This window comes from Arvicola amphibius, chromosome 5, assembly GCF_903992535.2.
Source record: "Arvicola amphibius chromosome 5, mArvAmp1.2, whole genome shotgun sequence".
NCBI classification, from domain to species: Eukaryota; Metazoa; Chordata; class Mammalia; order Rodentia; family Cricetidae; genus Arvicola; species Arvicola amphibius.
In genome coordinates this window covers 8,255,791-8,399,969 of record NC_052051.1, presented here as the reverse complement: position 1 = coordinate 8,399,969, position 144,179 = coordinate 8,255,791, and the positions used below count along the sequence as shown (strand labels likewise).

The 144,179-nt window shown below is 46.4% G+C and overlaps 1 protein-coding gene across 1 annotated transcript; it reads right to left on the bottom strand.

Moving 5' to 3' along the window:
• Window positions 1–59,818: 59,818 nt before the first annotated feature.
• On the bottom strand, window positions 59,819–142,360 carry Bcas1 (brain enriched myelin associated protein 1). Its single transcript, XM_038331043.1, has 12 exons — window positions 142,242–142,360; window positions 133,728–133,804; window positions 132,140–132,218; window positions 116,950–117,524; window positions 101,518–101,673; window positions 100,847–100,891; window positions 91,295–91,507; window positions 84,295–84,336; window positions 79,818–79,985; window positions 69,935–70,000; window positions 65,440–65,718; window positions 59,819–60,749 (listed from the first exon to the last, which is right to left on the bottom strand). The coding sequence occupies exons 2-12, from the start codon at window positions 133,797–133,799 to the stop codon at window positions 60,675–60,677; spliced, it is 1,770 nt and encodes a 589-aa protein (XP_038186971.1). The 5' UTR covers window positions 133,800–133,804; window positions 142,242–142,360; the 3' UTR covers window positions 59,819–60,674.
• Between the last annotated feature and the right edge of the window lie 1,819 nt (window positions 142,361–144,179).

The window sequence follows — 144,179 nt, the reverse complement described above, 5'->3', positions numbered from 1 at the left end:
AACAAAAAAACTTGACATTTTTCAAAGTGACCATAGCAATCCTAAAAATGTACATGGACTCACTAGTAATGAATCATGAAGCCAGACCACTTGTGATAGAGTAAGATCAAAATCTTGTTTTTATTAGTCCCTTAAATTTTTAAAAGCTTTATTATTATGTGTAAGGGTGTTTTACCTGCATGTCTGTGTGATGTGCCCGGGACATCTCCGGAGGGCATTGATTTCCCCCAAACTGGAGTTCTGGATGGTTGTGAGTCACCATGTAGGAGCTGGAACTGAACACTAGTCTTCTGGGTTCTTAACTATTGAGCAATTGTTCCAACCCCATTTCTTCTTCAAGTAAATTTCAAATTTCCTATTAAATTTTATTCTCATAAAGCCCCTGAATTGTTTAAAGTCCAAAAACAATTGAAAAACAAACAAACAAAACAAAAGCCTTACTTGGTGGCTCTAGCCTGCAATCTAATATTTGGGAGTATGAGGCAGGAGAATTACTATCACTTCAAGGCCAGCCAGGACTTGCACTAAAGAATGAGGTCTTTGTCTCAACCCTTCACAACTTCTCCCCTGAGATTTAAGGTCACACATGTATCTAATTCAAGTACTTTGGAGGCTGAAGCAGGAATGCCAACAGTTCAAGACCAGCTTGGGCTACAGAACTAGACCTTGTTTGAGACAATGTTTTTGTTTGTTTGCTTTGAGACACTGTCTTGCACTCTAACCCCATCTAGCCTGGAATACTCTAGACTGGCCTCAAACTTGCAAGAATCCTCCTGTCTCACCTTCTTATCTGTTAGGATTACAGGTATGAGATATTGTGCCTCCCCGCTTTTTGCTTCAACCTTTTTTTTTTTTTTAAATAATGGCATTGCTTGGTTAGATAAAACCTACAGATATTAAAAGCCTGGCATCACTTAGCTATGGCTGTGTTAATCACTTAGCTATGGCCATGTTAATGACAAGAAGCCATCTCACATGTCAACTGTTTCCCAACATCTTTTAACCCTCACATGAGCACCTGCAAGTGGTTCATCTCATCCAGGGGAGGCTTCAAGTAGCTCCTCTAATGTGTACTCAGGTTTGCAGGGTGGTGGTGGCGCACACCTTTAATCGCAACACTGGGGAGGTAGAGGCAGGCAGATCTCTGTGAATTCGAGGCCTTCTGGTAGCTTCTGGTCATTGTAGGCCAGCCTGGTCTACAAGAGCTAGTTCCAGGACGGGCTCCAAAGCTACAGAGAAACCCTGTCCAAAAACAAACAAAAAAAAACAAACAAAATGAACTCAGGTTTATAGATCCTTCTTGGGCAAATGCATCTCCTGGCCCAGCTGGAAGAGCAAGCCCATTGTCCACCCAACAGCAGGACTGTGCTCACCTCCCATTTTTGAATAGCCCATTGGCTAACAAGAGCCTCATAGCCTAATCCAATAGATACAGAAAGGATATATACATCCCCAGGGCAGGACGGAGAGGGGCGGAATTATTCCCTGAACTCTCATTCAAAATATCCCAGGACTTGTATCCAACCAAAAACCTAGCCCAAACTGAAAGCTAAACACAGTTTGTAACTGCTTGTTTCCTGTGGTGTGAGATACACGGAAATTAAGAATAGCTGTTTTGGATTACTCCGTTGACCATTGGGCAGACTTTTGTCTCTCCTGGTACGCCAGTGGGAGCTTAGACCGCTTTCGGGGTAAGTGGGACCTCTGTCCCAGCTTCCCTACTCAGGAAAATACAAGCGAATTTGGAGGGGCTCAAGAGGTGCCACAGTGGGCAAGAACCCATGTTATATATGTGTGGGAACCTGGGTTCTGATCCCAGCAAGTATGCAATAAGCCAGGCATGACTGCACCCCTGTAACCCCAACACTCCAGCACTCACTGGCCGGCAGCCCAGCTGTAGATTCAGGGAGAAAGCCTGTCTGGAGGGACCAAGGTGGGGAGCGACAGAGCAGGACACCTGTCACCCTCCACTAGCGCTGCATATGCACACACATTTGCAGAACTGCCCACCCCCAGAAAAAATCTTCAAACTAAGAAAGCAACAAACACGAAGGAAGCCAGAAGAAATGGCTCAGAAAGTAAAGACATGTGTCACCAAGCCTGCCAAGTTCAATCCCAGGCCCTACACAGTGGAAGGAGAGAGCTGAGTCCAGAGGGCTGTCCTCTGACCTCCCCATGTGACCTGTGACTTTCATCTGTAAGCACATTTGCACAAATAAACAAGCGCGCGCGTTTCTGCTTCACGGCTGCAAACCCACAGCTGTGGGTGTGTATGACTGATTTCTAGTGCCCACAGTGTTTCTCTGGAGCCCTCCACGCCAGCTGCCATCCACAGTTTTCTGTTTGCCCCTCTCTCACCAGCCATGCAAATGAAATCACTTTCTCTGTAGCTGAAGGGAAACACAGGCCTGGAAAACAACCCCAGAGAAGAATGATGTGGACGAGGAAATCAACAGTTTAATGAACGCGAGATAAAGCTGGCCTGGAGCTGCCATCAGAGCCCAGCTTCTTTCATCCACTGTTTACTCAACAACCATGCAGTCAATTACAACTTGTTTGAAGGATTTTATATCCCTATTAGTCTATAAATATCTGCAGTGGATATGCATTTGCAGATAAAGAGGGAGGAGGCCATTTTGACGACCCAGACCTGTTTTCACACAGAGACCACTTTGCAAATACTGTAAAGTCCGGAGTCTGTCCAGGCCAGAATGAGAGAACTCGGCGATGTGAGCAGGCTTGCTCAGCAGCGCAAGTGCCTTAATGAGCAGACGCAACCCTGATCCTCATGCGTGCTGGGTGTATCCCGGCCCTTGTATATCTTTGAGATGGTCTTATTCTTACCAATTTGCTCAGACAAACCTAGATCTTGTTCTTTAGCCCTGCAAGACTTGAAGTAGTAATCCTCCTGCCTCAACTGCCCGAGTAAGTTGGTTTGTTTTGAGTGTGTAGTACAGGCTGGCTGCCTGTTTTGAGTGTGTAGCACAGGCTGGCTGCCTGTTTTGAGTATGTAGCACAGGCTGGCTGCCTCTTTTGAGTGTGTAGTACAGGCTGGCTGCCTGTTTTGAGTGTGTAGTACAGGCTGGCTGCAGACTTTCAATCCTGCTCGGGGTCTCAACAGCTTGCTCACTGCTGTGTGGCTTTGGCTGGGCTCCACTTCCTCTCATTGAGCATCTAATATGAGCCACATATGGGGTCAAGCAAGAGCTATTTTTATATTCTATTTTTTCTTATCCCTTTTGGTTTTTGTCTCATTATACAGTACAGGTCAGTTTCAAACCTGAGATTCTCCTGCCTCCGCCTCCCAAATGTTAACTTTATAGGCAGGAGCCACCATGGTCCACGTGGTTTCCAATCCAGCGACTCAGGAAAAAGTCTGCCCCTATAAATGGTTTTGATATGTTTAATGATTTGGTAGGCCTGTGCCAAAAATGGTCACCCTGTGTGCAGATGACATCAACTGAAGACAAACAGGTGGGCACATCATGGCTGTGGCTGGTCCATCTTTTTTTTGTTTGCCAGAATTAACATATGAGGACTTTCAATGTGGGCAGGCTCTTCCAGGCCAGTAGATACCTGTTACCTCTGTTTTTGTTCAGTTAGTAAACTTTTTTTTTTTTCACTAGGTGGCAGGAATAGTTGTGTTAAGTGTGTTCCTTGCCTTATCAAGTGCCCCTCATTCTAAAATGTTCATTCCCAGGGCCTTGGAGAAACCCAGAGATGAAATCTTCTAAGCTAATGATAACGCTTCCAGTAGTTTCCACTCTGGGCAGGGCCTAATTATATGTGATTTTTACAGTAGTATCTGCAGATGAAACAGATAAGATGTCTCCATTCTGTCTGGAGTATGTCTTACACGGACAGCCTTAATTGAATCACTGTTAGCTTTCCTTGGCTGTGAATTGGGACTCTAGAAGCGCCCATCCAGGCACGGCTATTGTCCCTGCAAAGATTGCTAATGCCCTCTTGTTTGTATTTTAGCCTGGAGACTGCAGGAGGGAAAGACAATTTGGCAACTGTGTAATGATAAAAGGAGTCATTTGGTTTAAACACTCTCACCAACCAGCTTCTCATTGTTCTCAACTTCCAGACCCTCGCTGCTTTTGGGGTGGGTGGGTACAAACGGGGGTGGGGGGAACCTTTTGAGTTTTACAGATAGAAAAGAGAAAAAAAAGCAACAAGTTTCTGCCTTTGAGTTAGGAACGATCTTTAAAAGGCATCCAAAGAAAGTTGGCTCTGTCTGAATTGGGAGAGGAAAGGGAGCCAGGGAAAGTTTGATTTGACTCTCTCAACACTGTACAGCGAGCATTCGAGCAGAAGGGTTCCGAGGCAGAGCCCTCCGTGATCCACTTCCTGAAAGCAGAGGCAGTGGCAGACGGCGCGGGTGTCGAATTCACCGTGTGTAAGCGACCAGCAAAAATTCTGAGAGATCCGGGCCCAGAGGAAGTTTCTCAATTCGGTTACAATCTGACAAGAGAGCCAAGTACTCCCCCGCCCTTTCCCGGTGGCCATAGAGAGGTCCGATGGGGGTGGACAGAGCAGTGTGTCCAGCCTGTTGCCATGGAGGCGGCTTAATCCAAAGACAGTGCATTCAAAGGCTGCAGCAGAAAGGATGGGATAGCATTGAAATGATGACCGTTTACTTAGAAGAATGAATGCCCAAGTTGCAGCTAGCAGAGATAAGCTGCCGCTGACTTCTCTCCAGCCTGCAGGAGCAGACAAACCGGTTGGGCAACTTTGTTTCTTTCACTTGCTTTCTTTCTTTTTTCTTTTTTGGTCAGGCCAATACTGAATAGTAAGTAAGCAGCAACTTGGGACTTTAGGAAAAGGATTCCCTCCACCCACCCTAGGTTCTCCTGGGCAGAATGCCTGTAGCTTTTCACGGTTTAAAAAACAAACGTACGTGTGTGTGTGTGTGTGTGTGTGTGTGTGTGTGTGTGTGTGTGTGTGTGTGTGTGTGTAAGAGAGAGAGGGGAAAGGGAAGAAGGGAGGGGAAGAGAGAGAGAGAGAGAGAGAGAGAGAGAGAGCGGGAGCGCTGATTAGTGCTCCTGGTGTTTAGAGCGGGAGAAAGGGGAGGCCTAGGGATTTAAGTAGTAATTTAAAAAATCTGACTTCTCCCCTAGCTAGTTCGCCAGCTTGGCTGTTTTCAGCCTGGCTTTGTTATTATTTCTGACAAAGCTATCCACTTGGTGTCTGCCATGGCGTTTTGTTGAGGAGAGGATTGAGGTTGGTTGGTAGAAGGGCCAAGGAAGAGAACACTACAGTGCAGCAGAGAATTAATTCGCTTCCACAGGCTTCGTGGAGCCGCTCAGCTGGCCCCAGAACACCAGAGGGGATTGGGCAAGGTTGAGATAGAATGTGAGATAGATAGGCCGGAGTCAGAATGGAGAGATAAAGGGAACTGGGGGGTGGAGCTTGATTCTCTTTCTTCCTGGGGTACCTCTGTTTGATACTGATACTCTTGTGTTTGTATCCCAACTGCCCTGGCAGTTCAGAGTCTAGGGAAAGAGGAGAAATAGTAGAATAAACCCAGAGGCCATTTGTAGGGGAGTGCTATAGCATGCAGGAATCCCAAATGTCCCAGGTGAGCATCTGAATGAAGCTCTGCTACTTGGAGATCAGGGTGCCATCAATTCTCTTGCCTGTCACCTGCTTCCTGCCAGGCTCTGTGCCCTTGACGGTTTGCAGAAGAAATTGGGATTTGAATGCTACGAACCCTCAGTGTTCAGTTAACTCTCCTTTGAATCTGCCCCAACGGTGGCTGAAAAACGACCCCGAAAATCATGGTTCATGTTGGGTGGAAGTGACGCTGGGGCCAGGCAACCCTCTGCAGGGATAAGAAGCCGAGCAGCAATGTTCGTAGAAGACTCAGGAATTGCGGGGTATCCGGCCCTTCACTCTTCAGTTCTGTTTTACAGAAGGATGAACATTTAAAAACACAAAGGCCTATTTTATAAAGAGGATACTTGGCTAGTCTTCATAAAATCTCTCCTGTACTTTTACAGAATGCTTACAGGGTTCCTAAGTGTGCGTTTCCATCACTGTACGTTTTAAATGGCCCATCTTGTATTTGAGAAGCACCGGGACTGCTTCAATGGGGCAGGCCTCGCCTTTGTTTCCCACTGATCTGGAAAGAAAAGGTTCAGGGGAGAAGTTTACTTTGTTCCTGAATGCTATATGCAGATGAGCCTCTTGCTAATAAATTAAGTCAAGGATTTGAGTCTTTTCCAAGCCTTATATTCTTGGGGTTGTGCATCAAGGTTGAGCCGGCCTCCAGCTTCCCTGGATCTCATTGTGCAGTGGTACGAGGCGGGGCTGCTGAAGTCACACCCCCAGAATTAAAGAGCCGTAGAGAGTAACAATAGATGAGAGCCGGCATCAGCCGACGTACATGTCATCATGATGCTGCTAGGTAGGAGGGACCCACAGACACTTCAGACACATAAGAAATGTCCTTAAGCCAGGTGGTGCTTGCGGCGCACACCTTTAATCCCAGCACTCAGGGAGGCAGAGGCAGGTGGATCTCTGTGAGTTGGAGGCCAGCCTGGTCTACAGAAAGAGTACCAGGACAGCCAGAGATACACAGAGAAACCTTATCTCAAAAAAAAAAAAAAAAACAACAACAACAACAAAAAAAAAACAAACAAAAAAAGAAATCCTTAATAATCCTTTTCCTTCTCCATTTCTGCCAATTCTACACCCAGGATTCTCACAGTTGGTAGCGTAAATATCAATGGGTTGACAGTTCTTTTTGGTGGTGGGGAGCAGAGCCCATCTCTGCATTAAAGGGTGTTGATCAGTATACTTCCTACTCGCACTAGGCATCAGTTGTGTAGTAACAATAATCAGAATAATTTTTAAAATGACTCTCAGCACAGCCAAACATCCCTGAGAATGTCAGCTGACGGGTCGCTGCCTGAGGCTGAACACCTGTGTTCTAGAACATTCTGCCCTCAGGTCCCTTAAAAAGAAAGAAGACATTCTTCTGGTGTTCAGTCAGGCGTGGGGGAAAGGGGGTAATGGCCTGCTCTATAACAGGTATTTTAAGCAGAATCTGTAGGGTGTGAACTGAAAACGTGAAAGCCAAGGGAGAGGCAGAATGAGGTTGCAGGGGCAGTTTAGCCAGCAGCCCCTCAGGTTCTAGGTCAGAGGTTCAGAGCTGTCTGAAGAGCCAGTTACAGGATGATTTTTTTCCCTTCCTGGTCCTATGGTCTTCCTTAGCACAGTGCGCCCCCTACTGGTGACTGTTTTAGAGGCAAAATTAGAGGGAAAATTAGTCGCAATGTCTTCCTTGATATCCTCGAACTCTGTTTACTTACTAATTTCCAACCGAAGAAAGTGATTGCATACTGCAATAGCATTAATATATATTTCACAAGGCACTTTTAGGACCATAAATACAATTTCTGTAATGATTGAATATACCTCTCTAAGAACTTACTTTTAAATTTTATTTCTTGGTGCTGAGGCTTGTGTAAACAAAACTCATTTTCTACCACTAACTATACCCCAGGTGCCCCTCCTGCTTATTGATATGTAAAAAAATTTTCTGTGTGTGGGAGACTGGGGATAGCTTAGACAATAAACATAAGCACAAGGATTAGAGTTTGATCCCCAGAAGTCACATACAAAGCAGGGCTTGGTGGTGTGTGTTTTTAACCGCAGTGCTGGAGAGGAGACAGGCACCCCTACACACTTATGAACTATGTCCCACAATCAGAAAGATAATCAGTCAGTAGTGATTTGATTGATTGATTGATTGATTGATGTGTTGATTGATTTCAGTACTGGGCATGGATGCCAATGCCTTTTGCACACCAGGAAAACCTGTGTGTATTGAACTTTTAAATTGTGAAGTGTTTGGAACCATGGAAGGAGTGGACTGGCAAGTCTAAAAGGTTGTACAGGGCTCAGGGATCTTGCTGTTCTGCTGATGGGGAATGTTCTTAGCTCCTATGCCTGCCTGGCTTCTTCCTTCCTTCCTGGAGACTGACGCTGAGTCAGTTCCTCTGCAGGGTTCTCTGTGAATGTCTAAAATAGAGACTGTGCAGCAAAAACAAAGCCAACAGAGAGGGCTCAGCCATCTCTCCGGATCATTCCCCATGGCACTTGTTAGAGATTTCCAGAGAAGAAATATTATACATTTGCTTTATTATTTATTGTAAATAAAAGTTTTAAATCCTATTATTTTGCTTGAGAGCTTTATTTTAACTGCCAGCTCCCAGAACGCTGCCTGGTATACTGCTGGCTGTTAATAAATGCCCACTGAAGGGAAGCATTGCTCTCTTCTCAAAGTGTGCGGGAGGGAAGCCTGGCAACAATTAGCAAGGCGTCATGAATTCTTTTACTCTAGTAAATGGTCTTCTGTCTTCTCGAGTTTAAGCTTATATTTAATATTTAATTAGCTCAGCCTGACAAATATTTCCAATGGACAATCATTTGTTTACATTAAGTGACAGTTTTTTGTGTACAGCAAGAAAAGTCCTAATGAAAATAGCAGTGGTCTCTCGGTTCAAAGTCAGGAAAAGCCCGGGTGACATTTAAGACAATTAGAAAGCACATGCTTCTCTTAGTGACCTCCGATTTCACGAGGTCCCACGAAGTTGACTGTGGCGGCCTTTCCTGTGCCTGTCCCTTGTTCATATCACACATGCTTGTTCTTATCAACCAAGCTTTCACAGATGGTTGCAGAATAAAATCCAGTGCCTATATGCATGAATCTACCAGCGATAAATACATACTCTCTTCGATTGCGTCACGCACACACACTTCTGAGATGCCTTGTGCAACTGACATGACCAGCAATCACGTGTCTATCTGCATAGTCATGTATGGAATATCTGGCTCTCTCCAGCCTGACTCACCCACCCTGCCAGTCCACAGTTCCGTCTTGCCGACACAGCAAACCTTGCCACCTCTCCATGGAGGAAATAAACAAACGGCACTCATTTTTCTAGCTTCTAGCACCGGGCTTTTCTTCATGCACACCAACGGTAACATAATTCTTATGCCGCCAGAGAAGTTCATGGTTTACAGTTGTCTGCTTTTAACTGAGTGTGTTTTGGGGGCTTGCCTGTGAAGTATCCCCTCAGCTAATCTCCTAAAGTGGTCATTTTAATTCCTGCTCTTCAAGTGAGGAAGCAGGGACTCAAAAGATGTTAAAGCCGAAGGCTACACTATGATTTTAACGTCTAGAGGAAACTCTGTGGCCGTCTTTACCCAGTACTGAGGTTCCTTTAATCATATGCGAGGCAGCGTGCCGTGGAAGTGTGAGCCTAGCTCTGAACAGCAGACACTGCCCTGCCTGTTGCTCTGCCACCGCCTGCACTGTTCACATCTCTCAAATCAGCCCAGATGATGAAGTAACAAACTGAAGGCACCAAATAAACACTCACAAAACCCCAGGCCAAGCCCACCACCACCACCAACAACAACAAAAATGCCAACACACAGGAGACAAAAAAAAAAAAAAACCCCACAAAAAACCTGGCTGCCTGGGAAACTGACCCATCGGCTTCTAAGAACCTACTTAGAATCAAAACACAGGAAGCAAGTTGTCAATAGCAAGCGTTGAACACAGCTGCGATTTGGTGGGGGTGGTGGCTGTGAAACAGAAAGTGGTTATTTATAGGTCACTTTCAAAGTGGACAGAGGGCTGGGGTGAGTGTTCACCCCGTGGCCCCACTTACAAAAAGAAATAGCTAGGGAAAAAATTCTTTTAAATTAAAAGTCACTGAATTGCACAGCTAAAGTGGTGTGTAAATGATATTGAGAGAGAGAATATTAAATGCTATTCTATATTTTGCTGGAAGGCAGCCAGTACACACACACACACACACACACACACATACTTACACAGAGAGAGAGAGAGAGAGAGACAGAGACAGAGAGAGACACAGAGACACAGAGACACAGAGAGTAAAGCAAACCAGATACCTCCGCCAGGATGTGGGAGACTCAGGTTATCAGCCCAGTGTTACTATAGAAACCCTGTGTCTAGTAGAGCTAAAAGGGAAAAGACCACAGACGGGGACTTAGGCTGAGAGCTGAGAAGGAAGCCTTTTGTCCTTCAGGCCTGGTGACACCTTCCTTACCTGTACCTTGTTCTGTTCATTTGGCCTGGCAGCCGGGTTCCAGCTACGTGGCGCTTGAGGATTCGCAGAGCTCATGTGGCAAGGGGAATATTACGAGAGAAAGACTCCTGGAAACGGGTGTGGAGGGAATGGGGGTGAGGACTGCTTGTTTTGGGACAGAATGAAGCTGATCGTGCCTCATCCAATAGCAAGACTGAACGCAAGGAAAGTTATGAATGGAACTGAGGAAGTGCCCTGAGAGACGTTGGCAGGGATGAACAAGGAGAGACCTTGCTCCTGAGAGGAGCAGAGTGCAGCGGGGATTTTCTTCACATCAGTGAGGGGTAACTCCATTTGGAAGAACTGGGAAGGCTTCTTACTGGGCATGGCTTCAGGCCATAGAACTGGAAGCACGTGGGTTCTGAGCCTTTACACGGCTCTCCAGGATCCTCAGCAGATTTGATAGGTTTCAAAGATGTTTCTATTAGCATATATTAATTTATACATAATAATGGGCTTCATTATGACATTCTACACATGCATATAAACTGTTTGGACTCTATTCACCCCATTAGCCTCTCTTGTTCCTTCCATGTTCACTGGTTCTTTCCCTTTCCCCAATTAGACCTTCTAATTTCATGTCTCCCTTTGAATTCCTTAGGGGTGATGGTTTGAATGCAAATGGCATCCACAGGCTCATGTGTTTGAATATCTGGCTCCCAGATGGTGGAACTGTTTGGGAAGGATCAGGAGTTGTGGCCTTATTGGAGAAGGTGCGTCACTGGAGGTAGGCTCTGAGGCTTAAAAAGTCTCCCATCTTCCACAGTGAATTCTCTGTTTCCTGTTTATGGATCAGATTGTGAGCTCTCAGCGGTTCCTCTACCTTGCCTGTATGCCACCATCATGGACTCTAACCCTCCGGCACTGTGAGCCCCAAATAAACCATTTCTTCCATAAGTCTTCTTGGCCATGGTGTTTTGTCACGGCAATAGAAACTAATACACTAGGGCTGCTTACAGGAGCGTGGGCCATACCACTGAAGAAACTGTCTCTGCTTCCCCAACAGCTAATAACGCTGACAGTGTCTCAGGGATGGGCGGGGCTTCACGAGTCCCTCTCCTTGCCAAGCATCACCTGCCTATAATTTCTCAAAAAGAGGCGGGGCTTCATGACACCCCCCCCCCCCCCCACACACACTATATCTGTTTTCTGGCTGTCACTATTACTTAACTTCATTTTTTTTTTTTTTTTTTTTTTTTTTAGCTGCTGGTGGAATGCTGAGGATGAGTCTGAGTCGTCGTCGAGGAGACGGGACATGCTTCCAGTTCAGGATCCTGGGCCAATCTTGTGGACCGCAGAGTTTCTGCAGCCTGTGGTCCAACTTTACGTCAACGCTGTTGTTTCCCTTTCTTTGGAATCCTTGACTCTGGTGAGTCAATAAAATCCAAAGCTCGTCATGGGCTAAGTGGACCGTTTCCTGGAAAACAGCTGGTTAAACATCTTCCAAGTAAACATCTTCTCTGGAGAAGGTCTTCCTCAGAACCACCCAGCTCAGCAGCATCGTTTCTGCAACCCATCGTCCTGTCCATTGCTCAGAAGATTCTGGAAGAATCAGGAGTGAAATGAGAGCCAAGCTTTACCCTGCAAGTTCTGGGAGGTCTTTTAGGACCCTCTGTTGATCTAGGAGGACAGAGGTGGGGTCTCAATATATTCCACACTGGTCAGTAACTTAAACAACGGCAGAGATGGGTTTGAGCCAGGCTGCCTGATTCAAGAGCACAACATGGGCTTTAGGCACAGAGCCATCAGGTCTCCTTGACCCCAAAGTCAAAGGTCTCCCTTTAATTTCAGTCTCTGTAGCTGTTATCCAAGGATACTGAGTCCAGCATTCCAATACAGGAAGTATGTAATTTCCAAACTTGTGTTTTCTTCTGTAAAGTGATCTGTGTTATCATCTATCCATCCATCCATCCATCCATCCATCCATCCATCTATCTATCCATCCATCTATCTATCATCTATCTATCCATCCATCCATCTATCATCTATCTACCATCTATCTATCTATCTGTCTATCTATCTATCCATCTATCTATCTGTCTGTCCGTCCGTCCGTCCGTCCATCCATCCATCCATCCATCCATCCATCCATCCATCCATCTATCTATCTATCTATCTATCTATCTATCTATCTATCTATCATCTATATCTATCTATCTATCTATTTATCCATTGATTGTCTATATATCTCTTGCTGAAAGAGTATAATGGATTGATATTGATTCACAGATTGAGAAAGAAAGACAAAGAAAGAAAAAGACAAATAGAGAAATAGGAAGAGACAGGGAGGGAAATGAATGAACTAAAGAACTCACACATTCACGGGGAGTGAGAAGACTCAAGAATCTTCAGCTGAAGAGACATGAGACAGGCAGACAGGTCCCGCAAGATCTGACTCACATGTGGGAACTCGAAAAGTTGAGAACAGTGGTCGCCAGCTGCTGGGAAGGGAGCCATTGGGACTTGAGAACCACTGCTTTTGGGTGCAAAGCTGCAATTAGGCAGGAATAAGTCTAAGGGCTCTGGAATGCCCGAGGGTGACTCACAGGGATTTGTAGTTTATTTCAAAATAGCTAGAAGAAAGGATTTTGGACCTCCTGACCAGAAGGAATGGACAAGCTTTCAGGTGGCCACATGCTAACTAACTGCCCCATCTGATAATAACATGTTGTGTACATGTGTCTGTATCACATCCTACTCTGTCTAATTATTACATGTCAATTAAATTTAAGAATGACATGGGCTGCAGAGGTGTCTCAGTGGTTAAGAGCATTTATTGCTCTTGCAGAGGACCTGGATTTGGTTCCCAGCACTAATCGGGTAGTTCAAAAGTAACTATAACTCCAGTTCAAAGCAATCTGACCTCCTTTTGGTCTTCATGGAGTCCCACATTCATTTGGTGCACATAAATTCACTTGGACACACACACACACACACACACACACACACATACAAATAAGTAATAGTAAGTGAAGCCTAAGAAAACAATAATGGCTCAGTTGGTAGAGTGTTTGCCCACCGTGCACAGACCCTGGGTTCCATCGTGAGCCTAGCATAAACTGCTTATGGTAATGACATGTCTAATATAGATCCAGGGATGGACCTGATTGGGGGTGATGAGGGAAAGAAGAAAATACAGACAGATGGACGCACACAAAAGTGGGGGCTGAGTGGACTAGGCTCTCTACTGGAGGAACCCCAGTCCAGCATATTGGTTACATAGCGATGAAGTTGGGGAGGTAGTTTGTTCAGCCAAAAGAGGAGGCAGTAGGATTGCTACAATCAGATAAACAAGGAGGCAGGTTTTATGGCATACAGCTGGATCAAGAGGTCAGGTTCATCTAAACTCCAAGGAGCAGTCGCTACAGGGGAGCAGACTCTGGGCCATAGACGTCCTGGGGGGAGAAAGCTATGGTGGACATTTCCTGTCCTTGCTATTCTGTCAACATTGACACTCAGACCTGAGGAAGGATTTGTCATCTCTCTGAGCCTAAGGCTCTGGGGTCCGTGTCACAGTGGTGGCCATGGCAAGGGGGTGCCTGTGACACAACAGCACACATTCACTCGACTGCACTCACTCAAGGCTTCCTCGGCTACTCAAGAGGGAGAGTCAGACAGTACAGAGTTCAAGGCCACCCTAGGCAGAATAGTGAATTCAAGGCCAGCCTGAGTCACATGAAACTGTGTTTAAGTAAGAAAGTGACACAAATCAAAATAAGATGAAAGGAAAAGGAAGAGAATCCCACTGCAGTGGATGAGCCACAGTTATTTTTAGTCACTTGGTGGAGACTCACCATCCCACACACCTGGAGTCACGTGGTGTATTTCGGCTGTAGGCTTATCTCTCAACAAGGGAAGTGGGTAGCTCAGCTGAAGCCCCACTGAAACAGCTCCTAACAGTTTGTGCAGGGTACTTCCTAGAAAAACCCAGTAGGTACACCTGCCAACAATAGAGCATGCAAAGGGCATGCTCCCTCTGAGCATGCAAGGGGCAGGTGACAGTGTGTCCATTTACCAACCAGACAGATTGCCCCTCCTCTCCCAGCATGGACAGAATGAAGCCAGGTGTAGACAGAAGTTTCTGTCCTGCCCAGTCCTGCAGCTGTTCAGTCCCAAATAAACAGAGGTTTATATTAATTGCAAACTGTTTGGCTTCCTCTTAGCTCAGGCTTATTACTAACTGGCTCTTACAACTTAAATTAACGGATAATTCTTATCTATGTACCTCTTTTCAGTTAGAGATTCTCATCTTGCTTCCTCTGCATCTGGCTGGTGTCAGTATCTCTGTCTTTCCTCTTCCCAGAATTCTCCTAGTCTGGTTCCCCTGCCTATACTTCCTGCCTGGCTACTGGCCAATCAGCCTTTTATTAAACCAATAAGAGTGGCAAATCTTTACAGTGTACACGAGCATTATCCCACAGCAGCTAGGACTTTGGAGGCTGGGCTGACACTTGGGGAAGGAGACACGAGAGTGTGGGTGAGCCTTTCCTAGCCTCCAGCCTGGACCTGTGGGGCCTGGGGACAAGGAGAGGAGGCACTGGCCCCGCACTGACTGTGTGTTCTTCCATTGTCTTCCATTCCTCTTCACTGCTTGAGATTAGAAAGTTTTCCATCACCTGGGACACGATGCCAAAACTGCTGGTTCTGAAAACTGGGAAATTTTGCCAAAGAATTGTTAGTCCAGTAGATAGAAAACCTAAAACCTTTCAGGAAAGTGAGGTTCAATGATAATCATGATGGCGTCCTCCATGACAGGGCTGGTTGCTGTGGCTGTGATTCATCAGAACGGTGCTTAGTTCCAGAGTCCCAGACGGACCTTGAACCTCTACTCTTTCCCCTATTGGCTGTGTGCATGGAGGCCTTTCAGAGGTCACCATGCAGAGTGCTGGGCAAGTGATGTGTTCAGTCAATGCTCTTCAAAGTCATGAATTGTTAGGCTTCCTGTCATTGGTGGTGTGGTCTTTGGGGCAACATGAAATATGGACTGCTCGCTTGTATTAAGTCCTGGCCTTCCATTTGTTAATGCCCTGTAGAATCTGGGAGGCTCAAGGCCAATGCAGCTTTGGCACTTGGGGCTTTGTGGTAGTAATTGACAAAGTCACATGACTCTCTGAGCTTCAGGCTCATCACTGTGAAAAGAGATAACAGCAAAACTCAAGTGTGGTCCGAGCATGGCCTTGGGCTCCTTGGAGCATTCTTTCTCCACCTGACACCTTGAGGAGTGAGTCACCGTTCAGACTGGGATCTCAGGCCTCCCCTCAAGCATATTACATATTTCACACGTGTCCCGTAATTTGATGGGCAGTTTTCTCAGCACACAGCTTTCTAAGTGGGCAGGATGAGCAAATAAACACAGTCTTTGGTGTAGGCAGACTTCTCTGTCCCACCAGCCTCTCCCCAAATAACCATACAGAGACTTAATATTAATTAAAAATGCTCGGCCAACGGTTTCAGCTTGTTTTTTAGCTAGCTCGTATAACTTAAATCAGCCCATTTCTATTCATCTGCGTGCTGCCTGAGGTCTGTTTACCTCATGTAGGTTCTTCCCATCCTGCAGGCTCTGCATCTCATGCCATTTCCTCCAACCCCGCACCTCTTCCCATCATTCTCTCTGCCCCAGAAATCCTGCCCAGTCAGCTCTTTATTAACTAATGAGAAAAAAAAACAAACATATTTACAGTGAACAACAGGGTTATTACACAGTGCTTGGGTGTTCAGAATTGGAGGAAAATTCCAAAGGATTCAACCACAATCTCGTGCCCCAGGGACCCTTCCCCTCAGGCCTTCGATAGTCTGTGACCCTTGTGATTTATTCATATTTGCTCCCCTGCCCTAACAAAACAGGAAATGGAGCAAAAGCAACCCAAGTGGACAAGTCCCTTCCTTACTACTTGGGTTGGGGGAGGGGGTCTGAGCCATCAGCAACTTCAGCAGCCAGCCTATGGCAGAAGGTAAGGAGCTGGTCCCCCGCTGGCGCTTCCTCTGTTCGGATGGGCTGGTGGCATTTAGCTCGCAGATGAGATGAGAGCATTGACTGTCGCACCCAGGGCACAGTGTTCAACCGATCATCGCTAGTAGGGCGCAGTCATCTTCTTACACAGAAAAAAGGCTGGTGACTTTGGGCAAAACCACGTGGCTAAGAAAACGGATGGTCTCTGTGACCCTTCCCCTAACCCCATCTCCGGTGCACCTGTTCCTGGCATTTTCCAGGCAGAGGCTCAGGAGTCACTCCGCCATAGTGGCTTGAAAGCACATTGGAAACCCACAGCAGCTTTTCCCAACGCTGAGGCTGCCTTTATTATTATTGTCTTAACACGAAGATGTTAAACGCTCCTCACATAGTCCAGCCTTTGGCTGGGGTTGAGAAATCCCTGCTTTTGTCAGTGTTGGGTGAAGGGTGTTGAAGGAGCAGCGGGCTGTGTCCCGCCACCCGGCTAGCTTTACCCAAAATAATTACATGGAAACTGTATTCTTTTAAAACACTGCCTGGCCCATAGTTTCAGCCTCTTATTGGCTAATTCTCACATCTTCCTTTAACCCATATTTAGTAATCCGTGTAGCACCACGAGGTGTGGCTTACCAGGAGAGATCTTAACCTGCATCCATCTCGGAGAGGAGAAGCATGGAGACTCACTATGGCGACTGCCTGAAGCGTCTCCCCAACCCTGCTACCCAGCAGTCTGTTCTGTCTACTCCGCCTGCCTAATTTTCTGTTCTCTTAAAGGGCCAAGGCAGTTTTCTTTATTAATTAACCAATGAAAGTAACATAGACAGATAACTCTCCTCCATCAGAAGGGTGAGTGATGGGAGAGAGAGACAAGGTCTCATCCTTGCTAAGTAGCTGAGGATGGTCTTGAACTTCTGATCCTCGCGCCTCCTCCACCTGAGTGTTGACATTACAGGCCTGCACCACCTCCCCTGGTTTATACAGCGCTGGGTTCCCAAAGCAGGCCTAGACTGCTAGCCCAGAATCTCTGTATTTACAGGCAGGGCCGTGTGTGAGGTAGGCGGCTGCTTATTCATTTGTGTTTTGGAGAGTTTGGAGGTGGAGTCCAGGGCCTCAGGCACGTAATCCTGTGATTTATTAGCTGAGTGACTTTGGGCATGATAGGAAACACTTGTGCCTCAGTTTCCTCGTTTGTAAGATGGGTACAAAGAAAGCTGACCTCATAGTCTCATGAGCCTTAACTGAGGCTGGACGCAGGCCACCGTGTTTGGTGGTCAGCGCCGTCATTTTTCCGCTGAGCCATCTCACTGGTCCAGTGTCCGTGGATCAGTTTGTTTAACAGTGGCGGCACCATTTTCTATTCCCGTGAGCAAGACACAAATGTTCCAACCCTTCCGCAGTCACCTCGACAGTTATTTTCTGTTTTCCACCCTCCTATCTTGCCAGCAGCCATCCTAACGGAAGTGAGGTGGGTGTTGATTCCTTCTGATCCCGGCCGTGGCAGATCACCACTGTCTGCTCCTCTCTTCCTCACAGAACACACTCCTTACTCTCCCGCAGTTCTCACAGCTTGTCCTTATTCCTTATGTTTGTTGAATGTAGCTCAGGAGTTGGTCAATGTCGGCCTGAGGCTTCCGGTCAAATCTGGCCGCTGCTTTTTTTTTTTTTTTTTTTTTTTTTTGCTTGCTCCACAAAGCTAAAAATTGTTACTACAATTTTAACAGCTTAAAAAAAAAAAATCAGAGGCCGGGCGGTGGTGGCGCACGCCTTTGATCCCAGCACTCGGGAGGCAGAGGCAGGCGGATCTCTGTGAGTTCGAGGCCAGCCTGGTCTACAAGAGCTAGGTCCAGGACAGGCTCTAAAAAAGCTGCAGAGAAACCCTGTCTTGAAAAACAAAAAAAAAAAAAAAAAAAAAAAAAAAAAAAAAAAAAAAAAAAAATCAGAAAAAAAATATTCCCTGAAATGTAAAAAAAAAAAAAAATGACACAATTCACATTTCATTGTTCATGAGTAGTCATTATGGAACTGGGCCATCCTCACTCATGTATGCAAGGCCCGTGGCTGTTTTTGGATGGGAAGGCAAAGGGGGGGGGGGATGATTGCGACAGGGACCATATGGCCAGTCAGATCTAAAGTGTTCCCAGTGGGCTTTGCAGGAGAGGGTTGCCGAGGGCTACACTAGACCCTGACCTACAGGACAGTCACCCTGCCTGTCCACAGTCCCCTGGCAGGTGACTTCTCAGTACTCGGTATATCTGTCTGGCCATCTTCTCAGGCTAATTCTAGCCGCAGTTAAAACTTGAGATGGACCAGACAACTGAATGCAAAAATTCCAGCTGGCATTTTCTAGAAGAGAAGATGGAAGAGCGTCATCACAGTCTTGGGGTAGCCCGGAACATATAGCTAATTCATTTCGTACTGTTGTTTATGTTCCATTATTTATGCTGCGGCGTCCTGGCTGGCTGGAAACTCCCAGTGCTGTGGTTTCAGCCTCCTGAGTGCTAGGATCACAAGAGTGTGCTAGCTGTATTCCTAGCTATGAAACATCAAAAGGCTAATATTTCTGCTCATCAAAGAGGATACTGACAAAATTCGTGATGAGATAAGAACTGGAAGAAATGATTTCGTAACATATCTGTGGTATAACTTGAATCTAAATATGCAAAGAATTACAAGTACAGTTTAGAACAACTCACTCCAAGAATATATTATTTATTAATTCAATATTTTGAGATAGGGTCTTAGGTAGATCAAGCTGGCCTCAAACTTTCCACCGCAGCCCAGGTTGGCCTTGAAGTTACAATTCTCCTGCCTCCACCTCCCAAGGGTGAGGATTATAGGTGTGTACCACCATGCCTGCAGCAATTTTTTTTTTAAATGGGCAAATAAACTTGAGAATACATTTAAGTCAACAAAGGTAGCCTGGTGTGGTATGGTACCTTTAATTCCAGCTTTGGGGATGTTGAAGCAGAAGTCTAAAACCAGCTTGGACTGTGTCATGAGATCTTTTCTAATTAATGCATAACTACTGATCGGTGGGTCCCGATTACAACCCAAGGGACCTGACAGCGGTCTATGTCCCCACAGTCATTGTACAGATGGCACGCGCGCGTTTGCGTCCTCCACTGCTGACAGTTTCAACTTTTACTTCACTTTTATCAGCCTGCCTCAGGCTCTTATCTAATCCTTGCCTTGCCCTACCTTCTCCATTTCCTGTCTAAAATAGGCTGCAGGTGACCTTGGCCTTCTAAGAAACAAACTGAAAACAGGGAAGACACTCACCCAGCCATCTTGCTTCCTGCGCCCCAGTGGCTGAGCCAGCAGTGGCTGTAGCTGACTGTGCTACTGTCCCAGAAGTAAGTGTAGCTCCCTGTGGCTAAAACAGGGACATTGTATCGTGAGGGCGAGGTCAAAGAGCCTCCAGCACCCACAGATTCCAACCCCCCTCAGAATTTGTTTCCTCATTTGTAAAACAAGACCACCATGTTGTTCGTAACCTCTCTCACTCATAGAGGATTTTCTGGGTGGAGGATGACTGTTCAGTACTGTGTTTTGAATTGGAGGGGTCCTATGTTTGAATACTTGGTGTCCAGCTGGGGGTGCTGCTTTGGGTGGTTGTGGAGCCTTTAGGAGGTGGAGCCTTGCTGGAGGAAGTACATCACTGGTAGTGAGCCTGCTTCCCACTTGCCCTGTGTGTTTTCTGTTCCACCAAGTTGTGCCTTGAGGAGGTCCCAATTGCACAGGCCTGCCACCATGGAGTAGCCTGCAGCCATGGCTTCCCATCTCATGATGGATTTTATCCCTTTAAACTATAAGCCCTAATCACTTCTGTCCCCCTAAATTGCTTCTTGTCAAATGTCACAGGCATAGACAGGAAAAGGAGCCAATATGCTGTTTAGACCTTGTTAATTGTCTTCTACCCAGTAGCAGAGAGTCAGTACGGTGCTCACATCCTGTAGCTGGACAAGCAAGAACCCAAGCCCTACGTGGGAAACACATTTTTAAAAGACTAACCACCCGTCCCCTGATTTTAGATGGATTTTGTTTAAAACAAAGGTCAAATAACATGTTGCCACTCATTTCATTGGCGAAATTTGTGGACTCTCACAGCAACTGATATTGGGAAGGGTTGTGTTTGAACTCCAGATATTGCTGCCAAGTCAATGTTATGGATTTTAGAACCATGCCTGGGGGACTGTGGATGGGACTTCTGTGTGCTCAAGTGCCCACGGTAGAGAACCTGGAAGAGTGAACCACAGAAAGAATGGAGCTTTCACTTCTGAACCTCCTGTCTCGTTGTTTGTTGAATTATCCAATGCCCTTGCTGAATGCTTACCGGTTGTGCGTGGAATTATCCAATGCAGTCACTGGATGCTTACGGTTTTTCTAGGCCACTAGTTTTTCAACCACGCCCATTTTGTCCCCCAGGAGACATTTGGTGCTCTCTGAAAACAGTTTGCTTGCCACACTGGTGCCAGCTGCTACTGTCATCTGGGATTAGAGTAACCACACAAGACAGTTCCGTGATGGAGAATGTCCTCCCTCAAATGTCTGTTAGAGCCATAGTTAGGAGACCCTGGCCCAGGTTCCAGACACATAGCTACAAACAAAACCATAAATATTAACCACTTGCTATAACTTTATAAAAATATGCTCTATGGAAAAAAGTGTATTTCCACAAATGTGGAATTTTGTCAGTATGTGCTTCTTGCTTGGCAAGGTTCATGATTAGAAATTGTGCAAACATATTATTTTTTATGTCAATTGAGGTTTAAAATATATATATATATATAATGTACAATCCTCACAATAACTATTTTAGTCATTCTTAGACGAGAACTGATTATTACTTAAAATAATACAATGTTGGATGCCCTCACATTCTCTTGGTGGATGGCTTCCAAGCCTTGAAGTTTATTCCAAAAGCTATCAAGTCAAAATATACAAACATTATGAAAGCCTTTAATATGTATGATGCCTTATTTCCCATTCCCTTTGTTCAGGTGTTAGTTTATAGTAAACAAACTCAAAGAACAAAGTTGAACAGCAAACGTTGCTAGCTCAGGCTATGAATGACTCCTCTAGTAAGTTCTGGGGTTTTAAAAATAAACATTTATTTTATTTTCAAAATTATGTCTATGTGTCCGTGTCTGTGATCAGGTGCCCATGGAAGCCAAGAGTGTCAGATGCTACTGGGGCTGGAGTTGTGGGCAGTGTACAACACTGCATGCTGGGCATCGAGCTCCGAGAGAGCAGCAGCTCTCTCCTAACGGCTGAGCCACCTTTCCAATATTCTTGGTTTCTTTGAAAGAGGAGAATGACTTGGGCTCAAGCTGATTGTCTGCTGGATCTGTCCTAGTTAGGGCTCTCTGCTGCTGTTATGAGACAGTTGTCCCAAAGCCACTCTGGAAGGGAAGGGTTTCTTTGTCTTACACATCCCCAACACAGGCCGTTATCGAAGGAAGTCAGGGCAGGAACTCAAGCAGGGGCCCGAAGGAGTGCTCTTTACTGGTGTGCTCCTTATGGCTTGCTAAGTTTGCTTTCCCAGGACCACCTGCCTAGGGGTGGCACTGCCCACATCAACCATCAATCAAGAAAATGTCCCGCCGGGCGGCGGTGGCGCACGCCTTTAATCCCAGCACTCGGGAGGCAGAGGCAGGCGGATCTCTGTGAGTTCGAGACCAGCCTGGTCTACAAGAGCTAGTTCCAGAACAGGCTCCAAAGCTACAGAGAAACCCTGTCTCGAAAAACCAAAAAAAAAAAAAAAAAAAAAAAGAAAATGTCCCACAGGTATGCCCACAGATTAGTCTGATGGAGGCAATTCCTTCACGAAGGCTCCCTCTTCCAAGGCGATTTCTAGTTCTTGTCAAGTTGACAAAAATGAACCAGCATAGGATTCTAGATGCACAGCGCGTACTTCCTTTCCAGCAGTCCCAGGGTGCAGGTCCTGTAAACATCCTAGTGTACATACAGCAAGGCTGGAACCAGTTCAAAGAGCTGGCAGCAAAGTACCAGCAAGAATGATTAGCTTATAGGAACGGATGAGAGCGCTCAGAGCCTGAAAGCTGTGGGCAGAAAGCAGGAGGGGATCTCCATTGCCAAGATGCAGCAAATAAAGGGACCAGAGGAACTCACAGGGGTGGGGTGGGGGTGTGCCAGCTGCTTGTAAATGGTGGGGATTCCAGACGGAAGTCTCAAAAGGGAACTTCCTTACCGTGGCTCTCACAGAACACTCCACAAAGAAAACGGTGAGATTTCTTTAAAAAAACAAACCTGGGGACTTCTGAGAGGCTCAGGAGGTGAGGATCCCTGCCACCAAACTAGACTGCCTGATTTTGATCTTTGGTGAAAACCACACAGCAGAAGAGAGAACTGACTTCTGCAGGTCATCCTCTGACCCTACATGTGCACACCCCTCCCCAACACGCAAAATGAATAGATAGAAAAATTAATTTGAAACAGTTTTAGGGCATGACAAAATGTTCTAGTGGGTTAAGGTACGGGCTGCCAAGCCTGGTGACTTAATTTGATCTTTGGAACTTACATAGAGGAAGGAGAGAATTCACTTGTACAAGTTAAGTTGTCTTCTGACCTCCACATCTGCTCTGTGGCATGAGTGTGCATAGATACACACACACACACACACACACACACACCTATGTGCACACGCATACAAATAAATGAATGTAATTTAAAAAATTAAAGAACAGTGGAGCTCGAGAGATGACTCAGTGGTTAAGAGTACTGGTTGTTTTTCAAAGGACCCAGGGTCAGTTCCCAGTACCCACATGGCAGCTCACAGCCATCTGTCACTCCAGTTCCAGGGGACCTGGCACCCTCTTCCTTCCTCTTCAAGCACCAGGTACACACATGATGCATAGAAATACATGTAGACAAAATATCCATACATACAATTTTATCTAATTTACTACTATTGGTTTTGTTTGTGTGTATGTGTGTGTGTGTGTGTGTGTGTGTGTGTTTGTGTGTGCATGCACATATACCATGATGCTGCTGTGGAGGTCAGAAAACAGCTTGTGGAGTTGGTTTTCTGCATATACCTTCGCGTGGGTTCTGAGGATTGTGGGGTGGCAAATGCTTTTCCCCACTGTGGCCAGAGAATTCTGTTTACAGTGTGTGTAGATGGAACAGCAATAAACACACAGGCTGACCAGCCAGCATGACCTTAGTGCATACAAGAACTTGATAGGACAATCGTGTCCCTTCTTGTAGAGGAGGAGCCAGAAACCAGTCTCTGCTGTGACCCACAGTTGGGTAGAGAGTCTTCTTTTGGAGAAAGAAAATGCATATTTTTCTCTAGGGCTGTAAGAGAATAAAAAGTTCCTTCTGTAGACTGCGGGCGCCTTCTACTGCAGCCGCAGATGACAGAGAGTAAATCTGTTTTTATACAGGGACAGACAGTAAAGAGTTTTGGCCTTACAGGCCTCCAGGCTCCATGCCAGTGATTCAGCTCTGACCTCGTGAACCAAACAATGATATACCTTTGGTGAGAATGGGTGTGGCTATATTTCAATAAAACTCAACGACAAGGCCTGATCGCAACAAGGGGCATAGTTCGCTGACTTTCATAATCAAGGATTGGGGCAGAGGTGTCAGAGTGACTCTCAGGTGAGTGGGCTCTGGCCCTGCATTAGTCACTTTCTGTTGCTGTGGAAAATGCATGACTCAGAGCAGTTTAAAGCCATGTATTTGCTGGGCGGTGGTGGTGCACGCTTTTAATCCCAGCACTTGGGAGGCAGAGGCAAGTGGATCTCTGAGTTTGAGGCCAGACTGGTCTATAAAGTGAGTTCCAGATCAGCTAGGACCACACAGAGGGAACCTGCCTCAAAAATAAATAAATAAACAAAATAAAAAAATATTTTATTTGGGCTTATGGTTCCAGAGGTGAGTCCATGATGTTGGGAATGGCAATACAATGGTCGCTGTCATAGGAGGCTGGCTGACCACATTTTCATCCAAACGCAGGAAGCAGAGAGAACAAGAAAAGGAAGTAGGATAAATCTATGAACTTTCAAAGCCTCTTCCAAGTGCTCCACTTCCTAGAGTGTCTATAATCTCTCAAGTAGCACCACCAACTGGAGATCCACTATTTGTGTACATGTGTGTGTGTGTGTGTGTGTGTGAGAGAGAGAGAGAGAGAGAGAGAGAGAGAGAGAGAGAGAGAGATTTCTCACAATCTATATTCTCAATGGCTGTGAAATCTTACACCAACTAGTTAACTTTGGGGGGCCATTGGGTTTTTCTTTAAGACAAAAACTGGGGATTAGTTGAAAAGCTTATTGGATGAGTTTATCCTTAACATTAAATGGCTGAATGATGCTTATAACTTGGGCCTGGATGCCTGGAGGTCCTGTAGACTACGGACTGCCTTTTATTGCAGCCGCAGATGACAGAGAGTAGTCTACAGGAGGACAGAAAGAGTGTCCATCCATCCAGTGAGAGCTCTTGCCTTTGTATGTCTGCGTAGCAGAACTCTTTGGCCGATGAGCACACCTTTCTGGGGCATGAGAACCGTGTGTTGGCCTGGGAAGAGTTCTTACCTAGTACCTACAAGATGCTGGTTTTTACCCTCAGCCCTGCAAGCAAGCAACTAAACATGTCTTGCTTATATGGATCTCTGTAGAGAGTGGTGTCTTTATTTAGGTCTGGTGGAAGGACTGGGTATGGGGGTTGGGTGCAATGAGTTAGTAAAGAAAGACCCAAGGATGAGGTGATGGTGGCGGTAGAACAAAGGAAGTTGTTACGCGGCTTTCTCTTTGGGCAATAATGGGACCACAGCAGCACACTCATCTGGAAATAGGCTATCACTTTGGGACAATCAGCAGCTGACTGTACTGGCTGTTCCATCAAGGGTAAGGGCATCATTTCCTAGGTGAGTTGGTTTCTGTTCTGCTCAGAAAGAGAGCAGTTCGGTAAGATCCCAGTGGGGGAAAGCTGGGGACTCTGCTGGCTTCTGCTACAGTGTCTGGTTACTGCTTGCTGCTCAAATACCTGCGTGGGGAGTGCATGTCCCCAGCTGTCCACAAAGCACGTTGGTTTATGGGAAAAGGAGAAGGGCGGAGGCTGAGTGGTGAAGGTGCCTCTGTCACTTGTCACCTCAGAGCTTAGCATCTGAATGGAGGGAGGACTGAGGGTCTCCTGAGTCAAAGACACTAGTGTTCTTATTTTTCAGAGCTGGGAAATGCTGTTTTCCCAGTGGTCTGTGGGTACTTCCTTTGCCACGAGGTGGGAGTGGTTTAGTTCACGTGAGCTTTTCTGGGTTCCCAGGCTGTGGGCAGCATAAAGAGTGTGGGACTGAATCCTGCCCTGCCATTCACTCAGTGTGGTTTTATATGAATGGGGACAACAGAGTCTCTCCAGTCACACGTTTTTGTATTAGCGGTCAAGCTTAGAAAGTGTTTGAAAGTGTTTGGTCTGGCTTAGCACCTCTTAAGATTGCATTTCAGCACGCGACAGCTACGTTGTATTTTACTGCTGTGTGCGTGTGGCTTATGCCTGTGTGTACAGAGCACGCCACGGTACAGGTGTGTGTGGAAGCCAGAGGCTGACATCAGGATGTCTCCCTTAATCATTTCTCCACCTTTTCTTGAAAGACTGAATCTTTATTGAATTCAGAGCTCACTGACTGGAGCTATTTGGTCAGTGAGCCCCAGGGATCCGCCTGCCTCTGGCACCCAGCTCTGGGGTTACCATGGCCGCCATCTTTATGCCGATGCTGGGGATCTGAACTCAGAACCTCACGCTCCTGCGGGGAGTGCTTTGCCCAGAGAGCCACCCGCCCTGCAGCCCTCTACTTGCCTTTTCTTTACTTCCTCTGCTGCAGTTGTTTCCTTTGCAAAACTGGCATGGTTTCTCAACTGTCATTTGCCTTCTACCTTGGATTTCTGCCAAATCTGTCGCCACCTGTACGGTGACTTACTTGTTGTACATTAATTGACGGTTATATCATTTACACACAGTACAATAAACTTGCAAATAAGACCATTGAGATAATGGTTTGCATAGGCCACTGCTTGACACTGTTTGCTGGGATGGGTGACATGGTCGTCACCATGGCACTGTCGGGCCTGTGGTCCAGCTTGCATTCCTCTCTGCTAAGTCAGGTCATGGCTTCGTCCTGCTCTCCTGTGAATTGCTTGGCTAGGGATTTTATTCATAAAGTCGGGAGATTTTTTTTTCTTCTGTTAAATAACTCGGACTCTGACGGATTACAAGGAAGTGGTCTCTTAAGAGCTGAGCTCTCAGAGTTTCTAGGAGGGAGGGAGACGTGGAAATTCCCCTTCCCCGCCTGAAATAACTGGAACAGGAGCCCAACAGTGTGAGCTTTGTCCAGGCTTGAAACAATATCCCTTCCAAGTGCGCTTTGTGCGGAAATACTTATCATTGTATGATGGTAGTGCTTACTGACAGGCTAAAAACATGTTAGTCATTCCGTGTTCCGTAGCTAAAAGGGCCATTGTTCCTTACAATGAGTCCCACAGGGTGAAATTTAAGTCTGTGGGCATAGCTGTGTTGCCCCCACCTGACTTCGCCTCGCTCCTTCTATTTGATTGTTTGGCTATCGCCAAAAATCTAATTCCGGAAGTGGATAGGTCCTCTATGTATTTGGTTATTTCTGCTACACGCCCATCTGTGACAGTTCATCTCCCAGACACTCCCAGACAGGTTCCGAGGAAATGAGAGACTGAAATGTTGGAGCCTTCTTGTAGGGCAGAGTTCAGAGGAACTGTGCCAGTTGAATGGCTGTGGGCTCAGGTTCCGAGGCAGCCTGTGATGCTGTGCTTGGAGCCGGTCGGAAGTTGGCTGACTGGAGGTGTGTAGGCTTCGGTGGACTGGGGCCTGTCTGGGTAAAATGCCACTGAGTGACATGTGGACTGCTGTAGACCATAAAAAGCGGACAGACGGGGGAGGTCCCATGAAGTGCTTCATGCTCAGTTTTTAGAAACGATTTTATTTATCACCCAAAAGAACATTTGAGGCCGAGACGAGGAGACAGGAATAAAATTGGGAAGCCGTGAGTTGACTTTTTTTGGAACATGGGGGCTGCAGTTTAGATCTTCGATGCTCCCTGAAGGCCCATGTGTTAAAAGGCTCAGTGTGCATGAACCCGGGTCTCACCATTGGCTACAGCATCGAACAACAGACCTTCCCTTCCCCCAGACACCATTAACTCGACCACATCTCCCCAGGGATGGGTGGGGCCTCCTGAGCCTCTCCCTCCTTTATGGAGGAATGTTTGCAGGCCTGGTCTTGTGCAGATATCATGCAGGTAACCAACTAACCACTCATGCAGGTAACCAACCACTCGTACAGATAACCATAGCTGCCCTGAGGTCGTGAGTGCACCAGCTTGGCCCTATCAAGAAGAGAGTGGTGCACAGCACTTCCTCCCACTCTGGCTCTTCTATTCTCTCTGAACCCTCTTCCTTAATGTCTCCTCCACCTCGGAGGCAGGGTTACAGATGCCATTTAGGGCTGAATACCGAGCAGTTATTCTCTGCGCTTTGAGCCATTATGAATCTCTGTACTCACATCCACTCACCCATAAGGAAGTGTCTCTGCCCAAGGCTGAGACCGGTGCTGTTCCATGATCTGAACGTGATCACTTGGAAGGCAGTTTGACAGCACCACCATTTGGTTCCCTCAAGGATCTGGCCGTTGACCATGTTCTCTTGTTATATTTGCCTCCAGTGAGGCAGTAATTCACAGTGTGGACACATGAGCAAAGTCACTCACCTCCCAGCCAGGAGCAAAAAAAGGGGAGGTCGCTGAAATTACCTGGCGCCAGGGAGAAGGAAACACGGAATACACAACAAACCCGCTGAGTTTATTAAGGAGGGTGGGTGTGTAGGCCTGGTGAGGTCGGTGTGCGGGGAGGGAGAGAGGGAGGGAGGAAGGGAGGGAGAGAGAGAGAGAGAAGAGAGGAGAGAGAGGAGAGAGAGGAGAGGATGAGGAGAGGAGAGAGGGAGAGAGAGAGGGGAGGGGGGAGAGAGAGGAGAGAGAGGAGGGGGGGGGGAGAGAAAGGGGAGAGAGGAGAGGAGAGGAGAGAGTGAAGGAGGGAGGGAGGGAGGGAGGGAGGGAGGGAGAGAGAGAGAGAGAGAGAGAGAGAGAGAGAGAGAGAGAGAGAGAAGAGGTATCACAGGTAATGCCAAGAACACCAAGAATGTCCAGAATGCCCCTCTATTGTGTTCCAGGGCAGCTTATACAGGGCTCTTCCTTGACTAATGGCCACGCCTTAGCTCTCAGGATTTTTCAGCTACAAGCCCACCAGAAACCACTCCCCCCGGCCATCAGGGAGGGTCTTGTACTCAGAGCAGCTGCAAGCACAGGAAAACAAGTTGTTTACTCCGGCAGGCAGGGGGTCCACAGTCCCCAACAGTAATAGGTTTCTCTAGTAGTTGATTGCTTTGCTTTCTGATCTTCAGGTTGAACCCCAACATCTGTCTCTGGATTTTTATTAGCTACTGCCTTCTAGATAAGGGAACTTGACTGGCAAAGGCCATGGCTGCTCCACCCTGTCAGGGAGGAGGCGTCTTCGCCTCCCTCAAGGAGGAAGTTCTCCCTTGCTTCTCAAAGTGCAAGCTTGTGTACAAATTAGCACCTAACTGCAAGCCAGCAGTGGCATCTAGCGTCTAGGGAACTAGTCACCTCTTCTCCACAGATGCTCATTAATTTAGATAAGCTGACTGGGGAGCCTAAGTTCAGGGGGAGACTCTGCTACAAATATATGAGGTGGTGAAGCAATTGGATGAGACACTTGACCTCTGACCTCTCTGTGTGTGACACATGCACACATACACACAGCTGTGTGTGGCGTACCTTGAGATAAAGCAACACTTCAGGCTGTAATGAGCGGAAATGGCTTTTCATAGCAGAAGGGAGAACTAGCTCCCCCTGAGTCCCTGATTACCTGACCGCTCTCTCCCTAGTTGGATGGTTCTTCACCCATATTTTGAGTTCACAACTCAAATGCCTGTCTTTACTGAACCTCTGTGTAGTTTTCTGTCATGTGGGATGCCACTCCATCAGCCGATGGCTCAGGTAGAATCAGGTACCCATAATCAGCCATTCCTCTGGCTGTCCACAGGGTGAATGGTGACTTTGCCATCAGTGGCTCTTGTTTTTCCTATAGGTCTGATGCTCCGTGCTAAATCATCCACAGAAGGATGCACAGGCAGGGACAGGGCTGAGCTGTTGAGAGAAGCTAAGGAAAAAATTGTAAGCTGGGTGCTTAGCTGTCTTGTTCCGTTCCAGTCTGTGCCCTTGAAGACTGTCTCCCTCTTCAGCTTCCCAGAGAGGAGCAAGGAACATGGGATTGGCTTCCAGGAAGATGGATGCTAAGCAGGGGCAGGGTCCTGGGCTACACAGATATTGGCAGGGCTCATGGCACACCTACTGTGGGAGGATTCTGGTGTTAAAGCTATGAAGGGGGGGCTGGAGAGATGGCTCAGTGGTTAAGAGCACTGACTGCTCTTCCCGAGGACCCAGGTTCAATTCTCAGCACCCACATGGCAGCTCACAACTGTCTGAAAATCCAGTTCCAGGGGATCTGACACCTTCACACCAATGCACATAAAATAAAGTTAAATAAACCATAAAAATATTAAAAAAAAAAGCTATGAAGAGATGCCAAAACAAGGGCTGAGAAGAATCAGAAAGCATTTTCAGTGTTTAAATCGAACAGAACAGGGAGCTGGGAATGTCCTTGCCTGGCCCGCACAAAGCCCGGGTTCAGTCCCCAGCATTGCGCACCCCAGGCAGGATGACATACACTTGTTATGCATGCCTCAGGAGGCCGAGGCAGAAGGATACAAAATTTAAGATGTCCTCCAGCTACACAACACATTCAAACTAGCCCGTGTTCCCCACAAGAGAAGGGGTCTCCAGATAAATGAGTAAGGGGGCTGGAGAGATGGCTCAGCAGTTAAGAGCACTGGCTGCTCTTCCAGAGACCTGGGTTCAAGTCCCAGCACCCACATGGCAGCTCACAAATGTCTGTAACTCCAGTTCCAGGGAATCTGACATCCTCGCACCAATGCATATAAAATAAGGTTAAATAAGTTATTAAAATAAATGAATGAATAAATAAGAGTTGGAATGCAGATGGCAGACAGATAGTCACACATACAGTTACTACTCACTGCAGTGACACATATTGAATCTGGAACCATAGAATTTACAGCAAGCTGGAGTTGGCACTGTCTGTGGATGCGACACTTTTATGCGCCCCTTTGAAAATGACATCATGTTAACGATGTCGCTTACCTGATGGGGACCCACAGGAATGCAGTGTTTGCTTTGTGGCTTTATCCCGACTAGCCACGTGACCCTGTGGACAGCACTTACCCTCTCTGTCCTCTGCCCTCTCTGGGTTTCCTCATCCATAAGGCAGCAAGCGTTGGGCCCCAGGCCGCTGCAAGCTCCCTCTAACTGAGGACACTGGTGTCATCTCAGTCCTGAGGATACAGATCTTCCTTGCAGGGAGAGCCAACGTTCTATGCCCAGGTGAGGTGAGAAGAAGACAGGAATGTGGGGAGAGGGGAAGGGGTGTCTATCAGGCATGTGACAGGACACAGTGGTCTACAAAGTTCCCAATCAAGTCACAAAAGAAAGCTCTGTTAACGGTTTAAGTGTATGATTTTGAGTTGTTCTGCATTCAGACGCGGGCAGGCACCACGCGCTGCAGAGAGCTACTCAGTAATGGGAAAGGAGTGTGGCCCCCAGAGGCCTCAGCCATTGGTGATTCCCACATGCTTTTAGTAAGATATTCCTAAGGAATGTGCCATAGAGATCATGGAGGACTCAGGGGCCAGAAAGGCCACTGAAGGACCTAATGAAGATAGGAAGTGACTCCCTGCTGAATAAGAAATGGGAAAGAGGAGGCTCCAGGAGCAATCCTGAGCATGTCTGCAGGAGGGTCTGGACAGAAATCTCTGCTCCAGTCAGTTAGCCACGGTGTATACTTAAGTCTTACCTCCTCTCTGACCTCCCACCTCTTCATCAGTGAGAGAAATATTAACTAACAGGCCCGCTGCAGGCGGGCGGCACGGAACAGCCTAGAGTTCGTCTGTCCCAGGCAGGCGTGTAAATAAAGGCCGGACTCATAACTGCACTAGAGCTTATGAAGGTTGACAGGGTATCAGCCAAGCAAGGTCTCGTCAGGCCTGCCTGTCACTTCCTTTCACCCCTGCCCTGACAAGCGGGGGGCGGGGGGTACTCCCATGATCCCATTTCATGGCTGAGGTAAGAGATTTCGTCAGGGCCTCAACGTTGGTCATTATTGTGTCCTCTGGTGACATCATGGGAGGTTAAGGTGACCCAGCTGCTTTAGCAAGAATGTCATCAGAGACAGGCAACAGCTGTTGAGTGGCTCTGTTTGCTTGGAGGAGAAAACGAAAGGGATCCAGATAGGAATGCATGTCACCACCCAGGATGGGTGTGTTTTATTGTCCCAGTGTGTCAGTGCTAAGCCTTGTTTTGAGTTCTGAGGGATACAGTCATTGAAGCCATCCCACTGCTGTGACAATGACCCATTTGCTTGGTCATAATGCTTTTGTCTTTTCTAGGACTTCCTGTAAATGGGTTCAAAGACTTCTTTCACAGAATCCTGCCTGGCAATTGCTGAGCAATAATCCCCCTGTCACTCGGACCTGGGTTCTATTGAGCCAAAGGATGCACGGTGCGCTCTTGCTTCTTCTTCACTGTGAAGGAAGCAGTTGAGGACAGTCGAGTCTCAGTGTTGGTGGACATAGGTCGTTAGTTTTGCGGGTGACACGTAGGAGTGAGGTGGTCGAGTCACATGCTAAGTATGAGTCTCACTATATAAAACTGGTTTTCAGACAAAAAAGTAGCCGCACTATTTTGTGTTCTCATTGGTGTGGTAGGAGGCTCCGCTGTTCCATGTCTTTCCTAAGAGTTGGTGCCATCAATAAAGGTTAACTATCCTACAGTGTGTGGTGGCATTTCGTTGTGGGTTCTAATTTGCATTTCTGTAATGACTGGTGACAATGAATAATTGTACTCAATGCTTAGTTGATAATCTAATGTCTCTTTGTTAAATGTATCTGTTCAGATATTTTGCTTAGTTAAAAATGCTGTCTTCTTTTTTATAGGTGTTTTAGGATTTTTTGCTTTGTTTTGTTTTGAGACAACATCGTCCCATGTGGCCTGGGCTGGCCTTAGACCCTTGATCCTTCCGTCTTAGTCTCCTGTGTCTCCGGATTGCAGGTGTGTTTTTAATTTCGTAAACATGTTTAAAATAAAAGCCCTTTTTCTAGTCTATGGTTTTTCTTTCCTTTTCTGTCCATTCCTCCCTCCCTCCCTTCCTTCTTTCCCTCTTCCCCTCTCTGCTCCTCCTTTCTTCCTTCCTCCCTCCCTCTTTCCCTCCTTCCCTCCCTCCCTCCTTTCTTTCCTCCCTTCCTATGTACCAGGGTTTTGCTAATACAGTGTAGGATGACCTCCAGTCCCCATTTTTGAGTGCCTGATTACAGGCCCCGTATAACACCCAACCCCTTCTATTTCCTTAATGGAGCCCTTGAAGATGGAAATGTCAACTTTTATGGTGACTTAAGTGTCTATAATTTTTTTAAGGGTTTTGAATTATAGGAAAAATTGGACCAATCCAAGGTCACAGGGTTCTTTTCCTGTGGTTTCTCTTGTGGGTTTTATAAATGTACCTTTCCCATTTAGGTCTTCTGGGTCTGCCGCCATTTCAAGTTAATATTTTACTTTCAGAGCCAAGTCTGTCTTTGCACGTGGATATTCAATTGTTTCAGTGTTGTTCGTTGGGAAGACTCACTGACTTAAAAACATTAAATTACCAGCACACTTGACTGTATTTGAGTGTCTTTCGATGTCCCATGATCTGTCCTGTACCAACAGCACACTGTCAGTCCCTTGTAGCTTTGTGCTAGATCTTGAGCGCAGGCAGTTGAAATCTGCCATTTTCTGTCTTGGAGAACCCATGTGTTTGTTGGAAGCGTCACCCCAGCCCCCTGGCATCCATATGTTTGGTGGAAAACTCCATTTCAAGCCCCCTCCCTTGGGTGTTGCCGCAGTCCGGACTCCACCTCCGAGAAAACCCAACCAAACAGTGACCCCTCCCCAGAGAGGGTCAAGACCACTCCCATAGGCTATTTAAGCCGTCCCCCAGAGAATGAACCTGTGGTCTTTCCTGTTCTCCTTTTCCCGGAGGGCCATCTGTGAGCGCTGGCATCCATTAAACCTGGGCCTTTTCTAGATTGGTTTGATTTGGTCTGATTTGGATTATTGCATCGGTGGAGAGGCTTACTGGGCCGAAAAAACTTCGCGCTGTGCTTTTGAGGATGAAGTATCCATGGGAAAATTGTAGTTAGTGGTTATTTCCATTAGTACAGTCACTAGAGAGAGAGAGTTGAGGGACACTGAGCCCCAAATGTACAGACAGGTGGCCATGAAAGCCCAGACGAACAGCAGCTGTCAGGTGCAAGCGAGTGGGAGGGGTCTTCCAGGTGAAGTCGCAGGAACTGAGACCCACTGGGTGGCCTCAGAGCCTTGTCTGCCAGGGCAAGCCTGGATCTTGTTCTAAGGGACCAGGGACACCGCTGGGTGACGAGGCTGATCTCAGTTTTTAAAAGGTTCTATGTTATATAATCAGTTCTATCAGTCAGCTACTTTGCAATACAAATGAGTACTTGGTCTGTATTTCAGAAACTTCTGGAATCCTGAGAAAACACAACACTCTGGCTGCACCACCTGGAAACTCCCAGTCAGCCTTGGACCTGAGGTGATTTATGCAAATCCTCAGGGGCAGATATTCTTCACTCGGTACTGACGAGCTGTCTCCAATGCAAATACAGGCTCTTCATTTTACTGCAAGTCACGGTGAGTCAGGAGGTCCGGTTTGCACAGTGTGACTAAGAGTTGCAATGCTAATTGCAGCCCTTCTTGGCCCCAGCTCAGGAGATCCTTTTAAACTGAAGGTCAGCTTAAGCTTAGCATGAAGTCACAGGTATACAACCGGGTGAAGAGTCTGTGTACAGCCTTTCTTCACCTGCTACCTTCTGGTGATCAGGTTTGGGTTGCCTCTGTGCTCCTGGATCCTGGATGTCCCCACCACTGTCCACTCTCTTTGATGATACTGACATTTTTAATACATTTAATGGCTCCCCCTCTACTCTGTGCCTCTCTATACCTTGATACAGTGCATTTTGGTTTCTCTGTGACTCTGTTACATCCTTCGATGACATGGGGACATGGAGGCTGTCCCTCTGGAGACATGCAATGACTCTGTCACTAGTGGAATCAGATGTCCCCAAACTGTTGTCCAGTGTTTGGGAAAGCAACACAATGCAGAAGAAGAGGAAGAGGGGTGGAAAGCAAGACGCGCCTGCGCATCTGACATCTGTCTGAGCTGTCCATTCTGCTCCTTTCACACCACAGAGTGAGGGAGGGCTGTGGTGAGCACACACACACACACACACACACACACACACGCGCGCGCACGCTATGTTCACCATGCATACACTATACACATACACACCTGGCATACATACCACACATACCCTTCCACATATCACACACATACCATATCCCTGCCCTCCCATGGCTAGTCACACATCTCCACCACATCATACATACACACACACACACACACACACACACACACACCACATCACACACATACCACACACCCCAGAGGCACACAGACACACACTACACACATACATTTGTATATGCACACATGCATATACACACACATGAATACACACACATAGGTAGATACACACACACACACAGTTCTACTTTGAGTGGGTTAGCTGTCACAAAGTTCTACTTAGCTTAGAGTACACTGTAGAAATCACGTGGGGTTCACACCAACTTAGCAGTTCCTGGTGATCTTGTGGAACTTGGAGGATTGTTGCCCCTATGAGAAGCAGAAGCATTGGCCTGAGCCCTGGCTGCACATTAACCTCACCCCGACGAAACTAGGTTTTAAAAATGAGAGGACCACAGTGTGAAACCGGCAGGGGGCCAGTGCAGAGAGGAGACACCAAGCCACCTGAGTGTGAAGACAAGGGATGGACCTGGGGATGTAGTTTGAACCCTGTAGCCAGCTGTGTTTGATGTTGTTTTGCTATATCTTTATTAAATATTCTTTTAGTTTTATGTGTATGACTGTTTTGCTTGTGTATATGTATGTGTACCATATGTGTTCCTGGTGGAGGCCAGACGAGGGATACTCTTTAGCTGGAGTTAAGAGACAGTTGCAACCCACAGTGTGGGTTCTGGGAAGTGAACTCAGGTTCTCTACAAGAGCAGCCAGTGCTCTTAACCTCTGAGCCATCTCTCCAGCTCCAAGGAGCTTTATTTCCTTAGGACAGTGGGCATGGGATGCAGGGCCGTAGGCTTGTTTGTTCAGCAAGCACTCCTTCTGTGTACTTTACTTACTGTGTTCTACTGTATTTTACTTTTTTGAGACAGAATCACATTCTGTAGCTCAGGCCCAGCCTAAACTCATGGCAATCCTCTTGTCTCAGTCTACCAGGTGATAAGATTACAGATGTGAGCCTGGCTTTGACAAGGACGTTTAAATCCCCAACCCTTCTGGATACTTGTTTAAGGATATCAGATATATATCCTTGATTTACTTTTAATTTAAATTAAAAAATGATTAGCTACATGTCACCTGTGTATGTATGTGTCATCTATATTTCCTCCCTCCCTCCCTCCCTCCCTCCCTCCCTCCCTCCCTCCCTCCCTCCCTCCCTCCCTCCCTTCTCTCTCTCTTCTTCTCACCCCCATATCTATTTGCTTAGGAGATGTCGACAGTCTTGTTGGGGGAGATGATGAGGAAGAGGGAGATAATGGAGAAAGGGAGATTGACTGGTGTGGGTCTTTGAAGAGTTCATGCAAAGTGCAGTGTTCTTCCGTGGTCCCTGGTGTTACCTGTCTTACAGCCACCACCATTTTGTGGCCTGGCAGAAGTGAATAAGTTGTCCAGCTGGTGACAGGTGGGCCATCCAACCCCAATCTGGTCCCAAGAAAGAGCACCTATGTCTGCCTCTGGGGTTCTAGGTGCTGCCCTGGTGGTCTCCAGCTGGACTTGAAACTCCGTTTGATAGAGTCCTGCAAAACAGTGCCTGCACTCACAGCGCCAGATTCCCGTGCTTTCCTGAAATGCCAGGCATGAGTTCCCTGTGAAGCAGGGCCTTGCTCGCCAAACTCCCACGGCTTGCCCTTCAAATGGCCTGAATTATCTGGTACTCTGCATTGCCACTGAAATGAAAAAGAAAAAAAGTTTCATTGGAAGCGAGCGTGCTCACCCAAATCCGCAATGATTGTGTAAATATTCTGCCGTGAGACTCTGGAGCGCAGCTGCCCTCTGCTGGGGAGACCAAGGCGGCTGGTGGGAGCGAGGAGCGTGCTAGCATCTTTCCGCGGTGCACGCTGGCTGTGGTGCATGACGGGAACCGAAACGCGGAACTAAAAAAGTCAATCTTGCACTAGCGGAACTGACAATCAACGAATTCACTTAGACTGTTTTTTTCCCTTCTTACTGGAACTGTTGGAGTTGATAGATGGGAGAGGATCGGAGGGGGAGGGGAGAGTAGATGGAAGAAGATAGGAAGAGGAGGGCAGGAGTGGGAAGACAGGGCCGGGGAGGAGAGGAGGAGGATAAGGCATTAACTTTTCTAATCCAAGGAGACAAAGATTTGGAGAAAGTGCGCTAAGAGTGACCCGGCAGAAGGAATCCAGGAATGCACCCCCACCCCGAATCAGACTGTTGGTTCCGGCACCGTGCCGAGCGAGAATCTGCTAGACTGATAAGGGTATTCTGTGCCTGTCTTATCTAAGACAGTAACTACAGCCCACACGGAAGAGAGGCTATACAATTGAAGAAATAAAATTTTCACTTTATTTCATTTTTTTGTGACTGTGTTCACGTTTAGAGAGCCAACCGTGTCTAGTGGCTAGTGTGTTGGGCAGTAGAGTTCTGGGTCCATTAGAAACTGGAACAAACCTAAACGCCCACCACAGCAGTGAGGCTCCCGGTAGAGCTTGCCAGGAGAGGACCGTGATATGATTTCTTTACATATTTATTTAGAGACAAGGTCTCATACTGTAGTCCAAGCTAGCTTCAAACTCATGGCAATTCTCCTGTCTCAGTTTTCTAAGTACTGGAATTATGAGTGTGTTAATGAACAGCCAAGAATTTGTTGATTAAAGAACTCAGGCGGGTTTGGCTAATCCTACGACCCCAGAGGCTGAGACAGAAGGAATACAAGTTCAAGGCTTGCCTGGGCTACAGAGTGAGCTCAGTTTTGAGACGTGTGTCAGGATAATAATAGTAATAACAATAAAGGCTAGGGTGTGGTTCAGTGGTAGAGCAGTTGATTCGACATGCTTGAGGTCTCATGGTCCATCTGAAGCCCTGCGACAGGAAGGAAGGAAGGAAGGAGAGAATGAGAGAGGAAAGAGAGAAAGAAGAAAAGATAGGGGATGAGAGAGGAAGGAAAAGAAGACATTCAGATTCCTGAGAAAGACATATCTTCCTTTAACTTCCCGAGTTCAGCCGACGCCTGGTGGTATCCTCTGTACACCATTCAAGGCAGGCTCAGTCTGAAGGTGGCCTCTGCCCGTCACTGGCCTGGGCCATTAGGAAAGGCGTTTTCAGCTTGTTTGCAGAACCGCCTTGGTAGCACGCTGAGTCTGCGAACTTTTCTGCCCATTAAGGAGAAGTCTCTCCTACTCGTGACCTCACCAGTGAAAATTTCTTTAATTGTCTCCTGGTGTTCTGGGCTTTGCATTTTTGTTTCTAAGGATACATTCCTGGGTGATGTCATGAAGTCCCCAAAGACAGAGTGGGGCTGTGTTGGATTGGGAAATACACTATGCTGAGGACTTATCTGGAGGTGTCAAAAGGAAAAGAAAGGGAACAGGCACTTGGGGAAATGCCCTCCCTCCAGCTCGTATTTTGGTTTAGCAACCGTGGTGGAGGAGATAAAAAACACATGGAAGTTAGAGGAGGCGTCAGGGTCCCAGGAGAACTGGAGGCTGAAGGAGAGAGCTGGGCTGGCAGCGTGCAGGCATCACACAGACTCAGAAAGGAGATTACAGCGTGGCTGAGTTTTCCGGGATCCAACAGGGACCAGGGTAGAGATTCTGTGGGTTCTGAGACAACTTGACTTCAGCCAGATGCTATTTGAATAATCTGCTAGAGAGAAAACAGAGATAGCAAACACGGCCAGATTTAGCGGCGAAGCTCTCGCTTTGAGTCATATGCTGCTTGTCCAGAGGTCAGGCTGACACTCAGCTCAAAAACAAGTGAGGAATTGAAGCCATTACTCAGATCATCCATAGCCATAGCGACTGGAAGGGCCACATCCCCAGAAACAGCGGGGTTGTTAGAAGCTGTTGGGGATTGGCACAGTTGTCTTGAATGTATGGAGCAGAGGAGATTACAGAAAAATCTAGAATGTTAATGAGAATACATTCGAGTTGAGTCATCGGTGTGGGAAACTGAGAAGCTCCCATCCCCTAAAAGGAACATCTCGCTCTCAGCCAAAAAGGAAATAAAAATTGGGGCTTAAATCTGGCAAACGATTTAGAACTCTGTGTCGGTATTTCACATGCACCACGGATAACTTTCATGTTGGAGTTTATTTGGGCTAAAAGATAGAAAATGGTAAAGCAAAACAAAACAAAACCACACCTGAAGAATTTTGAGATACTGTGGATAAAAGTAATGTTACTTACAGCTGTCTCTTAATTAGTGCTCTCCTTCTACCTGAGGGAATTTGCTGGGCTAGTCAACGCAGAAAAGATCTCTCCTCCTTTTCTCCCTTTTCTCCTCCTCTTTTTTCCCTCCCTTCTCCTTTCCTCCTTCTCTCTCTCCCTCCCTCCCTTCCCTTCTCCTTCCCTTTCTCCTTCCTTCCTCTCTCCTTCCTTCTTTCTTTCCTCCTTCTCCTCTGCCCCTTTCTCCCTTTCTTCTTCATTTATTCAAAGTAGCTTTTAACAGCATTCAGTTTACCTGTGTATAATGAAAAGACAGTTTCACGCAGCTTAGGGAAGATTTATCTGTGTTTTCCAGTGTGGAATTCCGGTTGGTGGGTAACGATGAAAGGTCAGAATTTGAGGATGTTCTCTTATTTGGCTTGGCACTTAGGAAGTGGGACTGATGAGCCTAATCTACCAGTTTGCACCACTAGACACAAGACCAGCCTTTCCCTTTAAGGGGCTGTTTGGGAAGCGCTCCACCAACCGCTTCTGGCATCTCATTGGCCAGAGGCCTCTTAAATGACACTCTTGGTTGTAAAGGATTTGTAGTTTTAAAAGCCCCTCCAGACAGTTGCTACTCTCTTACCAAGGAAGAAGGGAGACAGGATATGGCTAGGTGTCTAGTAGATGTTACTACTTTGAAAAGCCTTAATATGAATCTGAATCTATTTTTAAGCTAGTGTCAAAAAATAATCTTCACATTTATTTATGCGTGTGTGTGTGTGTGTGTGTGTGTGTGTGTGTGTGTTTGCCTGTATGTGCACCACATGTAGCTGGAGCTGGAGGAGGCCAGAAGAGGGCACCAGATCTCTTGGAGCTGAAACTACACATGCTTATGAGCTTCCTGATGTGGGTGCTGGGAACTGAACTCTGATGTTCTTCTGCAAGAGCAGCGAGTGTTCTCTTAACTGATGAGCCATCTTTATAGCCCCCTAAAATAATTTTAATTGTTTGTTTTAGCAAATTCTATTCACAATCAATTATCACAGCATAAAACAATGATTTTATACATATTATATGCATAGCAAGGATAATAGTTGAGAGTGTGTGTGTTCTTTCGGGGCGTGTGTGCTCATAGTCACTGCAGTTCTCTGGGGGACTTCAAAGGAGTGAGGCATGCCTGTCTGCAGGGACTCCGTCTTAACGAGGAGCTCTGAAGAACGAAGCCAAGAGCTCAGGTAGCAGCGCTTTAAGCTCGAAAGCGCTGTCTAGAGCAAGTTCAGCTTCATCAGTGACCCGAGGAGAGACCCACCGAGCCGAAGGCAAGCCCTCTCAGGATGGAGCACATCCACTTTGCTTCAAGTGACTCAGACAGCCACGGCAATGGAGTGGTGCTTGTGTTCAGGTCTGACGCGATACCTTTGCCAGCCAGCTCTGACGAGCAGTGGAAGAAAGGATGGAGGTGGAGGAAGGGACGGGAGCAGGGCTTACAGTTCAGACTAGAGGACAAGAACACACCAGCTTGTCGACTTGTGGCCTGTGGTTCAGGGGTTGTAAACACCCTCAGGGCAAGGCAGTCATGTTGCTTGAAGCTGAATGGGTGAGAAAACTCAGAGAATGCAAGGGTCACTTTCTGGTTATAGCTGAGACCGCAGATAGCATGATACTAGCTACTTAGATCTTTCAGGGAAATCTTGATGTCTGCATGTTGCTATGACATCTGATGTGATAAATCTGGATAAAATTTATAATGCTGGGTCAGTCAAGCGTTGGACAAAGGAGGTCACGATTGGTACGTTGGCTTTGGGGGATACATGACATTGACTTATAGGCAGACTTTTCTTTCCTACCCACCAGTTCCCAAATAACTGACATGAAGGCCTAATATGAATTATAAATGCTCAGTCAATAGTTCAGGCTTATTACTAGATGCCTCTTACAACTCAAATTACCCCAATTCTGTTCATCTACATTCTGCCACTTGGCATTACCTTGCACCTCCTGTTTTGTCTCTGTGTCTGGCTGATGACTCCTCTGACCCCACCCTTTTTCTCAATGTCCTTGGTCTGGTTCTCCCGCCTAAACTTACCCTGTCCAGCTACTGACAGAGCATTTATGATCAGTATTAAATCTCCTAGTAAGACTCTTATCAGGGGAGGACTTGGGGACTTCTCTTTCCTTATTATCTTCCATTTCTTCCTCTTCCCTTACTTCCTTCTCTTACATCTTCTTCCTTCATGACTCTTTACTGGCTTCCCTCCTCCTCGCCTTCCAGTTCTTCCTCCTCCTCCACCCCTCCTTTCACCATGTGGACGGCAAACATGTTTGAGAATGGAGGAGAGTCCCATAGGCATGCAAAGAAACCAGTTGGGATGCTCTGTGCTGGGCTGTGACTGGTGAGGGAGGGTACAGTCCAGGCAGTGGAGTGAGCATGGATGGAAGGGCATGCTGCTTACTGGAGCAACTGCTCAGGTGGAAGCCCAGGATGGGTTTCTGGCTTGAAGGGTACAGTTCAGAAGAGGAAGGCCTGAGGAAGGAAGCGCGTTTGTCTGAGGTAGAAGCTACGGTCTAGCTCCTTGCTAGCAGCACCTCCCCACGAGCATGCTTTATTAATCATGTGGGATTAAATTCTCTTCTAAATCTATTTTCAACTCTTATGAAAGTGTGAACTTTCGCATTCAAATTTAGATTTGCAGCTCTTTTCAGGGGGGGGGGCACCCTTAAGAATATGGATTCCCGGGTTCTCAGAAAGCCCCAGCAGCTGGAGCTGTGCGCGGACTTCAGCTGGATCTAGAGGAGCAGAGGTGCTGATGAAACCCCAGGAGTTTTATTATTATCTGTTTCGTTTCATTGTTATTTTGAGACCAGGTCTCATGCTGTCCAGGCTGGACTTGAACTCCTGTTCTTTCGGCCTCCACCTCGCAAGTCCTACGACTACTTGGCTGGTAAAACCACTTTTACCAGGCTCCCTGAAGTTATGGTTATACAAACCACGGGAGTCAATACCCTCCCTTGGGCAGAGAGAGAAATTCTGAATCCCAGACAATGACTGCATCTCAGGACAGGTAGAGCGGAGGACAGTGGCAGGAGGACTTCAGAAAGAGAGACCGGAGAATGAAAAAGCCAGAGAAACGGGGAAACGAAACAGGAAGCTCACTATCCAGAGCCACTCAAGAGTTCTGTGGAAGGATGGAAGAGGGCAGAATGTATTCAGGGTGAATACATTTGTGCTACTGCGTGTGTGTGTGTGTGCATGCGTGTGCAGTGTGTGTTCAATACCTATCAATGTTGAAGGGGAAATGCATATACCACAGTAGCTTCACGAACAATTCTTAGATTCTGACCTAGAGACAGGGCAAGTGGTGCCCCCTGTACTTTATTATGTGTTAAAGTCAAGGAGAAATAAATATTCTCCCACAGAGTCTCAGGTAGATGAACCACAGTTCATCTGTGCTGTGGAGGCCTGGGCAACAGTTAAAAAGATTCGACACCGACAAACGTCCAAAAGCAGCAAGCGACGTCCAGCTCGCATAGGAAGAGGAGAGCCACCCCACTCTCTCCCTAACGTTCCTCAAGGGGAAGATGATTCAAGAGTGTCAATAAACGGTCAAAGGGAGAGTTGTGTACTCTTGTCTTTAAATTGCATGTTATTTTAATTAGGGAAACGATTTTCAGCATAACTTGTGAAACCAGAAGTTGATTTGGGGCGCAGGACAATAGATTTGGTGTTCTGCAAGGGCTGGCTGTTTCAGAACAGAGAAAGGCAAGAGAGGAGTGAGGAGTGGGGGTGGGGTGAGGAGGGAGAGAGAGAAGTGGAGGCTGACAACAACAAGGGAAGAAGAAGGGAAGACCACAGACAGGCTGGCCTTTGGCTGAGAGGAGTCAGTGGGAACTTGGTTAGCGTGTGCAGCGGTAAGCATGGATGTGCATGTGTCTTCGTGGTGTATGACCAGGAGTGGGATAGCCAGCTTGTTTGGTCCTTCTAATCCCAGTTTTTGAGGATTCCATGTTGATCCATAGTGGCTGCACATTCCCATCAGAGAGCACAGTGTGTGTGTGTGTGTGTGTGTGTGTGTGTGTGTGTGTGTATGTGTGTAGCTCCTCTTACCACATCCTCGCCAGCAAGCGTGGTAGTTTCCGTGGTGACAGTGGCTGAGATGAGGTCTCTCTGTGGGTTGGCTTTTAACAGGGATGACAAAAAAGTTCAACCTAAGGGCATTTTTGCCTTCTTCTTCGATGGCAATGCTTCCGTGTAGAGAACAGTGGGACCCATCTCTAAGTAGAAGTCAGTCTTGCTGTTACACCCAGCCCTTCTGAGGCAGGAAGGAAGCTGGGGGGAAAACAAGACTGTGTCTTGAGATGAACACATTCTCCACATGAAGTCTCCCGAAGGAACGCAGTCTGCGTGATGTTCAGTGCTCAGGACGGCCCCTGATGGAGCTGTGGTCAGTGATCTCCATCGGTGGAGCAGACACGGAGTTATTAAAAATCAATGTTTTCAAATTGTTGAATCTTTAAGGTAACGTCATTGACTTAGCAGTGCTGAGCCAGACACAGAGTGATCGCTGTGCTACCGGACCAAGTCCCCAACTCTGGTTTTTTGAGACGGAGTCTTATTTTGTGTACTAGAATGGCCTAGAGCACAGGCAGGGTCCTCCTGTTCCAGGCCCTAGATGCTGGGATGAGCGACTACAGCAGCCTGCCTGCCTTCCAGAATTTTAACTCATGAAGAGTAGGGGAGAATACATTTGTCTTAGTTAGGGTTTTTAATTGCTGTGAAGAGACACCATAACCACAGCAACTCTTAAAAAGAAAACATTTAATTGAGGTGGTTGCTTACAGTTTCAGAGGTTCAGTTCATTATTACCATGGCAGGGAGTAAGGCGGCATGCAAGCAGACATGGTGCTGGAGAAGCAGCTGAGAGTCCTACATCTTGCAGGCAAGAGGAAGTCAACTGAGACACTGGGCATAGGAAGCCTCAAAGCCCTTCCCCACAGTGACACGCTTCCTTTAACAAGGCCATACCCACCCCAACAAAGCCACCTCCTAATAGTGCCATTCCCTATGAAATTATGGGGGCAAGTTACATTCAAATCACCACAACACTTTAAAGTGTTTTGTTTTTATAATTTTAACTTATGTATTTAGCTGGGTGGCAGTAGCACATGTTTTTAATCCTAGCACTTGGGAGGCAGAGGCAGGCAAATCTCTGTGAGTTCGAGGCCAGCCTGATCTACAAAAGCCAGTACCAAGCAGCCAAGGGTACACATAGAAACCCTGTCTTGAAAAAACAAAACAAAACAAAACAAAACAAAACAAAATAAAACAGAAATCACACTGGGATCGTTTTCTGCTTTCGCTGTTTCCCATTTCCCCAGAACTGGACTCTTGGTCCACAGTGAATCAGCTGGAAAATAAGCCACCACATTCCCCTTTCGGCACAGGAGCCAGAAACCAAGCTGTCCAGTTTGTCTGCTTACAGGATGGCCGTAGGCTTTCTGTGTGCTCACCATTCCAGACTGAAGGGGAGGATGGCAGTGGCAGAGACTGGGAAGGCTGCAGTGAAAACAGGAAGTTCTTGCACCCTGGGAAGGGTCTGGAAATGAGGTTTCAAAACTTGTTCATGCTCAGTTGGCCACAGTCTCCCTCCCAGGTTGACTGACTCACACATGTAAATACTCATGATTACATCCGGGCTGCCTCTCTCTCTCTCTCTCTCCTTTCCAAAATGCCAGTGTACAATGTGAACCAGTCAAGTTTGGATCCATAGCCCAGGACTGTCCCCCTCAACCTGGCCTCTGACACCCCACCCTTCATTTCCTCCATCAGAAGGTCTGAGCAGAGCTGTGGTATGCTTGCCCTCTGGTCCATTCCTTTTTTCCCTGAAGATCTGACTTTTGACCTGGAAAGATAATTAAAAGTAGTGAAGTGTTTAAGACATGAATTTGGTCTTAAGAACTGGAGGGGGGCGGGGGAGAAAAACGTCAGACGTGGCAGCGTGTACTTGTGATTCCAGGGTCGGGGAGGTAGAGAGAGATGGGTACCTGGGGCTCATTGGTTGGTCAGCCAGCCTAACTGAATTGATGAATTCCAAGTCCTAATGAAAAACCTTTATCAAACAAACAAATTTTTTTTAAAAAAAAAGCCACACAAAGTGGATGGCTCTTGGCTCTTGAGGAATGACTCACCCAAACCCAAAGCTTGCCAAAGTTGTTCTCTGGCCTAAATGAGAGAAGGGGGGGGGGGGCTGAGACTCTCTATGTGTATGTGAGACAGAGACACTGTGTATGGCACAGAGAGAAAAAGAGAGAGAGAGAGAGAGGGAGAGAGAGAGGGAGAGGGAGAGAGAGAGGGAGAGGGAGAGAGAGAGAGAGAGAGGCTAAAACTTGACTACCTGTGACTACCTGTACTGTGTGCTCTAGGCCATCAGGAACTCCCCCGTCTTGCTTCTTGGCACAGTCCGGGTTACTGGAACAGCACCAGCACCCAGCAGGTGCACCTCCCTCTGTGGGTCTTGAACAAACACAGGTGCATGTGTTTGTCTATTGTCCTGTAGTGAGGTCTTACAGACGGATGCCTGGAAACAACATTGTCCTGGGTTTCTTGCTACTGCTGTGATAAAGACTATGGCCAGAAGCCACTGGGGAAGGAAGAGCTGATTTCATCTTAGTATTCAGGTAACAATCTATCACTGAGGGAAGTCAGGGCAGGAACTCAAGGAAGCAGCTGAAACAGAGGTCAGTGCAGGCATGCTGCCTCCTGGCTTGCTCCCCCTAGCTTGCTGAGCCTGTTTTCTGCAAGCTCTTATGCCTGACTTAACCAGCGCATTTGAAACTCTCTCAAATGTAGCTTTCAAAGAGGCTTCTGTGATCTTGCTAACTAAATTGGACCATGTTTCACTGTGCATTACCTTTCTGCTATCTGCCTGCCTGCCTGCCTATCTATCATCTGTCTGTCTGTCTATCTATCTATCTATCTATCTATCTATCTATCTATCTATCTATCTATCTATCTATCATCTATCTATCATCTATCTCTCTCTCTATCTATCATCTATCTATCTATCTATCATCTATCTATCTATCTATCTATCTATCTATCTATCTATCTATCTATCTATCATCTATCTATCTATCATCTATCTATCATCTATCTATCTATCTATCTATCTATCTATCTATCTATCTATCTATCTATCTATCTATCATCTATCTATCATCTATCTATCATCTATCTATCTATCTATCTATCTATCTATCTATCTATCTATCTATCTATCTATCTATCTGTGAGGGACCGGAAAGGACCCTCGGGTCTGGCAGGCTGATTCATCCCCCGCGCCTTTCCGCTTGGGATAGCCTGCATGAATTAACAGCACGTACTTATCCTAAGCACATCTTAGGGTCAACCAGGCAACTGACGGATCCTCCCTCTGATGGTATTTACAGCCTACTTCCCCTTTGGCCTAGGGCTCCGTAGTTTTCCACCCCCCCCCCCCCAGTCTTACCTTGCCCTACCAGATCTACCCTATAAAAAACGAGACCCTGCTTGCAATAAACGGAACCTTGACGCATCTCAGACTGACTCTGTCCTTCTTTACGCGCTTGGTTCCCTTTCCCTTTCCCCCCCATTATTCCTAGGTGATGCCTCCTCGAGACCCATAAATAACCTGGCCTGCTGGACGGGTCATCTATCTATCTATCTATCTATCTATCTATCTATCTATCTATCTATCTATCTATCTATCATCTATCTATCTTTCTATTATCTACCTATCTGCCATCTCTTTATGTACCTTTCAATTATCTATTATCTAACTAGGTATCATCTATCATTTATTTATTTATTTGTTTGTTTGTTTAATTATTGTTTTTTGAGACAGGGCTTCTCTGTGTAACAGCCTTGGCTGTCCTGGAACTCACTCTGTAGACCTGGCTGGCCTTGAACTCAGAGATCCACCTGCCCGTGCCTACCAAGTGCTGGAACCATAGGCATGAGCTACCACCATCTGACAAAAATTTGCTTTTAAGTATGTCTTTAGGTGAATCTTTGTTTTGGTATGGCAAAGGTTCACTTAGTCAAAATGCTTGTGTGTCTGCACCATAGTTTACGTATGGCGGTCAGAGGACCTGCTCAGGTGTTGGCCCTTGACTTCCCCTTGTTTGAGACAGGGCCTCATTGCAGGTGCGTACCCAGGTTAGCTGGCCTGCGTGCTGCGGGCGGGCAGTTGTTCAGGCAGGTCTTCAAGGACCAGAAAAGCCTGCACCACTCAGACCTACACTTAGCCTGACTTGGGTAGAAATGTGCTAGAACCTTTTCCACATTCCCAAGACTTGTTTCCCCAGGCTCCCTCCAAGACGACTGATCTGTCTTCAGTTAACACAGCTTTGGTGTGGTCCTGTTTCTGTCTCCCGTCCCCTGTAGGAGTGGTGGGATTGCAGACTCACACTGGTTCATGTGGGCGCTGGGGTTTGCACATCAAAGGTATTATCCGTTCAGCCACATCCTACGCACAGGAAATGGTTTCTCTTTTTTTTTTTTCCATTGGAATTTGATTTTGAAGCTGTGAGTTTTCAGAATCCTTTCACTCCATTTCCAACTACACAGACAAGTTCTCTGCTGTTGGTTTCCAGCTAATTCTGCTGTGGTCAGGATACATACCGAGTGTGTGTTTATTTTGTGAAGTTTCTTGAGGCCAAGTGTATACAGTGTTGAGCAAAGTTCTTCATTTTTGGCTTTTGCCTTGTTATCAGTGACAGATAGTCTTGAAGGGCCTGCCAGTGTGTGTGGATTTCGTGATTTTGCCTTTTTAGGCTTGGCAACTTCTGTTTCTTGCATCTTGAGGCTATGCATCTAAGTACATATAGAGTTGATTTGTCTTTCCAGAGGGCTTGATGAATTTTTTTTGCTATTATAAAATATCACTTTCTATTTATATTGCTTCTTTCCTTAAAATCTACCTCACTTAGTACCAAAGTTGCTAAAGCAGCTTTGTTTAGGTCAGTGCATTCATGTGTTTCCACATTGAAAAAAACCACTTATTTTATTGTTTGTATGTATGTAGGGGTGCACATGTACCATACACTCATGTGGACACCGGAAGGCAATTTGCAAGAATTGGTTTTCTCCTTCTACCATGTGGATCTCAGGGATCAAGCTAAGGTCATCAGGCTTCGTAGCAAGTTCCTTAACTAACTGAATCATTTTGCAGGCTTGGACTAGCCTCAGACTCTCTCTCTTTCTCTTTTTAATTAATTTATTTTTTACCAACATTGATATTTTAGCCTGCATGTTTGTCTGTGCAAGATCACAGTGCCAGATCGCGGACAGGTGCGAGCTGCCATGGGGGTGCTGGGAATTGAACTTGGGTCCTCTGGAATAGCAGTCAGTGCTGAGAGCCATCTCTCCAGCCCCCTGGCCTAAGACTCTTCATCATCTTGCCGTCACCTTGATAGCATATCTTACTGACACACATCAACTCCACTGTACAACTGCCAAGAATAGTCTCGTCTTTTAATTTTCATCCTTTCTGAGTGTTTGTATTCATATGCCTCATAGAATATAGTTGTCTTTTCTTCCCCCATTTAGTATGAAATCTCTATTGATACATAAATTGATTTTTCAAGATAGGGTTTTTCTGCCGGGCGGTGGTGGCGCGCGCCTTTAATGCCAGCACTCGGGAGGCAGAGGCAGACAGATCTCTGTGAGTTCGAGGCCAGCCTGGTCTACAAGAGCTAGTTCCAGGACAGACTCCAAAGCCACAGAGAAACCCTGTCTCGAAAAACAAAAAACAAAAAACAACAACAAAAAAAGATAGGGTTTTTCTGTGTAACAGCTCTGGTTGTCATGGAAATCGCTCTGTAGACTTGACTGATGATGTGGGATGTCCCTCTGTATGCTGTGAATATGTTTTATTACCATTGGTTAATAAAAAAGCTGCTTTGGCCTATGGCAAGGCAGAATATAGGTATGTGGGAAAGTCAAACTGAATATAGAGAGAAAGAAGGTAGAGTGGGGGAGATGCCAGCAGTCGCTCGGGAAGCAAGATGTGAGGTAACAAGCCATGAGCCTTGTAGTAAAATATAGAATAACAGAAATGGGTTCATTTAAGTTGTAAGAGCTAGTTAATAATAAGTCTGAGCTAGTAGGTCAAGCAGTTTATAAATAATATTAAGCCTCAGAGTGGTTATTTGGGAACTTGTGGGCAGGAGAGAAACCTCCAGTTAAAGGCTGACCTCAAAGACATAGAGATCTGCCTGCTTCTGCCATTCAAGTGCCTCAGGATTAAAGGCATATGCCACAACATTAAAGGCATGTGCCACCACCACTTTGTTTCTTCTTCTTCTTCTTCTTCTTCTTCTTCTTCTTCTTCTTCTTCTTCTTCTTCTTCTTCTTCTTCTTCTTCTTCTTCTTCTTCTCTTCTCCTCCTCCTCCTCCTCCTCCTCCTCCTCCTCCTCCTCCTTCTCCTCCTTCTCCTTCTTCTTCCAAAAATAAATTTGTGTGTGTGTGTGTGTGTGTGTGTGTGTATGAGGGAGTGGAGTCTGTGCATACAAGTGCAGATGTCTGAAGAAGCCAGTGGTGTGAGCTCTCTTTGGAACAGGAATCACAGGCAGTCACGAACCACAGGATGTGCTGTGGGAAGAGAGCTCAGGTCCTCTGCAGCAGCAGCATGTCCTCTTAACTGCTATGCCACCTCACCAGCCCCTGGGACGAAGCTTTTAGTTGAAGTATTTAGTTTGTTTATACCTAATATAATTATTAATATATTAGTAACACAATGCTAATGTATTATTAGCTGTTTTCAATTCGTTTTCCTCTTATGAATCTAAGCCTTGACCACACCCCCATTTTGGATACAGAGCCTCCCTATGTAGCCCAGGCTGGCCTCCAATGCTAAATCCTCTGTCTTAGCCAAGTGTTTGGGTTGCAAGTGAGGGCTGCTATCCTCAGCACAGTCCCCCTTTGTTCTTCTCTTGCTTCTTAAGTTAAGGAGATCTTTGTTATCTTTTTATGTGTGTGTTTTTAGATCACTCCATGTCTCCTTTTTTCTTGCTATTGCTACATTCTCTTGTCTTTCCTATTGTCTCATGGACTGTGGTGATTATCCCTGATCATCATAAATAAATAAAATCGGTGCACTTACTTTCCTAGATCACGCAACAGGAGAACACATTTCATTCCTTTCTTGTCTTTCCTACCATGCATGCTGTGGCTGCCGTACATTAAAACTGTACGTATTGCCGGGAGGTGGTGGCACACGCCTTTAATTCCAGCACTCGGGAGGCAGAGGCAGGTGGATCTCTGTGGGTTGAGGCCAGCCTGGTCTACAAGAGCTAGTTCCAGGACAGGCTCCGCAGCTACTGAGAAACCCTGTCTTGAAAAACCAAAGTTAAAACAACAACAACAACAACAAAAATCTGTAAATATCTTTTGACGTCCATGAGACACTATTATCTCTAACCCAATTAGTTTAATTTAAATTTAGTAATGCTTTAATCCTGTTGCTCTTTATCTTTCCTGCATTTATAGTCATCTCTCCAAGATCATTTCTTCCTCTGAGAGAACTTACACGCACACACACATAAACACATACATAAACATACACCACGCACACACACACACACGCACGCACGCACGCACGCACCTTTGTTGGTAGTATGTTAATTTTGTCTTTGTTTTTCTGAAAGCCTAGAAGGCTGATTTCTTAGGCAACAGCTTCCCAGAACTGTCATGCAAAGCTCTTCCGCTGCAGACAGAGTAAATAAAGCTGCCCCCACATTCTAGATGTCCTGTCTTGTGGTTGACTTCAACCACGCTACCACTGCCTCAGCTCTTTCTCATCAAATCTCCTGTTTGGCTCAAGAGGCCATACGTTTGCAAAGCACGCCATTAAACAGTTCTGAGACCTTGGCACGGGACCTGGCTTTTTCAAGGCCCTAATTTAGGGAAACTGAAGAAATCTGTCCCTCAGAAGGATTTTGCACTTTAGGTTTTCAGCCCTGAATGGGCTGAGGGCCTAATGTTCTGTTTTTGTCTTCTCAGAATCACTGCATACTTATGAAGACTGGCCAGCAAAGCTACCTAGGCAGGGTGGCTAAGTGGGTGGGGCGCATGAAGGTGGAGCCCCAGAGGATGACTCTGGGCCAAGCTGGAGGAGCAGGGTGCTCAAGCTCCAGCTTGGGCCTAACTTCTGAATAGGAGATGTTTTCATAAGAATTTGAAGGGAAGTCTGGAGGCAGAGCCTAGACTAGTAGTAAACAGGAGAAAAGAGACATTTGAGCCTGTTAGTATGTATGTGTTAATATGTATGTGTGAATTTGGGTGCATGCGTGTGTATGCAGTACACGCGCATGTGTGGCGGTCAGAGGTGAACATTGAGTGTCAGTCTCAACTGGGTCAAAGCCGCTCATTGAAACTCAAGTTCACCTATTTGGTTAGACTGGGTGGCCAGCAAGTCCCAGGGGTGTGTCTCTGCCTGTCCAGCTCTGGGGTTATAGGTGGGTGCCCCTACATCTGGATTTTTATATGCATGCTGGTCATCAAACTGCGGCCCTGATCCTTAACGCTTGAGCCACAGGCGCTTTCCCCAGGGAGTTTTCCTCCTACCCGGGCAGGGATTTCAGGGCCTGACCCACCCTTTCACTTCCGTTTTCATTCCCCTTCCAGACAGCTGACTTTTGTCCTCAGTGTCTCCATGGGAACGAGCACTTAGTAGGCGCAAACCCATACTTAATCCTTCCACAATCACTCATCTCCTGCTAAGCATCACCAAATCTCCATCACAGTTTGGTGAGGGGACTTTGCCCATCCCCTCCGTGGTGTGAAAGCAAGGCTTGAAGACCTTAAGCAGTTTGCTCAAGGCCACAGGGCTAGGGAGTAACAGAAGTCAGTTCCAGCCGAGGCTCTGTGCACTTGGGGCCTGGGCTCTGACCATAACCATCATTCTGTTATTTTTTTAATGTGTTTATTTAATCTTTAAAATTAACTTTAAGTTAGTGTACAAAATAATGGGGTTCATCCTGACGCTCTCATACCCTGCCCACTGCCCTTCCTCCCTCCTCTCCTATCTCACTCATCCCCACAATAGACCCCCTTTGGTTTTCATAGCCACCTCTTCCCCTCTTTCCCTTTAGATCCCCCCCTCCCTAAGTTTGCCTTCCCAAGTCCCACATAATCACTTATTACAATGATCTCCAGTCCCGGCCATTTTCTTGAAAACGTCGTAATCCCATTTTTCTTCACAGATGAATGAGGCTATTATGCATATACAGCACATCCTCTTTAGCCTCCACCTGTCGATGGGCATCTCTGCCGCTGCCACAGCGTGGCTCTTGTGAATAATGCAGAAACAAGTATGGCTGCCCAGGCGTCTCTGTGGCGTGCTGACGTGGATGGACAGGGCGTGCTCTCAACACTAACTTTTTTTGTTCTGAAGATAAAGCCATCGTGAACATTTCACATTGCCATTTACTTAGACCCACATAGCCAGATTTCATTCCCAACAGCTTCGGGGTCTGTTCAGTGCGTGTGTGTGTGTGTGTGTGTGTGTGTGTGTGTGTGTATTTTCCGGGTCACCCTGGCTCCAGCTGTCCTCAGCAACATCCTAGCATTCTTTCCCACAGGCACCCACGCTGACACCTCCTCTACCTTCCTTCTCTGAACCTCTCTGCTGCAGGCTAGCCTTCTCTCAACCCTCCAGCATGTCAAAACCACTGCCCATACCCAGTTCTCGCTGCTGAACTATGGGCATGGTTGGGCATGGTCTCAGCCTTCCTGAGGCACCCAGTATAGACACAGCCCCTGCCACAGAGTGGAGAGATGCTAGCGGTTTATTTGCAAAGTGATGGGTGGCAAAGCAGAGCCATGAGCTTGCCACTCACTACTGTGGCTGCCCACCAAGGACTCTGCAGGAATGTGGACAGGACCCCTCAAAGCTGTTCCACAGAGAGACAGGAGGTTTATATGCCATCTGGGGACAAATTCGTAGAGATTTCCAGAACACTCTGAAGGTAGGTTGACCAAGCTCTGACTGCATCTGCAGAAGACCACCAAGAAGAGGAGCAGAGAATGAGGAACTTCTGAGCTGGGAACCGTTAGTACTTCCTGGGAACTCTGAGGTGGGCTGAAGATGGGGCAGCTGCAGAATCTGTTGCCATGGAAACCTTATACTATTGCAACCAAGGAAAGTCAAAGGCAGCTCGATTTCTTCTCCCCAGGAAAATGGATATACTTCAGAATGGGACGTGAACCCAGAACTCCCCCATCCTCTCTAATGAGCCAGTAAGGGGACAGGATGGGACAAGGCATCCCAAAGACCAAATGCCTTCACAGTAGAGGACACCTGTGCTCTCCCCAGGCTAGATGCTGTTTGCAATCAGTAGCTCTTGCTGTGCACTGGTACCTGGCCACTGAGCTTGCAACCCTCAGTGGCTTCCCGTTTGCTCTGCTCCCAACCTCCCAACCATTACTGCGCAGGCTCAACAGAACAAATGGTCTCTGACTTGTTCAAGCTCTCTGAGCCCTGCATTGTGGCTATAGATCACCTGGGTGGATGGCTGGGCCTGAGTCCAGTCAACACTGACACTTAGAAGTGAATGTCTCAGTGGGTGTCTTTCTAACAGCTAAAGCCATTGACAGGTTTTATCTAAGTGGACGTTTTTTATATAAAAGTATTTTATTTTTAATTATGTGTATATGTATGTGTTTGTATCTGTGTATAGGAGTGCAGTGTCCCTAGAGGACAGAAAGGGGCGCTCAATGCCCTGGAGCTGTAGTTATAGGCATTTGTGGTCTGCCCCACATGGGTGCTGGAAAACAGACTCCTGTCCTCTGCAAGAACAGTACATACTCTTAACCGCTGAGCCATCTCTCCAGCCCCTAAGTGTATATTTCTTATAGTCATTGCCTAAGCTTAAAAAGAAATGATACATTTTGTAATTAATGTATATATATATATATATATATATATATATATATATAGAGAGAGAGAGAGAGAGAGAGAGAGAGAGAGAGAGAGAGAATGCATGCCTGGGGGGATCAGAGTCCTGCTCTCGCTCAGTACATTGTCTGCCACAGAAGCTATACTCCCAGCTTATGGATAGCTTCAGATCCTTATAGCGGACTCCTACACATTCTGGAAGATCAGTTCTGTGCTACCTCCTGGCCTCTGGCCTCTCCAAAGCGTGCTATCCAGCCGGCTGGCCAGCTGTATTGAACTACTTACGTTCACTCTGGGGAGTCTACAGTCGGATACCTCCTGTTCCTCTGGGAACCCTTGGCCAAGCCTTCTTCATTCTTCTTGAATTAGCTCAACTGTCCCCTCTGTAAAAGGCCACGCTCCATTCAAGTGTCCTTGTAGCCGTGTTTTCTCTCGGTCCCACAATGTCACATCCTCAGACCATCGTCACTATCCTTGTCCTTCCCAAGGCTTCCGTAGGCCAGCAAGAGCTGATGCTGGCCACGCAGGGGTGGTGGCTCAGTTAGTGGAGGGCTTTCCTGCCACACACATAGTCCCATGTTTGATCCTCAGTACCCACATGAAGTAGGTGCAGTGGTGTGCACTTGTCATCCCAGCATCAGAAGGCAGAGCCCGGAACATCAGAAGTTTAAACCCATTCTTGGCTACATAATGAGTTCAAGGGCAGCCCAGCACACATGAGACCCCATCTCTAAAACATACAAATAATACTTTAGGTTGGGTTTCAGCCTTGGGCAACACTGTTTTTACTCTGTGTAGACTCAGAGAAGGTTTTTTTTTCCCCATCTGTAAAATGGGGAGTAAACAAGTCCATCGGCATGCTGCACACTAGCTGGAGTCAAGTGAAGTTCAGAGCTGGCTTTTATAACCTGCATCTTCAGGGCCGGTCTTCGGACCACGTACTCAGAGAGGGGACTTCAGGACGTGGTCCTTCTCTGCAGTTTTCAGATTTTCTTTACACTGGAACTGTCTGAAGGCTACATAAGGGCACGGGTTGGCTGGGTCCTCCTCTGGGAAGCGTTGGTCAGAGTGTCTGGATTAGCGTGTGAAGACCCTATATCTCCGTTAAACTCTCAATCAACACTGCAGCTACTGGTCCAGGGCCGTCCACTGAGAGCCACTGAGCTGGTCATCTGGCAGGTATAATATGCTCAGAACGAGCCAGCATTTGGAGCTAAGTGAAGCTCACTCTAGAGCATATGGTGAGTTGTTCTCAGGGCTGGTGGCTGCGGAGTAGCTGCCCATCAATCTAGCCGTCCACGTGACATTTACTGAGTATCTGCCATGCCCAGGCATCGTGCTAGGCTTCCTGACAGTGCCCATGAGAGACTAAAAAGTCCTGATCTGGAGAAGCCCACAACCCAGTGACTATGTTTGGGGGCACTAAGCTTCCACCCACACTGGCCCTGTGTCTGGCGGAGACTTTCTAGGGGTGGTTGGTTTGAGGACCGCTCTTAACTACTGCAATCATTGTGGCTGCCTTCTGAGGCCGAGTTCACTCAAACGCTCCGGTGAAACTGATTATAATGATCCCATAATCCCCTCGCCTACAGTGGTACTTATCACCTGTCACTAGTTTCAGTCCAAAGTTAACACATAGAATAAGGCAGAGCAAAGCCTCTTGGGACCAGAGCCAACCTGTGGCACACCTGTTATATATAAGGGTGTAATTCTATTATCAGCCGGAAGTCTCCAAGAACCAAAGCGAAGGCTGTCACATAACACTGTGTGTGCAATGATAAATATCCGTATTGCTAGTATTAGTAGCTGATGTGAGTCTGGGGCGGGGGGAGGGCTTCTGTTACTTACCGCTAATGGGTTCCTATGCTGGAATGGCTGTTGTTTACTGATTATTGATTGTGGGTTAGCCACTGAGCAGTTAGCTGTGACCACTGTAATCCTCACTTTTATTGCTGGAGGAAGTAGAGATGGGAATTCATTTGATCTCCAATTGAGTGTGTTGGGGAGGGGAGTCAGGGAGAGGTACGGTCAGGCCGTGGAACGTGGTAGAAGCAGCAAGGTTGCTTGGACGCTTGGCAGTCCCATATTTTCCCCAAAAGCTTTCTGCAGGGTGGAACAAAAAGGAACAGAAGACCTACCCAGCTTATCTTTGTTCAGAGGGCTGTGGGGATCATAGACAGTAACTGGTTAATTTGTCTTAATTCTTCCAGTTCTCCTAATGAAATCCGACTGTGTTCTAGAAGTTAACACCAAACTCTTCAAGCCTCTTTCTTGGGTCGGTAGAAGAAAGCCATAGAAGAAAGCACCTTGGTCAGTCTGCAGAACTCAGGTCCTGGAGCGCACCCATGTGGTCGGATTAGGCAAAAGGCGTTTGAATGACAGACTTTCCTAAGAGCTAGTCTCAAAGGCAACCGTTGCCAGATGTGCAGCTGGGGCCATTTTGTCAGGAAGCACCCATTTGGAAATCTGAAACAAACCCATACAGGTTCCCGCCAATCGGTTCCTAAGAAAACGTAACGAAGCAGTTAAATTTAGTGTGGGGAGCGTGGGGGAGCGGGGGTCGGAGTCGGGCTGACACAGCTGTAGGTTAGAGACTGCTTTAGGAAGGCTGGGTGTGAGATCCAGTCAAGCGGCAGGGGCCGCTACCCCTGTTTCTGTTAAATCACGTGGTTCGCTTCTGCCACGCAAGTTAGAGGCTCCAGGGTGCAGAGGAGCCAGGGGTAGCTTTATGGGTGGCGCTGCTGAGGCTAAAAGACGTCCAGCTTCCTGAGACGCAATTTCTAGCCCTGACCCGTGTGTCTGCCGGCACAAAAACCGTGACCAACGTCTGCAAGTTTTTTTTTTTTTTTGTTTTGTTTTCCTCTTCTTGCTAACGGGCAGTCATTTGCTGCTCTGTTTTCAACAGAGCCAACACAGTCCTGACCAGGGAAGAACCCGACTCTTCGCTGTGCCAAACTGCTCCCTTAAAGGGCTCTGAAGAGGACATGGAGGGGTGGGTAAAGCGAGCCCTGACAGCGCCCATCGCTAATCTCGGGGTTTGCACCGTGGGAAAGTGGGTAACTGGTGCCTTTTTCCTTTCCTTCCATTTGGTTAATTACCATATCACTATCCCCCCTCCCCCCCAACACGGAGACTGGAACACGAGGCCTCATTTGCGCTGGGCCAGTAAAATACCACTGAGCTGCACCCCAAGCTCTGATTTGATTGCTTCAGGCCCAAGACTAGTTTGGGACTATGGGAAGAAGAGATCACGCTTGCAGGTCCTGGAGGAAGAGACCTAGCCTTCCTCTATATCTTCGAGGAGGGGGCAGAGGGGCCCATTCTGGACTTGGTAAATTTAATGAGATCCCCCACTGCCCGGTGTATCTGGACTGTTTGCACAGTGCTGGGGTGGGGGTGGGAAGAGAGAGACCTGTGTTTAAAGAGCAAAGAGCTACCACCAAAAACAGTACCCTTTCTCTTCGCTCCTATTTTTGGCAGCTCCTTAGGTTTGTGGCTCTTTCGCCAAGAGGATGAATCCAAGGGCGGCCTCGGGCTGCTGGGAACCACTGCTCCTTTGAGTGAATTCTTTTATCCATATCAGTCAAAATGTTTCTGTTATCAGGAACTGGAAGGCATCATTAAGAGTGTGCGTGCATGTGTGTACACACGAGTGTGTGCGAGTGTTTGTGTATGTGTGTGGTGTGTGTATATACACTTGAACGCACAGTGGTGGACATTTCATCTCACTAGCTCCATTCTTGGAAAAGCCACGTCTTCTTGGCAAAGGAGAGGAGACACTTCCCTGTGCACCTACAAACAAATCAGTAAATCATTAAAAGACTCATCGTGACAAGCCCGGCACCTTTGTCCCCTCTCCTCCCGAGAACGTCTTAATTTTGTTGTCTTTGAGGGAGAGTATTCTGGAACATTTGCTGCCTATCAGGTTTGCCTCCCACTCCACCTGCCTGAGCTTGGCTTGGCTCCCTGGGGTCGAGTTTGCAGCCCCTCAACCCTCTGACTCCCGTGTTCTTTCTGTGTGCTTTTGTGGAGTGCCTGCTCTTTTCACACTTCAGTAGCGCGAGGTGTGGCAGTTAGTGCCGGCTGTGAATTCATCAGAAATGGGATTACACCCCAAAACACACAACTTTCACACGAAACACCAAACTTCCTTCTTCAGCTACTGGGGTTTAGGGTCCTGGCAGTAAAATAATTGTTTGAGTTTGTGGCTTAAATTTCCTGACCTTCATAAAAACAAAACAAAACCCCCCACAATTTCATTTAAGAGTTCCTTCTTCTTTGGCCTAGGAGAAGGGAGGGACCAGGGATAAAAGCCAGGGAGGGGCTCTGCAGGGCTTCACCACAGAGAGCCCCTCCCCCACCGCAGCTTGGGTTTGGTTTCCAGGAAGTGGGAGGGTGCTATAGCCGGGTGGCCCGAGTCACTCTTCCCTGCTTCTGAACCTCCCTATCCTGCCTGGAAACCGTTCTCATCTGAGCCCAAATCGCTTGTAAGGTGAAGTGGGCCGGGCCAAGGGACGGTCACCTTCCTCTGTGGGCTGCGCTAGCCCTGAGGCTGGCCAAAGGTCACAGCAGGCAACGCCCCCAGGGCTTTGCAGACAAAGGAGCAGAGGGTTGGTTTCATTGATGGCCACTTGGAGGGACTGGGTGATGTGTCCACTTCCTCCCCTCTTCCAACTTTCCCAAGGTGTTTGTAGTAGCCCCCATCCCCACCCCCAACCCGTCCAGGAACTGACAGGATTTCTAACTCAGGTCACGAGGACCCAGGAAACACTTTAGCTTCTAGAAAACCACTGCTGGACCATATGTGAAACCAGAATCCAGTCAGTCTGTTAGGCCTGTGGGCCATGCTGCCGGACCTGCTGTTACTCTCTCCACAACTGGGGGCTTACAGATGTGGCTCTTCTTGGGAGCATCTACCAATTTCCTAGTCTGCTTTATTATGGCACTTGTGCTCTCATACTTGCCAGGACAGGATATTCTGTGCTGACTTCTGATTCCTGTGGTTTGTGTGAGCCAGTTTGTGTGTGTGTGTGTGTGTGTGTGTAAAACCTGTGTGCTTGGCAGAAACGAATATATCTAGAGGGACACCTGTGGCCCTTTTGAAACAAATTAAAATTTCCCCCAGAGTCCCCAGATGGGAAAGGAAAAGGCTGAAGCCCTGGGGCTGCCAGAGAAGGTGTTTGTTTACTGGAGAAGATTTGGCAGCTTGTGGGGCAGACTTGGAGCTGGGATAACGGTGGCCCAGGCAGCACAGCAGGACTGGACGCTTGGTTATGTTGCTCTATCTTCTATTTAAACCTTACCCTCTTGTCAGGACTCTGAAGATGGGCAGAAGGGGTGGGAGAGGCTCACTGGATCTCTATCCCTCTTCCCAATGAGGCCACATGGGACAAATCTCCCTTTTCTGGTTTTCATTACTAATTTGGCTCTTTTAATTGGTGTACGGAGGACTGGTGGCAGAACCCGGTTTGCTGGGGCAACGGCTGCAACTGTTAGGTCTGGTCACACATGTGCACCAGTCTAGTCCTGGATTTCTAAAACGGTTTATTTATTTCACATATGAGTGCTCTACCTGCATGTATGACTTTATGCCCGGAGAGGGCGTCAGATCCCACCAGAGATGGTTGTGAGAGCCATCATCTGGTTGCTGGGAATTGAACTCAGGACCTAGGGAAGAACAGTCAGTGCTCTTAACCACTGAGCCATCTCTCCAGCCCTGTATATATATATCAGTCTGTACATGTACACAAAGGTGTGTGGGAGGGATCTCTGAATATGTATGTGGGCATTGCTGATCATCTGCTTAAGAAGACTCGGCTCTTGTAGAGAGCACTAGAGAGCTGACTTTAACGTTTAGAATAAGAAGATTTTCTAAAATCCAATAGTTTTTTTTATTAAATCAGAAAAAGAAAGGTACAATATACATGAGCATTAGCCAGTCATAGGCTACTTAGCATTCCACCTCAATGGAGTCACGCTCCAATTTAGTTCTCTATACAAGAATTAAAAAAAAAAAAAACACCTCGAGTATTTAAATAATCTTCTGTAAATTTTTATTAACCAGGTTAGGGGAAGGTGTTTTTATCAGAGAACATCCTGAACACATTAGGAAATTACAGACAGGCGTGAGATAAGCGTCAGATGGAAAAGATGAAGCAAGCCCCTCCACCATCTGAGAAACATTAATAACGAATTATTGCGGAGACAGTCTTTGTTAGGGGTACCAGCTGCAAAGGGAAAAGTGGAGGTCTTGGCGCCCCTTTGTGTGGCAAAACAAACCTGCAACTTAATTTCCTTCTACTCTTGGGTTTTCTTTTGGAGTTGGTAATCCATGCCCTTATCCCTACACTTCAGAAATAATTGTTCCCCCAAATCATTGCAATCCCTCTCCAGATAATCACTTCCCTTCACCAATAACTTTCAAGGACCCTATTTGAAAACCAACTCTTACCCATTCCTCTTCACTCCCCACACGTTCCATTCCAGAAAGCTGGCAGATGCCCAAGGCAGAGCCTGCCTAGAGTCCTCCTTCCTCCCAGTGTGAATTGAAACAAACGGATCTTCCCTTCCCCTTTGAAGCTTAGGGGACGAGTCAGCATTTACTATAATGCAGAATATTCTTTTTCTCATTTCTTACTGGTTACTGTTATCTTTTCATCACCTAACACAGATGCCTTTATCTACCTCCTCCATCCCACACCTGGCACTCACCAGCTCTCCTGAACTACCTAGTTAACCTGCTATAACCCATTTTTACAGCTACATTGCCAGGAAAGACCAGACCAGAGACGTAAATAATACACCTCGATCTACAATTCAGGTTGAAGTTGTAGGCAGAATTTCATTGGTTGGCCAGGAGAAAAACAGATATATACAGAGTGAGTCTGGACGGGAGGTGGAGTAGGAAGAGGGCCCGGTGAGAACGGAGTGATTTGTTTACTTGGATTTTCCAACTGGTCCAATGGATACAGGGTCTGTCTGCACTTGAGCATCCAACATCCGCTTTGGTCCCTAGAGAAAAACATGAAGCAGTCGGTAAAAAACCAACAGCAGCAAGGACCACATACTTATTCTGATCTAGGTAGCGTGTTAAGTCAATATGTCCTATTCATGGGTAGGTGTCCAGCTTCAACACCTAGTGACATTGTTTTCTGGTTTTGTGAAATCTTAGACACATTATGATTTGATTTCTTTGCCTTTAGGATGAGAATGTTCAAACATCTCAGAGGATCGTTCACGAGATAAAGTGGGCTTATAATGTGACACACTTGGAGTTGTCCTAGGGTGGGGAACTTCCTCTTCTAGCTCATTCTAGATACCTCATGTCTAGCCACTGTCACGCAACTCATTCTTCCACTGCCTCACAAAGCGGTGCTCCGATTTATCCCTTATCACTAATTGAAGGGACCTCACTACCTTTTATCTGGCATCTTCCTCCTCTGTGGATTCTGTCTGCTGCATCCTCAGGGCCATGCATGCATACAGGCTGGTGTGTGGAGGGTGTACCTCACTGCTGTGGCAGGTGGATGTGTGCTGGTGTGCAGGTGGTTATTATTGTACTTTCTGTCAGTATAACTTAGACACGGTCAAACTAGCCCTTTCTGCATAGTTCTGTGAGCTCGGATTAATAGAAATACGGTCATGTTAGCACCACCTAAATCAAAATACACACCCACCTTGTCTCTGCCCATCTCCCAACTAACAGGCCCACTTTACAGACCCTAACAATGTCGGGCCTTTCCCCATTCTACAGTTTTTCTTTTTCTAAGATCCTTCTTTTTGTTTTATTTTCCAGATAGCATCTCACTGGGTAGCCCAGGCTGTTCTAGAACTCACTACTGAACCCAAGCTAGCCCTGCTCTCACAGCAATCCTCCTGAGAGTTGGGATTATAGGATTATAACCATTATGCCTGTTTTCCAGGATGTCATGCCAAGACACGACAGCATCCTTAGCCTTTGAGCACAGTTTCTTTCCTGGCTCGTGTGAGCTGAATTTATACATGTCACATGGATTGGAGGTGGCTACCGACGGCTCTTTCTTCAGTATAAAGGAGAACTTTACAACATAGGATTGTGCACAGAGCACATAAAGGTGCACAGAGCACAGTTTAGTGCTATAGTGTAGTAAGTCATGTAAAGGGAAGAGCGTGATAAACCATACATAACATAGGATGGTGTATATGACATAGTATACACACAATCTGCCGCATAGTCTAGTGTAGGAAATATCACAGGACAGTTTTCATGTGTGTGTATGCATGCTCACATGTGTATGGTGCCATGGAGAGGCCACAGGTCGATGCCAGGCATTTTCCCACTTGCTCTCCACCTCATATACTGAGTCGGGGTTTCTCACTTTGACCAAGAACACACTGATTTGGTTGGTCTAGCCAGCCACCTTCCTCCAGGGATCCCCTGTCTCTGCTTCCTTAAGTGTTTGGATTATACAATTGTGGCCACATCCTCTTGGCATCTGCATGGGTCTTGGGGATACAACTGTGATACTTTAATGGGGTGGTTGGAACAAGTCTGTGTTGGGGGCCACAAGCATTATACAGTAAAAGTACAGCTGACAGATCAATGGACAAACTCACAAGAATATAACCTAGTGAGATGACCCGATTTGCACTGTTTTGGGAACACCTGTCTTTTGAATAGTCGCTGTCAATTCCGTAAAAATCTTGTGAAGTCATAGCCTTCCTCCTTGTCATAGTGGGATTCATCCCAAAACATCCCAGCAGTATAGAAATCATTGTTTAAACCTGATTTTTCCTGTACTGGCAACTGGATGACCTTTTCCACAATGTGGGAGCCTTGGTGTGAAAGTCTTCACTCAGCCAAACCTTTGTTCTCATAGTCAAATCTCTATAAAGCCAGCTCCACAATTATCCTTATTGACAGGACTTATTGACAAGAAAGGAGCCCTGAGCAGGAGGCCCTGAGCAGAGAGACAGTGTGTCTGCTCTTACTGATCAACAGATCTGGGCAGCCCTAACATCTCCAACAGCAGACTCAGTAAGATATAACCTACAGGAAGGTGTAACCTACAGGAAGATGTAACCTACAGGAAGGTATAACCTACAGGAAGGTGTAACCTACAGGAAGGTGTAACCTACAGGAAGGTGTAACCTACAGGAAGGTGTAACCTACAGGAAGGTGTAACCCACTGGCCTTTGCTCTATCCTAACAAGCTATCAATATTCTGCACTTGCCTTCACCTTTCATTTGATGTAAGGTCTTAGTCTACGAAATTAACTCTTTGTACCTTTACCCCTAAAAATGTACAGGACAAAAGCTTGGGTTGCTAAACCAGCCCCAAAGAAAGGAATTCCTTCTCACTTGGGTGCCAGCAGATACAGCATCCTGATGCTTAGCTGGAGGGCCAAGTACCATTTAATCCTCTCGGTATCTATACCAGGGAGCTTCATAGCCACGCCCCTTCTGAGACATAGGGTGCCAGCCTTGTCAGTCTCCATCCATCTTGTTAGCCCTAAGAAATGCACCTTGGTACCATTGTTATCACCTATGTAATTTCCAACTATGTCTGTGTGGAAACTGGAAACCTTGTGGGATTGGGGGAAACATCAAGAGGTGGTGTGGGAGGTCCTTCTGTCTGTGTGTTGCTTTTTAAAAAATATTTATTTATTATGTATAAAATATTTTGTCTGTGTGTATGCCTGCAGGCCATAAGAGGGCAAGAGGGCACCAGATCCTATTATAGATGGTTGTGAGCCACTATGTGGTTGCTGGGAATTGAACTCAGGACCTTTGGAAGAGCAGACAATGCTCTTAACCTCTGAGCCATCTCTCCAGCCCTGTGTTACTTTTCTTGGTTAATGAATAAAGAAACTGCCTTGGCCTGTTGATAGGTCAGAACTTAGGTAGGTGGGGACAACAGACCTGAATGCCAGGAGAAGGAAGGCAGAGAGAGAGAGAGAGAGAGAGAGAGAGAGAGAGAGAGAGAGAGAGAGAGAGAGAGAGGGTATAGATCCACTGGAGACAGATGCTGGAAGTTTTATCTGGTAAGCCATTACCACATGGCAATACAGATTAATAGAAATGGGTTAAATAAGATATAAGAGTTAGCCAATAAAAAGCTAGAGCTGATGGACCAAGCAGTGATTTAATTAATACAGTTTCTGTGTGGTTATTTCTGGGCTAAGCTAGTGGGGCTGCTGGGATGAACAAGTGGCCCCTCCTTGCAACAAAGAGGGATGTCGAAGAGGAACATCAAAAGGGAACATGGAGAAAGCATTGGAGAGAGCTTTGGAGAGAACACAGGAAGAATAAATGGGACACGTTAAAATGACATGTGAATTAGTTTATTTACCCTCAGACCAATTTAGTCAGTTTTTTCCTGCTATAACCATTCTTCTGAATCCTGAGAGGTTTGGGGGGGCTGATACCCCAACATAAACCTCGATAAATATGAATATTTAATATTTAATATTTTAATAAATAAATAAATATTTATGAATATTTATTTATCGAAAAATATGAATATTTTGGCTATTCTGTCTAAAACTGCAATCGCAAAAGGAATTCTGTTCCCAGCAGTCTCAGCTGCTTCTTTGGTGAAGAAGTAACTCAACCTAGCATTTATATCTCCAGCAGATTAAAGATGCAGGAGTCATCAGCCTGAGGCTGGTTCTTTGAGTTCTATGTCACAGAGTACAGTGTGGCTGAGGGACTAAACACACCAGAACCTAACAGAAGAATGTATTTCATGTAGCAAATAGCTGGGCTTCCAGCCAATTACAAACTGTCTAGCTTTGGCCAGTCACAAGCAGGCAATGTATCATACCATGCCAAAACAGGGTAAACAGTGCTCTGCACCACACGGACGCTTCTTGTAGCCAATCAGCAACTATGTTGTCCAGCCTGTAAGCTGGTGGCTAATAGTGCTGGGTGCTAGGATCCTCTTCTGGTTCAGAGCTCTGCCTGATCCATGAATGGCCCCTTCCTCAAATACTCCATATTAACCCTGTCGACTATAGAGAAGAGGTAGCGTCAATGGAGGAATTACTTCCATCAGAGTGGGCAGTGGGTGAGTCTATGGTGGCATTTTCTTGATTGATGAGTGTTATGGGAGGGCCCAGCTCACTATGGGCAGAGCCATCCTAGGTTGTATAAGAAAGCAGGCTGAGTCAGCCACGGAGAGTAAGCCATGAAGTAGAACTCGTTCATGGTCTCTGCTTCAGTTTCTGCCTTCAGGTTCCTGCCCTGATTTCCCTCCATGGTGGACCGTAAATTGTAAGCAGAAATAAACCCTGTCCTTGCCACATTGCTTTAGGTCATGGTGCTTATCACAGCAACAGAAAGCAAACTGAGATAGAACTACAGCTGTTACCATGACCTAGATTTTACAAAGGGGGAAACTGAGGCACTGAGGGGTTGTCTTAGCCAAGGACACACAGCTAGGAGGCAGGCAGAGCGGGACTGCGCTTTTGATCTCACTCCCGCCTACCATCCCCTATGCTACTTAGATCTTCCCGTCCCCACCACCTGGCATCCTCATCCTTCCTGCCCCTAGCCTCAAACTTGTCTGTTATTCTCTGTACCTAGTGCAGTGCCTGATGCCCAGTAGGTGCACAGAATCTTTTTTTTTTCTTTTTGCCAGCTTTCCAGCCAGCCCCCACTTTGGAGATTAATACCTCATCCTTTAGCTAAGAAACGAGAAAGAAGACTGCATCTACTTACCAGCCCCTTCAGAAAGCCCCCGAGGGACTGTCGCCGCTTCTCGGACTTCTTTGGGGTCTTGTCCCCATTCTGCAGTGTGTTGGCCTCCACCACGGGAGGCTGCACGCACTGCGCAGGTTCTCTGGCTTCCTGTTTGCTGTTCTTCTGCTTGTTGGTCTCAGCCACGGACTTCTTGTCCACTGACTTCTTGTCCTTTGAGGAGTTCTCCTTGCTTTTCTGGGCTGTTCCCGCAGGCTCCGGCTCTGGGGGTGAGGGCGTCTTCTCTGTGGAGTTTGACGTCTACATAATTTCAAACAAAGCCCCTGTTTAGTGTCTGAAAGTCCATTCTTAACAGCAGAGGGGTAAATATGTTAAAGCAGTGATGTTCAGATGTTGGAAAAGAGTTTGGATAAAATGGGGAGGGGAATCATCAAGGTGTGTGTAGCAGGGGGCATTTATTTATGTGTTTTTGGGTTTTTTTTTAAGATTTATTTATTATGAATACAGCATTCTGCCTGCATGTACACTTGCACACCAGAAGAGAGCAACAGATTTTATCATAGATGGTTGTGAGCTACCATGTGGTTGCTGGGAATTGAACTCAGGGCCTCTGAAAGAGCAGCTAGTGCTCTTAACCTCTGAGCCATCTCTCCAGCCCTGTGTTTATCTTAGTAATAATCCATTATTCATTTATGCTTTCCCTACAAGTACCCTCTCTCCATCCTTTGTTAAACTACATAAATGACTTTGACCGAGCCACTTAACTCCCCAGGGCTGCAATTTCCCCACCTGTAAACTGGGGTAGCAATAACAGTTACCCCTACGAAATCTAGGCAGACTAATTCTACCCCTGGAGGTAGCATGTCACCCAGACCTGGCCAGTTATAGCAGTGTATGTGATGAGACATATACGGCTCTGATTGGTTCAGGATAAACTAGAGACAGCTCTGATTGGTTCACGATAGCTGAAGACAGCTCTGATTGGTTCACGATAGCTGAAGACAGTTCTGATTGGTTTAGGATAGCTGAAGACAGCTCTGATTGGTTTAGGATAGCTGAAGACAGTCAGAAGCTGATCTGATATAAAAGTTTTGCTAGAAATCAGAAGAGGTCTGATTTTATTCCATTGGATTTGAAGCTATGAAAATATAAGCCTGGACCTTCGGGAGTTCATTTCAGGAGAAAAAGTATGACCTGATAGGAAGTCAACACAGTAAAAAAACAGAGCCGAGAACACTTGAAAGAAACCAGTATGGATGTCAGCATGTGTGACCTTGGATCAGCCTTTCTTGAAGCCCTTGCATGCGCAGGCCGGTGTCGAGAGGGTGTCCCATAATTAGCCTGTGACTTATTTCTTGAGGGTGCTTATTTTGAAATTCATAATTATAATGCCTTATAGTTTTATGTGAAACTGTCCTTTTATGACATGGCAGTTAAAAAAAACTGATGGTTATTTTTAGTTTTGAATGGACATCTTTCAGTACCAAAATGAGACATTCTACACTGCACCTATAATGTAGAGGCTCTCAAAACTCCAGTCCTATAAGATTCTGGGAAAACTGTAGCTACACGTAGCAAATAAATAAATAAATAAATAAATAAATAAATAATAAAGATTAAAAAATAAAATAAATCTGGCAGAAAGTTGAAATCTTTTTCTTATCATATTTTGACCTCAACTGACTACCAGTACAGACGATATAAAAGCAGAACGAAGGGAGACCAAATAGCACCAGAGAAATCTTACTCCCCAGCAGTAAGCAACCAGAGGCCCAAGCAAGCTCTTACAGACATGAATGGGTCTTAGCAACTCTGGCTTTGGTGCAGCAGAGGTAAATGGGAGTGCTAAGAGAAGTCTGATGAACTCAGTGTCACACACACCATCCCATGGACTAGTAACTGCTCAGATCCTAGCTGGGAGACATCATGTCTTTACATGCCAACACAGGCCTCAAACGTGTGATCCTCCTGCCTCTGCCTCCCAAGTGCTGGTGGTCCCATGCCTCCACATGAGGCTTCTGGGACCTTGACAATGAACTCTTGTGAAATGCCATCAGTACTGGCTTTAAAACAGCAGCTTTGAAAGTCACAGCAAACAATGGGAGTGTCACTACTACCCCATGGGGGTCACATTCGACCCCTTAATTCAGGTCTTCAAACTCTGGTTCATGAAGTCCTGCCATGTACCCGGGAAGGAAGTCTCACGGCAGAACTGCAGTGTTGACGGAGAATAAAGGATGGCCTTGTGCATCAGTGAACCCAGCACAGCTCTGAGGAAGAAGCCAGAAGACAAGCAGACAGGCCACTCTGAGCCCGAGCTCCTGGGGACTGCATCTCTCCAGGAAGTAGATGTCCTTGGAGATAGCCAACACCCTTCAAATTATCCTGCAGCCATTTGTGTCCCTAATCCTGTCCTAGCAGCCAAAGCTGTGGCAGGGGCTAAGACATGGAGGAGAATCCCTGAGTAGCATAGGAAGCCAGAGCAACCTGTCACCTTGGGATGAAGGGGCCTCCCACCATGGTGGTCCTTGGGAAGGCCAGGACTCTGCAATGAACCCCTGAACTTCCACAAATTGTGTGGAAGAAGCCAGCATCTGGCAGTGACTCCAAACCTCCCAGTCGGTCAGCGACCTAGCTCGAGGACAGTTCTATCATGTCCTTGCTGCTGTGTGACCAGGCATGGAGAGTCTCTTCATGTCCTCCTCTGTGCAGTGTCACCCGAGGGTCAAATGACCACATCCGGCCCATGTGGAATGCCAGATTAATCCACGGCAGACAGCATCTTGGTTTTCCTTGGAGGGAGGTGGCCCTGGGGCACAGAACTGACAGCCTGACGTTCAGGGAAGTCCCCAGCCGACAGGTTAACAGAAATGTGGTCCCCCTCTTAACCTTGCCTGCAGTTCCTCTTTTCATGAAACCGCAAGGCTCTGAGTGCACCGTGCAGATGAGGCACTGGGAAACAGTGACACGGGGTGACACACTAATGGCTCACCGCTCACACTGCCCAGCTGCAGAGCCTCCCCTCCCTTCTCCGGAGAAACTCCATCTGGGCACTGAGATTCTCCTTGTTCCTCCTGCCCACATATACGGAAGTTTTCTAATTATTACTAGAAGTAGACACTTTACACTCTATTCTGAATTATGCTGTAGATTCACATGGTATGAGTATAGGATGGTCATTCCCTACCAGCAGTTTAATGGAAATGATTCCCTTTTGGGTTGTATTTGGAGTAAAGTAATAATCCAATGTTAAACGAAGCCTTACTGATGGGGCTCTGATTCCCAAGGTCTAGCGTCCTTATAGGAAGAGACACTAGAGGGCACTTTTTTTTCCCTTGCCACCCCACCCCCAGCCAAGGCAGAAAGAAGCTAGAGAGAGAGCCTCACTAGAGACTGAACCATGCCAACACTTTGATTTTAGCCTTTCCAGCAACAGAAGTGTGGGAGAAGAAATCTCTGTGGTTTAAGCCACTCAGTGTATGGTGTTTTGTTATGGCAGCTGATAGTATATCACGTATTGAGCCTTCCGTGCCAGGAATGGTTTCAATGCTTTCCCGATACTGATTCCTCCAGGCAGGATGCCCTGTAGCGTCTACTTCCCCTCATCCTCCTAAGCATGGAGACTGAGGCACTGGGAGATTGGCGACCTGTCAAAACACTCACAGCAAAAAAATCCACAAAAACCAAAAAAAGACCTTGGCTAAGCCAGGATCGGATCCAGGCCCTTTGAGTCTAAAATCCAGGTTTTAGAGCCCTTCTTCATATTATTAAAATCAATACAAGAGTAACTGATGTTTTTATAGAGGTATCTACTTAAATTAAAAGAAGTGCCAGATTATAAACTAGGGGGTCATTAGATGGTGTCAAACACCTAATTTTCTTCCCTCTGGCTCCCAAGTGTTGGGACTGCAGGCATGTGCTACCGTGTTTGGTCTTCCGTGGTACTGGGATGGAATCCAGGAGTTTGACGGTGTTGGGCAAGCTTTCTACTAAGCAAGTTATATCCCCAGCACAGTGATCCCATTTTTAGAAGAAGGATCCCATGTGGATATAAAACACTCTGTTTGTTAAGAATAAAGTAACTGAGGAAATGAGTTCTAGAATAGTTCCTAATGTGTGCCCAGCAGCACACATGGTGAAAGGAAACCAGAAACACCCGCTTGCTCCACAACGTTCCCAGCATGGGTGAGAAGCGTCAGGAGACAGGCAGGAGAATCTTCACAGCATCACAAAGTGAGCAAGCAAGATGGCGGTGATGCCTGAAGGGCCTAGGACCTCTTTGAGGAGGTGACATTTCTGCTAAAGCTTGAAGGCTGGAAAGGAATTTTCCACATGAAGAGAGAAGAGGTGCGACACAGCTGAAGACTATATACCATGTCTGCAGAGCCCAACAGCGTGGGGTACACAGTGGGTGCTGAACCAGGAAACACAAAGGCTGAGAATTGCACAGAAACCGAGTCTGGAGTGAGAAGGCACCGGCCAAACCCGCCACCAGACTGAGTTCAAGGTCACTTACTTGGCAACTGGAGTCTTTCCCAGAACTTTCTTCCGAGCGGGTGATCCCTCCATCCCCTTTCACTGACTACAACAACAAACAAACAGTGGCCTCTCAGTGACCGCAACACAGCAATGAAGGACAGATGCAACCGCGCTTCCGAACCGATGACCCCCGCCATCTATTCTTGAGATTTAGGATCAAGACACTAGAAGAGCAACCAGGAAGGGGTCCCTCACAGAGATGTGGACCTTTGTGATCGTTGCAGTTCCGTGGAATTCAAGTGTCAGCTTCCCAAAAGAGCAGCAGAAGTCCCAAGCCCCTAGGATTGTATAATTCTGGGATGAATAGACGTGAGCCAAGCGCCAGTGTTGGGGCTGGTTCTGGCGGGCACACCTGCTGATGCAGAATGCGGTCCCCTGGGCATAACGGCCACTGTCGGGGAACAGCAGTGACAAGCTACAAGAGACCCTCCAAATCAGCCTGCTGACTGTCCCTCACAGAAAGGGGGCGGGGGAGTCGTTAGACCCTCGCCTGAGATTCCAGCCACTCTTTCCTACTCACCCTTCCCAGCTGTATGTATGTATGCTACTCTGCCCTAGTATTTGTGGTCTCAGGAGTACTAGGACACACAGAAGGCTAATTGGGGGGAATGGTGTGGCTCCACCTAGCTAGTTATGACTTCCAGTGGCACAGCTGCTTTGGGGTGATCCGAGCTTCTATAAGTCACCTACCATTCATGCCCTGGAAGTGAGCCCAATAAACTCACTGGTTTACCGTGTATGACCTCGGGGGAGTTGGTACTCTGCTTAGTCACTGGCCCCCTGTCTGGGGTGAATAGATATTTGCTCCTGTCTCCCCAGGAAAATATATGTAATCCCAACACTTAATGGGCTGAGGCAGCAGGACCACAAGATAGCCTGGGCTAAATGAGATCCTTTTTTAGAAGGGGAAGGAAGAGAAGGAAATAGTCGTGGAAGGAGGAGGTGGTCAAGCGTGAATGGATGAAGGACGAACAGTTGGGTTCTGAAGCCTCCACTGGCACTACCTGGCTGCTAACTCTTTCTGCTGTTTTCACCCAATGGAGGGTTAGTGGGCATTCCATTCTCATCCTTTAGCGCCCCCTAGAGCCAGTGGCTTCCTTGACGCGGCTGCACCTAGCTGAATCTGAGTCTGATTCCTTCAACCAAGTGAGCTGAGCTAGTGGTTCCAATTGTGTGGCCACAGGCACAGAGGCCTCGGACTCACCTGGGGACCTGCTATAGAGATGAAAATTCTTCACCCCTGCTGAGCTGCAGATCTACTGAATCAAAGTCTGGGGGCTAGGGTTTGGCCATCTGTGTTTAACAAGTTCCTTGGGGGTACTGAGCGCATTAATGTTCGAACTGGCCACAGACACACTCAGACTGACCCTGAGCTTGGTAGCTTTAACTGTGCACACAGTAATGCCCAGTGCTCGAAGCAATCAAATACCCACTGGATATGATGAGCGCTCAGGTCTCATCGATGACACCAATTCAGGTCGAATCTCTTGAATAGCTTAGTTATTAATTCCCATCGTCCTTCCCAGCTGTGCAGGGGGTGCAACGGAGCGTGGGCTGAAGAGGAGACCCCCACCTGTACTGTTGTCAGCTAGGCTATTCTCTTAGCAGGCAGCGTGAGCTCACAACGCACAGCCAAGAACAGTTAATCCTAAGAACATTAGAGTGGGCAGGCAGGGAGCTGGCTTGTCACCTTCTGTGAAAGCAGCCAGCAGATGTGAAGACAGAGTTTAGAGCCTGGGAAGCTGGGTGGGCATGAGGATCATTTGTAATCTCAGAGGAAGAAACAGTATTCCTGGAGGATCGGGCTAGCTAAGCTTGTCCTATGACAGCACCTGGTTCAACCAAGAGACTCTGCCTTAACATAAGGAAGACTCCCAATACCAGCCTCAGGCACACATGAACACATGTGCATGTATACTTCCACACATGCGTACCCATGCACAAGCAAGCATGCATATAAGCACACATATCATAACCGCATGAAAAAAAAAACCGTGCGGGTCATGTATTTTGACCGGTTAGTGTTACCTGCTTCAGCTGTCTGAGACACCATGCGCAAGGCATTGGAGATGAACACAAAGCTAACTTAGGTGGTTCGGCTGAGTGCGGGTGCCGTGCTAAAGGAGAAACACCTGCACGATTTGTCCACCACAGCAGAACCTTAGCAGAGGGGAATCGTCCAGCTGGGATTACAAGCATGCGCTACCATACCTGGCCTTTGAACTATGGGATCCGGGGTGAAATTTAGGTTCTTACACATGGAAACCAAACAGTTTACCAAAGGAGCCACCCATTCCCCTCCCAGGGAAATGTTGAGCTGCAAAATACAAACACATGTGTGGTGGGTTGAATAAGAATGCTCCCTATAGACTCTGGCATTTGAGCACTTGTTCCCAGCTGGTGACACTGTTTGAGGAGGCTTGGGAAGGGTGGGCTTGTGGGAGGAAGTACGTCATTACAGCAGGCTTTGAGGGTTTAAAGACTCTCACCATTGCTATTTCCCTGCTTTCTCCTTTCTGTTCATGACACAAACTCTCGACTTCCAGCACCAACCACCATAACCCCCCCTTTTGTAAGTTGCCACGGTCATAATGTTTTATCCCAGCAATAGAAAAGGAACCACTATAGCATGCATGTACAAGATACCTTTCAAGCAAAAACAACCAACAACCAAAACAATGGTCTTTCCACAACTTTTTGACAATCAAGTTTTTTTTTGTGTTCCAAGAGAGTGCTGTTGAACTTGATTTTCCTTATTTCAAGTTGGCATTCTATAGATGCCTTTTCAGGTCTAGGGTCGGATATGTTTTCTTTCTCTCTGTCTCTGTGATAGTCTTGGAGGAGAACAGGGTCAGATCAGTACCATGCTGTGTTGGCAGTGGGAGAGCAGACCCCCCAGGACCTCAGGAAGACCGCAGCCAACCCATCCTTTTAAAGGAAAACTGGGAGACAGCCCCTTAAGCCTTCCCATGGCTTTTCTCTGTTCACTGTAGGTGCAAGCAGCTGTGTGTATGCCAAGCTAACTGACTTCTGGCGTCAGACAATGATGTCATTAAGTTCATCTGAGGCCACTTCCTTAACCATCCCTGTCATGCGTGACAACGTCTCCAGCCTCCCTCCCTCAGAACCTAACTCCGCAGAGTCCTCTTTCAGCCACAACTCAGATAATCCATGCTGGGCTTTGCTGTCCAAACAGTCGTAACTACTGAGGCTTTATTTTCTCCAGCTGTCAAAGATAACAAAGTTATGGTTTGAGGATACTGAGATTCTTTCAGAACGATTTAGGAAAGATTAGAGGCTCGGAGCAGTTTCGGAGATTTTCCTACTCTCTGTCGAGTAACTTGTCTCATCCACGGTTTATTCATAAGATTTAAGGTGAAGCATCTCGGGATTCCAGACAGAATCTAGTTGTGGTGTCTGAGCCTTGCATGTTAACGATGATGGTTTTTACTGCTTGCACGGTGCCATGAATTTTGGTAACTTGATACTCTGAGGAACATTGGAGATGCTTCTGACATGGGTCACTCAGATGGCCAACATTTGAGCAGAAACATTTGGTGGTCAGTTCACATTTTGCTTGGAAAAGAATGCAAATGGATTTTGAGTCTTCAGCTAAAACTGGCAGTTAAAAGTCATAGGATGGGTATGGTGGCTCAAGGCTTTAATCCCAGCACTGGGGAGGCAAGGGCATTGTGGATGTATTAGTCAGGGTTCTCAGGAGTAGCAGAATTTATAGACTGAATCTTTCTCTCTCTCCTCTCTCTCATCTATCTCTCTATCTCTGTTTATCTATCTATCTATCTATCTATCTATCTATCTATCTATCTATCTATGGAATCTACCTATGGAATCTATCTATCATCTACAGAATTTATCTATCTAATCTCTCTATCTATCTCTGTCTGTCTGTCTGTCTGTCTGTCTGTCTGTCTATTTATGGACTTTATTGGAATCACAGGCTGCCACTCAACTAATCCAACAATGGCTGGCTGGAAACAGAAAATCCAAGAATCTGGTAGTTTCTTAGCCCACAAGGCTGGATTTCTCAGCTGGTCTTCAGTAAACATTGGAATCCTAAAGATGTAGGTTCTAATGCCAGTAAAGGCATGGATGTGATGGCAAGGCGAGGGCAGGCAGGCAAAGAGCAAAAGCTTCCTTCTTCCATGTCCTCATATAGATTTCCAGCAGAAGTGTGGCCCAGATTAAAGCTGTCTTCTGCCTCGAACTCAAGATCAAAGCCATGTATCTTCCTACCTCAAAGGTCTGGACTAGAAGTGGATGCACCCAAGCAAAAATAATCTCTCACAGGTGTGGTCTCCATTTCCGTATCATAGTTCATTCAAGACGTAGTCAAGTTGACAACCAAGAATAGACATCATAGCAGATCTCTGTGAGTTCAAAGCCAGCCTGATCTACATAGTGAGTTCCAGAACAACCAGGGCTACATGGAGAATACCCTATGTCAAAAAACTAACAAACAAATAAATAAAACACCACTTCCGAGACAAAAAAGAAGTAGGATAATTATTCATTAATATTTATTTATTTGTTTGTTTGTTTGTTTGGGGTACAGGGTCTCATGTAGCTCAGGTTGGGCTTGAACTTAATATGTACCCAAGGGTGGCCTTGAACTTCTGATCCTCCTGCCTCTCTGTCCTGATGTTGGGATTACAGATGTAGGTTACCACTCTTAGTTTGGAGGTAAATTTTAATACAGCATGAGAGAGTATTAGCAATAATGCTTCCTGGCTCAGCTGGATTAGCTTGCATCCAAGGAAATGGATCTTCATTAAATGTCCAGATCCACAGAGGTAATGCATCCCAGAGTTTTGCTTCACTGAGATGTTTGACTTGAAGTAAGACTGGGTTAGTCATATAAATGATCTACCTGAAATGACTTTCATTGTAAGAACAACGATACTCAAGGACCCTATACCCAAGCTCAACATAAGCCAAGCATTCATTTTCCTCTTTTGCACTGTAAGATTAAGTAGACAGTAGCCCCACATCTAAAGACAATGTTTGCAGAGAACCCCCAGATGGGGCTCAGCTTTATACTGTCTCCACAAACTCCAGAAACCAACCGCCGCACAGGAAGCAGCAGTAACAGCCAGGTCAAAGAGCAGCTTCAGAAACAACAAAAACTGCATACATTTGACTTGGAACTCCAAGTCTGCTCCAGGGCTGGGGTTAATTGCCCAGATCCGTTCCAGGCTCTGAATCCTGATGCTCACTTGGAAGAAGGAAGAGCAGTTATTACAGCTGGGGCAGCTTGACTTTGAAAAATATTTATTCTATTTTTACTTATTTATTTGTGTGCATGTGTGTATGTGTTTGTGTGTGCATGTGTGTATGTGTGTGAGCGTGTGTGGTGTGTGTTTGTGTGTGTGTGTGTGTGTGTGTGTGTGTGTGTGTGTGTGTGTAGGTATCCACAGAAGCCAGAAGAAGACATTGGAGCCCCTGGGGCATGAGCTGCCTGACATTCATGCCGGGAATCAACCTGATGTCTTAGTACTCTGGGCGACTGAGCCACATCTTCACCACCCTGTTATTAGTATTTTAATACCTGAAAGGGAATTTGAGATCCAGAAATTTGGCCTAAAGACCTCTGTATTTTGTTTTATGATTCCCCTTTCAAACCATCTTCCTTTCCTTGGCAAACAGCAATTTTTGAGGTTTTATTAGCCGATTAGATTGAACGTGACTAACAGAGAACTAACTTTCTCGGCTGTCTCTGCATTTGGGCCTTTAGCTGGCCCTCTATTAAGCCTCAAAGTCGTTCCCTCAGCTCGAGAATGTCACATGGGCCAGAGAAAGACCCCCAAGCAGGATTAAATGGAATAATGTATTTAAAACTAGTGTGGAGGAAAAGTGGGGTTTCCGAAAGCAGGGAGTTAATATCTTGCCAGATTAGAAATCTGAAATCTCCATATTTCTATCTCCCACCTTCCTGGTTTTGAACCTGCCTACCTGGTGATTAGGGACAGGAACACAGCCTTCTGCCTACTCATGGTATAAAAATATACTGGCAATTCAGTCAGTTTCCTGACACCAGCTGATTAGTATAAGAGTCTGTTTCTCGTTTCTGTCAGGCTGATGTCTTAGGTCTGCCTTGCGATTATTTTGGAATCCTGTAGGAGCCTGTGGGACTTTGGCCGTTTAGTCCAACTATGTGTGTTGAACGGTGTCTTAGGATTTCTAGTACTCTACCTGGTTTGACCTGAAATATAATTACACTAGAAATGAAATTCTTCCAATCTGTGGGAGGTTGATGTCTGGAAAGAAAACGGTTTCTTAAGAAATGAACTCGGCCAAGTGGGGCGCGAAGGCGCACATCTGTAATCCCGGCACTTGGTCAGGTGAGACAGGAGGATTGCTGTGAGTTTGAGGCCAGGTTGCGGCACATCATGAATTTCAAGCATTATAGTAAAAAGTCTGTCTCAAAAAGCCAAAGAAACAAGATTGAAATGAACAGAGCAGTGCATTCCTTTGAAAAAAATTTCACAAAGATTCCTTTGCCACAAAACACTGAGATGTGCCATCAGGAAGGAAGAGACATGAGACAGAGACTGGCAGTCAACTCGCTGGTTGCTGGAGTTGGATACAAACAATTATTTGAAATAACATTATAATTTTCTAATTATATGAATGTATTTGAGGCATTCAGCTGTTTGGCTTTAAAAGGTTGCCCTAGCCTTCAGAGGAAGTTGTGTGGTTTATTTTCAATTCCTTAGGGTGGGCTCCCTGCCTCAATCCCATGTGTAAATTCAAAGATTTTAAGTCAATCTAGAGGCCACAAATGCACTACAAAAAATGTTTCCTGAAAGAAGTAATGGGGTCCACCTTCCAGGAGTCTCCCCAGCAGGGAGATTAATACACATACATAAAAATGAGTGTGAAGTCCCGGGCATGGCTCAGTGGGTAAGGTGCCTGCCGCCCAGTTTGAAAACCTGAGTTTGAATCCTATGACCCCACAGAATGGGAGGAGAGAACTGACTTGTACAAGTTGCCTTCAGACCTCAACATTTGTGCATCCCCAACCCCAGAATATAAAATAAATAAATGTAACAAAAAGATATTTTGGGGGTTGATGTGTGTCCTTCATGCAGGGAAAAGAAGGGATTAAGAGTGTGTGGAGATACTGACGCCTACTCATTGAGTGTGAGCCGAGTTAAAACTGAAGGTCTTTCCCCTCCTTCACTGGGTTTTATTCCCCAAGAGGATGGAACTCCTAAAATTAACTGTTTTCTCCCTTGTGCCAGGGCCATCCCTGCACACTCAGTGACTCTCTGCTGAGCAGAATGAATAAAACAAAAAAGCTGGACTTGACAATCATTATCCACGGGGTGATGGCCCGCTGAGGGTGATGCTTTCGTGAACTCTAAGTAAAGGAAGCCATCAAAGCAGCGAGGTGGGACCATCTAGGGCTGTGAACTCCAACACCCACAGGGACAGGGATGCAACCACAGTGAGCCACGTTGGCTGGAGGGACAGCAAGGTGTTGCGGGGGACATTGCTGATGCCAGAAAACCTTGTCTTAGGGATCAGAATCGACAATGCTGAGAGCATGCTTTAAGGAAAACAAAACAAGACAACAATCAGGGTGTCGGGAGTTTTGGGGGTGGTGGTGTGAACCCAACAATCACTGAAGCTTTGGACCGGGACCAGGTTTAGACAAAAGGGATAGTTCAGGTTTGCAAGGGATGAGAGCGATGGTCACCGGTCCCCAAGGGTCACCTGGGCAGGGCGAGCCTCAGCCTTCCTGTCCTTGGAGGGCCAGTTCCAAAGGCTCCTCTGCTTCCAGTTTTTACCAACCTTTCAGATGACCTGATTCTTACAGCAAGAAACCAGCATGTAGCAGACAGCATTGGAGGCATGGAGTCACAAGGCTTGAGCTTCCCCCAGCTTAAGGCTTTGCTGGAGATGGATTCTGGCTTTTGTTTTTGTGTTTGGTTTGGAATTTGTTTTTTCCTCCCTTCTTCAGTGAAGCGAGCCACACGGGCGATTTGGAAGAGGTGTTAATTCCATTTGCCAATTCTTCTGTGTTTCCCCCACTTTATCCAGAAACAAGAACGCTGGACCCCCTTTCATACCACGGTGAAGAATTTGGGAACCAATCCCATTTATCATTTAGATCAGTTATCAGAAATGGGTCAAACATGTTTACTGGGAAACACAACTGTAAAAGTCTCATTTTTCTTTTCTTTCAAAAATTAGTATTTATTTACTTTTGTGTGTGTGCCTGTGCCTGTACGTGCATGCGTGCGTGCATGCGTGCGTGCGTGCGTGCGTGCGTGTGTGTGTGTGTGTGTGTGTGTGCATTGCATGTGGCAGCAGGCTCCCTCATGCAATGGCACACATGTGGAGGCCAGAGGACAAAGTCAGTCCTCTCCTTCCACCGTGTGGTTTTGGGAGATCAAACTCCAGTTGCCAAGCTTGATAGCTGGTGCCCCGACTTGCTGAGCCATCCTCACTGGCCTATGAATCTCAAATATTCACCCCAGTTTTAGAGCAAATGGGTGATGATAGGGGTGGGGTTCAGCCTCAGCCTGCCCACCGCTTCTACACCTTCCATACCAGGAACCAACGAGCAGAGCACAACCCCTGCCGATCCTGTCTCAGTCTCGGTCCCACCTGCAACAGTTTGGCTGCCTTGTATTTTGTCTGTGCTTCCGTTAACAGGCTTCTGAAATTGAGGCATTCTTTTCCCAAATGGATTAGACTCCCAGATATGAAAATAGAGGCTCCCAAGGGTGAAATTCTTATTCTTCACTAAAAGAGAGTTAAACCAATGACCTTTCTCTTGGGCTTTGCCACTGTCACCTGGCTGACTTTAGTTTCCTTGTTGTCACAGGGACCCAAAGGTGTCAGCCCACATTCTTTCTGTTCCACACAGATTAGGAGAGTGGCAAATTCACCAACCAAGCTATGCAGCCATACAGATTCACTGTATGAATATCAGGCAACCATTACTGCATTTGAATGGCTTAGGCTATTCATATCTCATATGTCACCTTCAAAACTTATAGACTTCAATCCATAGCTTTGGCCTTTTTTGTTTTGCAGACTGAGTTTCACAGGGTAGTACAGTTTTGAACTTGGAATCCACTCCAGCCTCTGAGTGCTAGGATTATAGGTGTAAACCTCTATGCCTGGCCATAAGTTTATATTATTTAGTATTTAATCTAGAAATGTCTTATATTGTTTTTAAGGCCTGTTTTAATTTATTTACATATGCTTTAATAAATTATTTTTAAAATGTGTATGTGCGTGTGTGCTTGTTTTGTATGTGCACCCTATGTGTGCAGTACCGTAAGAGACCAGAGAGGGCACTGGACCGCTTGGAGCTGGAGTTACAGATAGGTGGCTTTGAGTCACTAGATATGGGCACTGGGAACAGAACCCTGGTCTTTTACAAGAGCAGCATGGGCTCTTAGTCAGCAAGCTGTGGCTCCAGCCCCACCTTTACATATTCTTATGCTTGCTATGTAAACAATTCATTTGAATAAAAGGAACATTCGCCCCAAGGTCATAATGAGAAAGCTGTATCATATACCAACAACTGAAGCAAACATCAAACATACAAGGCAAAGCCAGCAATTAAATTACTTCTGGGTGGATACTGCTGTCAACATTTACAACCAAAAGCCTATTAATTTACTAAAGGGAATTAGCTGAAGTTAAAGAACAGTAGCAAGAAGCAGACCTTAGGACCAACGGAGGGTGAGGGATTTACTCGCTGAGCCTATCCATAGTGCCTGTTTCTCACCACATCTCACACCAGGGTAGGACCCGCCCCCAACTGGGAGATGAGCTGCAGGTCTGCCCTGTACAGATGGGGAGGACGGAAGGTGGCTTACCATTTGTCTGAGAAACGCCATCAGAGGGGTCCTCCGAGGTTTGCTTTCTTCTTTAACCTTTACATCTGTGGGTTCGGGCTGGGCCTCTTCTTCATTGAGATGCACGGTTTGTAAGGTGGACTCTACTTCCTCAAGCCTTACAGTCTCTACCGGTGGCTCACACACTGCCTGGATTGTTTTGCCAGGTAATAAGAAAGTAAAACAAAACAAAACAACCCCCCCCACCTAAATATTCCCCCAAAACATGTTTTAAGAAGGAATCTTGGTTCTCCCATCCACAGAGTAGCTGTGGGTTTGAACCTGTGACTAGTTCCTATGTAGGCGAGTCTTCAAGAGGCAATATTCAGGATGTATTTAATGAGCTCACAGACAGATGATTGCGGATCACTGGACAGACAGAGACAGGCAGATAGACAGATAGGAGTGGTGTTGGCAAATTGCTTTCCTATGAAGGTGTGAGTCTCTTCCACTTTTCTATTCTAGGAAGTCTCTCTTTGGTCTGCCCCCAGAGCAATCACACCCAGCCTGTGTAGAGAGCCTGTGCTGGTTTGAATGAGAATGGCCCCAGAGGCTCATGTGTTTGAATGCTTAGCCCCCAGTTGGTAAAATTACTTGAGAAGGATTAGGAGGTGTGGCCTTGTTGGAGGAGGTGTTTCACTGGGGTTGGGCTTTGAGGCACCCCATTCTAGTTAGCTCTCTCTCTGTCTCTCTGAGAGCTTGTGGATCGGATGTGAGCTCTTGGCTACCGCTCCTCCACCATGCCTGCCTGTCTGCTGCCACGCTTCCCACCACGATGGTCAGTCATGTCCTAATCCACTGAAACGATAAAGTAGCCCACAACCAATGCTTTCTTTCATAAGTCGCCTCGGTCATGGTGCTGTGTCACTGCAGTAGGACAATGGTAAGGCAGATCAGCAATAATCAGGCAAGAGATGCAAGTTCTCCGGCCTACCAATGACCCCGAGCATCCAACGGCCTGCGAGTCCATTCAGAGATGGTTATACCAGTTACGACTCTTTGTGCTCCTGTTGTACAAGGTCCTTGTCTATGACCTTGGGACATAGCTACAAAGGTGATGTTATTCCAGTTTCACAATGAGGATTATGAACAATCGACTAACTTGGCTGAAGCCACACGTGAGAGGGCTGCGGCCACCTTGAAAAGAATGGGGTTTCCGGCTGGTAAGTGAAACAGGTCTGGCAGCAAGATGTCCTCACACCCATTCGAGCGTCTGCCACCCTCTAGGAGCTTGCGCCCCTTCTATCCTTGGGCTCTTCTGTCCTTGGTCTGTGGGGATCTCCTCCTTGCATTAGCTACCTCATGGCCATCAAAGAGCTGCCGTACAGAGGGTGGGAGAGTCGGACATGGCTCCTGAGTAGGTAAGGACAGACTTTGACCCCCTGACCCTGGATTCAGAACGATCCTGTCTGTGAAGCATTTTGATCCTCCGTGTACAAGCGCCTCGAGGGAGAACTCACTCCTAATAAGACAATCTGTGTGGCTGATGTGAGCTGTACCATAGGGACAGACTGTGAGTGGGTGTGCCGTAAACCATGACCTAGTGGATGCTTCAGGAGCGTGGCTCACCCTAGCATCGTTAGCGATGGCAGCATAATATGTTTTTCTTTTTCATCCAGGTGCAGCTTTTTTTTTTTTTTTTTTTTTTTTTTTTTTTTTTTTTTTTTTTTGGTATTTTTCTTCAGGTGAAACTGGCAGGTCCCTTATTGAAAAGTACCTGTAGCTTTGATTTTACACACTGTTAGCAGGGAAGATTAGCTCCATCATTTCTAGCAATTTAGTCAACCAAGGCCAAAACATTTTTGTGTTACACCTTAGCTAGTCCGTAATTGCTATAGTCAAATCAGATTTTTTTTCAACTTTCTTTTCTTTTTTGGGCCAAGGTTTAGAGTACTGGGCCCTGCAGCGAGGGTTTGGAGTTCTGGGCCCTGCAGCTGTCCTGCAGCAAGGGTTCGGAGTACTGGGTCCTGCAGCAAGGGTTTAGAGTTCTGGGCCCTGCCGTGATTAATGCTATTGCTTCTTCAGGGATGATGAAAAGAACTGCTTTGTATGCTTCTGCACTCCCCCTGGATGCCCCATTAGCTGGAAAAGCATAATCTCCCTGGGGACTGGCACGCTGATGGTAGGACCAGCACTCACTATGCTCCTGCCACTCACTAGCATTTGCTACTGGGGGCACCCAGCTTTCCCTGCAAAGGGTGTTACCTGTCTTGGTCCACTAGGCAAAGCATTCAGAGACAATGCAAAAAGGGGCATGTGACTGAGTTCTAACAAAACTTTGTCAACATGGACATTTGAATTTACATGATTTCCACGTGTCATGATGTTATTTTTCTTCCATTCTTTTCAGCCGTTTAAAAATACAGAAACCACTTTTGACTTGCGGGCCAGATTAAAAGTAGATAGTGGACTAGGTTTGGTCTGTAAACTGTAGTTTTCTGATACCTATATTGTCTTATCATTTAATTCTCACCAGAGCTACATCAGTATCCCCATGTAACAGATAAGTAAATTGAAGTTCGGGGGAAACGTGACCTGGAGATAACGGTGCCTGGGTCGCAGCTGTTTGCGCTCATTCTCTCCAAGTGATGGGAAACCAAATGGCAAATGTGGAGCCTTAAACTTGGAAGCGTAAGAAAGAAAGAAAAAAGCAATATATAAACCATTTCTTTATTTCATTAAAAATGTCTTGCTTTCCTTCACACCCCTGTTTTGCTTTGTGTTCCTTTTTGAAATTAGGAATGCGTCTATTAATTCAGCCATATTCCTGTTTGAGGCATATGGTCAAAGTGAAATGTGCCTGGCTGGTTCAGATCAACTCCAGATTTTAACGCCTGAGCTGCAGGGAATACAGGGATCCTAGGATACATGGAAACACTGTTTCTCCCCTTAAATTTTTTTTTTCTCTTCAGAGAACTCAGAATCTCCAAGTTGACTTAAGCTTTTCAGGTTGACAGGAGAGAAGATCCTGGGTTCTTAGAAAATGTCGGGTAAATTCACAAGAACTTTCTAGAATCAAGAGAGAGCTGAACTTTTTTTCTGAGCTATTAACTTTGAGTCAAGAAATAAAAGAAGAAAGGCTAGAAAGAAAGAGTGAAGGAATGGACAGAAGAATGCATGAAGGAGCAGAGAGAACAATAAAGAACAAAACCCAACGGAAGAATGCATGAAGGAGCAGAGGGAACAATAAAGAACAAAACCCACAGACTGTCATGATCTTTCTTCTAATAAGAGTAACAGCACACTTAGGAGAACGATGGGAACTAACTGGACAGGGGATGGGAACAAAGAGGAGGGACAGGAGTACGGGGGTAGCACTCTCAAAGTATAACGTATACTTGTATAAAAATGTCCTTATGTGGTTGAGTACCTTGTGAAGTGAATATATGCCGATGAAAATAAAAAAAAAATACACACAAGGACTCATACGCAGCCATTCCAGTGTTCACCCCTTATCATGACTGACATTTTAGGGAAAATGTTTGGATTTCCAACATCCATTTGCTTCCGTAACTAAAGAAAGACGAAAGCATGCACAATGCACACTGTTCATGGTAAATGAACGGGAGACCCCAGAGGGTCCAAGCACATTTTGTTTTGGCAAAGTGATCACTTCCTTTTGTCATCTTAAGAAGCTATGCATTCACTTATCCCAATCACATAGATGCCCAAAGTCTGTACTGCTTTCAGCATTGAGAGCTGCTGTCTTAGTCCTGAAGCTACCAAACTCCCATTTATTAATCTCTCAGGAGGAGATTTTCAAAAGATACATTTCGTGTGTGTGTGTGTGTGTGTGTGTGAGAGAGAGAGAGAGAGAGAGAGAGAGAGAGAGAGAGAGAGAGAGAGAGAGCTCATATAACACCATCCCTTTGGACAAGAATAAACTGTTTAAAATTTTTTGACTATCTCTAGAAGATTAAAGGCCAGAAATGCAGAAATGTTTGGCCATCATTCCATCAGGTGAGGAACTCTATGATCAGCTCTCTGTGGAGACACCAGTCTGGATTATTGCTGTAAGACATTCTCATGGCTGATACAAATGGCTGGACCTGAGTACCACTCAAGGTTAGTGAGAATCTGATAACCATGGAAACAAAGGTGAAGGAGCAATCAAGGTAGAATGAAGCAGAAGATGCAGCCCCATCCAGTAAGGATGTGCAAAGCCATTACTATGTGTAGTAGACTCGTTCAGTCCCTAAAGGATGACAAGTGAGATAAGGGGATGCTCTGGTTTCGGATCTACTTTTACAGAGATTCAATGGTAATGGTAAAGAATCAATTCAGTGTTGGCTCCCCACCTTGGTCCATGGTCATGGGAAGGGATGAACGAGTCTACAGAGTCTACAGTGGATGCATAACACAGGACATGCTAAACAAGGGATTCCCGAGCTGAACACCCGATGGCCCGATGCACCGAAGATGACAGTGGAATGATTTAAGATGGCACTGAGTCACTTACATTCTCCTGTGCACCTGTGGAAAGCGAATCCTCTTTAACTGACTAGAGGAAGATAAAAACAAAAACAAGAGTCAAGATGTTACCAAAATAAGTCACGTGAAATCAAAGGGCTATCTGGTCGACCAGCCCAGAGGGGTAGTCCTCAGATACTGAATTGCTAATGTGGGCCTTGTTCAAGCAAGAATTTGAAGGAGGCTTCCACAAAGGCAAATAGTAGAGTAAGATAATTCAAGTTCTGTATTTCAAAATGCAGCGAACCAAGAATAGAAACATAGTCACAAGTAGAGTATGTGTGGAATAGGAATGGTTGTCACAGAAAACACGAGGTCAGAGTGCTGGCTGCGGGAAAGAACACTGGCCTCACATTTTCTCATAGCCAATAAAAACAGAACAATAATAACAACTATATAATATTATATGACAATAGTAAAATTAATATATAACAAAAGTTATTATTATTGCTGAATATCATGAATTTCTGGCTAGCTTTGGATTTACTCTATAGTCAAGGATGACTCCTGTGTCCACTTTCGTGGGACTGTGATTCCCAGTGTGCACCTGGCACATGCACTACTCACTTGTGGCTCCAGGGAGCAGACCCAGGGCTTCCTGCAAGCTGGACAAACATCCTACTAACTAAGCTACATTCCTAGCCCAAGAGAGAAATAATGACCCTTCAACACATAGCTGTTGTTAGACGAACACAGGTATTTTCCCGGAGAAATTCTAGAAGATAACAAGAGAAATGCACCCCGCATCTCTATGGAGAAAGCAGGCACCCCCACCTCATAAGAGGATCCCCAGCCTTATCTGACTGTAGTCCTTGGTCAGCACTGGGGGCTGCTCCCTACACTGGCACTCAGTCTGGGCCAACTCCGTTCTACTCAAATTCAACCTGGACGGAAGAGTCCATTCAAGGCCAGGGCCTGGGTTCCACACTAATCCAGACACTGTTTTATCCCCTGGGGTCACCTGGCTTTGAGTCCTGTCCCAAACAAGAGGGGGCATCCCAATTTTTCCAAAGGCCAATGCTATGCTATCTTGATATCTTTCCTTTAGTAATTCTTAAACCTTGGCATGTGGGGTGTTTGTGGGCACAGGCCACCTTGAGAACTTCCCAGAAACAAAATCCTCTGCAAATGATACCAGGACACTCACAGACCTTCTATGTCTTTTTGCCTATCCACATTTTAGTCCTGCTCAGAAACAGGGAGGAAAAGGGACATTTACATATGCATCTCTCAGGAGCCTGCCATGCCTTAACAATGTCTCAAACAATAAGCACATGACTACCATTAATAGTATAAGACATGACACAGAGAGGCCAAGACACTGGCTCAGGTTAAATCCTCGAGAGCAGAGGATACTGTTCTGAAAGTTAAGTCCCTTGTTTGGTGACAGCGAGCTTTCTGTCTTCCTAACTAAGATCGGATGGTCTGTTTCTGCTCATCTAATTTCCGTATCAGCAGCACCCCAACATTCCTGAAAGCTTCTGTTGATGAGGAAATGATGGTGCCCTTAGAACAATTTACAAGGGCTGCTGTTTTCCTGGGGTGTGTGCAAGTTGGGGTTCTGTAGCGGCTTTTCATTTGCATTTTTAATAAAATTTGCTTGAGGATCAGAAAAGTAAAACAGCCCCACTGGCTAGCCTTCACAGACCAGGCAGCAATGACACACACCTTTAATCCCAGTAGCCACAATGACACACACCTTTAATCCCCGTAGCCACAATGACACACCTTTAATCCCAGTAGCCACAATGACACACCTTTAATCCCAGTAGCCATAATGACACACACCTTTAATCCCTGTAGCCACGTTAGCTTGCCATAGAAACCAGGTGGTAGTAGTGCACACCCTTAATCCCAGTCCTAGAGAGGATTATAAAACAGGAGGAAACAGCTCTCACACAGTCTCATTCTGAGATTCCTGGAGGCAGAGGTAAGAGCCAGTGGCTGGCTGTTTTGCTTTCCTGACTTTCAGGTTGAACCCCAATTTCTGTCTCTGGGTGTTTATTAATCATGCTTCAGGGTTCGTCAATTTGACAAAAGCCTAGGCACTGTCTGGGAAGAGGGGATTTTATCTAGGAGAACGCCTCGACTCAGACCAGCTCGGCTGCCCGTAAATCACATGTGTTCTATGGAGAGAATAGTCTTCATGGGTGCTGAGGATAAACTGTATTAAATGATGCACTCAGGAGTCCAAGAAGTGACTTTGAATTACAGCCCCCCTCCCCAGAGCCGAGCCAGGTAGGCAACTTCCTCCCTGTGACACCACAGGTGTCAGATAAACTATGCTGGAGTCCAAGAGTTGGGACAGGCAGAGTAAGTGACCTGGGTCTCCCTTTCAATGACTTTGGTGACAGTTCTCTGGTTCGGGGTGATCCTAGAGAGATAGGAAAGCCTGGAACAATTGAGAATCACCTGTCTTAGCTTCCTAGAGCCACACAGACAGGTCAAGTGGGGGCGGGGCATGGCTGCCAAGGGGACTGATACAGTTTATTTGCATACGTGGACCATTTCCATAGTGAGGAGTCAATGATGGACAGGACCTCACCTTGACCAACACAGCACAGCTATGAATACCTTATGCTCTCTATGTAGCCAGGGCCCCAAAGATAGAGTCAGAGGTCAGTGGGACTCTTTTATTTGTTCCTCTTCCAAATGTGGCCATATTAAATACCCATTTTCACTATTGGTCAATTGAGGATGAGTGGCTGAGCCTAGCTTTTAAGAGTCACCAGGGCCCAGGCTCTGACCCTACAAACTCCAGTAACAAAGAGACATTTGTAAACACTGCTTCAATTACACTGGCTCCACAGCTGGAAAGGGGGTGGGCCAGGTGTGATCTGAGGCTCCCTTAAAATCTTAATGGCTCATTCTCTGTAGCCAAGGGGCACACTGACTTCTGTAGAACAGAGTTCTCGGTCAGGTCAACCCTCAGCTTGTTGCGCCAGTTCCTTGAGGTCTTTACTGCCCGTTGTTCGGACTGCATTCATGGAACTCACCCAGCTGGTGAGCTTGATGAGTGTGCTCTGACGTCATCACACTCCTCTTACTGATAAACAAATAAAGTAAACAAGACCGAGACCAGATTCTAGAGACTTCCCCCACATGCAACCATGCGGGATGGTTTGCATTCTTCCACCGTATTCAAACACATGAGACACAGTTACAGAACTCAAAATAAACAAAACCACTGCTGATGAAGATCAAAACTGGGGTAACAACCACACCACTGGGCTGCCCAGCAGGCTGTTAAGCGCTTCCCTTGTCTGCGTCCATTTGTCAAGTCTAAGCATTGTTTTTCACCACTGCGAACTTTGTTGTTACACAAAAGCCTTTCTTTCTATGGAGGGGTGGAATGTGTCTCTGCTCTTCTCTGGAACATGGCGTTGCCCATGACGAACCCAGTCTAGATCTTGTGTTTCATCTGCATTTGCCCCTGGCCTGGTTTCCCAGCTCAGTACACAGGGGCAGATGAGATCCTTAGGCAGTCCCCTGCCCCTCTTCTCTGTCCTTAGCAGAAGTCTATGGCAGGGAGACTGGGAGGACCAGACTGCAGTTTGGTACCTTCCACAGCCAATGAGCAGATGTGTCGGGTAACATGGGAAGACAGCAGAGAAGGCTTGACTGCTCAGCCTGGGAATGTGTTCTGTGAGCGCACTGCAGAGGCAACAGGAAACCTGGGCAGAGTGGCAGAGAAAGAGGCTCACTCGGAAGCAAATGAAGAGTGTGCAGTGTTTTGAAAGAGAGGCTCAAGTCGATCCGACTGAAAACGGAATAGACAGGACTGAGACCAGACTCCACGGGCTTCCCAAAAGGGAACAGCTGAGTGATTTAATGCTCCACTAAATCTGAATTTCAGATCAGCAGCTAGTAATCTTACTAGCATAAGTCTGTCCCAAAGATTGCACGGAACACACTTAACCTATACTAAAATGACCTCTTTTTATTAAAAATCTGTAATAACGTGTGGGTGTTTTTCAGTTTTTCAATCTCTTTTTGATAGTCAGGGAATGTCTAGTATGAGAAAATCATTCAGACCTCAAAAACAGAATCACAGCGGTCTCCTCCAGGAGCACTTGGCTCTTAATTGGCTAATCTAAAGAACAGCCTGGCCCTGTTAACCACAATAAGCACCCTGATGAAAACACTGGCGGGATCCCATTGAAGATTTTTGTATGTTGCTAAGAGCAAGCAGCTATGAGCCAGAGCAAATTCCAGCATGGACAGAAATGGACAGGAAGTCCCACCCCTAACCAGAGTACTGTGGGCAACTGACAGATGCTGGGAGAGTAGGAGTTGGTTTTCTCCACAAGAGCAGCTCCTGGTGAACTGGCCACACTCCGGCGGAAGGCACACACGCAAAAATAAATGGGCCACACAAATTGGACTTGGGTGAAAAGTTTAAAAAAAAAAAAGAGGAGGACATACTGTTGGGTGGCAAGGGGAGGGAGGGAATCTGGGAGGAGCTAGGGCCAGATGACATGACCAAACACATCACACAGGATTCTCAGAGGTCTAATAAAAATATTAAAAACATAAAGAGCTGCATAGCATGTAACTTACCCATGTCAGCTCCATCTACAAGGGCTCTCTTGTTTAAAAGAATGTGGACAACTCTTTAAAAAGATTTCTTTTTTTTCTTTAAGATCAGAGGACATCACAGATGGCAGACCCTTCCCACAGATCCTGGGCTTTTCATTTCATCTCCAGTTCTCTGGGAGTGTCTGGCCTTTGTTGGGGCTTCTTTACCTAGTCCCCACAGGGAGACAGAAAAGCCTGCCAGCGAGTCCAAGAGCCCAGATGGCTTCAGCATGAAATGTTTTAGAGGTACAGCAGGCTTACCGTGGGGACCAGGTCCACCTGTCACCCCTTCAGCGCTCTACTGCGCTTTTCCTGAGGACTCTGTCACTGGCAGAGCAGGGAGGGGTCCTGGGTCAGGCTTTCCTGTCCCGCGTGGGCTCTCACCATGAGCAATCTTGTGCTGTAGCAATCCCTCTGCTTCTGCCAGCACCACGTGCAAGCCAACCTCTTCTTGACTTCCTCCTCCTTCTCCTCTCTCTCTGTCTCCCCTGACACAACAACCTCTCACTGTGGCCTCGGCACTGATTTTTGGCCTTCTGCCATTCACAGGAATCCCCCTGCCCCAAACACTCACACATCACTTCTGTTTGGTGTGTACTTCTTGGGGAATCCAAATTCACTATCATACCAGGACCCCTTTTTATGGAACACATTCCCTTCTCACTCGATTCCTTTCTAAACTCAGTGCACTTGGCCTCACCTTCAGCAATGAATCTGCTTTCAAAAAATTTTTATTTAGCCAGGGGGTGGTGGCACACACCTTTAATCCCAGGACTCGGGAGGCAGAGGCAGGTGGATCTCTGTGAGTTCAAGGCCAGCCTGGTCTACAAGAGCTAGTTCCAGGACAGGCTCCAAAGTTATAAAGAAAAAACAAAACAAAAAACAAAACAAAAAATTTATTTGTGTGTGTGTGTGCCCACAGAAGCCAGAGGCATCAGATTCCCTGGAGTTGGCACTGCAGGCAGTTGTGAGCCCCCTAGTGTGGGCAATGGAACTGGACCCGGCTGCTCCACAAGAACAGTCCTTGCCCTGAACCACTGAGCCATCTCTCTAGCATGCAAAAGTCTACGTTGACCTCAAGTTGAATGTGTTAATAAGCTTTAAAGATATGTACAATTCTGGTTTGCTTTTGTTTTTGTTTGTTTTTGAGACCAGGTGTCTCTATTTAGTCCTGCTGTCCTGGAAATTGCTGTATAGACCAGGCTGGCTGCAAAATCACAGAGATCCTCTTGCCTCTGCCTCATGAATGGCGGGACTAAAGACATGTACCACCAAGCCTGCCTGTGTTATACATATTTATATGTATAACTATCATGTGTACTTGTTTATATGGTATACAGCTATATAGATGATAAATATGTATACATAATACATGTAAGTCTCATACACATATGAATATATGATCATTCTTAAATGTGAATATTCAAATATGCGTCACTGAAGTCTTTTCCTGTGCACATAAATCATTTGGAAGTTGTTTCCTATACTATACTGCTGGCAAAGACTTCTAAATTAGTATGTCGGCAGGAAGAGGATTAAAATAGCATCAGTTGACATGTTCCAATGTGTCCTGAATGATTAGAAACAGTGTCCTGGAAAAAATCAGAAAAACATTCTGTACAAGAAATAGACCAGAAAGCGGCTCAGAGGTCCAGCAGGAATCTCAGCAAGAGCGTGTAACTGGGCGAGGTGTTTGCCGCTGTTCGGCGCCGTGTGCCACGTGGCAGGGGTTTGGAGGAAGCTGCTGAGTTAGTGCTTCCAGCTGTGTGAATCCAGCCTGGCTTCTCATTCACACTTTAGAGAAACTTAAACCAGGTCAGCGTGCTGAGCACGCGTCCAGTGGGGTTTGCTCTGCACTGACACGGGAAGCCCTACTCTTGACCACCTCAGCCCAGCCTCCATTCCTGTGTATGCTGCACCTCGGCCACCTTTGCTGTAGACCGCAGACCACGCTCCCCTGCTGGCGATCTGGTGTAAGCCCTTATTTTCTAAGCTAGGGATGAAGAATCAGCTCAGCAGGGCTGCATCTGGACTGGGAGAGGTGAAAGCAAAGAGGGGATCCTTTCCCCAGAGAGGGTGTGTGCTGAGGAAGCCAGGGTTATCGACCTCTGCAGAGGGACAATATAGTCACGACACACCACAGCTCTCGGTCACTAACCTAGTCATCCAAAGAATGACAACTCTTACTTGCTCACAGCCTTTTCTCCCCCACAGAGCACCCGTGTATAGAGAGAGCATGGCCAGCATTTCATTCTGCCCAGGCATGCATTAGGACGTCATCACGCAATGGCAAGCTAGTCACGAAGCAGGACAATAACCTCAGAATCCTCAACATCCACCGGCTTGCTGGAGATCGTTCCCAAGTCAACTCAGTCCCTAGGACCCTGCAAAGGCCTCACGACCAGACTCACCTTCTTCCAAAAGAGCTTTCCCAGAGGCAGCGAGGTGGGCCCCGACTTCTCCTTGCTACCTTCTTTTATTGCGTTGCTGGCTGTCTCAGGTGGCACGTGACTTGGTGGGTTGCAGCCTTTTGAACTCTTGGTCGCCCCTTGGGTCTCCTGGGGTGTGAAGTTGGCTTTCTCTGACGTGAGATTGGCTGAAGTAGTGGGTGTATTTTCAGTATCCTATAAGGTTTTGTTTGCAAAAATTGAAAAGTGAAAAAATTCAAAATAATTTCACCGTTTCAAAAGTAAAAGGTTCTCTGTTAAAATAAGCAATGGGCTGGGGTCATGCATGATGTTAATTTTTTTCCTTTCTAATTTTCTGTTTTCTGCAAATATTTACTGTGAATATAGCTTTGTGTTTATATAATTTTCCTTTGGAGAAAGATAAAAGGGGGAGACTTGTTAGTAGTGATGCTCATGTAAGTGACTTAGTGTGGGTAGGTTAGGGTGTATTGTCAGAAAGCGGAGTTCTGGGCTCTCTCTTAGCTCAGCGGGTAAAGGAACTCAAGCCTGAAGACCTGAGTTCAATCCCTGAAACCCACACAGTGGAAGGAGAGAACTGATTCCTGCCAGTTGTTCTGTGACCTGCACATGTGTGTTGTGGCTCACGTGTGTCTATACGTACATGTGTGCACACAAACACACACACAAGCATGATCAATCAATGTAAAAAAGAAGCAAGGAAGGAAGGGAAGAAAGAAGGAAAAGAAGACAGAGAAAAAGAGGGGTTTTGTTTCTTTGGTTTTTTTTTATCAAGGCCCTTTGTTTTCAAATAGTTTTGGCCAGGCTCCCATCCATGGAAATATCCTGAATATGCACATACAATCATACACAATGATTCATGTTATTTTAATCCTGAATATGCACATGCAATCATACACAGAGATTCATGTTATTTTATGAGCACGATTACTTTACCAAGCCAAACTGGAGATTAAGGAAGGGTGGTGATAAATATGACGGTCATAGGCGTTCTGAAACTTTTCTCCCACATCCCACTTTGGAGAAGGCAGAGAGGAGGCTGTAAAGTGATGGAGATTCGCAGACCCTGCTCCTATACTTCAGATGCAACCGCCACACTCCACACACAACCTCTGTTCCTGCTCCCGCTTCCTTCTTGTTTCTCCCTCCGACCCCTTCTCACCTCCCCCCAGCCCCCCCACAACAGGCTGGGCTGAAGTCCAGATCCAAGGTATCTGATGTTTCTTTACCTCTCCCCACCCCGCCACATTCCTTTCTTTTCTCTTTTCTTTCCCCCCTATTTTTTCTCTTTCCCCACCCTCAAAGGGCCTTATGTAGCCCAGGCTGGCCTCAGCTCCCTATGTAGCCAAGGATGTCCTTGAACTCCTGATCACCCTGCTTCTACCCACTCTACCCATGCCCTCTCTTGGGTGTGCACCAACCCACTTACTTCAGAATATCATTTACTTATTCAGTGAATTCCTGTCAGCTTCTACTCTCTGCCTCCCTGAGCCACTGGATAAAGGCAGGTGCGCCCCAAACATGTCTAGGCAAGCGTGAATATGGACCTTAAAGTTTTAACATCAGGCTCTTCCGACCTGACTTCATTATCATAAGCATCTTCATTTTATGACTTCTCCTCTCTGAACTTAATGACACAATCCCTTTAAACTCCCAGACGATGATTTCTGCCCAAAAGGAAAAAAAATACTAGACAATAAAAACGGGATTTAGACTAAAATATTAAAAACATGTATTTAGGATGTTAAAATAGTTTTGGTTCTGGATTCTGTATGGTTGCTGGTTTGTTTGAAAAGGCCTCCGACAGAAGCTCTGGCCCAGCCTCCAGAGTCCTGGGATTACAGGTGTGCACCACGACACTGTAGATGGTCAGAGCCTTAAGGCCATCTTTCCAAAGTTTACCTTTTCAGATAAGCAAATTGGGGCCTAAACTGAGAGGAGGTGGAGAAAGAGTGAGAGAGGAGGAGGGACCAAATCCCGCCATGGCCGGTTTCCATCCACCCGGACTTCTGGGACAGACTCCAGCAAAGCCTCATTTGCTCTTTCCTCCCCTGCCTGCCGGCTCACTTCAGTTCCCAGAGAAAGCCCCCCAAATGATATTCTCCCACTACTAGATAACCTAATATCCTTCCTCTGGGCTCTGTAGGAGACAGTAAAGATCCATCCCGACCCAGAGCCGAGCTGCTATCAGGCACGGCAGTGGCGAAGGATGGTTCCGTGGTTAGGGACGCATCCCGCTCTTGCAAAGGACCTAAGGTTGGCACCCGGCATCTGCATGAGGATGCTCACAACCGCCTCTAACTCCAGCTCCAGGGGACCTGATGCGCTTTCTCTGGACTCCTCGGGCCCCTGCACTCACACATGTACATACCTCAAAGACACACACACACACACCCACACACAGACAGACAGACAGACACACACACACATATAATTTTTTAAAAAAGGAATGTCCCATGAACTTTGAATTTCAAATCAGCAAATAATATATTTTAGCATAAGTCTGTTCCAAATATTGCATGAAATATTCTTAAATTTATACTAAAATTATTTCCTTTTCTTAATAATTTTAAGTCACTATATAAAGAATGGGTTTCAAGGCAACATAAAATTATTTCTTGTGTACCTAAAGTCTGAATTTTACTGTACGTGCTGTATTCTACCTGGTGACACTACTCATGGGATTCTAACGCTCTGGGGACTATCTTCTTAATAAATAGGTCATCCCCTTGATTTTGTTTCTGGAGGTGGGACACAGGAGGTTTCTTTAAGGTACTACCATCAGAATAAGAACCCAAAACAATGGCTATGTGGAATGGCAAGAGTCCACTGGCTTCTACTAAAAAGCTGCTGCTACCTCACTGAGGGGGTGGGCGTTGTCCAAACCCTTTAAAGCAATGCCTGGCCCTCGGGTATGGCTAGGTTGTCACTGAACATTGGAGGACATGGGGCAAAGCTTGATTCTGAAGCAGCTTAGGTCCTCACTCAAGAGACAAAGGTTCAGAGTGGGAAGGGAAAGAAATGCGCTTGCTTCTTCCTACCGTGACCTTGGTGGGGCCAGAGCTCAGGAGCAGAACATTTACTTGCCTTGCATGAAGGATGCCCTAGCTACATCCCCCAAACTTGCTGCTTTTATTCATTCCAGTCTTCATTGTTTAAAAACAGTACATGTTAGGGTTTCTATTGCTGCAATGAAACACCATGAGCAAAAAGCAAGTTGGGGAGGAAGGGTTTATCTGGCTCACACTTCCATATGGCTGTTCCTCATCAAAGGAACTCAGAATAGGAACTCAAACAGGGCAGCAACCTGGAGGCAGGAGCTGATGCAGAGGCCATGGAGGAGAGTTGCTTACTAGCTTGCTCCCTACGATTAGCTTAACCTGCTTTCTTAAAGGACCCAGGACCACCACCCTAGGGGTGGTCACACCCACAATGGGCCCTCCCCTATCAGTCATTAAGAAAATGCCTTACAGCTGGACCTTATAGAGGCATTTTCTCAACTGAGGGTTCCTCTTTACAGATGACATGAAACTAGCCAGCACAATACATTTCTTTTATTTTTTTATGTGTATATGCCCCACTTCTGTGTGTGTGTGTGTGTGTGTGTGTGTGTGCGCGCGCGCGCGCGCGCGCGCATGCGTGCACACATGCAAGTGTGATGGTGCACATATAAGCCAGAAGAACGCATCAGATCTACTGGAGCTGAAGTTTCAGGCAGTTGTAAACTGCCCGCTGTGGGTGCTGGTGGATAAACTCTGGTCCTTTAAAAAAGCAACAAGTATTCTTAGCTGCTGGACCTTCTCTCAGCGAGCTCATTCTTTTTGTTTTGTTTTGTTTGTTTGTTTTTCAAGACAGGTTTTTTTTTTTTTTTTTTTTTTTCTGTGTAACAGCCCTAGCTGTCCTGGAACTAGCACTTGTAAACCAATCTGGCCTCAAACTCACAGGGATCCACTTGCCTCTGCCTCCCAAGTGCTGGGATTAAAGGCGTGCGCCACCACTGCTCCGTTTCCTTTTTTTTTTTTTAAACTAAGAAAACCTACTTATTTATCTATTGGCTTTAAGAAAGGGTCTAGTTGTGCCTTTGAGGTCTCATCTATGTCCAAGTCACCTCAGTGTCTCAGTCCACTTCCTACTTTTTTTTTTTTAACAAGATGTAGCCAGAGCCACGTTTGCCTGAATGCTACCATGCTCCCTGCCATGATTACATAGACTAGACCTCTGAACATGTAAGCCACCCCAATTAAATGTTTTTCCTTATAACAGTTGCTGTGGTCATGGTGTCTCTTCATAGCAACAGAAGCCCTAACTAAGACAGAAACACTTCTCGACACAGAGGTAAAAGCCAATGGCCTATATGTAGCAACCATAGAAACAGGAATTGGGGATATTTGGGATTGTCCTCCTAGTTTACAGAAAGCACACTGAATACCAATCAAGGCATGACCCTGAAACTTGTATGTCTGGGTTCCAGGATCCCAGAAGGCACTTCCTTTAATATCGTAAGAGACCAGATCTCAGCTGGACAGTACTGGCGTACGCCTTTAATCCCAGCACTGGGGAGGCAGAGGCAGGTGGATCTCTGTGAGTTTGAGGCCAGCCTGGTCTAGAGAGCGAGTTCCAGGACAGCCATGGTTATACAGAGAAACCCTGTCTCAAAAAACAAAAACAAAAACAAAACAAGAGTCCAGATTCCATCCTTTTCCCAAATGTGCCTCACTGCTAGGTAAGAGCCATTGTTATTGGGAAGTCCTAGAAGTGGCACGGACCTTGGCTGGGCCATCGTGGTGGGCTGAACTGCTACAGAGGTGACACATGAAATGAATATCATAAAGAAGGACAGACTTGGTGTGCAGGGAGTCACACGCTTCATTCAAGGACAACCCCTCCTTGTGTAATTCCCAAAGTGGGAGTTAAACCCAATTCCTTTGCATAAAGGTCTATGGTACGTCTCATTAGCTGTTACCAAACTATGTTTCACAGACCCAAGTGGCCATACACTTATTATTTATGTGTTTATTGGTCTTTTTTAAGCCTGGGCCTTTTGAACCCCTGCCTATTCCAGAACTTGATAAATAGTCCAAGCTGTTTCAAACTTGGGGTAACCCTCCTGACCTCACTTCCTAGGTTCTGGGATTATAGGCATGCACTGTGTTCACCTGCCTGTACCACTTTTCAAAAAATTATTTTATAAAATGTATGTGTGCACGTGCAAGCACATGCGAGTGCAGTGCCTTCCAAGACCAGAAGAGGGTGTCGAATCCCCTGGAGCAGGAGCTGCAGGCACCTGTGAGCTATCCCACGTGAGCACTGGGAACTGAACTCAGGTCCTCTGCAAGAGCTGCAGGTGCTCACAACCACTGAGCCATCTCTCCAGCCCCCGAGACCACCTTCTGCTGTTCCTTTCCTTCTTACTGCGGTATCTATAATCCTCTCTTTACAGAGCAAAATAAGCCTTCTTGGAAATTGAAGGTGACCTCACGTGATTTGTATACACAAAGGTAGATTCTGCTACTTGAGTGTGCTGTGGGAACTTCCATTTGCACATACAATCCTAGGACTAGAAAATGGAGCTGGAGTCTTTCTTTTTTAAACAAGTTCGCTAAATTTGGTGGACAATGGTTAATTAAAAAGAACATTCCAAGTATTTGACCCAACTCAGAAGATCCTTGGAATTGGTGGTTTCAGGTGTGCACTGGTTTTCCTTCATGCATGAAGAGTCTGTCTCCAAAGTTGAGCTCATGTCACCCAGTGTGATTGGCTCTGCCAACCTTCACTGCTTTCTTCTGCTTGGCATCTATGTGGGCTCAGGATGAACTCAGTCAACAGAGGGAACCGGGGAGGCAGATGACAGCAAGGTAATATTGTTATCTTGAGGTTAGAAGAGAATTTCCCAAGGAGTAGGTGGCATACCACAACTTTACAATCAGGATACAAAACGAAACTCAAATAGCGTTCTTTTCCTTCTCTAACTCTTGAGTTATTTAACAACATTCTGTGGAAAAGTCTGTCTGCTTCTGGAAGGGCTTTATCAGTCTCTGCCACCAGCCAATTCCTTCCTAAGAAAAGCCTGGAAGATGCTGGATTCTAAACTCTACAGAAATGAGCAAGGACGTCACTTTTAATTAGCCACATACACGGTCATTTTTCTGTTAGGAAAAATGATTCTGATTTCCATGTATGATGGTCACATTGGCATTTTTGAAAGGCACAATTAAATAGGAACAGTCAATTTTAGTATAAAAATATCAAATGATTAATAGTATATTTAAGTAAAGTGGTGAAGGTGTATGCCAACGACTGACATTTGGGAAACAGTGGGTGAGGATTTCAGAACTCTGCTCTACACTTGGAAGGAACCAATCTGAGATTTTATAGCTATCAGGACTTAAATGCCTGAAGATCAGGCTTCAGTACCTTCAAATCCCCATCAGGGACTACAGTCACCCAGGGCTCGGGATTCCCCGACTTGGGGTTAGTAGGCCCTGGACCCAGCCACCCAGGGCTTGGGATTTGGGGCTGGTAAGTACTGGATCCCAAGCATCAGAGGTGAAGAGCAGGGTCCTTTTTTTCTTCTAGTCAGAGGAGATACAGACCTTATGCCTAAAGAACTTTCTAAAGGCCAGCGCTAGCCTGGGGCTGTCCAGGCGTTTCTTCTTGCTCTTAGCCTGTGTCTCCAACATCTTCTGGCCAGCGAGTCCATCGCAGACACTGTCTGCCTTGGTTGCCTTCTGGACAACAGCAGGCACAGCTTAGATGTTTCCTTTTACACAAACCCATTTGCTCTTCTCTGTTTCAAAGGATACGTAGACACTGTGACAGTTAACTTCTGGTGTGTCAAGGCACCCTAGGGACACTCACCTTCTTAAAGTTCTCAAGAATGAGCCTCTAAATAGGACATTCACACACTGGTTTTTGACAGGGTCACCTATGCAAATGACCCAAATCAACACATCCCAGAACCCTGCCCCAATCCAACCCAAACAACTCCCCTTGTCCCTATTTTCTTAAAACAGTGACAGGCCATTTAAGCTGTGACTATGTGACCTAAAACATCAAATGAAACACAACCAAATCCAAAAAGATAACGCTACAATCTTGACTATCAGCATTAAATATGTAAATGTCGCTGTCACCTGGGAAAGGAAAATGATAAACCACCTGCTGACAAGCGATGTTCTGTGTCTTGATTTTGTTTTTCATGGCTAAATGTTACCACCAAATGACTTCCATCCTCAAACCAATGTCCTTTGACTCTGGAGAAGAACCTTCATGGAAAGACTATCACTCACAGTGGTTCCAGTGACTTCTACGTGGGCAGATTTCCCAAGCAAAGGAAGTGTCTGGTGTGAACCAATTCATTGATCCAAAATGGGAAAAGACAGGAATCAAAATAACTCACCTCCAATCGCTACCAACTGTTGGCTCAGGTCACAAATGCTATGAGGTTTGTCATGAGACATGTAGTGCATGTAGCATGATGCATGTAGCATGATGAATGAGCAGTCATCCAGGGGCTGGAGAGGTGGCTCAGCAGTTAAGAGCACTGGCAGCTCTTCTAGAGGGCCAGAGTTCAGTTCCCAGCACCCACTGGGCAGCTGATGACCTCTGTAACTCATGTTCCAGAGGATCAGATGACCTCGTCTGACCTCCATGGGCACTGCACACATATGGTGCTTTTATATACATGTAGACAAAGCACCCATAAACATAAAACAAATACATAAAAGTAAGGAAATGAAGGTATATATAAAAAAAGATTCAGGGTTGGGGGCTGGAGAGATGGCTCAGAGGTTAAGAGCACTGGTTGATCTTCCAGAGGTCCTGAGTTCAATTCCCAGCAACCATATGGGGGCTCATAACCACCTGTAATGAGATCTAGTTTCCTCTTCTGGCTGGCAGGCAGGACAGACATACAGGCAGAACATGATACATTAAAAAAAAAGATTCAGGGTCAAGTGTGACAGAGATGGAGACTTTTCAAAAGCACCTTGGGAACATCAGAAGAAAAAGACGCCCCAAAGACAAATATAGAAGAGATGCCAGTTCCTGGGCATCCCAAACACTGTATACATAATCCCTCATCTAAAATACTGGTTCCCAGCAGGGACTTCTCAGCCCACTGGATGGGACAATGAGATTTTATCAACAAGGTATGCCCAGTGGGGGACCACAACCACACTGTGGATGGGTTTTGGTACATGGGCCAGCTGAATAGAAAGAGCGAATCGGGTCATTTGGGAAGCCACCCAACACACCCACACCCTCCACTGTTGACAGCCCAGTATGCTGAGCATGGGGCCCACAGACTGAAAAGCACAGAAATGAACATCCTGGCCCAACCAGTTATTGAATTTGACCTTAGCTGCCTTGTAGCAAAGGAGTCATTTAAAGAAATCTGTTTTTCAATGGGAGGAGAAATTTCTAGAGGAATCGATTGGTCCACTATGTGTTTGTAGAAATAAGGGTGACTACATTCAAACAGAGCTCCACAGTTTGCAAGGCACGGCAGCCCCTTCCCTCAACCCTGGGCCAGTTTTACAGATGTGGAGACTAGGTGAGGATCATATGGCCCCAACATCGGTGACCTGGAGCTCAAACACAATCTCTCTGGGATGAAGTAAAGGGGGATCCCCCAACTCTGCTACAGCGGCAGATGAATGGGACTGGGTAAGCCATCTATTGTTCCCCATTCCCGCCAAAGCTCTTCCAGCGGGCACTTATCTCTCTCCAGCTTAAACTGTCTCACGGGTTCCATGAAATTTAAACCATATGTTCCATTACAGGCCGTCCGCTCAGTCACATGGAAGGAAAAACATCCATAAGAAGGTGGCTACTTCACCCCAAGTTTACTTGGGGAGGAATGTCCTCCACTTCCAGCCTGTAAACCTCCAGGCTCAGCAGGGTCCACACCCTACCTATCTTTCACCGGGTAGGTGTCCCGCGGCAGCTATTTTAATTCAACATTGCTATGCAGTAGATATCTGCTTTTCAAATGATATGAAAATAGAAAACATATTAACACCCCAGAGCTGCAGCTTCTGCCTTCTACTTCAGAGGAAGTCCTTAAAAAACAAAACAAAACAACAAAACGAAACAAAACATTTGCCTTATTTTCTTTTCTACACACAATGAAAAAAATAGATGTTGATGGTATAGTTATTATTAATTTGTATCTGTTGTATATTTAGTGTCTTGGGTACTGTGACATTCTTTAGCCAGAGCTAGTCTATCACCTCCCAAGCGTTCCACCGAAATGTTTATTAAAATACTGTTAACCAGGGCAGAGGACTGTAAGTAAAATAGTGGGCTTGCCTACCAGGCAAGAGGCCCTGGATCTAATGCCTAGTGCTGCAGAATCCAAACAAACAGAACCACAATCTTAACCTAAACCAAATACAGCACCATTAAGTTTCTATGTAGATTCATATATACACATCACAGAATATTCATGATATGTACATTACCCAAGACACATATGCAAATCGAAACCCAATTCTTTGCATCAACTCAGACATGCGTGCACATCAGGACACCTACCGTGTCTTCTGGGTCCCTTTTGGTCTCCGTTTTGTTAGGCGAAACCTGGAAAGTTGGAGAAACACAAATGTTAGGAATCAGCTCTAAAGGCTGACAGATTTCAGAGACAGCTCTCCAGGGCCATCTACCTTATCACACCAAAAACTGAGAAACAAAACACCCTTGACCCAATGGAGACATGAGCAGCTCTAGGTAATAAACAGTTTACAAAACCAATATTTTATTCTGAAATGTATTAGACCTTACACATCCACCAAGAGTTCGATCTCATTCAAAAGTCACCCGAGGCCACCGGTGTCCCCTGGATTGTCTGATCACTAGCTGGGACACAGTACCTGTGATACAGCCTGTTGATTTTTTTTTTTCTCATTATACCTGGTGAAGTCAGACTGATACTGGCATACAACTCAAACACATCTGGGGACCAGCTGCTGCGGGACTCTGTGACACCGCAACTCATGTCCCACAGTTAATGTCCCCTGCCCATTGTTATGATGACTTCCTGTCCTAAGCCTTTGCCACTGAAGGCCAGGCCAACACAGCGTCCTGAGGAGGAACATTTACATGGCCCTGACGATAGTCTTGATTCCACACATCCAAGCATCCCTGATTCCTAGAATTAGACACGGGGACAATGACATTAAGGAAGCAAACCAGAGATGTCTACTTACGAGGGTCTTGAAGAAGCTCATAATGGAGTTGCTATTCTCTATGGTTTCTACCTCCTGGGGGTCCTCCTTCTTGGTCCCCAGTGCCTCTGGGTCCCCAGGGACAGAGTAACTCAGAGTGTCAACTTCACGTCCTCTCCCCTCACCGTGGACTATGTCCTGGGAACAAAGCAGAGTTTTCACAGTTGCAGCCCCTTGGATGCGGACTCTCAGAGTCTTCCTTTGATTCCACACCCCTCTCTTCCTCATCCACTAATTCCTGCCATAGCTCTGCTGCTGCCCACGGCCCTGCAGGACAATCGCCAGTTTATGAGAGCCCTCCTCGCCTCCCTTCCCCCTCCTGCTAACACATTCATGGCACATGGTAGGAGGGACATTGTTTGGGGCCAGAGGGTAACAAACTGAGCGGTGCATATCACACCCCAAACAAAACCCCTTTTCTCTCAAGTCTGCAAGGAGGTGGTCAGAGAAGCCAAGGTTTCCATCTCTGTGGTCTCTGCGTCTGATGGTCTGTGTGTTAAGATGGAGATGTCCCTGATTTGGCAATTCCCAGAGCCAAATCATATCTATAGCAATAACAATAACAAGTCTTTCCCCAGTAACTACTCCGGGAGTCTGTTGGTACCTGGGATGTGGCTTGGGAACTGATTCCTTTCCTTGTCCCGTTTTTTACCATGATCCTGAGCCAAGACACTGTCACCGCTCCACTCCAAGACAGTCACTACTCTTGCCCTGTTTACTTGTGTCCTGGCAGCCTCCCTCACTCCACAGATTTATGCCTCACATCTTCCCAGCTTCCAGTGCCCTCTCACGGCTTTGGAGTCAGGCCCACACTCTGACACGGCTTCCTCAGGGTCATTCTTTCTGAGAGGTGTGGTTCTCTCAGCAGTCTCTCACCTCTCTCTGATTCCTCTCTCTCTGTTCTTTCTGGCCTGATTTCTTGGAGTTTCTCAAACACTCTACACTACAAATTATTTCTAACTCGATGGCTCTGGAATCTTCTGCCCCTCTGATGAAGATCCTCCACATCTTCTTTTAGGGTGTTTGAAAAATTAGGGGGGTAGTGTGTGTGTGTGTGTGTGTGTATGTGTGCATGTGCATTTATGTGTGTGTGTGCACGTGTGTGTCTGTGCGTGTGCGTGTGAGTGCAGGTGCCCATGGAGGTCAGAAGAGGGTGTCAGATCACCTGGAGCCGGAGTTACACAGGTGGTCGTGAACGGCCTGATGCTGGCTGCTGACAACCCAGCTGGGGGCTGCTCTAAGAGCAGTATGAGCTGTTAAGGTCCTAGTACTCACTCCAGCCCCCACCCTCCATCTTAAGTGGTGCCTCTTCCAGGAGCCGATCCCCAAACCCCCAGCTAAAGCTCTCCTCCCACACCTCTGTCCTTTCTACTTGTGGTGTCCCAACACCTTCACTAACCTCATCCATCTCAGACTTTGTCTTACCTGCCCACAGACCAGCATCTCCACAAAGACAGAAGCTGTGTTTATCTTGTCCAAAACTGTTTCTTATGTATCAAGGGCAGCGTCTTAATTATGGTTTCTACTGCTGTGAAGAGACACCATGACTATGGCAAACTTATAAACATTTTACTGTGGTGGCTTCAGAGGTTCAGTCTGTTATCACTACAGTAGGACACGCTGGCGTGCAGGCGTAGATGGTGGTGGAGAAGTGTCAGGAAGTAGTCTGAGACACTGGGTGGTACCTTGAGCATATATAAAACTACTAAGCCCGCCTCCACAGTGACACATTTCCTCCAACAAGACTACACCTACTATAATAAGGCCATACCGCCTAATAGTGCCACTTCCTTTGGGAACCATTTTCTTTCAAGCAACCCCAGGCAGTGAGGCCACAAAAGACATCTAATAACTCTGTACTGTTTAAATGCTTAGCAATGAATAGAGGAATTAAAAGCTTCAAATAGGGGCCGGAGAGAAGGATCAACATCAAAAATGCTTATTGATCTGGCAAAGGACCTTGGTTCAGTTCCCAGCACACACATCAGGTGTCTCACAACAGCCTTTAACTCTAGTTCCAGGGGATCCAGCACCCTTTTTCTGTGGGCACCTACATGCATGCAGTATATGTAAACACACAGTATCATATACATACATATAAATAAATCTTTTTTGAAAACTTGATGTGAGTCGAGGATGTCTGTCTTAACTAGCTTTTCTTGCATAAGAAGAGGACAGAGGGGCTGGAGAGATGGCTCAGAGGTTAAGAGCATTGCCTGCTCTTCCAAAGGCCCTGAGTTCAATTCCCAGCAACCACATGGTGGCTCACAACCATCTGTAATGGGGTCTGGTGCCCTCTTCTGGTCTGCAGCTGTACACACAGACAGAATATTGTACACATAATAACTAACTAACTAAATAAATAAATAAATATTATTTTTTTAAAAACAAGAGGACAGAGCTAGCTCCCATACCCAAGCAGCTAGACCCTGCCATCTGTGTGCCTCCCATGATATTTATTCTGTTTCCGATGGATTTATTTATTGTGCACAATCTTTACTTAGGGGTAACTGTGCTTGTGGTTTTACATTTTGTCCATTATAAGCATCTTGTAGCTTTACTTCAGAGTGTGTGTGGGGTGTGGGTATGGTGTATGTTCATGCATGTGCCTCCGTGTGCATGTGGAGGTCAGAGGACAACTCTCAGGGGTTGGTCTTCACGTTCCACCTTGCCTTTGAGGCAGAGTCTCTCTCGCTGTCACTGTGGCTGCACACCCCAGGCTAGCTGGCCTAGAACTTCTGCGCAGCTCTCTTGTCTGCCTCTCTTATTTCACATAGAAAGTGAGATTACAGACACATGCTACAAAATTCAGCTTTTACACGGATCCAGGAATCGAGTTAGGGTCGTTAGGCACCTGTGAAAAGCACTTTTTCCCCCTGAGCTATCTCCTCGGCCCACACTTTAATTTATTAAGCCCTCACATGTTGCTCCATTTCCTTTAGCAAATTACCAGGGTGAGATTTACAGGTCAAGAGTTAAGCAAATTTTATAAATGGATATTCCTGCTGGACAGCAGGGGTAACAGTCTGGACAGCGGGGGTGACAGTCTGGACAGCGGGGGTGACAGTCCAGACAGCAGGGGTGACAGTAGGTTCCCTGCAGTTCTGACCATGCAGGCAGCTCTGTGTCTCTGCCAAGTAGGTTGGTAGAGCAGGCAACACCTGTAACACGCCCAGGACGGTTAGGGGAAGAGGATGTGACCAGGGACTGACAGCCAGAAGCTTCAGGTGCGGCGGCAGAAGAGGATGAATCTGGCTCCATGCTTTCCTGGCATTTCGTCACCACACACACACACACACACACACACACACACACACACACACACACACACACAGTCTTTTCCTTCATCTCAAGGGTTAGGGGTCATTCTTGAACTCCTCAGCTGTTCTTCCACTGCTGCCAACTCCCCAGGGGAAGGATGGCAAGGATGGCAGAGAGTCCTTTTCTCTTTCTCACACCACCCAGGGCACGAGCTTCCAGGAGCCCACAGAGACCCTGAATTTCTAACTATTTTGATCACTTCTGCCAACAGAGAAGGGTGAAATACAACAACCTTGCTCTTAGGTCAGATTTTTGGCCTTCTTCCCTTGGTAGTTTCTGGAAACCCAGAACAAGCTAATCTTGGTCTGAATGTCTCAAACCAGAAAAGCATTTCAGTTAGAGGACTGGAATGATTCCTGATTTTTGTGAGCTATTATAACTCAGACAAGATTATTAGTCATACTTTATCACTATTCATTATTAAAATAATAAAATGGCCAGTTTTTAAAAAGATCTATTTATATGTATGAGTGTTTCTTCTTCATGTATTCATGTGGACTACATGCTTGATGTTAAGGGAGATCAGAAGAGGGTGTCAGATCCCCTGGGACTGGAGTTACAAACAGCTGTGGGCTGCCATGTGGGTGCTTGGCACTGAACCCTCATCTTCTAGAAAAACAAGTGCTCATAAGCACTGAGCTATTTCTCCAGCCCCTTAAGGTTAGTTTTGAAAGTCAACTGGGCATAACCTAGAATCACATGGGAAAGAGAGTGTCAGGTGAGAGATTATCTAGATTAGCTTGGCCTGGGGTCATGTCTGTGCGGACTACCTTATTAGTGGAAGGCCTGCCCATTGTGGGTGGCACCATTCCCTTTGCATGGGATCCTTGTTTGTATGAAGGGGGGAGAGTGCAAGCTGGGCCTAAGTATGTATGCATGTTTAATTCATGTTAATTTACTTCACTGCTTTCTTCCCTTAACTGTGGCTATAATTAGACCCGTTCCTGATGACATCACCTGTACAGTGTTGACGTCACCTCTACAGTGATGGGCTATAACCTGTCTGAATTCCCGCTGACATCACCTCTACAGTGCTGACGTCATCTCCACAGTGACCAGCTGCAACTCGGCTATGTGACCTGTTATAGGAGGCTGCTTGCTTGTTCCCCATCCACCCGGCAGCTCAGACTCAAAATAACCACACAGAAACTGTATTACTTAAATCACTGCTTGGCCCATCAGCTCTAATGGTAACAAGCTGTGAGTCTCTTGATAAAATATAAAATAACACAAGTGGATTAATTTAAAATGTATGAGTTAGTTAATAAGAAGCCTGAGCTAAAAGGCCAAAAAGTGTTATAATTAATATAGTTTCTGTATGATTATTTGGGTCTGGGCAGCCGGGGAAAATAAAGCGTAGTCTCCTTTTACAACACAGGGTATGAGGTTACTGGCCCAGAGTTATACAGATGTCAGGACTCCACCACCTTTGACATTACAGACCTTCATCCTGATCAGCTCAGCTCAACTGAGCAGTAAAATTCAGCACCATGTAAATGAAAGTCGGGGTCTGAGAAGTCAGTAGCTTCAGAAAGCGTGTCCATATGCATATACTCAATTCCAAAATCCTCCAACACTTCCTACAGCTTAAATCCTTAAGCCCTGCCCTTAGAACTTGTCTAAACCACATCACTTTTATTTCTTGGACAAGCCTTTGTAATATTGTTTATAGTGTGTCTCAGTTATCAGGACTTTCCCAAACCCTTCCTCTCAGTCTTGCAGAAATAGTCAAAAGCATTTTACAGGAGAGGAAACTGAGGCCCAAGAAGCCATTTGATGTTTGAGGCCACACGGTGTCCAATGATTCCCAATAGCCCATTTCGTCTGTCCTGTCTTCACGCCTCCTTGTGATGAAGAGTCTCAAGTACCCGTCATGGATCCTGTTCTCAGTTCTCTTCTGCCCCTTCTGCGTTTGAATATTTTCCCTTTAAGAGTCTCGACTGCAGCCTTAACAGTCTTTCTGGAGTTCCAGGAACGCGTTGGGCAGGTTCCTGACCCAGGTTGTTGCATGAGCTCTTGCCAGGGAATAATATTCCGTTTTACTCCCTTCAAGTCTTCACCAACCATTACATTTTTCGTTGACCTCTTTCCTGCCACCCCACTTTCAGTCGCTACAACTCACCCAGTCCAGCCTGCGTTCTAGGGCACTTCACCCTAACGCTGGGCCTCCTCCTCCCACCAGGGACTGTGGGAGTGAATGCTGAGGTAGTTTTGATTTTCATGACGGAGGGTCCCACTGACATCTGGTAGGCAGACTCTGGGAATACTGCCAAGCAGATCCTGAATTTTCCAGCCTGGGCATCAAGCTAGAGCAAGGAGCTGGAGAAATCCCTCGTTGTATTAAAAATATCACCCATTCATTCCTTTGTGCTTCTTTTCCCCCTAGAATGGGAAGCTTTGTTCTTCTCCCACCAGTGTCCACCACTTTACACCTGGACTTGTGCCCGTGGCAGATGCTCTGAAAGAACGGATGAATCAACAAATGAATGATCTGATCCAAGTAAACTGGTGTCATTCATTTTGATTAAGGAGTGTGCCGACGAGTTTCCAAAATCATAGCCCATACATTAGGCTTCTCCAAATTTAAAAGAGCTCACCTTGGTTTCTTTTTCTGTACCTGTGATAAAATGCTCTGACCTGGAGCAACTGAGGGGGACAGGACCCCCTTAGTTCCTGGCCAAAGTACATCACAGCAGGGCAGTCAAGGCACCAGGAGTCTGCAGAAGCTGATCCCATTAAACATGAAGTCAAAGAAGGGAGCCACGAATGCATACATGCTGGAGCTCGCCTGGCTCACCTGCCAAGGGAATGGTGCCGCCCACACTGGGCAGGTCTTCCCACATCAGCTAACACAATGAAGGTTTTTCCTATTAGGTATACCCAGAAGCTGATCTCACAAGTGACTCTAACTTTTGCTACCTTAACAACACTATCTTAGCCACTGTTCTGTTGCTGTGAAGAGACACACAACCACATCAACTCTTGTAAAAGGACACATTTAACTGGGGCTCACTTACAGCTTCAGGGATTCGTTCATCGCCATCATGGTGGGGAGCATGGCAGCACGCAGGCATACACAGTATTGGAGAATGAGCTCAGAGTTCTGCATCCAGATCCACAGGCAGCAGAAAGGGAGAGAATGACTGGGCCTGCATGGGCTTTTGAAACCTCAAAGCCTACCTGTAGCAGGCTTTTTCTTTTGGGCTACCAACCAGCTCCCAAATTGTGACACAGAGACTTATTGTTAGTTCTGAATGCTCAGTCTTAGCTTAGGCTTGCCCCACTAGCTCTTATAACTTAAAGTAACCTGTTTCTCTTCATCTCTGTTTGGTCTCAGGGCTTTTTACCTTTCTGTATGTCCTACTTTCACTGCTTCCTCTGTGTCTGTCTGTCTGGCAGCAGCTACCTGGCAGACCTCAGGCATTGCCCTCTTTTGCTCCCTCATTCTCTCCCCCTTTCTCTTCTAGAGTCCAGATTCCTCCTCCTACTTATTCTCTCTGCCTGTCAACCAACCTATCCCTCTCCTGCCTAGCTATTGGCTGTTCAGCTTTTTATTAGAGTGATCAGGTGCCTTAATCAGGCAAGGTGAAACAAATGTAACACAACTTTACATAGTTAAAGTAATATTCCACAACACCCACACCTAATGGCACACTTTCTCCAACAAGGCCACACCTTCTCCTACAAAGCCACGCCTCCTAATCCTTATAATCCTTTCAAACAGTTCTACTCCTGGGTAACCAAGATTTTAAATACATGCATCTACAGGGAGCATTCTTATTCAAACCACCACAAACAGGACCATAACTTTGTCCTGTGAAGTACCTTGAATATATAAGAAACTCAACACGGTTAAGAGCTATGGCTGCTCTTCCAGAGTACCTGAATTTGGTTCCCATCGCCCACATGATGGGTCACAACCATCTTTAACTCTAGTTCCGGGGGATTTGATGTCCTCTTCTGGCTTCTGAGGCAAAACCCTCACTTGCATAGAAAAAAATGTGAGTCAGAGATGCTTCAGCAGGTGAAAGCACTTGCTGCTAAGCCTGATGACATAAGTTCCATCCCTGGGATCCACACGGTAGAAGGAGAGAAATAACTCCCACGAGTTGTCCTCCGACCTCCACATACATGTGTGTGAGCACACCACACACACACACACACACACAAATAAGTGCAGCTTTAAAACAATACCTTTTATTTATTCTTTGACAACTTCATACATCTATACAGAGTATTCTGAATATATCCAGCCCAGGGCCTCACTCACCCCAGACCCCCAATACAGGCCCCTTCCATCTTTGTGCCCTCTCGTTTTATTCTGGAATCCACGTAGTCCAGCTGCCTGCTGGGGTGGTCACTGATCACGTTGGCTTGACGTCCTGAAGGTCTGCTGCAAGTGATCAGGGCTTCAGCGAGCCTGTGCCTGTGAGAGTCGTGTTGCATCCAGAGCACAGCATGCCACAACTCTCCCGCCATCCTCCAGCTCTCTCTTTCTCTCCGTCCCTCTTCTCCTGCATCCTCTGTGACTTGGGGCGGGGATGATATAAATGTCGTGCTAGGGTTAATCTCCCAACAGTCACTCTCGGTGTTCGGCTCAGTTGTGAGTCTCCACGTTGACTGCTGGCTGCTGCAGAAACAAACTTCTCCGACCAAGGTCGAGGGTGGCGCTAGCTACACTCCCAAGCATTGCTTCTGGAGAACCAAGTCTCATCTTCACAAAACCCCCACCCCCGCTCAGGGGAATAATCCAAATGGGTAAAGGCACTGGAAGGAAACATGAGGGAAATTGTGCGATTCTAGACTTCAAGGTTTTTGTGTCTATGACAGAGAAAGAGCGCAAAGCAAAGAATCCGAATGTTTGTACAAAACCTTCATCGGGCAGGCGCGCTAGCAGGCGCCCAGGCATTGCTAGTCGAAGCAGAAATTAAGTCAGTCTGGGTAGAGGGCAAGTTTGGGGAATTTTTAGTAAATTTATGGTAAGTGCTTGCCAAATATTAAAAAAAATTGCCTAGCAATTCCATTTCTAAGAGTTTATTCTAAACCCAATATCACATGGGCTAAATGAAAGAAGGAAAAAGTTGTTTGCTGTAGGAAGGTTGACAAAAAAAGTTGGGGAGACAAGAAAGACCATGAATAGGACATGCTAAAGACATGATGGCGTGCCTGTCTATTCACAGACTACTCCTTAAGCATGAGGAATGAGCAAGTCTCTATGTGAAGACCAGGAAAACAGTACCCGAGTCAACAGCGTGGAGCAGATAGTGGGTAATTCTAGATTACCATGTCTGGGAAGGGAAGAAATAACAAATCAGATCTTATTTCTGTCCAAAGAAATGATAGAAAGATACACTAACATAGAAAGGATGTTCAGTCGGTGACATGGTAGACACATGTATCGACTGTAATTTCTTGTTTTGAGCCAGGAGAGCGCATTACCGTGTTGGTTTTAAGTTTTAGGGACAGGCCGGGATGTGATTTCCTGCCTTCTCCCTCCAAGGAAAGCTGCGGCCTCCTCCACAGCAGGGTCTTGGGAACAGGACCAAGGTAGCTGAAAGCTGGGCTAGCGGTGACTTCATTTAGAATCTTTACACCAAGAACCGGGCACAAGCACAGGAGCTCCAAGGGAAGGAAGAAGAGGGGGAGGCACGAAAGGGACTTCGGCTCATGTTTATGCCTTGACTCCCTTAGAAACTGGAGCTGAGCCGGGTGTTGCCTGGGATCAAAGGAAAGCGAGGGACCCGGCTCTCCTCTCCCCTGGGATGCCAGGACAGCAGCGAGGGTTTCCTCTGCCAGGCAACCGTGTCTCCCACTCATGTTTCGTCCTGGAGCAGAGGCACCTCCGTGGAGCCATTAGAGTCCAGGGAGAAAAAGATGCTAATTTGCCTAAAAAGGAAGTAAATCAGCCACTGGGAAGAAGATACCAAAAGCACATTGGGTGGCTTCATTAGGGAATTGTGATTCTTCCAAACACAATATATATATATTTGTTTTGTTTTGTTTTTCCACGAAGCTCACAGTTACTGAGGAAAATCAAAGATGTATTATCAGTGTAGGGAAATGCTGCTTTTATTTTCCTCACAATTCCTACTCCGACTTTCACTGACTAATAAAAATGAGTTCTCATGTTTTAAGCGCAGGGCAAGACTGGGAAAGAACGCAACTGAAGCAACCTAGGAACCGTCCATCAGGAAAGGGCATTTCTACTGCCACTGCGGGACAGCGCTGAAGACAGGTTTCCTTGAAACGCCAGCGTTTTTTCAGAGCAAGAATTGCCACCCAAGGTTGGGATCGCCGAGTCTGGGAACTGAGGAGAGAGAGGGAAATCATCTCTGGGCACCCTATGACCAGCAAGGGAGAGATCCAGATGTCCAGTGTGACTTGAGATGGGCCAGCCTTATAGCGCCACCTACTGGAAGAACGGGGGAAATGCTGGGTTGTGGGTTTTGGTTTGTATTTTGTTTGCTTGGGATTCACTACGTGGCTCGTTTTGGGAAACAGACAAACCAGGCTTGCTAACTCATGCTTGTAATCCCAGTACTCGAGAGGCTGAAGCAGGAGGATTGCCTCGAGCTTGGGGCCAATTAAGGCTATATTACAATACTCTGTCTCAATACCCCTCCCCAAATTAAAAACAAACAACCTAAAAATAATGAAAAATATAGAGAAACAAATAGAAAAACTATGTTCATTAAGCCATCATGGGAAAGAAATCACTACTAATAATTTCAGTATTTTTCATTCTCTTTTTCTCCGTGGAAGAGTTGGTGCACGGGGAAGCTGGTGGAGAGTTAATATATAGTGGGTCTTTCTCACTCTGAATTTTTTCTTGCAAAGGACCTTAGAACTGAAAAAAAATCCCTGTACTGGGGTTGAGCACTCAATTGGAAGAGTGTTTATCCAGCACCCACAAAGCCCTGCTTCCATCCCTAGCACTGTGATAAATAAAAAGCAAATAAATAATCTTGTGGATAAAATGTTGCTAAATGTCTCAGAAAATAAATTTAACTCTAAAGGTGAGTGTGCTTGGAGAAAATAGTTTAAATGTGTGTTGTCACCATACAGGATTGAAACAAGCTACACAGAGATCCACGTAGACCAGACTTTGAATGGAAATAAAATAAACCCGAAAATATAAAACTCTAAGAGCTGGAGTTAGGAGCATTTGTTGCTCTTAGGGCAGGTATAGCACCCACACAGATATCTCCTCTGTAACTCCCACTCCAGGGGTTCTGATGCCTCCTTCTGGCCACTGAGGACACTGCATGCATGTGGCACACAGATAACCAAGCAGGCTAAATACATATATAAAACAGAATTATATATAATATATATAAATATATATATCCATGTCCTCTGCCATGCTTTCTGAAAGAGATCTAAGAATTCTTACTTTCCCACTTTCTTCATCTTTGGGGGAAGAAAGAGGCAATTCTGCCAACTTTATTTGCTTTATCTAATTGAGCCCAGTAACTGAGGCATTACGGAGGCTCCACAACTGAAAACGACCGCCCGTCTTTGTTCCTCTGCAGACAAACCTTAGTGTGTGTAAAGCTATCTGTGTCTCCCCAGAGGAGTCGATCAAGGCCTTTACATCACCCAAAGCCATGGGCTCACTGGGGAACGTAATTCTTCCATTAACCATGCTGATTGTTTGTGACTGACTGTGGTGTAAGGGGTAGAAAAAGCATCAAAGAAGGCCAATGGTCCCCCTTGCTTCCTGTACTCAAGAGTCTCCTCCTCCCTCCCTCCCTCCCTCCCTCCCTCCCTCCCTCCCTCCCTCCCTCCCTCCTTCCCTTCCTATGTCTCAGTGGCTCTTCTTGACCCAAAGGCTTGCTGTTTTTCAGCTTGATCCCCATCAGCACAGACAGGTGAATAGAGATTTTTAGTTTAATGGAATGTTCTTGTTTGTGTCTTTGTTTTGGAACAAGGTCTCATGCAGTCCAGGCTGGACTCAAACTCACTGTATAGCTGAGAATAATTGGGAATTCCGGATCTTCCTGCCTTCCATCTTCCTGATGCTGGGGTTCCCTGCTTGTGCCACCATGCCTAGTTTACGCAATGCTGGGACTGGAACCCAGGGTCTCAGGCACACTAGACAGACACTTTGCCAGCTGAGTTACACCTCTAGCTTCCAGCTTTTGTTTTTGGTATTAGTAATTACTTTGGGGCTGCACCTAGGGACACAGGCATGAATTCACTCTTACTTAGGGCATGAAATGGAATATGAGTTTTGTGGCTGGCAAGGTGTGGAGGACACACATGTTGACAGGGGAGAGGGCAATGAGGGCTTGCAGGGGGCACCTCTGCCCCCTGCGTCCCTCTAGACTGATAACTGAATTCACAGTTAGTAGAGGGGGAAACCTCAGCCTTAATAACTGCCTCAGACTAACACAAACTCGTAACCCACTGTTCATAACAGATAGGTTGTGGGCTTAACAAACTTTCCCAAGAGTGTGAAGGGTTTTTAGTGCTGCCAAAACAGGGCAGTAGACTCTCTAAGTACAGCTTGGTGTTGTAGAAAGAAAGAAAGAAAGAAAGAAAGAAAGAAAGAAAGAAAGAAAGAAAGAAAGAAAGAAAGAAAGGAAGAAAGGAAGAAAGAAAGAAAGAAAGAAAGAGAAAGAAAGCACACACATGCACACACACACGCACACACATACACACACACACACACACACACACACACACACACACACACACACATGCGCACATCCCCCCCCATACACCCTTTTCCTTGTCATTTTAGATAACACTTCCTGCATTGCCCTCCCATCCATTTTAATGGCCACTCTCCTATTCCCAACCCCAATCCACCTACAGCTTAGACTCTCAGGAGCTGATTGCTCACTCATTCGCTGTTTCGTTTGTGGTTGTTTGTTTGTTTTGCTTTTTTAAGACAGGATCTTGTGCAGCTGAGGCTGGCCTCTTGCTCACTGCGTAGCAGAGGATAACCTGGAACATCATCCTAATCTTCTGCCTCTGCCTCTCAAGTGCTGGGATTACAGACAGGTATCATCACATCTAGCTTCTTTCTCATTTTAGAGCTCGGTGAGCACTTCTGACGGCATTTCTGGACGAAAGGAGAGCAGGAAGCAAAAACAGCAAGCTGGCTCGCTCTTCAGATGTGGGGCCCCAGTGACTGAAGCCATCCCTTAAGATGTGGGGCCCCAGTGACTGAAGCCATCCCTTAAGATGTGGGGCCCCAGTGACTGAAGCCATCCCTTAAGAAAATCTACAAGGACTGAGGAGATGGCTCAGCGAGTAAAGGTGCCAAACCTGACTGACCAGGGATTGATTCAGGGACCCACATGATGGAAAGAGAAAATCATTCCCACAGGTTGTCCTCTGGCCTATGTGCATGCGTGCACACAGAATAAATAAATGAATGTAACGATGAAAAGCTTGGGAGAGGGGCAAAGAAACTCATTAGATGGGATGTTAGGACTACGAAAGCCAAACCACTTTCTCCTGTACAAGGTTCGTGTTTAAATAATCAGTGCAGAACTTGAATACATTTAGAAGCAAAGAGAAGCATTTTGAAATCTTAAGGTCTTGTCCCTGGCACCCGTCACTCACCCTGGCACCCACCCCCAACCACAAAGATAGCCCTGGAAGGACCACGGGGGAAACAGAAACCCAGTGTTTCCTTTTATAACCAGGAAGGCCTGATTTCCATCATAGGATCATTTTGTGCACGTGCGAGGAAATCTATTAAATGTTTATCTTGGAAGCTCGGTTCAGCTGGGGAGAGAGAGGGGAAGAAAGCCGCGTCCCTGCCAGCCAGTTGGTCCGTGTGAATCACAGCTCAGTCAGACTTTCAGGTCTATAATTTATCTTTTCTTTGGCCTCTGGGGTAAATGCTCCATTTGTGCGTGAATTCTGGCCTTGTTTTAATTATGCTATGGTCTGAATGTAGTTTTATAAGGCACACAAATGAGATTGTCATTCTGAAAACACAGATTTGTGTGTTCCCCTCCCCTCCCCCAGGATGAGATGGGGGCCGGTTATCTCCGCCCTAATTCAGGACTCGGTGGGCTGGAATTCCAAACCCAGCATGCGGTGACAGTGGGGGTGGAGGCACAGAACTGTGGGGGATGGGAGCCGGGGAGGGAAAGCTGACGTGGCAGAACCCAGCGCCTAATTCACCCTAAGAATTCTGAATCCAGTGTTTAACTTTGCGCTGTGGCGGTACTAGCTGCAAGAATAGTATTAATTGGGACGTTTTATTCGTGTTATTTTCTGAGGGCTATATTTTCTCACTACACTTAAAAAAAATTGGTTTTCCTCTAAACACAGAAGTAGGCCACAGGGGCCAGATAAGAAACCTGTACAAATCAGAAGGCTACGGATTTTTTTTTTTCTTTTTGCCGTTCAATTTTTAAAATACTTTGCACATATATGCATCCAAATATCTATGCGCTTGTGGGCTGAAGAAGAAAGAAATGGTTATCTTATACTTTGCAAAAAATTTTTTTACATGAGCATAGTACACGATAGACACTCAATATTTCCAATTTCAAAGATATCGCCAACCAAAAAAAATGCAAATTTGAAGTGTAACACAATTAGCCACACACATTTCCTTGGCAAATATAAGTAGGAGAGGTCTTTTCTCCAGGAAAGAAAACACACTTATAATTGGGGGAGGGCTTGCTCTGGAAGATGATTTTAACCTCAACCCCCCAGGGCCGGACTCCTCCATACTTGCTGTGTGGCTGCTACAGATCACATCTTTAAGCCAATCTCACCTGGGGACCACAGTTAAGTCCAGCTGCCATCTGGGAGGGGGTCCCCTCATCCGAGCCCAACAGAGGAGGCCGACTTCACAAAGCAAACCTCAAAACTGTTGGCCCCCAAGAGAGTCAGGGTGGACTGAGTATGCCTGGGGTTTGTGACTGAACACCTTCAAGATCTAGCTGATGGATGCTGGTTTGACTTGTTTAAGGAGGATTTGGTTGAGTCACTAGGCCACCAGGCACAACGGGTAGAGTACAGTTCTTCACTATCTTCTTACGAATAGCTCGATTTTTTTTTCCCTCACTCAGGCGATGGCCTGGCTTCAAATCCCTACACCTTATAAACCTATGGCTGTTCCAAAGCCACCACCCCTGAGGGCTCTCGGAGCCCATGAGCAACGGTGCAAACCCAGCCAGTGCTTCTCTACCCTGGCGATGGGTATCAACAGTTGTCCTCAATTGTGAATTACGAATATGGTTGACTAGCTCATAGCCCTCAGAGGAGCAGCTCAGGGCTCTTGGCTTGTGCACACGGCAAGGAGCTTTCTGCAGCAAGGCTGACACTGCAGTGTGTCCAGACCCCTCCGGCATGCTGCTCATTGAACTGCCAAACTAGTACAGTTGTTTGGGAGTGGACGCGTGAAAGGACATTTGAAAATAAACCCTGAGTCCAAATTTGTGGGCGTAGCGAAAATGTTGATAGCAAGAGGCATCAATGTGTTGGTCTAATTGATTTTTTGTTCAACTTCAACTGCCCAGAAATTTTGTCTGGAGTCTTATAGTCATGGCATAATTAATTCTTTGGGGTTTGCTTTTTGTTTTTGAGATACAGCCTTATGTATCTCAGGCTGGCTTTAAGTAGCCAAGGATGACCTTGAATTTCATTTTTTCTTGCTTCCACCTCCCAAGTGATGGGATTAAGAGCCTGAGTCTCCATACCTGGTGTATCCAGGACTGGCGATCAAATCCAGGGCTTCAAATATGCTAGGTGAGCACTCACACGGAGATGTAGAGCATCCTCAGCCTGGTACTTAAGCTTGTTAGAAGTCATTTCCGTTACTCTAGTACCTTTCTGTCTGGGCTCATAAACATGACCCTGTAGCCCTAGCCTTGGATAAGGAGGCTAAGTTTATCTCTGTGGACGTCACCCACCACCTCTTTTTCTTTCCATAAAACAGAGGTTACAGATACTTCGCTCTTTGGATGTTCTGCTTACACAAACACAGGGGAAAAGCTAAACTTACCATGTCTAGGACCTCAGAGACTATAGGCTGACATGCGTAGTAGTCTCACGCGGTCAGTGTTCCCCACAGAAGCACTTATTGGAGAGGAAGTAAGTAAGCTTTCACACACTTACCTCCCCAGCAAGGGCACCATGGGGATTCCCAGGCAAAGCAGGCGTCTCCGCGGCCTGGTCTTGGTTCCTCACCTCCTTGGCTTCTTCAGGCTGGCTGTCAACTGGTATACTTTCTCTTCCCCTGTCCAGTTTAAACAATCGGTCGAAAAAGCTGAAGTCTTTGGGCTTGGAGGGGCTTTCTGCCTGGGACTCAGGTGGTGAAGGTGCGGGCGGGCAGGTGGCAGGGAAGGCCTGCTGCTTGGCCTCAGTGCACCCTGGCCTTTTATCCGCAGCCGGCCCGGGTGCAGCTGCCACCGGAAGTGCTCCGTGCTCACTTGGGTCTTTGTTCGCAGGCGCTGTGCCGGGGCTGACATCAAGCCTGCCCGATGCAGCCGATGAATCCGTGCCTTGGTCCCCGGGACGTCCTGGTACAGGCCGAGAGAGTGTCAAGAAAAAACGCGATCTAGCAGCTGGTGCCGCGGGCTTGGCTTCTCTCCCAAGATTCTTTCCGCTGGCATCGGCCACAGCTTGGGCCTCCATTGTCTTGGGGGAAGAAGCAGCCACATTATCCTTGGAGATGCTTATTCCCAAATCGACTGTAAACACAAACATAAACAATGGTCATTCATCAAGCCAGGAAATTCAAGGGTGAATGATGGACTCCAGCTTTTAATAAACAAAGTCTTCTCTGCAGACAGAAGGCCTTGTCCTCTGTGGCTAGCCCAGTAGTCATCTTCTGACCCTACTCTTCCTGGGAGAGAGACCCCTGAGGCAGATGAGGTAGAAAAGCCGATGCCTGGGAAGTCACTACCTGCCGGGCACCATATGAGTGAGACCCAAAGTCTGCTGTCACCGTTTATCTCCCTAGAACCCAGAGAAGTGTTATAATTTTCCAGTAGGAAATCACAGCAGATTAGAGTTTGGGCTCAGAAGCCGGGAGGTTGGTCCTCAACCCCTCCACACTCTAGACATCTGGGCCTGAGCCTTTCTTTATCATGGGATCCTGTCCTGTGTATTTGCCTCTCAGTTCCATTGGTCCCAGCCCCTTAAATGCCTCCTACACCCCATTGCTGTGGTAATCAAGCATGTCTTATAAATGTCCCCTCGCACTTGAGGCTTGCCTCTAGCAGGGAGCCCCTTAGTCCCAGCATGATGCAGGCAGATGCAGGCAGATGTCTGTGAGTCCCTGGCCAATCAGAGCAACACAGTGAGACCTTGTCTAGAAAACGAACAAATAAACAACAACAAGAAAACCTTTTTGACTCCAAGCTCTTTAATTTTTCTCTGCTTTATTCTCTGGTAAAGATGAAGAAACGGTAGACCTGCCCTCACCATTGTCTTAGGAAATGACACTAGTTAATATGTTTAAAGCGTACAGAAGCATGGCTCGGATACGCTCACTGCTCAGTACATGACATGAACCGTGGCTGCTGTCACTGTTGGTGAGAGACAGCACTGCTACCTTGCTGAAGGGACCGTCCCTCTAGTCCCTGGTGACAGAGCTCAAACCACCTTCCCTCCGGTCTCCAGCGAGAGAGTTGGTTAAGGCGGAAACCAACTCCTGAGTTCGTGTTCTCTCTGTCTCAATGTAAGCCATCTATTAGTGTAGACTCTGGGGATCGATTAAACAGTAGTACTCAGAAGGTCAACACTGCATAGTCATGAAGAACAGGTGCATCCAGGAAGGTCGGGGCAGCACTACCAATGTGACCAGCTCACACATTCTGTGTGTGTAGGAGGCAGCTTTCCAAACCTCCTGGGAGCTGCACTCCCAACAGCCACCCTTCCTGCCTTGAGCCAACTGAATTGCCTTCTCTTCAAGGCCCCTTGGTAAGAAAGCAGTGGGGAAGAATTTTGGAGTCTTACTTGATTCTGAAGATCTTTTTCTACAAGCTTTGAGATTCTGGGAAGATCCCTAACCAGCTTGAATTTTCCTTATTTATAAAATGGCGATGCTGGCCTGGGGAGATGGTTCATTCAGTCAAGGACTTGTCTCACAAACATTAGGATCTGAGGACCTGTCTCCGTCAGTGTGTGGTGTCCCCACTGCCACAACCCAGGTAAAAAAAAAAAAAAAAGCTGGGTGTGGTATTCCAACCCTGGGGAGGTGGAGACTGGGGAATCCCTGGGACACACAGGGCAGCCAGTCTAGCCTGATCGGTGAGTTCCAGGCTGATTAGACAGTGAAAAACCCTGTCTCAGAAAAAAAGAGAATGTGTGTAGTCCCTGAAGAGCAATGGCCTCCACCTCACACATCCATGTGTAAACATGCACCCGAACCCATATGAACATACAAGCATGTGTGAGTGCACACACATACACACAGGAAATAGGATAAAATAAATAAAACAAGTGGGAGCTCCCTGGAACGCCCGTTATGATGCTTGTGGGGAAGCTCCTCTCACCGGGGTCTAGGCTGCTGCCCCTCACCCCCCAGCAGGGATTAATGACTGCAGATGCTGTGATAACAATGCTGTTGAAGGCATCTCTCCATCCTTGCCAGCACTGCATTTTCTTCAGTATACACTTAGACAGACATGTCCTGGTATGTTTGCAAGAAGCCAAGGAGCAGGATGAAGGGGTGGTGGGGGAGACGATCGGAGAGTTCTTCATTATATTTCCATTACACATTCACATGGGATGCTAAACACATGCCCACACACGCATACGTTCGTTCACAGCGGCTCTGCCAGACTCTAGTATCTTACAGTGTCTGGAGTCAGGAGGCTGAGGAGAGAGTCTTCATTCTGCGTGACTCAGTGACCTCTTACTAATACAGAAGACAGAGAAGTGACATAAGACAGGTCAGTGACAGACTGAGGGAGGTTCATGAGGAGGTCCCCAGTCAATCAATGCCTTAGCTAACCCAGCGAGCTCTGTTTCAATTTTCTCCTGTGCTCCAGGCACTCCAGGTACTGGAGACAGAGACACTGCAGGAGGGAGGGAAAGAGAGAGGGAGAGGAGAGAAGCAAGTAGAGCAGGGACCAAAGGAGCAAGGAGGCCTTTAACTTTAACAGAAGGAACAAAATGGATTGTGGGTCTGGTCTGGAGGGAGAGGAAACTGTTCACAAAAAGGAGAGTCTGGGACTGAAGGCAAGGGGAGGCTTTTGCAAACTCCTGGGAGCACAGACTGGTTTCCCTGCTTTGTGTCCTGGCTGGGAACCAAAGGAGCCAAAAGGTGAAAACAGCACAAGAGAACACTCTCCATGGCAATTTTTTTTTTTTTTTTTTTTTTTTTTTTTTTTTTTACAAATGCCAGTGTTTTGCTTTGAAAGCCTCAATACCAAATAGGACATAACACACAACATGTAGAGTCGACAGCCTAAAGAAACAAGAGCCCTTGTCAGAGATCAGGTAAAGCTACTCGGTGGCTTGGCCGAACTTCGAGAGCTCTGATTGGCTCCCTTCATGACAGCTGAAGTTCTGCGCTGTAGGCTGTTAGTGGAGTATTAGGGAAAGCCTGGGCTCTGGAAGCCCTGACAAGTGGGGCTTGGCCACCCATCCCAACAGGTGGATGAAAAGTCCACAAATATCAAAAGGCAGAGAAAGGAGATGTAGTCAACATGTCACACTGGGAAGAAGAACAAATTAAGGGGTCCAGTGAGTGACCTCTACCCATTCCCAAGTCCATCTTCGGGATCCAACCTCTTATGATCAATAGTGTTTGTTTTATGAAATTGGTGCATGTATATTATATCTTCTTGGTGAATTGACTTGTCTCTTTACTAATGTGTAGTGGTCTTTTAAAACCTCTTCTGACTATGTTTGGTTTAGAGTCCTCTTTAACAGATACCAGCTATTTCATGGCAGTTCATTTGTCTGGTCCCCATTTGCTGTATAAATTGTTTTTCATCCTTTGCCTCTCAGCTCGTGGGGAGCCCTTTGTTAGCACAGTGTCTTTATTTTTCCTTCCTATAATGGCACCCATGTGGACAACTCTATCCATGTAAAACCTGAGAGAGCTTGGGAAGTAATTCTAGACAAAAAAAGAATAGAGTTAAGCATGGCTTCTTGACAGCAGCGCTTTCTCAGGTGCGCTCTGTTTGCTAGAGGCAAACACATCTCACTTAAGATAGGCTTCCTGACTCAGCTTGAGCTGCAAAAACCTTGCAGCTGTTTTAAGAGGACCCACCAGCAAACACTTAAATGGTGTTTATGAATAGCTGACAGCATGCTTTTTGGTGGTGGCAGGGACCTTGAAACTTCATAGAGTTGTGGCAATGAGCATGGGTCCTGCCAGTACCTCCACCATGAGGCTAGACTCTCAGAAAGCTAAGTAATGAGGTGGATCCAGCCATCAAAGCCACGGCTTTAATCCTAGCTATATTGCTTAGCAAATGATAGACTCATGTGTCAGACAAAGCAAGATAGACAGTAAAGACAGATTTTAAAAAAAACCCTCTAAATGGTTTACAGTGTGTTTAAAAATATATGTAGGATTGGGAGAGAAAAGAAAAAGGATAAAGTCCTTATACACAGACACACACACACACACACACACACACACACACACAGAGAGAGAGAGAGAGAGAGAGAGAGAGAGAGAGAGAGAGAGAGAGAGAGAGAGAGAGAGAGAGAGAGAGAGAGAGAGAGAAGTTAGGTATGGTGACACACACCTTTAATCCCAGCACTTGGGAGGCAGAGGAAGGTGGATCTCTATGAGTTCAAGGACAGCCTGTTCTACAGGGTGAGTTTCAGGACAGCCAAAAATATACAGAGAAACCCTGTCTCAAAAAAACAAAAATTAAAAATTAAAAAGAAAAAAATAGAGTTTAAAATAAAGCCATGTAAAGATGGAAAATACACAGAGAGTCTGGATACTGTGTGTTATTATGTGGTCTTTGAATTGTTTGAATGCTGAGGAAGGAGCAAGAGCTGCTAAAAGACATCTGATTATAAATGCTTCTGGATTAATCCAACATATATACTTTGAAAATGCCTTGACTTCAAAATATATAGTCAAAAGATATGTTACTTTGGAGAAGAGGTTTTATTTTTGTTTCCACAGGAAATAAGAGGCTGTGGATTCATTCTGGGGCAAGAAAAATCAGGTTTGATCAAAGAAGACCCCCGAGAAGTCTCTGATAGGAGCAGATGGCCCAGATGTCTGAGTTCTACATCCAGAACAGAATCAAGACTGCTGACTAAGATGATCAAGCCTCCCAAAATATTTCATTAAGGATGTGACCATAATTCAAAATTTTCTTTAGGTTTTCATAAGATTATTAGCACCCCCAATCAGCAGGAAGTAGCCTGGAAAACTACATTCACATTCCCAAAAAATAGATTATGGATGTTTGTCTTTGTTTCTAGTGTTAGTTTCAAGTTGTTATGGATAATGGTTGGGAAGAAATCTAAGCAAAGGAGATTAGATTCAGAATTCTTGTTTTGAAAAAAGGTGGGGGAAGTACTGTGGGACCATGGTCTTGTATGCTTTAATGATTTGTCACTTGTATTAGTTTAATAAAATGCTAATTGGCCAGTAGTCAGGCAGGATGTATAGGTGAGGTGACCAGAACAGGAGAATTCTGGGAAGAGGAAAGGCTCAGTCTATAGTCATCACCTAGACCAAGAGGAAGCAAGATGAGAATGCCTCACTGATAAAAGGTACCAAGCCATATGGCTAATACAGACAAGAATTAGGGGCTAATTTAAGATATAAGAAAGAGTTAACAAGGATCCTGAGCTAATAGGTCAACCAGTTTATAATTAATGTAGGCTTCTGTATGTTTCTTTGGGACTGAAAGGTTGTAGGACTGAGCAGGACAGAAATCTTCCTTCCTTCCTTCCTCCCTCCCTCCCTCTCTCCCTTCCTTCCTTCCTTCTTTCCTTCCTTCCTTCCTTTCTTCCTTTCTTTTGTTTTTTTGAGACAGGGTTTCTTTTCATAGCCCTGACTGTCCTAGAACTTTCTCTGTAGATAAGGCTGACCTGGAACTCACAGAGATCTACCTGCCTCTACCTCTGACTTCCAGATGCTGGAATTAAAGGTGTGTGCCCCCACTGTCCAGCTGTACAATGTCTTTCTTGGAGACAACACACAGTTGGTTCTAGCTGTGTAACCCAGCCTGTCTCTTTCTGGATAGAGACCATTTACACTTAAGGTGATCACTAACTTTATTTTCTACCTCTGCATTTCTTCATTTCTTTCTTCTGCTTGGTGGAATCTATTGAGGATTCTTTCCACTGTGTGGGGGTGTTTATTTATTTTTTTAAATATGATCCATCAAGGGCTGGAGAGATGGCTCAGAGGTTAAGAGCATTGCCTGCTCTTCCAAAGGTCCTGAGTTCAATTCCCAGCAACCACATGGTGGCTCACAACCATCTGTAATGGGGTCTGGTGCTCTCTTCTGGTCTGCAGGCTGCAGGCATACACACAGAATATTGTATACAAAATAAATAAATATTTTTTTAAAAAAATGATCCATCAAATTTATTTTACTTCCGCCATATCTATTTAATTTTTTAAAGTCTCACGTCCTTCACTGCTGCTTTCTCATGCTGCTGACTTTTTCTCTCATATTGCTGGTTTTCTCATCCATTTTGCTAATTGTCCCTCTGTGTAGTTGACTTCCCTCTCCTGGTCCTTGATTGAATTCAGTGGCTTCTTTGTGTGCTGTTTCAGGTCATCAATCATTTTAAAAGAAAGCTTTTGAAATCTTCCTGGCATTATACCTGAGTCAGTGTCTTGAGCTTGGGAGTTGGGAGTTCTGGCATTTGTAGAAGTTCTGTTGCTTTTCTTCTTTCTTTCTTTTTAAACAGTGTTTTGTATTTCTGTGTCACGGTTTGTACCTCTGTTGGTTTGGATTTTTCTTCTGGTTTTGGGGGGGGGCTACTTATTTATTATGGATGCAGGGATAGGGGGCAAATGCTATGACTTATGTGTAGAGGTCAGAGGACGACCCAAAGGACTCTCCTTCCACCACGTGGGATCAAGGCTTTGAACTTAGGTCATCAGCGTGGTGACAAGCACTTTCACCTGCTTTGCCATCTTGCTGGACTGTAACCACCACCACAGGCATATATGGATAAAAAACAACTGAGTATGTCCCAAACTAAGTACTGTCAAGAGTTTTAGGCAACCACTGGGGGTAGGGGTTCTAGAGTATGTCCCCCATGAAACAAGACAACTATTGAAATGCCTTGTTTCCTCCCCACTGTTTGTGAGCACCAAGCGAACAGTCTAATTACAGTCCCAGGTGTCTTTAGGAGTGCCTGGTGGTAGGGCTAAGTCAGGTGACACGGGTAAGTCAGAGCGGGTAAGTCAGAGCCGAGCCCTGGGTGAAACCTTGCATACTCTCAGAGGAAGATACTGATGGCGGCAGCAGAACAGCCACCTGTAATGAGCTGCTGGGGACAGGCTCCTCTTATTCCGAGATTTATTGTCCTGGTTCTCCTAGAAGTTTTCCAAGGGAAAGCTGAGGCTACTCATCTTAGCTCTCCCAATGAAGCATTCGTTTCTGAATTCCTATTCTGTTGATTCATGTACTAGTTCTCCCCCAGAACCTTATTTTTGTGTATGTGGTGTGTGTACAAGTTTGTACAAGGGCACATGTGCCGGGGGTACATGCACATGTGTGTGCAACTGCATAGGGAGGCCAGAGGTCAACTTCGACTGACTTCCTCAATCACTCCACCTCATTTCCTTACTGTCTGAGGCAGGTCTCTCACTGAACCTGGAGCAGACTGGTTTGGCTGGACTGATGGCTCCCCAAGTCACAGAGGTCCCTAAGTCACAGAGATCCTCCTGTCTCAACCACTGGGATTCTAGATGTGCTGCTAGGCTTTTCTGTTTGCTTGTGTTCTGTGATGTAAGTGCTGGGGATCCAAACACAGGTCCTCCTGTTCCCAAGGCAAGCACTGTACCATCTCTGCGTCTCCTCCAACACCACGTCCTACGCAACCCTGTCTCACACACTGATATCCTGATCTCTCAGGCTAAGTCACGGACTGGACACAGGATGCTCAGTAATCTCGAAGGGGGTGCTGTTACAAGTCCTGCAGCTGCTGTGGGAGTTTGTAGAATTATGGGCCAACATGGGTAAAACACATGGATCAGACAGAGCTATTGTTGTGTCAGGATCCAAATGCAGACACAGGGCAAAGCAGTTCATTGCAGAGGGAGGGAAGGAGCTGCTGATTTCTTCAAAAGAGAATTCTATTTAAATATCAAAGGGCTCTGGGAAGCCCTTGGGGGAGGAAAAGCGACGATGAAGACCTCTGAGACTAGGCAGAAATGACCCTCTGCGGGTCGCGTTGCAAGAGTCAAATGACACTTCAAACAACTGTGGTTTTCAGTCCCAGGCTGATGCATTTGTTGTTCTGAAGTGTCAGAGTCAGGCTTCGTGGGACAGATGCTTATGGCTTGGAGGAAGATGGTAGATTTGGAAATTTCACTAACGATCACATTTCAGGCTTTTCATCTCAGTTCTGAAGAGCCAGGATGTCTTGGCAGGAAATCCTAGCACAAATAACAGAGAGGGCTTTTGGACTTGGGAATGGAGTCTTGATTATCAGCTTGATTTGCCTGGACAGTGAGTGACGTCACGGATCCGAAAGCACTGTTAACCCCCTGCTGCCCAGAGGACATTTTCAAGAGTGACTTTCAGTTTCAGAGGATGAGAGGGCAGCGAGACCACTTTTCACTCTTGTCTTTCCCCAGCGGCTTCCAATGCTCATATGCTTTGTGAAAATGTGGAATATGCAGGGTTACTTCAGATGCGAAGCCAACTGTTCCAACAGGAGCAAATGCAGCGGATGTTTGAGCTGGTCTTCTGGGGCTTTGTTTGGATTTCCTTCTTAAATTAGTGATAGTATGCATCCTTATTGTAACCAATACCTGCAGCCTGAATGTGTCTCCTCAAGAATTTTGCATATTTGTATATGGTGGTTGCATTTGTCGTTGTGAGTGGGTATGGAGGTCAGAAGAAGACAATGTCAGGTATTGTTCCCCTGCCCAGTGAGCCACAGGGACCTGCCCTTTCTGTCTCCAGCATGCTAGGATTACAAACATGCCACTACTCCCGGATTTGGTTTGCTTTTAAAGACAGGGTCTCACTGTTTAGCTCTGGTGAGCCTAGAACTGGCTGTGTAGAACAGGCTGGCCTTGAACTCACAGAGATCTACCTGCCTCTGGCTCTTGAGTGCTGGGGTTAAAGTGATACAACCCCATACCCCATTTTTTTTTTTAAAAAATAAAGTCTTCTGGGTGTCAAACCCAGATGCTAACACTCTTGCTTGCAACACAAGCACTTTACAACTGAGCTATCTTTCCAACCCTATATTAGACATATTTTTAAATTTTTATTTAATTTTTTATATAAAAATGTTGTCCCTCATAGCCAAAATATCCAAATCTGTCTTCTCTCTTTTTTAGACATTACTTAATATTTCTTAATATAAATGCTGCAAAAGCTGTGTAAGCCATTGTCTGTTCCATGAACATTCCGGTAGTTTCCATATTGTTTCTTTCATCTCCCCTACTAACAATTCCAGTGTAAACATCTGTGTTTAACAATCCTAAGCCAACGTTTTCCTTTCTTCTGTAAACTACAAGAGCAAATGTAGAGTTGCTGCCCCCAAACCAATGAATATGCAATTAAAAAAAGATGCTGCCAGATTGCTTTCCAGAAACAGTCTGGAGATTCAGAGCAGCAGGTGAACCAGAAATGTCACCCTCACTAACTGAAGATGTCTCCTGGCCAACCAGAGATGTCTCCTGGCCAACTGGAGATGTCCCCCTCACCCATTGTTGAGGGAAGCTGATCAGGTGCTATGTTAAGCATATTTTAACAGTTAAGTAGCTTGACAAAGAAGATGGCACCTCGCTCTCTTGTGCACACAGCTGTTAGGGTGGGCTCTGGAGACGGAGGTCGGGTAAGAAATCAAGTTCTTGGCACTCAGGAAACTGCTGAAGGCTAACTGTTGTTAACCTAGGATCCTAGGAAAATTACTGAGCAGATAATACCAGGCAAGGGACCCAGAGGAGCAGGAGGCAGAAGAGCCATCAGGTTAGGATGGCAGCACTGTTCCAAATATAGATAAGCAAACAGTCATTGGGACACCCGAAGATGCTTAGTGCCATTGTCACTGAGGGAATGCAGTCTAAACGACAGCGCGGAGGTTTTGCTCTGCACCCACTGGGACGGCTGTAACAGAAAGGTAGCCAGCAGCCTGCGCTGGTGACAATGCTGAGCAACTGGAATCTATGTACATTTCTGGGGTGGTTGCTTTGGAAAGCGGTTACGAAGTCCTCAGAAGGGTGGACATTGAGCCTGCCTATGACCCACAGTTCTGTTCCTAGAGAGACATGTCCAAGAGAGTCAAAATCTGTATCTACTCAAAACTGAGCTCATAAATGCACAGGGACGTGCTATCTACAAGCACTGGAGCTTAAACAACCACCACCAAAACGTCCGTTTACGTGTGAGTGAATCAAGAAAATGAGGCCTTTGTGCAGTGGAACGCTATTGACCTTAAAGGAGAACGATGCAGTACCGATGCATGTCGCGACCTAGGTGAACTCTGAAAACGGTCTGTGGCAGGCACTTTGAAGAAGGGGATTTGGGACGGGATCCAATAATCCATGAAATTAGAATGGAGACATCATCTCCCAGCACAACCTTGACCTTGTTACATACACTGTTCAAAATGTCTACTGTGTCTATGAACCCTAGAGTCACTAACGGAATACCGCTAAAATGTACAGAGAGGGCTCAGGATTCAAAGCGCTTGACTGCAAGCAGGAGGACTTGAAGCAGGTCCCGAGAACCCATGTAAGTGCTGGGTGAGCATGGCAGCCAATGTAACTCAGTCCCAGCCTTGGATGGTAGAGACCGGGGGTCTCCAGAGCAAGCTGGCTAACCATGCTAGCCATCGGGTGAGGTCAGGGTTTGAGAGACCCTGCCTTGAAGAATAACATGGAAGAGAAAGGAAGGACATCAACCCTGAGCCTCCACATGCATGTGTGCACACACACGTGCCAACATACATGAAAACATGTATGTTACATATACATGAAAAGAAGAAAAAGCAAAAAAAAACATGTACAGGCAACGAAAAAGAGAAAATGAAAGGAAAAGAGGGGTATAGAAAAGAGATACAGGACTCAAAGCAGATGGAAGAAATATTGATGATGGTGACTCTTATGATGACGGTGATGATGGTGATGATGTTGGCTGATAGTGGTGGTGATGATGATTATGATAATGATGGTTGATGATGACAGTGGCTGCTGCTGCTGGTAATGGTGATGATGGTTGATGATTATAGTGATGATAACGGTCATAATTAGGATGAGTGTTACGATTTTTCGAGAGCGATCTTCTGAGAAGTTTGAAGCAGTGAGTCAAATGCAATGACAGGGTCTGCTGTGCAGTGTGTTTGGCCAGGACACCGTTGCAGATGTCCTCAGTTGGGGGATCCTAAACGAAAACCCTAACCTCAGGCTGTCCCTGGAGCACCGCAAATCTCTTACTGACCTCCTCCCAGGGTCACACATGGAGCTGTGAAGACAGGGCTCATTTCTAGCTCCTTGCAGCTTCTATACCTCAAAGATCCTCAAACTGCTCCTTAGTCATCCTCACATTCCCACGGCCTCGGAATCTCCCAGAAGGTTGGAGAACTCTGTGCTGGTCTAGGCCTTGAGTATGTTGCATGTGCTGAGCTCTGCTATGTTATACCAGATGACAAGAAACCCTTTGCTCTCAGGAGCTTCTAAAATTTAAATTAATTGATTAGTCTTGTGTGTATGCTCACGTGTATCCAGGTGTATGTGAGGTGGTGCATGCATACGCATGTGCATGCAAACTAGAGGATAGCCAGGGGTATCATTTCCCTAGCATTACCTATCTTGCTATTTTGAGATAAAATCTCCCTTGTCAAGTAGGCGTGGCTGACTGGCCAGTGAGCCCCAGGGATCTGTCTCTCCACCTCCCCAGTGCTGGGATTATAAGCATATGACAGCATGTCAGCCTTAAAAAATAAACAAACAAACAAAAGAGAAAGAGAAACGTGGATTGTTGGGATCAACTCAGGTCCCTGTGCTTGACTGACTGAGCCCCAATCCCCTACCAGACTTTTATCCAACTCATTCAAGCATTTTTAAAATTATAGTAGTAGCTTGGTACTGTGTTAAAGCCTATAACCCCAGCTACTGTGGGTGACCAAATGAAGGCGTGCTGAGTGCGCGAGATGAGATGGTGATCCTGAGCTATTCGGGGAGGGCTAATGCCATCTGATGGCCATGAGGAAGAAAGAAGCAAGAGGGACAGAGCTGGAAAAGAAGACGTGACATTGGGAGCAGATGCTAAAGGGAGGGAGAGAAGTGGGGAGGAAGGAAAGAGGCAGAAAGAGAGAGGGAGAGAGACTTGAAGATGGATTTGACTGTGGAGAAGGAGACCATACGCTAAGCAGTTAACAGCCTCAGAACAGGTTTGAAAATTTCTAGACGCTGGCCCACTTTTAACGTGTGACCTTCTGAACTGTAAGATACCTGTGTTGTGTTAAGGCCCAAACTTTGTAGCCATTTGGTGCCCCAGTGAATGCAAGCATTGCAGTCTAACTAACTTGACTTGGAGCCTGGGGCGTCAGCTCTGCCGCGTGCTAACTGTATAATGGTGGGTGGAATTGGCACTGTCCAAGATTGACCTGTAAGACAGGAGTCATGCCATTCTCTCCGGCCATAAGGGGGCTGTAAGGATGGCAGCTAGGAAGGATGAACTTGAGACGGAGGAGGGGAGGCCAACTACAAGCAATGTAGTCCACAGTGCCAACCTTTGTCACTGGCTACCCCTGATGAGTCCATCTTTTTTTTAAAACTATTTAATTTTATGCATTGGTATGAGGGTGTCAGATCCCCTGGGAACTGAAATTACAGACAGGTGTAAGTTGCTGGGAACTGAACCCAGGTCGTCTGAAAGAGTAGCCAGTGTTCTTAGCTGCTGAGCCATCTCTCCAGCCTGGATGAATCAATCTTACCTGACCAGATCTTCCCTCTTGGGTATTTATTCTCAAAACTTCACAGATCTTTGGGGGAAATAAAAATGCCCCCATTTCTTTCTTTCTTTGAATCTGTTCTAGTGAATTTATCCTCTTTAAGAAGAAAAAGCGTCTATCCTCACAGCTGAGGGATGGCAGATCCCAACACGTGACTGAACTGCCAGAGCGTGTCATTTCTCGGAAGCTGATACCTGTCTCTGTCACACACGGCTAAGACATTTCTTAGAATTAATATCTTCCTTTCCATCCCTCGTCAATTGTCCTTAAAGGAGGAACTGTCTAATTTTGTATCTTTAAAATACAAGTATGTATCTAGACACACATAGATGGGATCAGTTTAGTGAAGGGAAAATTCCCAACTCAAGTAAAAAAGGTTTCTGCTAAGACAATGAGTGAGAATTTGCCAGTTTTAATCCTTGAGGACTTCTCCCCAGACACTGCCCCAAATCACAGCTGCCTGGCAGTGGAAAAATGATGGGGCCTGGGCAGAAGCTAATCCATGTATTCCCTTGGCAGCCGCCATTTCCAACTGCTCTGTCTGTGTTTGCTTTGGGTTTTGCTGTTGTTGTGGATCATTCTGACCTTGAGGTCACAACCCCTGCAGCGCTCCTGGCTTTATAAGTACAAACCTTGCAGATATACATTGCGCCCCAGCGCATGCCTTCTTAATGAGGATGCTGTGGTCCCAGGTGAGGGGCTAAAAACCTTTATTCTTTTCACACGAACCCAGACACAAATCACACACTGTCTGAGTCAACCTCCTATGACATGACAACATAGAAGATGGGTTCCTGTGTGTCCGGTACATCCTCCCCCACCCACCCTACACCTTTATTGTCCCCGGTGCTCACTCCCTGCCTCCTTTGGCTTCTGCCCCAAACTTCAAGCCTGTTTCAGTGTGAAGGTGACTCAGGCACCTCTCTGGAGAACAGATGTGTCTTTTTAAAGCACGTTTTTGTGATTAAGGAACAAAATGTTAATTAAACAGCAGCAGCATTCTCTCTGCTCATACAGTGTGGCTTTATGTGAATCCCTGCCTTACAGTCCCTGAGGGGACATGTGCCCTGGCTTTTGCAAAAACAAAACAAAACAAAAGCAAGCCAATTATCATCCACAATGGTTAAAGCCCCTTTGACAAACCCAGAGAACAATTATCTTCCACAACGGTTAAAAGCCTCCGTGACTTTCCTTCCTGGGATCTCTGGGCTTAGCGCCATCTCATCTTTCTTGCTTTTAGTGACAAGGTAAGCTGGGAGCTGACTTCCTCTCGCCTTACCAGGTGGGAAGGACTGTCAGATATCAGTGGGACTGTGGCATTTCTGTAGCCAACAATTTATGAAGCGGAAAGTACAATACTTCATCTTTTTTTAATGTGTATGTGTGTGTCTGTGTGAGTGTGTACACTACAGGCATGCCGGAGCCCATGGAGGCCAGAAAAAGGCATCTGAATCTTAGAACTAGCATTTTAGATGGTTGTGAACCACCATGTGAGTGTTGGACAGCGAACCCACATCCTATGAAAGGACAGCAGGTGTTCTTAACCATTGAGCCATTTCTCTAGCCCCAGAACAGCTCATCTTCCTATAAGGACTATTGATTTGGTCAGTCTGAAAGTATGTGGGAGGGTTTAGGTTCATCCTCTGTAACTCTGATCTCTGGGATGTCTGAGGTTTCTTGTCTTCCAGTTCTCCAAAGTCAGCCCTGTCTGTGGCAGGGGTGAGGCCGGATCAGCCATCAGACGCTCATAAACCGCAGTAGATTCACACCTTGCTGTACCACGTGACACAGCCAATGAGCTGCCAAGTGGGGCTTCTAAGTCAGGTATGCTGACCCCAAAGCCAGACCCTTGGGGCTCCCACTCTATCGCGTGTTCTAATCTGCTGGAAAGCCACGCCCAGCTTCCACGTGTATTTAGTGATGTCCTGGCGATCCAGGGAGGAGCCAGCCATCCTTGAGTCAGAACGGCCTGAATTAGGTCCTCCCTGGGACTCAGAGGACAACAGGCTGACGATAACTGGATTCTGGCTCTAACACCCTCAGGCAGGCAGTTTCCCATGGGTAAGCACCCAGTGTGAGCCCAGGGTTCTGTCACCCCGGGAAATGAGCATGTGAGCTTTCGAGGAGAAGCTGTGACTCCACCCTTATTCTGTCCACTGTAAACAGGGCCAGAAGTGACCTCACACCCCGGCAGAGCCGTTTCCCACACAGCACTGACCTTCATCATAGTGTTGGGTCACGTGGGTGGACACCATCACCGGGTTCCCATTCTGAACACACTCGTTGTCTGATATCACCTGCAACAGAAGAGTTGGTTTTGGTGGTCAGGTCTTGGAACGGGGAAACTCACAGAAGGCCCTCAAGGCTACAGGAGCACTTCCATCGTCAAACACAAAGGCTGTGTTTGTAGAAACTGCCAGCCTTCTATCCAGCCTAGGAGCAGCAAAAGGACTCACTCAGGCTGGATTCCTGTCATTGGAAGAGCACTCCTGGTTCACGCTTCACCTCATCAGTCTCTCGCAGGATGGCAAACCCCACAGCACGCGTGGGGTGCCGAGGCCCAAAAGACACCCTGTCTAATAAGGAACCGAGCAAGAATCTATGGCGATTCAGTGACCTAAAGGCTAAGTTCACCCATCTGTCTTGGCCACCATTAGCCAATGCCTTCAATATACATACCAATCAAATATAGGAAATTCACTGTCTGTGTGTGTATGTTTACATGTGTAGGTAGATGCACATGTGTGTGTGTGCACGTGTATGTGTGTGCATGATTGTGGACAGGACAGCTTCAGGTGTTGTTGCTCTGGTCACATCCACTGTTTTGAGACAGTGGCTTAGTGACTTGGAGCTCACCGAGTCATCTACATGAGCAGGCCCACAGGTCCCATGGATTTGCCTGTCTCCACCTCCCCAGAATTGCTATGTACAAGTCTGGCTTTTTTTTAAAAAATACTTATTTATTTATTATGGATACAATATTCTGTTTGTGTGTATGCCTGCAGACTAGAAGAGGGCACCAGACCTCATTACAGATGGTTGTGAGTCACCATGTGGTTGCTGGGAATTGAACTCGGGTCCTTTGGAAGAGCAGGCAATGCTCTTAACCACTGAACCATCTCTCCAGCCACCCCCCCCCCCTCCTTTTTTAAATGAGGGCTCTAGGAATCAAACTCAAGCCCTTGTATTTGTAAGGTAAATACGTGACCAACTGATCTAACTCCCTAGTGCTTTGGCCTCAGCTCTTGACAGGCATCGTTTAGGGGAAAGCCCTAACTATTCAGTACTGTGTATGCCATTATCAATGAGCTTTGAAACTACTCCCATCCACTCTGGTTTTCACATAATTTCAGTTAAATCATTCCATGAAGGAAGTCAGATGCTGTAATTCCAGGTGTTTCCTAGAGATCAGTCTTGAACCACTAAAATACACCCAGGGTTGTTCACCTCATCACAATGGGCATTTGGGCTAGGTAACTCTTTTGTGTGTGTGTGTGTGTGTGTGTGTGTGTGTGTGTGTGTGTATGTGTAGTTCAGAGATCACATCAGGACCCTCATATCTCTGTGCTGCCATACCATGGGTTCCGGGGTTCAGAACTCAGGGTCTCATGCTTGCAACCTCTCCAGACCCCTACACACCGGACCTGCAGTTTTCTCCAGCTCCTTGGTAGATTCTAGGACTTCCGGCTACCAACAGTGACAGCAGGGGCCCTCACACCTCATCTCCTCAGTGAGTTCTGGGAAGGCAGAGTAGAGTCCTCTGGACTCTGCTTTCTGGTACCCATGTGCCAGTGACTGAGTGTTACCTTGTAAGTGTCTGTTTCCGGTTCCTTCTCCTGGATGTCCATTCTCAGTGGAACACTCATTTGGTTGCCCATTGTTCCTTCAATAGACAAAAAAGGGGTTAAAAAAATTAAAACAGAAACCTAAGCCTGAACATTTGCTTCTGAAGCCAAGTTGTAGAGACAAACTCCCTTTACTGACTGCAATCTGGTACCAGGCTTCAGCTTTTTTCTCCACAATGAAATTCTTGGGGAAAAAAAAAAAACCCATTTCTTGGGTACCATTTTAAAAATTATTTTTTAAAGAAAGGTTTATTAATTTTTATTATAAGTGTATGGGTGTGTTTTTCTGCACACACGATGTCTGTGTATCATGTGCAAGCAGTGTCCTCAGGGGCCAGAAGAGGGCACAGGATCCCTTAGAATGGGCGTTACAGAGTTGGGAGCCACCGTGTGGGTGCTGGGAATCGAACCTAGGTCCCTTGGAAGAGCAAAGGGAGGAGCCTAGTGTCTCCAGAGCATCTTTGTTGCTGGCAGGGCAGGGTAGAGCTCAGGCAAGCACAGTCATGAGAAAATGCTAACAGCAGCAGCATCTAGGAGCTTCACTCCGAGGAAAACTCATTGACTCCTTGCAACATATCAGCAGGACTGTGAGAATATTGTCCTAAATTTGCAGATGGGGAAACTGAAGCATGTGGGTCGAATATCTTGGAAAAAGTCATGCATAAACATACTCACACACAAAAATACATTGATACATAGGACATATGTAATGGCTCTATCCAAATTCCAAATTTAGCTTTGTACAAGTTTAAACACTATTATGTAACGATCCAATGGTGTAGGAGTTCCTTCTGTTTTTTGTGTTGCTTTCATTGGCTAATGAATAAAGAAACTGCTTTGGGCCTGATAGGGCAGAACTTAGGTAGCCGGAGTAGATAGAACTGAATGCTGGGAAGAAGGGCAGAGTGAGAGATGCCATGGATCTCCTGCCTGAGATGGACGCTGGTTAGAATCTTGCCTGTAAGCCACAGTCAAGTGGCAATACACATATTAATAGAAATAGGTTAAATTAAGATGTAAGAATTAGCCAGTAAGAAACTAGAGCTAATGGGCCAAGCAGTAATTTAATAAATACAGTTTCTGTGTGGTTAATTCTGGTGTAAGCTTGCCGGGCAGCGGAGACAGAACAAGGGCCCCCTCTCTGTGCAACAATCCAACAATGGGGTTTGTAAACTTATCATCTCAGTTGTTCAATCCAAGCTAGATCTTACTTCGTGGTTACTGTGGGGGCCTTGTGAACGTGTGTGTGCCTGTCTGTGTATGTGCCTGTCTGTGTATGTGTGCCTGTCTGTGTGTGTGCCTGTCTGTGTATGTGTGTGTGTCTGTGTGTGTGCCTGTCTGTGTATGTGTGCCTGTCTGTGTATGTGCGTGTGTCGAAGGTCAGAGGTTCACATCTGGGTGACTTTCTCAATTGTCTCTGTCTCATTTTTGAGACAGAGCCTGAACTGAACCTGGAACTCCCCAGATCAGCTGGACTGGTGAATAGGCCTCAGCAAATTTTCTGCAGTTATTGCCCAGTGCAGGGATGTCCACACATGGGACTTTTTCCTTGGGTGTGAGAATCTGAACTCAAATCCTCATGCGTGTGTGAGAGCACTTGGCCAATGAGCCATCTCCCCAGCTCAATACATGTTTAAGGTTCTGAAATACCTTGGCTGGGAGATGTGTGATCCCCACAGTCAGGGGACATGCCTTTTCATCTCACAGAGCTGAGGTTCCCTGGCCCTTCCATTTCATACTCTGGTCTTTCTGCAACTTCAGGGCCATGGGAGTAAACAGTGGGAAATGCAGGACTTTTTGCTGAGATCACCTGGAATCAGACAACTCGGTTTTTCTCCAGCAATCAGAATGTTCCCATCTAAAGCTGTCCTAGCCTGTATAAAACCAACTGTTTTATACAGCAACATTTAAATCAAACCAAAACAAAAGGTTTACTGCCACCTACTGGCAGATATAAGTACAACAGAAACAAAGACCTGAAGGTTGAAGGGAGCCTTCGGATGGTGTGAAATAACATCTGCTAACAGCTGGCAGGAGGGTGGCAAGGCTTCCAAGATGCAACATGGCTGTGACTGATAAAGCAAGAACAACAGCCATGCCTGATGGAACTGGAGAGCTCACACAGAGGCCGCAGATGGCTCTGGGTGAATGCAGAGGAACATGGGATTGCAAAGTGGATTCAAGAGTTTACAGTCAGCTCCTGCTCACCACACACTGAAAACCTTGACTCTGGACCATTTCCTAAGCCTTCGTGAGCCCCAGCCTCCTCTCTACATGATGTGGGATTCCCCTCTGTACACTGTGAATGCTTCAGCCTATGGCAGGACAGAATAAAGTCAGGTAGGAAATTACAATAGAGATGGAGAGAGAGAAAGAGAGAGAGAGAGAGAGAGAGAGAGAGAGAGAGAGAGAGAGAGAGAGCGCGAGCAGGTGGAGTCAAGGAGATGCTATCAGCTGCCCAAGAAGCAAGAGGTAACAAACCACAAGCCTTGTGGTAAAATATAAAATAATAGAGATGGGTTAATTTAAGATGTAAGAGCTAGCTAGAAATACGCCTGAACCATTGGCCAAACAGTGTTGTAAAGTGTTGTAATTAATAGAGTTTCTGTGTGATTATTTGGTTCTGGGTAGTTGGGAAATGAATGAGCCATCTCTGCTTATCTTATATGATGAGGATAATGAAGCACTTTTAATTTGGATATGCCTGACGGCTCAGTCTATAGAATGCTTTTTTTCCTTTTTCTTTCTTTTTCCCCCTTTTTATATGTATGTGAGTGTTTTGCTCTCATGTATGTATGTGTATCGTGTCTATGCCTGCTGCCCAAGGAGTTCAGAATCCCTTGGAACTGAAGTTGTGGACAGTTGTAAGCTGCCATGGGGGAAATGGGGACCAAACTCAGGCCTCCTACAAGAGTAGCAAGAGTTTTAACTGCCGAGTAACCACGCCAGCCCTGAACGCTTTTTAAAAGGCTTATTCGTGTCTCGTCTTCTGAGGGCCCTCTACTCCTCTCACTAGCTCATTTCTAGATTGTCAGTATTTTCACATGTGAGATTTTGTTTTCTGGTGTTTCATTTGTGCAAATTTTTATATGTTCTGGATGTTAGCCGTCTGGCTGGGTATAGTTGGCGAAGGTTTTCTACCCTCTCCACACAGGCTGTCCAGGGGCTCTGACGATAGCTCCCTTGCTATGCAGTGACTTTTAAACTTCATGGAGTCTTATCTGGTAATTCTTGGGGCTATTTCCTGTGCTACTGAAGCCCAGCTCAGGTAGTTCTTGCTTATAGCATAGAAGCAGACAGGGAGCTACTGGGTGTGGAAGCGTTTGAGGGGTAACAGGACTGGTGGGGAGAAGAAAAGGCAGGAGAATTATGACAAAAAGTTTGATGATGTCATACTGAAACCTAATATTTTTTTTTTTTTTTTGTTTTTGTTTTTTCGAGACAGGGTTTCTCTGCAGCTTTAGAGCCTGTCCTGGAACTAGCTCTTGTAGACCAGGCTGGTCTCGAACTCACAGAGATCTGCCTGCCTCTGCCTCCCGAGTGCTGGGATTAAAGGCATGCGCCACCACCGCCCGGCTACTGAAACCTAATATTTATGCTAATTTAAATTTTAATTAATTAAGGACACTAGGCCCCATCTCAAGAGATTCCTGTGAGAATTAAGAGAGTTAATACAGCCAAGGGGCTCTGCACAGGGGCTGGCACATGGCAGTGCCACCCAAACGCTAGCCACAAACAGGTCATCTGTGTCACCGTCCTTTATAGTTCTGGAATCTGTGTTTATCACATCCCCAGTCATGTGACTCATGGGAAGGCAGGTATCTGCCATTAAGGCCTCTGACTCCTGTCTGTGATATTTTTGTTTTTTTGCAGCCTGAGCAGACTAAAGGTTTTGGAGGTGCATGAGGCCTGAGTTCAGTCTCCAGTAGTTCCACATGTAGCTTGCTGCAGTGATATGCTGCCCTAATGCCAGCACCGAGAAGGGGAAGACAGGCATATACCTGGGCATATATCCTAGCACTGAGGAGAAGGAGACAGGCATACACCTGGGCATGTATCCCAACACTGAGTATGAGAAGAAACACACACACACACCACACACACACACACACACACACACACACACACACAAATTTGGGCTTACTAGTCAGTCTGTCTAGTCTGCTGTGTGAACTCTAGACCAGCAAAAGACCCTGTCTCAAAAAACGCTCTTGCAGATTGGTTCAATACTCAGCACCCACATGGTGGCTCACAACTGTCTGTAACTCCAATCCCAGGGAATCTGATGCCCTTTTCTAGCCTCTGTGGGCACCAGACACACATGGTATACAGGTATAAATAAGAAGCAAAAACCAAAAAACAAGATGGTTAGCATCTAAAGAATAACACTTGAGATTGGCCTCTGGTATTCACACACACACACACACACACACACACACACACACTCATAAAGTTTCCATGTGGGTCTTGACCTCCATGGGACTTGAGTGCATAAATAAAAAAAATGTCAGTTATTACCAATGTCACAAACATTACTGAAGCAAGCAGTTATCACAAATAATATCTATTTCTTGTCATGATGCCTTGAGCTCAGCCGCTCTGGGTTCTGATTCATGGAACGTGCCACTCTGAGTATTGCTAAGGAAACCTCTTGATTGACAGCCATGGCTGTACCCTTGCTCCCCATTTCAGCTGTGGATTAGCAGTGATCCCTGTTCCTGGGATGGGGATAAAGGTCCACACCACTCAAGTCTGCCATAGCAAAAGAGTATTTCTGAGAACCTCCTCCCAGCAGGCAGCTAAATGACTGTGGGTGGAAGGGGAGGGCCTGGAAGGGTGGAATGATGACAGAATTAGTCACCCGGCAAACAGGAAACCACCTTTGATCAAAGCACTGGAATGCGGACAGACCACAAGCCACCCGCCACTCTGCTGAGAGTGGGACCAACATGGCCAGCCTGGCATTCTGGGCAGCGCCAGCCTCTTTCCCAGTCCCCAAAGCAAGGTCAGTATGGCTGGTGAGCCATGAGAGTGGACCCTCTGTGTTCAGCCCCATCATCTAGATCCACCTTCCTGGGTGCCTGGCACAGTGCTGGGGGTTCCACTGCTACCTTCAGGGGGGCTGTGCACAGTGGTGCAGGTTGCTTCCTGTGTGGGGCTTAGGATAGAAAGGCTTCCTCTCTGAATGCCTCACCCCCAGCCCTGCATGGGATGCCTGGAGTCCAGGGGAGGGGCTTCTTTCTGGGTGTTTAGGAATGTTCCGTGACATGCACTGCTTCTGGGACACACCACTGCTTCTGCGTATACAGCGGCTGCTTCTAGAAGGCAGACAGCTTCCTGGTCTTTTCTTTTGTTCTGTTTCTCTCCTTAGTACTGGGGATTGAACCCGGGGGCCTCAAGCATATTAGGCAAGCCCTCTATTACTGAGCTACATCCCAGTCCCCAGTTTGTTTTTAGAGAGAGAATCTCACCAAGTTGCCTAGGCTACCCTTGGGATTACTCTGTAACTCAGGCAGGCCTTGAACTTGCACCCACTGCCTTAGACATCCCAGAGTAGCTGAGAGAACAGGTCTGTACTACGAGGTCCGGATTTGATTATTTGATTATTCTTGTTCTGAGGACTAACCCAAACATCTTTAAGTGAAGGATGGGGCAATGCCTGCCATGAACTGGAAGCATTTGGTGCTCTGTGCAGGTCCAGCACTAGCCTACCTGGTCACCCAGAGATGTGGCTATCTTTCTTAGAGCCTGGGCAGCCACAACGTGAGTGCAGAAGGGAGTGGCTCCCTGCAGATAACTGCAGGTGTCTGCTCACCTCACATAGCCTGTCCCAATTCCAGATGTTTACTTCCTTTCCAAAAGCGCTGGTTCCCTGTTCTGTAGAAGAAGAAACTGAGGCTTGGTACTATATGCAGCCCCTCCCCATAAGCAGTGATCACTAAGAAGACTGCACCTTGTCTGTCCTTCCTGCATCCTTCCTGCACCCATCCTGCTTGTTGGTTAAATGGAGAAGGAAGAAGAAGGCTACAGAGAGACAGAGACTGGGTTCAAACCTAGGTCTGTGAGAACTCAGCAGACTTCAGTCACTTGTCTGTACAGGGTTGGGTTGAAGTAGGACACCAGCAAGAGCAGAGCCTGAGAGGTGGTCCTCCTGAGAGCTGTCTGTCCCCCTGCAGCAAGGATGAGCCTTGGCATCCCCACTGCTGCCTAGAACACATACCCTCTTCCTTAAAGAGAACACTTAATCAGGAGGCCTGACTCCGTGGTGTAGGCCTGCAAACCCAGCATTCAGGAAGCTACGGCAGGAGGATTCTGTTTGGAACTAGCCTGGGCTTCATAGTGAGGCTGTCAAAACACTTAAATCAAGCCGGAAATACTCCTGGGGGTCTGGGAGTTCTTTCAGAAAAATAAAGATAAAAGACATTTCTGTGGTTCAGAGCTGGGTTCTTCCTTCCACTCCACCTGGGTTGAAACCAGTACTGTGTACACACCTTCTCTTGTTAGGGAAGTAAAATACACGCCCCAGGGCTGAGGGCAGCTGGCTCAGATCACAGCGGGGCTGGAACCAGGGTGAGCCAGTGAAGTGGCTTCAGGTGTGGGGACAGGCAGGAACCCCAGGCATCGGGAAGAACCAGGGTTCCCAGGCATCCGGATGAACCAGGGTTAACGGTTTTCTTTCCTTTTCTGAGAAAGTATCTCCGGCTACAGTGCAGGCTGGAATACACTGTGTGACTCAGCCTGGTTTCCAGCCCACTGCAATCTGCCCGTCTCAAACTCCCAAGTGTTAGGTCACAGGTGAGAGCCTTCTGTTCTTTATTATTTTTTTTTTCTGTAGCGCTGAGGATGTAACCCAGGGCCTCATGTTTGCTAGGTAAGTTTTCTACCACTGACTTACATCCCAACACCTTCGACACAATTTTAAAATCAAGATTAATGCTTGATTTTTAAATTAAAGAGCTTATCTTTACTGAGTGACTTGAGATTTTGTTAATCAAGGATGTCTTGGATTATTTTTTATTTTGAGAATTTTGTTTTTTGAGAATGTAATTGATCTTTTTATAGGTTTCAATTTTTTAAAAGATTTATTTATTTATTATGTATACAACATTCTGCCTGCATATATGTCCACATGCCAGAAGAGTGCGCCAGGTCTCATTACAGATGGTTGTGAGCCACCATATGGTTGCTGGGAATTGAACTCAGGACCTCTGGAAGAGCAGCCGGTGCTCTTAACCACTGAGCCATCTCTCCAGCCCCCAGGTTTCAATTTTTTTAAAAAAGTATTTTTATTTTAATTTTATGTGTACGTTTGCTTGCTTGTGTGTGTGTGTGTGTGTGTGTGTGTGTGTGTGTATGCTCACAGAGGCCAGAAGAATCATACAATGATTGTGAGCGGTCAGCTGGGTGCTGTGAACAGAACCCAGGTCCTCTGTAAGAACAACAAGTATTCTGAACTGCTGAGCCACCTCTCCAGCCCTTCTTCATCTATTTATAATAAGGTCTCACTGTATTCCACTAGTTGGCCTAGCACTTGCCATAGAGATCAGGCTGGCCTCAAACTTGTGGTGGTCCTCCTGCTTCTGCCTCCTGAACACCACAGCTCCTGGCTTTAGCTGATCTTGGTGGCTGAGTCTTTCAATGCCCCCTTGTGAACAGTTTCCCTCCTTCTGGCTGTCACTGGGACCCAACAGCATCACCCCTATGGCTTGAGGACCATCTCCTGCCTCTCTCCACTGTCTGTCCTTCTCTCCCTTGGGAAGCAGACACAATGCTGACACCAAGAGCATACCCATGGATGAGACTAGCAATGGGTGTTCATGTATATTTATCCTCTGAGTTCAGAGTTGTGGTGATGCCCATTTTACAGACAAGGAAACTGAGGCCCACAAGGCTGAAGGAACCTGCTCTCAGGGCACCTGGCCAACTTGTGACAGGGTTGAGACCACCCTCTGAGCATCATGCTTCTTCAGGGTAGGGGAGTGGTTCAGAGGGTGACATAAATACCCAGGCATTTGAACCCAGTACCTGCCTCACTGTGTGTCACTATAAAAGTCACCACACTCATAGACAGTCAAATTCACATACAAAACTTAGAGAGTCCCTTTTCCCTGTCTTCTCAGGTCCTTAGACAATGTCCTTAGCCACAGATTTGAAGTCTGCTTGGCTGTGAGATTCTTGCTTTGGCCCTGGTCCTCAATCTCCGATGACCCTCCAGGGTTCTACAGACAGGAGTGACTTATGTTGGTCCCTATCCAACACAGCCCACTTGGCCACAGAAGATTTTAGGAAACACAATCTCTAAGCCCATTTCCCAGATTGTAAAACCAAAGGTCTTGCAAACCAAGACCACACAGCAAATGAGTGAGATGGGGGTAGGCGGCTCAGATTCAGCCCTCGGGTCCCCAGCCTCTATCTCACCCCCACCACAAGCAACAGACACCCCAGTAAAGCTTCAATACCCTGGAAGGTGGTTACCTGCTGAGCTGCTGCTGGGAGTATCTTGGGTCCCCTGCTGTTTCCAGCAGTTGTTTCTGTTCAGGGTCCTGCGTCTCCAGCTGCTGCTGCCCAGTACCAGACTAAGTGCAGAGCCTGGCCCCCTGCCCTTTGCTTCCTTGTCAGGCCTGCTGGCTGAATACACAGAGCAGGGCAAACACGCGCCTGGGAGGAGTCCTCCCCTCCCCTGCCTGCCCCATGGAAACGCGTCTCTTCCTGGATCCAGGTGCCTCTCCTCCCAGTAAAAAACAGAGCGCCTAAATTCTCTTACATTCATGCCTCTTGGGCACTTCGAGCATCTCATGCAGTGCCCTTGACCCCATGGGGTTCTACAGGTGGACCTGGGGTGCAGCAACTCTCTGTGACAAGTGTACATCGCAGTAAGAGCAGGGAGAGGATGCTTTGTGAGGGTCTGCAGCTCTGTGTTCTTTTTCCTGCACTGGTTCCAGGGTGCCATCCCCCCATAACCTGACCACCTCACTAGAGGATGCCCCCTCCTACACACACACACACACACACACACACACACACCGCACACACACACTGTACACCCCCTGCACACACACACTGTACGCACACCCCCCCACACTGTACACACACCACAACACTGCACACATACCACACACATATACACCACACACACAAACACATACCACATACACACATACACCGCACACACCCCCCGCACACACACACACTGTACACACACCACACACCACACATACACACGCCGCACATACACACACCACACACCCCCCGCACACACATACACTGTACACACACCACACACCGCACATACACACACCACACACCCCCCTCACACACACACTGTACACACACCACACACACACAAACACACACACTGCACACACATACACTGCACACACACACCGCACACACGCCTCAAACACACACACACACACACACACACACACACACGCCGCACAATACCTAGTCCTGTGAAAGCTCTGAACACCAGAAGCCACTTAGACAAAGAGTGGCTTATTGCTGTAACAATGTGACATTGCTGGCCAGAAGGTCACGACAGGAATTTTTATTTGTTTGTTTGCTTGTTTGAGACAGGGTCTCACGTAGCCCAGACTGGCCTTGCTTAGCTTAAGGACATCATTTGATCCTCCCGCCTCCACCTCCTCAGTGCTGGGACTCCAGGTATGCACACGCACCTCCACATCCAAGTTATGGGACGCAAGAGATGGGACTCAGGGCTTTGTGCAAGCCGGACAAGTCGCTCTACCAACGAGTTTCATCCTCAAGCCTAGACAGCTAGAGTGTGCACCGAGTTAAAGGGTCTCGCCAGGATGTACGCCATAAACGTGAGAGCGGGACTGAGGAGGACACAGGGATGAGGAGGGACACAAAACGTAAGTGTATGTGTTATTTACAGACTTGCTGAGGAGTCTCCCAGTCACGACTTTGAGCTTCCTGATGGCCAGGGCAAAAGGGAATGTGTTAAGGACACTCCTGGGAAAACATTCAAGAGAAATGCAAGCCAGTAATTACCGCAGCTTCAGTCAATAACACAGTCATGCAGGCACTCATCATGACTGTTTGCCAGCATCAGGCTATATATATATATATATATATATATATATATATATATATATATATGTGTGTGTGTGTGTGTGTGTGTGTGTGTGTGTGTGTGTGTGTGTATGCTTGTGGGTGGGGCTTCCTTGCCTACCTGGGCTTATTGTTACCTGACACAGAGTCCTAACAACACAACCACTAAACTCACAGGACACGAGTTTTGCCGGCTAAGAACAGTCACAGCCTTTGAGCGCTGAAGTCAGAGCCAGAAAGCAGCAGAAATGTCACACAGGATTGACCTAAACTCAATTTCCAATCGGGAGCACTCAGCTCGGGACTATGCCCCAGGTATACAAGAAACCCACTGCAGAG

Excerpts from the sequence above, each read along its gene's own strand:
- Bcas1 (XM_038331043.1), bottom strand. The coding sequence starts at position 133,799 with ATGGGCAACCAAATGAGTGTTCCACTGAGAATGGACATCCAGGAGAAG. Across the intron at positions 132,219-133,727 it reads CGGAAACAGACACTTACAAG|GTGATATCAGACAACGAGTG; the intron begins GTAACACTCAGT and ends CTTCTGTTGCAG. Across the intron at positions 91,508-100,846 it reads AAAGGGACCCAGAAGACACG|GATACTGAAAATACACCCAC; the intron begins GTAGGTGTCCTG and ends AAAACCTTATAG.